Here is a 142,749-nt window from a genome sequence, read left to right as displayed (position 1 = left end):
GGATTGGAAGCTGGTGCTGGGGACGTGAGGAGGAAGCTCCCTCAAGCACCTGGGGAGGGACCACCGTGGGAGAGACCCGGCTCTGCGCCTCCTGCTAGGCTTACAGCCCTGCGCAGGCATCTGCTTCCGAGGTGGCCTTGACTGCTTGGTGAATCTCTTGAGACCCAGGCCTCTGGGGCCTCTGGGGCCTCGCTTACCGTCCTGCGACCGCTCAGAAGGACCTAGCCCAGAAGGGAAAGCGATCTGGTCCTCTTCTTCCCAATCTCCAGCCTTTTATAGGCCCCCTCCCAGCGGCCCACCCCTCCTCCCCCACTGGCAGGTCTAAAGGCACGGGCCGGAATCCTTGCTTCATTTGCATAACCTAAAGGTTTACTTAAGGCGTGGTTCCAGAACCAAAGAGCTAGCTATTCTAAAGTAATTTTGAAGGCTCCACCTATTCCTTTTAAGATGTATTTATTTAAATAATCCCTACCCCCAATGCGGGGCTCGAACTCACAATCCGGAGGTCAGGAATTGGAAGGCTCCAAACTCTGAGCCAGCCAGGAGCCCTTTCACCTCTTCTTGAAGCATAGTGACAAACCCCATAATGTTAGGACTTTCATTCCAACCACAGTAGCGCCTGCTCCCCCTTATCCAGGGGGATACAGTCCAAGATCAGCCCCGTGAATGACTGAAACCGTGGATCATCTCGAATCTTACATACACTGTTTTTACCTGTACACATATACCTATGATATGCTTAATTTTTTTAAACATTTTATTTTTAAGTAATCTCTATGCAAAGGTGGGGTTCAAACTCATGACCCCAAGATCAAAAGCCTCATGCTCCAAGACTGAGCTAGCCAGGGGCCCCCACACATACCCATGATAAAATTTAATTTAGGGGCCTCTGGGTGGCTCAGTCGGTTGAGCATCCGACTTCGGCTCAGGTCATGATCTCCCAGTTTGTGGGTTTGAACCCGGCATGGGGCTCTGGCTGGGCTGACAGTGCAGAGCCTACAAGGGATTCTCTCTCCCTCTCTGCCCCTCCCCTGCTTTCTTTCAAAATAAATAAATAAAATTTAGAAAAAAAATTAACTTATAAATTAGGCACAGAGATTAACAATAACTAATAATAAATAATAGTTAAAACAATATACTAAATATTTTAATAAAAGTTATGTGAATGTGGTGTCTTTCCAAATACCGTATTGTACCCTCCCTTTTTTTTTTTTTTTTTTTTTTGGTTTTTAACTTTTTTTGTTTTTGAGAGACAGAGAGACACAGAGTGTGAGCAGGGGAGGGGTAGAGACAGGGGGAGACACAGAATCTGAAGCAGGCTCCAGACTCTGAGTCGTCAGCACAGAGCCTGACACGGGGCTCACACTCACAAACTGCGAGATCATGACCTGAGCTGAATTGGGTCCCTCAACCAATTGAACCACCCAGGAGCCCCTACACTCCCTTCTTCTTGTGATGATGTGTGAGACGATAAAAAGCCCACATGAGGAGATGAAGTGAGGTGAATGAGGTAGGCGCTGTGATATAGTACTGTTAGCTACTGTTGACCTTTTGACCATACTTCAGAAGTAGGATCATCTGTTTCTGGACCAAGATTGGCCATAGGTAACTGAATCCTGAAAAGTGAAACCAGAGATAAGGGGGAGCTACTGTATTCACTAGAACACTTTGTTAGATGGATGAATGGATGGATGGATAGATAGAAAGAATGAATTTAGCTGTGCTACAAATAAATGTCTGCCTTTTTTTTTTAATTTTTTTTAACGTTTTATTTATTTTTGAGACAGAGAGAGAGACAGAGCATGAACGGGGGAGGGGCAGAGAGAGAGGGAGACACAGAATTGGAAGCAGGCTCCAGGCTCTGAGCCATCAGCCCAGAGCCCGACGTGGGGCTCGAACTCACGGACCGCGACCTGAGCCGAAGTCGGCCGCCCAACCGACTGAGCCACCCAGGCGCCCCTAAATGTCTGCCTTTTAAATAATGTATGTTTCTACATCTCACGGTGGGGAGTTTACATTTTTTCTTTTTAATGTTTATTTTTGAGAGAGACAGAGACAGAGCATGAGTGGGGGAGGTACAGAGAGAGAGAGGGAGACACAGAATCCGAAGCAGGCTCCAGGCTCCAAGCTGTCAGCACAGAGCGTGACGTGGGCCTCAAACCCATGGACCGTGAGATCATGACCTGAGCCGAAGTCGGACACCCAACCAACTGAGCCACCCAGGCGCCCCTCAGGGTGGGGAGTATAAACCCCACATTGGGCTATGCACCGGGCATGGAGCCTACTAAGGGAAGGACGGAAGGAAGGGAGGAAGGGAGGAAGGAAGGAAGGAAGGAAGGGTGCCTTTAATGGGTCCCAGTGTTGGCTTCTGCCATGTACCTTGGGGCTAATGAATCACGCCCACTTTAGATAATATCTTTATAACCTTTAACATATTTTTGCATTGTTTAATTACATTACAGTACAGGTTCTTTGCAGGGTTAAAGGAAACATAATTTAACATCATAACATGAATGCATGTCATACATACTGTATAATATCCGTGCATACATCACATCGCTCCACTGAGTTCATTAATGTGAAATAATCAGGTAATTTTACTCATTTTTATTTTCATTTTTTTAAGTAGGCTCCATGTCCAAAAGGGGGTCGAACTCACAACTCCAAGATCAAGAGTCACATGCTCTACCGACACTGAGCCAGCTAATCGCCCCATATTTTCTTAAGTAATCATCAGCTGGTTGTAAATGCTTTATATTTCTCAGAAATCCTTAGTAGGTTGTTACATGAGTGTTTCAGAATGTTTTAGCAATATGTTTGGGGAGCATATTACCTGGGAATGCATCATTATTATTATTATTTTTTTAAGTTTATTTATGTTGAGAGAGAGACAGAGTGTGCACAAGCTAGGGGAGGGCAGAAAGAGAGGGAGAGAGAGAATTCCAAGAAGGTTCTGCATTGTCAGTGCAGGGCCTGAAGAGGGTCTCAAACCCATGAACCAAGCTGAAATCAATAGTCAGAGTCTTAGCCAACTGAGCTACACAGGTGCCCCCGTATTATTCTTTTTAAAATAATGGGACATGCTAATAACAACAACAAAACTAGAAACAACCCAAGGGGCCATCAACAGGGGAAAGGTTAAACTGGCTATACTACAATCACAATGGAATACCCTACAGCAATAAAAAAGAGTAAGTCATTGAGACACAAAAACATGAATGACTGTCACAAGCATGTGAGATTCTATGTATACTGAATACAAGAAGAGGCAAAACTAACCCATGGTGCTAGAACTTGGTTTATAGTTCCCGCTGGGTGGGGAATGGGTGGTGCCTGGGGAGGCCATGAAGGAAGCTTTTGCTGGACAAGTTGTTAGTTGGCGTTGGCCTGCATGGTGGTTATGGGATGCGTCCATATGCAAAGGCCATCACTGTACTCTCTGTAAATTCATTCTCCTTGTCCCCTGTAGCTGTGTTCTATAAGGTCACCACAAACACTGAATTAGTGAACAATGAACAATTGCTCTTAGGGAAAACATAGGAATTGGTTCCCGCAAGCCTTAGGTCACATTTCCCAATCAATACATAATCTCATTTTATGTGTGTTTCTGTTTAAGGACACCTGACTGAATAGACATTGTTGACTCATAAACATTGAATTCAGGGACAGCAGCCACACAACGTGTGCCTGAGTGAAGCTTATCTGACACCCGTATTTTCTCTGTGAGGCCCATCACAGCATTCTTGCACTTAGGAACACACTGGCCAGCCCCACCACGTTAGGGGGCCATTCTAGATACCAAAATCAACAAAAAGTACAAAAATGCAAAAACCATGGTGCTTAAATAGACCACGAAGAGGACACCTGAGGACCATGACAGTTGGAACAGGAGGCAGAACGTCATTGTCTCGTTGGACATCAGCTCGAAACATGCCTGTCAGGCGACTCTGTTACTTTGCACGTGTCCAGGGATGACCTCCCAAAAGCACCGTGAGTATTGATTTGGGGGTTACAAACAAATTTAAGTGAGTGAAGACACAAATACAGAATCCACAAATAATGAGGATAGACTATTTTATAACTCAGTGAGAAAAAGTTTTAAGAAAGGAGAGCGTAGGCTCTTGCCATCAGAAACTTTGCTATCCAACACAGTGTCAAGAACAGATTTCATTGGTTGCCCACGCTCTTCTTCTTTTTTTTTTTTTTTTTAAGTTTATTTACTTATTTTGAGAGAGAGAGCACAAGCTGCGGAAGGGCAGGGAGAAGGAGAGACAGAATCCCAGGCAGTCCGAGCCATCAGCGCAGAGCCCCATGCGGGGCTCGAACTCACGAACGGTGAGATCACGACCTGAACCAAAATCAAGAGTCAGACGCTTAACCAACTGCACCACCCAGGTGCCCCTCCAGTGCTGTTCCTAAAGATCTCTCTTCTCATCTTCTCCCTCTGTGGATCTCACATTGTATCTCCATTCGTACTACAAACATTTATTGGGCACCTTCTGTATTCCAAGACACTGCCTATTAAATCAATGGCAGTTCCCAGAAATCAAAAACACGGTCTTGAGTACGACTCCTTGACATAATCACAGTACTTTTTTCCCCTCTTAAATAGAAAAACTATGGACATGTGGTGAAAAATCACAATTGTAAGAGTATAAAAAACAAAAGCTACCCCTACTGTCCCAAGGTTGTACGCAATACATATAAATGGTGATTAGCGGAGCAGGCTTCACAATGGAACTCCCTAATAAGCCTCAGTTTCTTCACATGTAAAACAGGGACCCACCATGGCATCTAACTCAAAGGCTTAACCCACCTGCCTGTACATGGGAAGCCTGTCTTCCTGTCATCACTGAATAAGTTACTGAGCATCTGTTACAGGCCAGGTGCTGTTGTAGGCAATGAGGCTATAGCAGAGATTAAAAAAAGACAAGTACTGGGGCGCCTGGGTGGCTCAGTCGGTTAAGCGTCCACCTTAAGCTCAGGTCATGATCCTATCTATAGTTCGTGAGTTCGAGCCCCGCATTGGGCTCTGTGCTGACAGTTCAGAGCCTGGAGACTGCTTCAGATTCTGTGTCTCCCTCTCTCTCTGTGCCTCCCCTGCTCATGTTCTGTCTCTGTCTCAGAAATAAATAAAACATTAAAAAAAAAAAAAAAGACAAGCACTCATACAAATCCCTGCCCTCATGGAACTTATGTCATGTGGGGGGCAACAAAACAAGTCAATTATTGTCTATTAAAAGCTAAGATGTCTATGGAGAGAAGGAAAGGAATTTAGGGGTCTAAAGAGTCTGGTTACATACAGCTTTTGAGGAAATGGCAGCTTTAACCAGACCAGGTAGGAAATGCTTTTGTGGAGGTAACCTTTGCACAAAGAGAATCAGTCAGGAGGCTATGGGGAGAAGAGCAAGTGCAAAGGCCCTGAGGCAGGATTATGGAAGGTTAACTGGTAAAAAAAACAAAAAACAAAAACAAAAACAAGGAAGCATAGCAGATGAGCGGAGAGGGCAAGAAGAGTAGGCAAGAGTCAAGAGCTGGGGAGTATGGTAGGCTTGCAGACTGTAATCAGGACATTGGCTATTACTCTGAGTGACATGGTGTATCAACCCAAAATTTTTGCACATAGAAGTAATATCTGACCCCTTTCATACAGTATTAACAATATTTGGTGTCTCCTTCGAGAAAATTTGCCACGCACATATAAACCTACATGCAAGGCTGCCTTTCTGGGCTTGCAATCTGTGCAGGTGCACACGGGTTTGCGCTCACAAGCGCTACACTCTGGATTAATGCTCTGCCGTTGCCATCTTGAAATTCTTTTCTTTAATGTTTATTTATTTTGAGAGAGAGCACAAGTGAGGGAGGGGCAGAGAAAGAGAGAATCCCAAGCAGGCTCCACACCATTAGCAAAGAGCCCAACTTGATCTCATCAGCCATGAGACTGTGACCTGAGCTGAAAACCAAAAGTCAAGACGTTTAACCAACTGAGCCACCCAAGTGCCCCACCATCTTGAAAAAATTTTTTAACTTCATTTTATTTTTTTTAATTTTTATTTATTTTGAGACAGAGTGAGTGGATGGAGGAGAGCAGGTGGGGGAGACAGACAGAGAGAGAGAGAGAGAGAGAGAAAAAGAGAGAGAGAGAGAGAGAGAGAGAGAGAATCCAAAGCAGGCTCCACACTGTCAGCACAGAGCTCAATGCCAGGCTCAGACCCACACACCGTGAGATCACAACCTGAGCAGAGATCAAGAGTCAGACGCTCAACCAACTGGGCCACCCAGGCACCCAGCATATTGAAATTCTCAATAATTCTTGAAAAAAAGGCCCTGCCTGAGCACCTACCATACATGGGACATGCAATAATTACCATGGATACAAACTTGAGAGGTTCTCAGTTGCCACCCGGCTTCATTGGCATCTACTGTAATATTATGTGTGCAGACAACCCCAAGGTCTATTTGTTATCAATTGTCCCATTAATAGACAGGGAGAGGTGGGGGACAGAGAGAGAATTTACCACCATTATACCATTTCGGCCCAAACCAACAATCCAGGAAAAAAATAAAATCCCTACTGACTAAATTCTATATTCCATGCAAAACATTAAAAATGCCCCAAAATGGGGGTGCCTGGGTGGCTCAGTCGGTTGAGCGTCCGACTTCAGCTCAGGTCATGATCTCGCAGTCCGTGAGTTCGAGCCCCGCGCCGGGCTCTGGGCTGATGGCTCAGAGCCTGGAGCCTGCTTCTGATTCTGTGTCTCCCTCTCTCTCTGCCCCTCCCCCGTTCATGCTCTGTCTCTGTCTGTCTCAAAAATAAATAAACGTTAAAAAAAAAATTAGGGGTGCCTGGGTGGCTCAGTCAGTTAAGCATCTGACTTCAGCTCAGGTCATGATCTCACCGTCCGTGAGTTCGAGCCCCGCGTCAGGCTCTGTGCTGATGGTTCAGTGCCTGGAGCCTGTTTCAGATTCTGTGTCTCCCTCTCTCTCTGACCCTCCCCCCATTTATGCTCTGTCTCTCTCTGTCTCAAAAATAAATAAACGTTAAATAAAATTAAAAAAAAAAAAGAAAAACAAATTAAAAAAAAAATGTCCCAAAATGTTAAACAGCAAACGTATAAGCTGATCAAAGTGCACGCTGTAGGCTCTCTCTCTCACAACTCCAGAAACCCTGATTTGAGCACAAGAGGTTTTTGCAAACTTTGATCACTTTTCTCAACAGTTTCTGACACTATTGTTTTTTTTAAAAGGGAGAGACTCTACCTTATGGGAAAAGACTTCACTGCCTGAGATTTTTCCAGAAGGACCCAAATGAGGGTAGATTTCAAGTTTCCAAAGGCGCACAGGGCTTCTGAGAGTGTGTGGTTAAGGGCGTGGCCCCTACAGGCTGACAGTTTCCCTCAATTTCCCTCAATTTCCCTCAATTCCACCACCAAGTGGCCTTAAGGCCTGAGGCGGGGACAAGCCACCCTCTGCACCTTCTTAAAGGAGCACTTCTCAGGGTGCCTGACTGGCTCAGTCAGTAGAGCAGGTGACTCTTGATCTCAGGGTCATGAGTTCAAGCCCCACGTTGGGCATAGAGCTTACTTAATAAATTTAAAAAAAAAAAAAGCACTTTTCAAAACAGTATGGGCAGTTTCTTCTCTTTTCTACTGTTTTTTTTTTTTTAATTTATTTTGAGAGAGAGAGAGAGAGCACAGGGGAGGGGCAAAGTGGAGAATCCCAAGCCATGCCACACTGTCAGCATAGAGCCCCATGTGGGAATCAAACTCATGAATCATGAGATCAAGACCTGAGGCGAGATCATGAGTCCGATGTATAACCAACAAGCATCACTTTACCATACGGACAGTCATTCCACTCCTAGGTATCACCCCAAAGAAATGAAAACAGGGGCGCCTGTGTGGCTCAGTAAGTTAAACATCCAACTTTGGCTCAGGTCACAATTTCATGGTTCATGGGTTCAAGCCCTGTGTCGGGCTCTGTGCTGACAGCTCAGAGCCTGGAGCCTGCCTCGAATTCTGTGTCTCCTTCTCTCTGTGCCCCTCCTCCCCTCGGCTGTATCTCTCTCCCTCTCTCAAAAATAAATAAACATTAAAAAAAAATTAAAACAATTCAAAACAAAACAAAACAAAAAAACACAAAAGCAATGAAAACATACTGACACACAGACTGTAGGGGAACATTTCTCACAGCACTATTTCTAGTAGCCAAAAACTGGAAGCAACTAAATGTACATGGGCTGGTGAATGGGTAAATAATACATAGTCCACCCAGGGGCACCTGGGTGGCTCAGTTAGGCATCCAACTCTTGGTTTTGGCTGAGGCCATGATCTCACAGTTTGTGGGTTCAAGCCCCACACCAGGCTCTGTGCTCACAGCCACAGATCCTGCTTGGAATTATTTCTCTCCCTCTCTCTCTGCCCCTCCCTTGCTTGCACTCTCTTTCTCTCTTAATAAATAAACTTAAAAAAAACAAACAAACTAGTGCTCGCTTCGGCAGCACATATACTAAAAAACAAACTATAGTCCATCCACACAGTGGACTATTATACAGCCCTAAAAAGGAACTGAATGCCCATACTTGATACAATATGGATGAACCTTGAAAACATGATACTTAGGGAAAGAAGCCAGACACAAGACACCACGCACGGTAGGATTCCATGTATATGAAATGTCCAGCATAAGCAAATGCACAGAGACAGAACATGGATTCGAGGTTGTCGGGGCTGGTGGAAGGAACAGGATTCACTGCAGAAGGACCCAAGGATAATTTCAGAGTGAAAGAAAGGTTCTAACCAGAGTAATGGTCGCACGACTCGATAAACATACTGAAAAATCATTGAACTGTGCACTTCCAATGGCTTAGTTTTATGGTATGTAAATTATGCGTCCATAAAGTTAAAAAATAAAACCCTTCTCACGTGGATGTGCGACGTCTGCCGCAGGCATGACCGTTAGTTAAATATGTAGCCGCTGGAGTAATAAGTACTTACAAAAGGATCTGCTGGCGAGACAAACTGCTATTCCCTAGGAAACCCCCCTAACCCCGCTGCCCGAGGCCCCCGCAGGCCCTGTAGTCCACTGCACATCTCCACCTCTGTTCTGGCAGTCTCCGCCGTCACGGGCATGAAGTGAAATCCTGGTCATTTTTCAGGGTCTTGCTCTAGACCGCCGCTCCCCTTGAAGCCCTCCCCAATGATGCCCTGCTCCCGCCCCCACCAAAGAATCCATGATTCCCACCTTGAACTTCGTTCAAATTACAAGCAAGTTCTAGAGATCTGTTGTAGTTAACAGCACCACAGTGTTGAGCACTGAAAAGGCGCCAGGGGGGCTCAGTTAAGTGTCCGACTTCAGCCTAGATCATGATCTCGCCATTCTGGAGTTCAAGCCCTACATTGGGCTCTGTGCTGATAGCTCAGAGCCTGGAGCCTGCTTCGGATTCTGTGTCTCCTTCTCTTTCTGCCCTACCCCACTCATTCTCTTTCTCTCTCTCTCTCTCTCTCTCTCTCAAAAATCAGTAAACATTTAAAAAAATTCTTAAAAAAAAACTTGCAAAGAGGGTAGATCTGAAAGAGGGTACATATCAGGTTAAGTGTTCTTGTCCACAAAAAAAAAAAAAAAAGAAAAAAAGAAAAAAAGAAGAAGAAGAAGAAGAAAAAGGGGCGCCTGGGTGGCTCAGTCGGTTAAGTGTCCGACTTCAGCTCAGGTCATGATCTCATGGTTCGTGGGTTCGAGCTCCACGTCGGGCTCTGGGCTGACAGCTCAGAGCCTGGAGCCTGCTTCAGATTCTGTGTCTCCCTCTCTCTCTGCCCCTCCCCCACTCATGCTCTGTCTCTTTCTGCCTCTCAAATATAAAGAAACGTAATAAAAAAAATTTTTAATAAAAAAATAAACAAAAAAATTTAAAACTTAATGTTTATTTATTTTGAGACAGAGAGAGAAATTGGGGGAGGGGCAGAGAGAGAGAGGGAGAGGGAAAGAAAGAAAGAAAGAAAGAAAGAAAGAAAGAAAGAAAGAAAGAAAGAAAGAAAGAGGATACCAAGCAGGCTCCACACTGTCAGCACAGAGCCCGATGCGGGGCTCGAATTCACAAACCGCGAGATCATGACCTGAGCTGAAGTCAAGAGTCAGATCCTCAACCGACTGAGCCACGCAGGCGCCCTGAACTCATTTCTTTCTGAATCCAATTATTTTCAGCCGTGTGTATCATGCCACCAGCAGAGGATGATTCATTCACAAGCATTCCTTTGGCCTTACCTTCTGGTGGAGGAGACGGACAAGAAATGGATCCATCTGTAAGTGCCGGAGGGAACACGAGGCAGGTTGGGGTAAGAGTGTGGGGAAGGGGCCCTCTCAGAGACGGTGGTCCAGAGTGCCTTCTAAGGAGGTCCCAGAGAAAGTAACCCTCCGTCAACCCTGGTTTCACGGACCACCAGCCCTGCTACTTGTCGGGGGTTGGAGGGGGGGGCCCGGGGCTCAGTGTGGGTTCTGAAAACTGGACATACTGATGCTAGCCCCTGGCGTCACTCTGCAGATGGGACAAAGCAATGCACAGACAACTAGCGAGATGGCTGTCACTGTTGTGAGTACCTAGGCAGGGCAGGGAGCCCTGTGTTTCCAGGAGGCCTCCTTCAGACGCGGACACCGTGCCACGGATTGAGGAGTAAGGTCAACCCACATCTATGGAGAACATCCAAAAGAATAATGATAAAAATTTGTTCAGCTATTTAGTTAACGGCCAAGTGTCCTTGACTGTCATGACTGTCAGCTCTAGGAGGCAGAAACAGCTCTTTCTGCCTCCTCACCAGCTCTGTGGGACCTGCGCATAACTGGAGCTCAAAAACAATCCGGAGAATGAATGAATGAACGAATGAATGGATCTAAGACAAATGCGAGAACGCACCCGTGGGTTGTGTGTTTTTTCTGTAAAAGCAAATGAGGAAGAGGACCAAGGCAGGCAGGGCCTCTAGTGGAGGGGAGGACACATGTGTGCTCCGCCCTGCCCCATGTCTGCACCCCAGCATACAGCAGGAGCTGAATAAATGTGCATTGGACAGGGGAGTGCATGTCCTGCTTCGTCCTTTCTGTCCTTGGAGGTCGGCAGCCTATCCCGTCATGCATCCAGGTAAAAGCACCTCTCATGCCCCATGCACGGGCATTGACTCAGGTCTTCAAATTCATTCATTTCATTCTACAGATTGTTTTTGAACCCCAGTTATGTGCAAGCCTCGCAGACGTGTTCAGGAGGCAGAAAGCAGCTCTTGCTGCCTCCTGGAGCTGACAGTCAAGGGGGAGATGAGAATTAACTATCTAACAAAAGATTATGATTATGATCCTGGACGGATGTCTAGATGTGAGTTGGCCTAATCCCTCAGTTCAAGGTCGTACAACATTGGGATGTAAGCAAGGCCTCTGTTTTCTGTTTCCTCCTTCCCTTCCCTCCCGTCCCCTTCTCTTCCATCCCCCCCACCCCCCCACCTCCATGCTTCTTTGAGGACTTGACTTTTTTTTTTTTTTTTTTAATTTTTTTTTCAACGTTTTTATTATTTTTTAGGACAGAGAGAGACAGAGCATGAATGGGGGAGGGGCAGAGAGAGAGGGAGACACAGAATCAGAAACAGGCTCCAGGCTCTGAGCCATCAGCCCAGAGCCTGACGCGGGGCTCGAACTCACGGACCGTGAGATCGTGACCTGGCTGAAGTCGGACGCTTAACCGACTGCGCCACCCAGGCGCCCCGAGGACTTGACTTTTAAGCTGTGCTTTGAAGATAGGCAGAGAAGGAGCAGAAGAGCCCAAGGGCTAGGGGGCGCAAGACCTGGACGGGGGCAGTGGGAAGAACAGGACGGGTTCTCAGAGGGTTGGTGGGATCAGACTGGGCCTCGGAGTATTGACTGGATTAGGTTTCTAATCTCAGGTCTGCTCCCACACCCAGCTTGACCCTGGGCCATCTTTCCTCCAAGAAGGAAACGTGTCCTTCTCTTCCTTACCAAGGTGATCCTCAGAAGCCTTCTGGGGATGCTCCCAGTCATATCTGGGATGTTCCCTTGTCTCTGCAGCCCAGGGTCCAAGTGCCATTGTCCCACCCAGACCCCACTCTACTCCAGTACATCCCACAGACACACTTGTTCCCTCCTGTCTGCAGGGTGACATTAGGACTTCATCCAACAACTGGGTGTCTGTTTACTGAACCCCTACCAAATGCCGGGCCCTGTTTTGTGTGCTGGGGACACTGTGAACAGCAATGTCCTTGGCTTTGAGGAGCTTTCATTCTGGTAGGTGGAGAGAGAGAAGCAGAGAGGTGAGATACGTGGGGTCCCGGGGGAGTGGTCTCTGGAGAGGAATACAGTTGAGGGGGACGCAGGCATAGAGGGCTGTGTGCAGGTCAGGTGGGCTGTGTGGTGGGGAATGAGGGTGTTGGGAGCCAGCAGACCTCCGGGACTCCTCATCGCTGCAGGCAGGGTGTCCAGGCTGGGGAGAGGTGGTCTTCCCGGGGCGAATTAGGTCATGGTGTTCCCTGGCTTCAAACCCTCAAAGGCTTCTGTTACTCTTGGGACAAAGGCAAAGCTTCCCAAGGGGCAGCCTGCATGTGTGACCTGGCCTCTGTGGTCCTCCCGCCCCTGGCTCCTTCCATCTCCTTCATCCTCTCCTTGCCACAGAGGCCACAGGGCCTTTACACGAGCGGCTGCTTCCTCCACCCAGAATATTCTTCCCTTCCCACCTCTGCTCAGGGACTCCTATTCCTGTCTCAGATCCTGACTGTCACTTCCTCCAGGATGCTGTCCCCAGACTCCCGTGACCAGGGGGAGTCAGTTATCCCCCCGTCTCCAGGTACTTTCCTTCTCAGCACTTGTCTAGGTTGGAAATGTACATGCATGTGCGTAAGTGTCTCACATCCATCTCTTGCTGTCTGCTGAACACCAGCATCAGGGACAGGACCTGGCAACAGCAGGGGGGTGGCTCATGGTTCTCGAAGGAAAGAACAGAAAGATGAATGGATTGGATGAGGGGGCCGCCGCGGGAGGGCCCAGTGGGTCTTTGTGCTCCCGACAGGGTCAAGCACACTGGGGTACGAGGCAGACTGAATTGTTCCCAGCTCTGTGAGCCTGGGCAAGCACAGGTGTCTCCGAGCCTCAGTTTCTCTCACTGGTAATGTGGGTGTGATCACAAATGCCCAGGGAAATGAGCAGGCATGTCTAGTTTCCCTGGCCCGCCTTATGCCCAGTGTGTGTGCGTAGGTGGCAAAATAGACATAACATTGTATTTATCATTTTAATCATTTCAAGAGCACAAGTCACTATTTGGTGGCGATGAGAACATTCACAGTGTTGTGCACCCATCATCGCTTTGGGTATTTCCAGAATTTATTGTCATGGTTTTTTTTTTGTTTTTTTTTTTAAGCGTTTATTTTTGAGAGAGAGACAGAGACAGAGACAGAGAGACGGAGCACAAGTGAGGAAGGGGCAGAGAGAGGGAGACACAGAATCTGAAGCAGGCTCCAGGCTCTGAGCTGTCAGAACAGAGCCCGATTCAGGGCCCAAACCCACAAACTGAGGGATCGCCACCTGAGCCAAAGTCAGATGCTTAACCAACTATGCCATCCAGGCGCCCCAGGTTCAAGCCTCATTGGCTCAGGGCTTGAACCCACCAACTGCAAGATCGTGACCTGAGCTGAAATCAAGAGTCAGATGCTTAACCTTCTGAGCCACCCAGACGCCCGTGTGTGTGTGTGTGCATGTGTGTGTATGTGTGTGTGTGTGTGTGTGTGTGTGTGTGTGTGTAATCTCTATGCTCAAATTCACAACCTCTGAGATCAAGAGTCACATGCTCTATGGACTGACCCAGCTGGGTGCCCCCAGAAGCTATTAGGTATTTATGAAGGTTGTGTCATGTACGTAGAGTTTCCAGCACAGGCTCAGGGGTTCGAGAAGTGCTCTTTAAACACGCTTACTTTCTTCCAGTCCCTCTCCCCCGCTCGTGTGCGTGCTCTCTCCTTCTCAAAACAAACAAACAAACACCCTGAAAAAACAAAACAAAACAAAACAAAAACACACGCTTACTTATTATTAGCAGCACTGACAATGGTACTCAGAAACTAACTTCTCACTTGCTGAACCTCCGGCAGCAAGTGCTCTGGGCCCCTGACATATGTTCACACTCATTAACTCATTCAGTCCTCACCCCAACGCAGGGGGGTAGGCTCCATGATCCCCATTTACAGAGGAAGAAAGCGAGGAAACAGAGTGGTTTGTTAACTTGCCCAACGTCACACAGCAGGGCCAGGGTTGATCCTGGCCCCGATATCCCCACTCTTGACCTCCATGCAATGCCAAGCTCAGGTGAAGCCAGGGCCACAGGTGTTTTCCCAGATGCAGGGAAGGGCAAGGAATTAAAGTTTCCTAAGTGAGAATGGGCGGTGGGGGGGGGGGCAGTGTTTTCTGCTCACCCCAGGTGCTACCTGGAGGTGACACCTGGCTGCTCGAGGGAGAGCCAGGTAGATGCACAGAAAGCGTCCTCCTCCCTCCTTCTGCCCGCCTTCCCTTCGATGCCTGGCCTCTCATACCTCAGCTGTCACCTTGTTAGGCTGGTGACAGGTCCCAGGGCCTTTTCACTGGGGCCCCCAGGGGCCGGCTGTGACCCTGACAGGCTGACTGCCCGAGCGCAAGCTGGGAAGCACCCGGCTAGTCGTGCCGTGGGCAGGCGGGGAGCTCAGCGTCGTCCCTGCACGCCTGCCACCAGGGGGACGCCAGGGAGCAGCGTCCCGAGGAAGGAAAAGGAGCAGGCGTGTCCAGCTTCCCAGCCTACTTACGCCCAGCTGCTCATAACATCCCCAACAATGGGCTGTGACTTTCTTCCACCCACTGAGGTTCCCTATGAAGAGAGAGCAGTTTGTCTATTCACTAAGCATAAGAATGTCTGGGCAATTTTTGGGTTTTCTGAAGAGGCTTTTAAGACCAGCCTAGTTTTTTGTTTTTGTTTTTAGTTTGTTTATTTATTTATTTGGAGAGAGGCAGAGAGAAAGCAGAGGAGGGGCAGAGAGAGAAGGAGAGAGAGAATCCCAAGCAGGCTCTGCCCTGTCAGCACGGAGCCCGATGTGGGGCTCGATCCCACGAACCATGGGATCATGAGCCGAAAACCAAGAGTTGGGTGCCCAACTGACTGAGCCACCCAGGCGGCCCTGGGAACTTTTTTTTCTTAATGCAGATTCCGAGGTCCCATGTTTGATCGGCCTGGGCTGAAGCCGGGACACCTCCAGTTTCTATCCGTCCCCACCACAGCCAGACACACACACACAGACTCTGATAGATGTGGTTTTTGGACCACCCCTAGGGAAACGTAGGAATACAACACGGATTTTTATTTTATTATTATTATTTTTGGCATTTTTATTTTGAATAGGGATAACTAAACTAGCTATACATTTCCTCTCCCTTTATTCACGTTTATACCAGCTGATGGGATCACCTCGGTCTAGAGAATGCATGGGCTCTTACTGAGATAATAGTAAAAGCAAGAGCAAACATTTATTTAGGATCTACTAGGCAAATTTGCATGGCATTTGCATCCACATTTGCATTTTTACCCTCGCAACACTCCCGGGAGACGGTGCTATAATTATCATCTCCATTTTTTGAGAGGAGGAAATAAAATAACCTAAGCAAAGTCACCCCAGCGAGTAAGAGGCAGAGCAAGGATTTGAACTCTGGGCTGTCTGAGTGCCTAGCGGCCACGCCATGCTTCCTTCACCCCTGAACAGGTGGCACCCTGAACAGGTGACAGGTTCCAGTGTGCACCACAGACAGGAAGTGTGGGCATCCCCAGGGAGATGTTTCTCAGGGCCCAGGGTTGGTGCCGAGACCCGTTTGTCTTATCCTCCAGTGGTGACTTCTCTCAGATGTCCCTCTAATCCCAGGGACACTGTCCACGGTAGGAAGGGAATTGGCTGCAAAGTCTCTGTGTGAGGCTGGGGTAGCCGGGGCCACAGTTTGGATCCAAAAAGCACTAGATTTGTTTTCAGCACGGTGCTACCCAGAATTAGGTGGATTTTATTGCTGTAAATGTTCAGACACACAGATCTAGTTGCCTGAGTGGGAAGAAAGTGCAGATCCCAGGACGGCTGCCTGTCATCTCTGCAGAGGTCAGAGATGTCTCAGAGAGACAATGTCTCAGAGATGTCTCAGAGAGATGCTTGTTTTCATGACTTCCGGTTTGGGAAGGCCACATGCATTCTGTGTGTAGGGCAGCTCATGGCCACCAACAGAGTCCAGTCTCTCTGACACTGATAGAAATGAGGACATGTGATGTGCTCCCAGCTAGTGACTTCCTCACAAGGGTGCTGTGGTGAGCAGGATCATGAACCCTCAAAGAGGTCCACATCCTTATCCACAGGAGGGAACATGCAAATATGCTGCTTTACATGGGACAGGGAATTGAGGCTCCTAATCTGATGACTTTAAAATTTTTTTTTTTCAACGTTTTTATTTATTTATGGGACAGACAGAGACAGAGCATGAACGGGGGAGGGGCAGAGAGAGAGGGAGACACAGAATCGGAAACAGGCTCCAGGCTCCGAGCCATCAGCCCAGAGCCTGACGCGGGGCTCGAACTCACGGACTGTGAGATCGTGACCTGGCTAAAGTCGGACGCTCAACCGACTGCGCCACCCAGGCGCCCCTGATGACTTTAAAATAAGGATGGGGAGGCGGTGCCTGGGTGGCTCAGTCAGCTGAGCGTCCGACTTTGGCTCAGGTCATGATCTCACAGTCTTTGAGTTCGAGCCCCACGTCAGGCTCTGTGCTGACAGCTCGGAGCCTGGAACCTGCTTCCGATTCTGTGTCTCCCTCTCTATTTGCCCCTCCCCCGCTCACACTCTGTTTCTGTCTCTGTCTCTGTCTCTCTCAAAAATAAACAAACGTTAAAAAAATTTTTTTTTAATTAGGGATTGGGGAGCACCTGGCTGACTCAGTCATCAAGCATGCTACTCTTGATCTCAAGGTCATGAGTTCTAGCCTCACTTTGGGTGTGGAGCCTAAGTGTAAAAAATAATAATAATAAAACAAAATAGGGATTAGAGACCCGAATGACCTGGGTGAGACCAATGCAGTCTCAGTTCTTAGAAGAAAGGTGAAGGCAGAGGACCAGACCCAAGATGGACATGGTGGGAGCCACTTGGGAGCCGTGGCTGCCTTTGCCGAAGGGAGGGGGCCAGGGGCCAAGGAATGTGGTAGCATCTCAGAGCAGCTGAAAAGGGCAAGAAAACAGATTCTCCTCCGGAGCCTCTGCAAAGGCACACAGCCCTGCTGACGACTTCATTTTACCTTACGAGACCCACATCAGACTTGTGACCTGCAGAGCCGTTCAATAATGATTTTGTTGTTTAAGCCATGACATTTTTGGTAATTTGTTACAGCAGCCACAGAAAACAGAAAGCATGGGGTGCCGGGTGGCTCAGTTGGTTAAGCACCTGACTCTTAGTCAACTCAGGTCATGATCTCTAAGTTGCTGAGATCGAGTCCCATGTTGGGCTCTGCCCTGATAGCACGAAACCTGCTTGGGAATCTCTTTCTATCTGACGGTCTCCTGCTTGTGCCTGTGCTCTCTCTCTCTCTCTCTCAAAATAAATAAACTTTAAAAAATTATATGTGTGTGTGTGTGTGTGTGTGTGTGTGTGTGTATTTTTTTTTTTTTTTTGACCCCTTGAACTATATCAGTCAGGATAGGCTGAGTTCCACTGCAGTAACAAATGACCTCCGGAGCCCAATGACCCAGCAGCCCCAAACGACAAAGGTTTGCTTCTTGCTCCTGCTACACATCCATTGTCCAGGTGTCAGAGACTCTGTTCCGTGTGGTGACTCAGGACCCAGGCTAACGTGATGGGACGAGGTGCCAAAGAGAGCAGGAGCCGCTAAACGTCTTCCATGGTCACTTGCACACATGGCTCGCTGGCCAGACTAATCACAGAGCCTCGCGTACAGTGCAGCAAGGGGCCAGGAGTGCAGTCCCACCATGCACTCAGGAAGAGGGAACTGGGAACATCACTAGCAACTCATCACACAACCCTCGTCACCCTGAGCCAGGAGTCTCTGTCAGCCACGTATGGATGGCATGCCTCCTGTACCACTTACGGGACTAGGGTTGTACAAAACGACAATAGTACCTACCTCACAGGGCTGTTGTAAAGAGTCTACACAAAAAGGCTTTGAACAGGGCCTGGCACATAGAAAGTGCTCAAATCTGTCTGTTGTTGTTGCTGGTATAAATTGTGGTTCTTTGGTTATAAGCAGGATACAACTTGACTGTGATTATCTTAAGCAAAAAAATAGGCATTTGTTGGAAGGAGAGAGGATAGATCAGACAATCAAAAAGAAAGATGAACAACCCAGACCTCAGCCAGGGATAAGGGCAGCCGCGGGGATCCAGGAGGTAGGATCAGACAGCCTCTCCAGCCACCCCTGCTGGGCAAGGCTCCAAGATTCAGATTCCAAGACAGATCTAGCTCTGCACATCCTCACCCTTCGACACCTCGATCGACAATCCTAACCAAGCCGCAAGGAGCTGGGAGAGAGCAGCTCTTTGAAGGGGTCAAGGGCTGTGGTTGGAAGATGAGTCCACAGTTCACTCTGGGTGCCACTAATGCATCCAACAACTTCACTGAGCTAGAGGAAGACCTTCCCTGTGGGTGGATGTGCCCCTGAACCTGTGCACATGGCTTGACAAGCAGAGGAGGGTCTCCTAGCTCAGGGGACCTTATACAGTGCAGAACCTGCTTAACCATCCATGGCCACCCTATATCTTTTACCAGTCCACAGAGAAAGATAGAGAAAGACACAATGTGGCCAGGACTGAGCTCTGGAGCTGCCACAGTCCTTGGAGTGGTCTAGGAGCAGAGGAACTCAGACTGGAGAGAGAAAGAAAGATAAATCCAACCTGCAGAAAGAAACAGAGCCAAGAGGCTCCCTGAAATGCAAATCCAGTCTGCATTTCTGATGGGTTTCCATTTCTGGACCCTCCTGGGGCCTTTACGGTCTGCAAGATGCTCCATATCTTTATAGTAAGCCCCCCCCTTTTTGCTTCAGCTAGCTGCATTCCAGCCCCAGCAGACTTCTAACAAAGGAGGAAGCATTTGGTTACAGCTATCATTCTCCTGGGTTGACAGGGAGACTCTTTTGCCAAACACCCCTGGGAGGTGAGACTCAGACTATACCTGGGGTACAAAGGGGAGATGTGTGGTGGAGCCAGTGGATCCTGGAGGTAGCAATAAAAAATGACGTCTGATTCTCTACAGATGATGGATGAGAATTTAGCCACCTCCACCCCCTGAACTGTAGTTATTCTAGGAAAGCGGCTCTGGCAGCAGGGAGGGTAGCTTCCACAAGGAGAAGCCTCCATGGGTGTATAAAACAAAATGCTTTTGAGGAGCCCCCCAAGAGTCCCACTAGACAGTCTGACACCAGGCCCTTCCCATCTACTCTGGGTCACAAAGCCCAGGATGATGAGTCCCCATCAAGCATCAAGGGGAACATGGCACTTTCTCCCTCCCCCTGTAAAACATCCGAGCATGTCGGGATGGGATTATCTTATATCAGGTCCATGATTTCATAATACTGATTGATCAACTGTGCAAATACAGGGTTATCTTGGGTAAATCTAAATTTCCCTTCCTCCAAACTCCTCTCAGAGGACTTCATGTGATCCTGGGCTGTCCTCTCTTCTCTCCACGTGGCTCAGTCTGGCCAGAGTAGCCCTGGCCGCTGGATTGGCTCACAACGTACGCATGTGACCCTTGCTGGGCCAATCAGAAACCTCTCTGGGATTTTTTTTCCCAGATTTTATTTATTTATTTGTTTATTTATATTTATATTTTTTAATGTTTATTTATCTCTGAGAGAGAGACAGAGGGCAAGCAAGGGAGGGGCAGAGAGAGAGGGAGACACAGAATCCCAAGGGACTCCAGGCTCTGAGCTGTCAGCACAGAGCCCGACAGGTGGCTCAAACTCACGAACTGTGAGATCATGACCTGAGCTGAAGTTGGACGCTCAACCGACTGAGCCACCCAATCACCCAATGTTCATCTATTCATTTTTAAAGTAAATGCTACATTCAGTGTGGAGCTCGAACTCATGACCCCGAGATCAAGAGTCACATGCTCCTCCAACTGAGCCAGCCAGGCGCCCCTTCTCTAAGCTTGATCCGTAGATACCGGGAAGCAAAAGTTCTCCTTCTGATCGGCTGCTAACCTGGGAGTCTGAAGCCACCACAGGTCATTGTTTCTGCTACGTGGAGAGAATATCCTCGCAATGAAGCCAGGCAGCAACTCACAGAACAGAGAGAGAAAGATAGAAAAAGCACATAGCCATTGCTAAAATTCCCGGTGACTTTCACCCATCAGTTTACCGTCTGGCTAAGCTCTTTGGGTTTGGGTTCACACTCAAAGAAGAAAGTTACATTTTGTGGGGACTCAAGTTGATGTGATTTTGGGGAGGTCCTGCTAATGGAAAAACAGTTTAGGGACACCTGGATGGCTCAGTCAGTAGAATACTCGACTCTTGATCCCAGGTTGTGAGTTCAAGCCCCATGCTGAGTGTAGAAGTTATGAAAGAACAAAGTAGGAATGAAGGAAGGAAGGAAGGAAGGAAGGAAGGAAGGAAGGAAGGAAGGAAGGAAGGAAGGAAGGGAGGAAGGAAGGAAAGGAGGAAAAGAAAGGAGGAGGGAAGGAAGGAAGGGGGAAGGGAGGGAGGAAAGAAGGAAAACAACAGTTTAATTATGACTATAAAACGGCTAGTGGGGTGCCTGGGTGGCTCAGTTGGTTGAGTGTCCGACTTTGGCTCAGGTCATGATCTCGCGGTTTGTGGGTTCAAGCCCCGCGTCGGGCTCTGTGCTGACAGCTCGGAGCCTGGAGCCTGCTTCGGATTCTGTGTCTCCCTCTCTCTCTGCCTCCCCCCACCCCCCACTCACACTCTGTCTCTCTCTCCTTCAAAAATAAACATTAAAAAAAATTAAAAAAAAAAAACTGCTAGGAAATGAACAGCAGCCCAGACTTTCCCCAAGAGTTAGTTTGTTGACCCTTGATCTAATAATTGACTTAGGAGCAAAACTTCTAAAACAAAATAATTACTAGGGCCCCTCCCAGGGCTTAGGAGGACATAAGCAAATGCCCCAAAACTCATGTTTCATGACCCTCACATTAAGTCACCTCTGTTTGTATCCACTTAGGGTCAGTCCCTTAATTTGTTTGCACCTATCACTTCTTTCCCCGGTGTTATACCAGACTGCATGCGAGAGCTGCCTCATCACTGTGTTAGTCTCTGTCTGTCTACACCACACCTGAGAGCTGGCAAATAGCTAAGGATATTTATGCTCATTCTCTTTCAACTATATATATGTAGTTATACACAGATTTAGATAAATTGATTAACTGATATACAGAGAGATTGACATATAAATATAGAAATCAATCCTGCCTGTACTCTCTCTGTTCTCTTTTGGAAAACAATTTAGCAGGTCTGTGCACTCAACTCAGCTCCCACTGACAACATAGACAAGCTTAATAGTAAGTGTGAAGCACTGTGCTTAGTGCTTTAATGACATTTTCTTATTTAATCTTCTTGATAAAGGGGGGAGGGGGGGTCCGTTCCCTGCCTGTGATTGGTTCAGGAATCCAGACCTAAGCCACTCAGCTTCAGGCACTTCCCAATGAATGGATTCTCAGTCCATGGGTAGGTATGAGACCAATTACACTGAAAAGAAGAAGGAATCGTATTCCATCATCAGGAGGGAGGGGAGGGCTCTCCATTGCTCATTAGATATGAACAACAAGGCACATACCCTCAACTCCCACAAGAAGCCAGAAGCCACCTAGTGACCACAAAAGAAACTCAACCTTAGTCTGAAGGCAAAGCCTGGATAGAGAAGGAAAGCTTCAGGGTTGGGTCAGATTCAGTTGCTGGATTAGCCACACCTTGAGGACACCCCACCACCGGGCTCTTTGCTATGTGAAATGATGCATTTTCTTGTGGTCGACATAAATTTGTGTTCCTTCCAGCCACGAACATCTGGTTGATATATGTTCATTGTACACGTGAGAAAGCTGAACTCAAAGATATTATGTAACGCAAGTGAGTCACTCAACGAGTAAGTAGCAGACCTGGGTCTGACTTCCATACTAACGCCTTTCGTCATACCAGTTTGAGGCTTAGCCTGAACATCCTGCCCCACTGCCCCCGTTTCTGCAGTGCAACCAATGACACATCAACAACAACTCTAATAATGGTAGCTAACACTTGATGAATGTCTGTGTCAGATACTGTTCGAAGTGACTCACTGTTACCAGTATCCCCATTTAACAGATGAGGAAACCGAAGCAGAGGATTTAAGCAACCTGTCCAAGATCATAGGAGATTCCAATTATCCATGCTCTTACCCACTACATTAAATAAAGTAATGCATTTTAGTACCGACTTCAGTTGGAGAAACTGGTTGCCACAGACCCCACCAACACCCTATTGTTACACCCGGGCTGCTTCACTTATTTGCAAAACCAGCCTAGCTCCTACAGGCATAGAATTTCCAAACCTTGGGGCACAGCAGGGCAGCAAAGACTAACGGCCATTACTTTGCTATATCCATTTATTTCCCGGTTTATTTTGCTTGTTGGCTAACTTTCTCCAGTTTGCTTTTCTATCTGCACTGCCACCCACTTCCTTATGTTACGACTTTAAATGAATTACATTCTTGGCACATTCACCTCCCTTCCTCCCTCTCCCGTCTGAAGCTCAGTAAACCCAGCTGGCGATAGGTTCGCCTCCAACTTGTTTCTTCTTGCACGTTATCGACTTAGGAGCTGAAAACAATTCCAAGTCTATAGCCAGTGTCCAAAGGATGCTTACCAAAGGCCCAGCACGTTCTGAGTGCTTAACATTAATGCTCCTTGAAACAACCTCTGAATTGTTCTATTGTTATCATCCACCCTTTGGGAACGGAAAAAAAACCTGAGACACAGAGAAATTAAGTGATCTGCCAAGGTCACACAGCAATACAAACCAGAGCAAAGACTTGAATGTCGAAAGTCTGATTACGGCGGCCCTCGGCATTGCACTTACTGGGGGGGAAATGGCTACTTGTATGATATCAGAGAACTTTTGAAATATTAAAGTGGGCCACCCCACCCCCCGCCAGGCCAAGCCTGTGTTTGTTGAAGATTCTGTCAAGCAGAGAATTATATTAACTCAGACCCAATCTTTTCAACCTGACCCTTTGTCCTCAGCCTGATTTCCTCAGCTTAAAATGAATGCTCTTTGCAGGATTTCTCATTGGCTCTCTCATCCTTCCGGAGCTGGGCGGTCCCGCATGAAAGCTGCCAGCCACCTGTGGCTGCTGAGAACCTTTAGAGGGGCTAGTCCAAATTGAGAGGTGCTGTGAACATTCAATGCACACTAGATTTCAAAAACTTCGTACAGGAACAAATACAATTTCGATAATTTTCGTATTGATTACAAGTTGAAATGACAATATTTTGCACGTATGAAGTGAAGCAAAATGTATTGCTAAAATTATTTTCGACTGGGGGCGCCTGGATGGCTCAGTCGGTTGAGCGTCCGACTTCGGCTCAGGTCATGATCTCGTGGTCCGTGAGTTCGAGCCCCGCATCAGGTTCTGTGCTGCCAGCTCAGAGCCTGGAGCCTGTTTCAGATTCTGTGCCTCCCTCTCTCTGACCCTCCCCCATTCATGCTCTGTCTCTCTCTGTCTCAAAAATAAATAAACGTTAAAAAAAAATTAAAAAGACAAAAATTATTTTCAACTGCTTCTTCTTACTCTGTTGCTTTTTAATTTTTAAAAATTTTTTAATGTTTATTATTTAGAGGGAGGGAGACAGAGCATGAGTGGGGGAGATACAGAGAGAGAGAGAGGGAGACACAGAATCTGAAGCAGGCTCCAGGCTCTGAGCTGTCAGCACAGAGCCCGAAGTGGGGCTTGAACCCATGAACCATGAGATCATCACCGGATCCGAAGTTGGACACTTAACTGACTAAATTACCAAAATTCACCCTTTTTTACCTGCTCTGTGAAAGCAGGTAAAGTGCCCCATTTTTTAATTTTTTTGTAAATTTTTGCTTCTTCTGCCTCTTCTTCTTTTTTTCTTTATGTTACCTTACAAATGTGGCTACTAGAAAATTATAAATTATATGGGGCGCCTGGGTGGCTCAAGCCCCATATCGGGCTCTGTCCTGACAGCTCAGAGCTTGGAGCCTGCTTCTGATTCTGTGTCTCCCTTTCACTCTGTGCCCCTCCCCCACTTGTGCGTGCTCTCTCTCTCTCTCTCTCAAAAATAAATAGAAACGTTAAGAAAATAAAATAATAAAAAAATGCAATCGTGATAATAGTGTTTGAATTACAAGTAAAAAAACCACCTCTCTCATGACACTTGAGGCATAAGTCTGGGCCCAGCCAGGACAGCAAAGCCATACGGCAATTAGAATAGCAAAAGTTTAATTTAAAGAATTATTGGGGCGCCTGGGTGGCGCAGTCGGTTAAGCGTCCGACTTCAGCCAGGTCACGATCTCGCGGTCCGTGAGTTCGAGCCCCGCGTCGGGCTCTGGGCTGATGCCTCAGAGCCTGGAGCCTGTTTCCGATTCTGTGTCTCCCTCTCTCTCTGCCCCTCCCCCGTTCATGCTCTGTCTCTCTCTGTCCCAAAAATAAATAAACGTTGAAAAAAAAAATTAAAAAAAAAAAAAGAATTATTAACTCCCATGGGCGATTGGTGTAGTGATGGATCGGATGCTAGGGATGAGACATAATGCCCAAAGAAGAGTCTCTCTCTACTGCTTTTGGCAGCAGCCAGACCTTGTTAGTGAGGTGTTGCCTCTGGAACTTGCTAGAAATTTGCTACCTGGGATGCTGGGGAGAGTCTCCCTGGAGGCTCTCACCACAAAACCATCTGACGGGGCGGGGGGGGGGGGGGGGGGGGGGGGCTGTCAAGGGGAAGTTGGGTGCTGCTGACCACAGTGCACGGCAGGTGCCTGGAAAACTGCTCACACCAAAGGAGCTGGACTCTGGCTAAAGCTACATGCGCAGCTGGAGGCAAGCCCTGGAGGAGTCGGGGCCCTGGAGAAAAGTCCAGACACCCTCTAAGCGCCTGCCTGGTAAGCACAGGGCACCAGGAAGTAAAACCCTTTGCTCCTGAAACGTCTCTCTCTGGCGCCCTCTACTGACAAAGCTTCAGGGCCAGCTGGCGCAGGAAAAAAAGTTGGTTTTTTTTCATTTGTTTTAAATGTTTGTTTATTCTTGAGAGAGAGAGCCAGGCGGGGGCAGAGAGCTGGGGGGGGGGGGGGGACAGAGGATCAGAAGCGGGCTCTGCACTGACAGCAGAGAGCCTGACGTGGGGCTTAAACTCATAAACTGACAGATCATGACCTAAGCCGAAGTCGGATGTCAGACACTTAAGAGACTGACCCTCCAGGCGCCACTGGAAGAAAAGTTTTAAAGGGCCCAGATCCATTTTCATAGAGCAGGTAAAAAAGGATGAATTTTGGTAGCGGGCATACACTATAATGATGAGGATTCTTCTGGATGCAAGGGACAGATATCCCATTCAAACCTGCTTTTTCAAAAGTTATGTGTATGTGTGTGTAGGAGTGGAGGTATATACAGTCTTAAAAGCATCGCCCCACAGATTACTTATCTATCAAGTACAAATGACAGAAGGGGCCTCTATGGTGGATAAATCTAGAAGATGCTACCTTAAAACAATGATCAAATTTAACACCACCAATGATAAGAAAAACCAACACCAAGTGCCCTGTGTTGGTGAGGAACTGAGGGACACAACATCACTTAGGAAGTACTCTCACCAAAAACATTTCATCAGGGGGTGCCTGGGTGGCTCGGTCCAATTTCAGCTTAGGTCATGGTGTGTGAGTTGGAGCCCCACATTGGGCTCTGCGCTGACAGGTCAGAGCCTGGAGCCTACTTCAGAGTCTGTGTCTCCCCTGCTCACACTCTATTTCTCTCAAAAATAAAAAACACATGATTACAAAAAATATTTCATCAGAATGTAAACAGTGGAGGGGCACCTAGCCAGCTCAGTCTTGGTGGAGTGTGTGAGTGTTGATCTCAAGGTCACGAGTTCGAGCCCCGTGTTGGGGGTAGAGATTACTAAAAAAAATAATAAATAAATTAAAAAAAAAAAAAAAAGAATCCAAGCAGTGGAAACCAATTTCACAAATCCAAACTGAGCTATTCTACAAAATAACTGTCTGGACAGAAACGCCAATGTCATAAAAAGCAAAAATGGTTGGAGAACAGTTCTAGGTTGAAGGAGACCGGGGATCCGGCAGCAGAGTGCAATGTGTGATCCTGAATTGTGAGATAAGGACATTATTGGAACAGCTGGGGTAAACTGCACATGGGCCATATATCAGAAAAGTTTTTTCAAGTGAATTTATTTATTTTCAGTAATCTCTACACCCAACGTGAGGCTCGAACTCAGCCCTGTGATCAAGAGTCTCATGCTCTTCTGACTGAGCCAGCCAGGTACCCCAGTGTTAAATTCCTTCCCTTCCCTTCCCTTCCCTTCCCTTCCCTTCCCTTCCCTTCCCTTCCCTTCCCTTCCCTTCCCTTCCCTTCCCTTCCCTTCCCTTCCCTTCCCTTCCCTTCCCTTCCCTTCCCTTCCCTTCCCTTCCCTTCCCTTCCCTTCCCTTCCCTTCCCTTCCCTTCCCTTCCCTTCCCTTCCCTTCCCTTCCCTTCCCTTCCCTTCCCTTCCCTTCCCTTCCCTTCCCTTCCCTTCCCTTCCCTTCCCTTCCCTTCCCTTCCCTTCCCTTCCCTTCCCTTCCCTTCCCTTCCCTTCCCTTCCCTTCCCTTCCCTTCCCTTCCCTTCCCTTCCCTTCCCTTCCCTTCCCTTCCCTTCCCTTCCCTTCCCTTCCCTTCCCTTCCCTTCCCTTCCCTTCCCTTCCCTTCCCTTCCCTTCCCTTCCCTTCCCTTCCCTTCCCTTCCCTTCCCTTCCCTTCCCTTCCCTTCCCTTCCCTTCCCTTCCCTTCCCTTCCCTTCCCTTCCCTTCCCTTTCCCTTTCTTTTCTTTTCCTTTCTTTTTTTTAAGATTTCTTTCTTTCTTTCTTTCTTTCTTTCTTTCTTTCTTTCTTCCTTTCTTTTTTTCAGAGAGAGAGAGAGAGAGAAAGCAAATAAGGGGCAGAAAGAGGAACAGAGAGAGCAGAGCCCGAAGTGGGGCTCAAATTCACGAACCATGAGATCATAACCTGAGCCGAAGTCAGATGCTTAACTGACTGCAAAAACCCAAGTGTCCTCCCCAATGTTAAATTTCTCAAATATGATAATTGAATTGGAGTTGTATAGGATAAAGTCCTTGTTTTTAGGAGGTAAATATTGAAGGATTTAGGATGAAAGTGTGTGATAAGACTAAGTCACTGTCAGATGACGGGATTCAGTAATAAATACCCAGAGACAGATATTAGATAGATGATAGATAAACATAAAGAGATAGATAGATAGATAGATAGATAGATGCTAGATAGATAAATGCTAGATAGATAGACAGACATATACATAGATGATAGATAGTAATAGATAAATATAACAGAGAGATCTAAGAAAAATATAGAAAACATAATTTTTAAAGGAGGAGCTGAAGAACGGACCCACACAACCGGAGAGGAATCCACTAGCTTCAGGAGCGGTTGGATACGTGTGCTCAAATAACGTGTCAGCAATCTGTCTTTCTCCATCTCCCAGCTCTGCTCTGCTCAAATTTGTTCTCCAAGTTCATACCCTATCAGCTAGCCTAGCCTAGCACACAGACAACACCTCTTTCCAGGGCTGATGCTCATTGGACACTCGGGTCACATGTTCATCCCTGAACCGTGAGGATAGGATGCCCTGATTGGTTACACTGGGTCATGTGCCCACCCTGGGAATCTAGGAATGGCAGATCAGCTCCACATAAACCACATGAGCTAAGAATGAAGGACTGGTCATGCCCCAAAGAAAATTTGGGAGGTATTAACGGAAGAAAGAAGAATCAATGAAGGATGGATAAAAAGAACATTTGTAGGACATATATATATACATTACATATATATTTAACCATCCATACTTTGCATCTTTTTTGGAGACTAACATTTTTCATTCACCAAGACACCACTGTCTTATATCTTCCCCAAGATACCACTGAGTTATATCTCAATAAAGGTAGACCAAAAAATATATATTGTAGACAAAAACAAAATCACAGACAGTAGAGAAACCTGAGAGACATTACCTCATCCAGGTCATGGTCAAGGTCAACACCAACGGCGAGAAGCTATGTTGGTAATCTGCCTCCTTGATTTGGTGTGATGAGAATGGCACTTCCATCTGTGTGGTCCTCCTCCCCAGCTGCATCATCTCAGGCTCGTCACGTTCTGTACATATCTGACCGGTACTCCTCAAAACTGTCAAGGTCACCAAAGACAAGGAAAAGACCTGAGGGGAAAAAAGGAAAAATGACAAATCAATGTAAAGCAGTGTTCCGGATGGGACCCTGGGGCAGAAAAAAGACGTTAGGTAAAAACTAAGAAAACTGTGAACAAAGTGTAGATTTTAGGTAATAACAATGGATCAGTATTGGTTCAGTAACTGCAACAAATACATGATACTAATGTAAAACAGGGATAGGAGAATTGGAGTGCAGGTGGATGGGAACTCTTTGTGACAGCTTTGCAATTTTTCTGCATGTCTAAGTAAATTTTTAAATTTTTTTAAAGTTTATTTATTTTGAGAGAGAGTGGGGGAGGGGCAGAGAGAGGGGGAGAGAATCCCAAGCAGGCTCTACGCTGTCAGCTCAGAGTCCGAGGCGGGGCTCAGTCTCCAGGGCTCAGTCTCACAAACCATGAGTTATGACTGAGCCGAAATCAAGAGTCAGATGCTTCACTAGCTGAGCCACCCAGGTGCCCCATAAATTTTATTTTATTTATTTATTTATTAAAAATTTTATTTATTTATTTATTTATTTAAAAAAAATTTTTTAACGTTTATTTATTTTTGAGACAGAGAGAGACAGAGTATGAACGGGGGAGGGTCAGAGAGAGGGAGACACAGAATCCGAAACAGGCTCCAGGCCCTGAGCTGTCAGCACAGAGCCCGACGCGGGGCTCGAACTCACAGACCGCGAGATCCTGACCTGAGCTGAAGTCGGACGCTCAACCGACTGAGCCACCCAGGAGCCCCTATTTTGTTCAATACATTATGGACATTTTGTACCACATCAGTTTTTAAATGACTGCATGGTACTCCTTTGTATGGCCGATTCACGATTTTTGCTGTTTTCAAAACTTGTCACTTTCTTCCTAGGCAGACATGATTCTAGAAGGGAAGCTGGTCTCCCTAAAAGTGGCCATAGCTTGACAGAATGATCTGAAAACATGCCACCCCTTTGTCAGATCCCACGGGGCTCCCCCTTTCCGGCGGGGGGGCTGGGAAGCAGCAATTGGTAGTGGACAAGCTCAGTTCTAGAACGCAAGACAGTCCCCAGCCCCACTACTGACCGGAAGCTCTTTCTCTCCCTAGGTCAGTATCCACCTCTGTAAAAACAGGTCATTGGCCTTGACGGCCTTGGTTTGGATCAAGCGAAATCCAATGTCTGTGTCTAGACCCTGGAGGATATGTGACCTGGGAGCACAGTAGGCCCAAGAAAGAATAATCAAAGAAGGGGCCAGAGCACCCTGAGGTTAAATGACATTCCCAGCTTCCTAGCTGGCAGTATCAAGCAGGCCTGGGACCTGAACTCCGGTTTCCCTGAATCCCCAGCTAAGCCCTAGGAAGCCGAGCACTCTGGATGTACCAAGTGCCTGCCTGGCGCTTCGGACGGGACTATGTGCTTTGTTATGGTTGGAGTTTGCCATGTGATCCACTTCTCTTCATTCATCAAAGGCCAGACACAGACACAAAATGAAGGAGGCACCTGTCCCTCCCTTCACCAGTTGACTGCTACTTGTAAATTTCTCAGCTCAGCTATCACCTCCTCCAGGAAGCCCTCCCTGACCACCACACACCGTGTGTGCCTCTGTGTAGTTCCACAGCCCCTTGCCGCGGTTCTCGCCATGGTGCTCTAACTGCTCGTTCAATATGCCGTCTGCCTCTGTGACTTCAGGAATGGAGTCTCTCTTGTCTGCTGCCACATGCCCTGGGACAGTCACACTATTAGGCCAGAGCATCAGTTCACTAAATGTTTGTCGAGAAACAGATGAGTTTCAGAATGAACTGTTCGTGGAAATAGAGCCTGATTGCTATGCCTTGCCTCTTCAGAACTCCACTGTCGTGTGGCTACGACACATTTCCCCAAACGGGGTGGTTTGAAACAATACGAATCTATTTCCCCAGGGTTGTGGGGCCAGCAGTCTGAAATCTAGCAGAGGTATGTTCCCTCCAGGTGCTCTGGGGCAAGCTCTATTCCTTGCTTCTTCCAGTTTCTAGTGAGTTCTGGCATGGCCTTCCTGGGCTTGTGGCTGTGCCAGTCCAAGCCCCCACCTCTGTCTGAACATGGCCTTCACCTCTGTGTGTCTATCCTCCGTGCATCTCTGATTAGGATATGTGGCACTGGATTTAGGGCGCATCACATTCAAAGGCTCTGGGGATGCAGGTGTGAACATATCTTTTGGGAGACTACCATTCAACTCACTACACCCACCCCACTGTAACTGTTGCTTTTCTCTCTGTCTCCCCATTACAGCATTGTGTCCCTTAGGAATATATTAGCTGCAAATGATAGAAAACCCCACCAGTGGGGCTCAAGTCACAAGGGCATTTATTGTTAAACAAGAAGTGTGGAGAGAGGCCACCCAGGGTTCATTTGGAAGCTCAGTGCTGTCGGCAAGGACCCAGGCTCCTGCCCTCCTTCTACTTCACCACCTTTAGTACTGTGGCTTTTCAACTTTGAGTTCATCTTCTCATGGTCACAAAATGGCTGCCACAGCTCCAACCATCAGACTCTTACATACCACTCACAGCAGGAAGGGGAAGAAGGCAGCAAATACAGCCACTCCTTCCTCATGGTCATTATATCCAGGCGAGAAAGCTTTCCCAGAATCCCCCCGGTGGACGTTCCATTATAATTAATTGACCAGAGTTGATTTTCATCCCCACTCCACACCCAAGCCAATTCTTATTAAAGAACAACAGAATTGCCATGACTGGCTTAGACCAGTCTCAGTCTTAGCAGCCTAATAAAATCACCTTAGTAGCTTTTAATAAATACTAATGCCCATGCAGGCTCAGCGCTGTCAGCCCAGAACCCCAAGCGGGGCTCAAACCCACAAACCAGGAGATCATGACCTGAACTAAAACCAAGAGACAGATGCCCAACCGACTGAGCCACCCAGGTACCCTCCGTCATTTAAACAAATTTTTTTTAAGTTTATTTTATTTTTGATAGAGAGAGACACAGAGACAGAGCACGAGCAGGGGAGGGCCAGAGAGAGAGGGAGACCCAGAATCTGAAGCAGGCTCCAGGCTCCCACCTGTCAGCACAGAGCCCGACGCGGGGCTCAGACCCATGAACTGCGAGATCATGACCTGAGCTGAAGTCAGACTCTTAACCAACTGACCCACCCAGGCGCCCCTGGCATTTTTAAAAAGATAGTTTCCCCAAATGATTCTAATGTACAACTGGGGTTGAAAACCACTGACTTAAACCGAGGGTTAGCACATTTTTCTACATTGGGCCAGAGAATAAATTTCTTTGGCTTCGTAGGCCAGTTTTTCCTGCAACTATTCAATTCTGCTGTTACAGCACAAAAGCAGCCACAGACACTACTGAATGAACTGCTGTGGCTGTGTTCCAATAAAACTTCATTTACAAAGGCAGGTGGCAGGCTGAACTTGACCTGTGAGCCATAGTTTTCTGCCCCTGGCCCAAACCAACGCTGCATCAGGAATGCTGTGAACCAGAAAAAAGAGAAATGGTCTGCGGGGGGCAGGGCGGGGGTGGGGGTGGGGGTGCTCAGTCATGATCTCACAGTTTGTGAGTTTGAGCCCCGCCTTGGGCTCTGTGCTGACAGCATGGAGCCTGGAGCCTGCTTCAGATTCTTTATCTCCCTCTCTCTCTGCCCCTCCCCCACATGTGCTCTGTGTCTCTCTCTCTCTTCAAAATAAACATTAACAAAATTAAAAAAAAAAAAAAAAAGACGGGGAAGGGGCCATAAAGCAAGGAATGTCGGTGGTCTCTAGAAGCTGGGAAAGCCAAGAAAAAGGATTCTCTCCTAGAGCCTCCAGAAAGGGAGGCTTCCGGGGCACAGTCTGAATTTAGCCCAGGGAGACCTATTTTGGACTTCGGACCGTCAGGGCTGTCAGACGTTAAATGCGTGTTATTTTAAGCCGTTAACGTTCATGGGGACTTGTTAAGGCGGCCCTGGGACACGGATACACCAGACCCCACAGTGTCCAGACCCCACAGCAGTTCTCTGGGAGCCGCCCCTCTGGGTAGTTTCCTCCCACAGGGGGTCTGTGCTGCCTGGGGCTTACCAGTGGGCAATGACACATGAGATTCGCCGTCAGCTCCAGACCCAAGCCTCGGGAGGGCTGGCTTGCACTTTTGGGAGTCCCAGGATGCAATAGTTCAAGCTCTGGGGTCGTGTCAGAGAAGGCTGGGCAGAGAGGAGAGGCCGGAAGAGCTTAGAGGGGAGGGAGGCCCAGTCTTCTGGGGGGGGGGGTCTCCGTTTAGCCTCCAGGTGACCCCAGCCCCTCCGGCAGCCACCACGTGACACAGCCCCCAGGCAAGATCAGCTATGGCACAGCCCAGCCAGCCCGGTCCACCCACAGAAATGGAGGGATAATAACACGGTTCTTTTAAGCCACTGTCTAATTTTAGCTGCCGTGAGTTAAGTTGAGGCCCTTCTGTGGTGAGTGCTAGGAAGCCATCAGCTCCTAACACTGTCCTGAATGTCACCCCCACTTTCAAGATGAAGAAACCGAGGCCCTGAGAGGGAAGGTAAGGAGAGCGGCTGGTAGATGGGAGAGCTGGGTTTAAACCCAAGTCCTTCCACCTCCAGAGCCCCAGGCCCTTAGCACCTGCCAGAGCCAGCTCTCCTCAGAGCTCTCTGGATTATACTTGGAGGCCTAGGTAGGCCCCAGTCACTGCTTTGGCCGCCATTGTCGGCCGCCATGTTGGTTCAGGCAAACTCATTGCTAACCTCCTGCCCTTTTCCTCCTCTTGCTCTCGAGTCTCATCGGAGGAGAAGCGGATTACTTACAGTAAGTGAAAACCAAGACTTGCACAGGAAGCGCAGCCTGATCCATTACAGGGTTATTCTAGCCTGTAATGGACCTGCACACTCTCAGACACAGCCAGACTGTCTGGAGAGGGGCTGGGAGGGTTTCGAGCTACCCCGTGGCTGCTCCGGGACGGGGTCAAGGCTCAGGCGTGCAGAGGGAAGGGACCACAGGCCCTCGGTGGCTGTTGCTCTGGGTCTCCTGAAACTGCCTCCCCAGACTGTCGTCAGCGTGGCTGGAACAGCGGCCAGCAGGTGCTCGGACGCGGAGTGTTTACCTGCAGTCCTGGGGCTTTCCAGAGACTGCTGTTCCTTCCCCCGGAGGGCAGGGAGGGCCTCCTGGGGCTGATCGCTCGCCCCGGGCCTCGACCCCAGCTGCCTGGGCAGCGTCAAGGTCTAGCACCCTCTAGTGGCCGTGGGGAGAAAAGAGCCGCTTCGGAAGCGGTGGGCGGAGACTGGGGAGCTAGGTTCCAGCTGACGTTGGAAAGTCAGACTCTCCTGCCTTCAGTAAATGCAGGTGTCCGTGGCCTTATCAGATAGGTGTGTTCCAGCCATATTAGCTACGAAAAAATCTTGCTTTCTCACTGGTTTTTTTTTTAATTTTTTAATGTTTATTTTTAAGAGAGACAGAGAGAGCACGAGCAGGAGACGGCAGAGAGAGAGGGAGACAGAATCTGAGGCAGGTTGCAGGTTCTGAGCTGTCAGCAAAGAATCGGACGTGGGGCTGGAACCCACGAACCATAAAATCATGACCTGAGCCGAAGCCAGGTCCTTAACCATCTGAGCCACCCAGGCACCCCTTTCACCGTTTTTTCTTAAGACTGTATTATTTACTATTTTTAGAGCAGGTTAAGGGCCACGGAAAAATTGAGGAGAAGCTACAGAGATTTCTCCTACACCCTGTGCCCCTATGCACGCACAGCCATTATCAATAGCCTTGCCAGAGTGGGGCATCTGTCACAGTGGATGAACCTGTATGGACACATCATCACCCAGAGTCCGTAGTTTCCATCAGGGTTCACTCTACGTAGTGTACATTCCGTGGGTTTGGACAGATGTATAATGGCAGGCGTCCATCACTATGGTATCATACAGACTGGTTTCGCTGCCCTAAATATCCCGTTCATCCCTCCCTCCTCCCCACCGTGGCAACTGGGATTGTTCTCGCTGTCTCCATTAGTCTTTGCCTTTTCTAGCTTGTCACAGAGTTAGAATCAGACGGTATATAGCTTTTTTAGTCTGGCTTCTTTCTCTTAGTGATGTACATTTAAGGTTCCTCCGCGTCTTTTCATGGCTAGATACTTTCTTCTTATTCTTTTTTTTAACTTTTTTTTTTTTTTGAGAGAGAGAGAGGGAGAGAGAAGCGAGAAGGGGCGGCAGAAAGAATTCCACAAGGGGAAGAGAGAGAAAGAGAGAGGAGAGAGAGAGAGAAGCGGGGCTCACCTGGGGCTCATGTTCACCCGAAGTGGGGCTTGTACTCACCTAACGCGGGCGGGACTCAAACTCAGGAACTGTGGGATCCTGACCTGAGTCAAAGTCAGGTGCTTAACGACTGAGCCATCCAGGCACCCTCTTCTTTTTTTTTTTTTAATGTTTATTTATTTTTGAGAGAGAGAGAATGGGGAGAGGGGCCGAGCGAGAGGGGGACACAGGATTCAAAGTGGACTCTGAGCTGTCAGCACAGAGCCCAACTCAGGGCTCAAACTCACAAACCGTGAGATCAGCCCCTGAGCCAAAGTTGGACGCTTAACCGATTGAGCCACCTCGATGCTTTCTTTTCAGCGCTGAATAAACATTCCCTCATCAGGTTGTACACAGTTTCTCCATTCGCCACCTGCTGAAGGACGAATCGGTTGCTTCCCAGTTTGGGCAACGATGAGACAAGCTGCTGCACACATCTGTGTGCAGGTCTTTGTGTGGACATGAGTTTTCAACTCATTTGAGCAAATACAAAGGAGTGCGATTACTGGGTCGTACGGTAGGAGTGTGTTTCATGTTGTGGGGAATGACCATGCTGTCTTAAAAAACAAATTCAAAACCCTTAGTTGACTACTAGGAAAAGGTTCTCTAGGTACCTCTGACATGACTTTCCTTTTTAAAAGTGGTTCCCCCGGATGCTTGGGCGGCTCAGTCGGTTGGGCGTCCAGCTTCAGCTCGGGTCATGATCCTGCAGCTCGTGAACCCAAGCCCCACATTGGGCTCTCTGCTGTCAGCACAGAGCCTGCTTCAGATCCTCTCTCCCTCCTCTCTCTCTGCCCCTCCTCCACTCATTCTCTCTCTCCAAATAAATAAATAAACTTAAAAATAAATAAATAGTGGTTTCCCATCACCCAAAACATTTCTTAATCTGGAGCCCATGGAGCACCTGTGTATCCACAGATGGGCTTTGCAGAGAGAATCCTCTGAAATCATCTGTTAAATTGTTTGAATGGATCTGGGGAAGAAGAGGGTCTGTAATCTTCATCAGCTGCTAGTGGGGGGGGGGGGCGGTTGTCTGACTCCAAAAAGCTGAAGAAAATCGCTGAAAGTCCTGGTTTCCTAACGTGGCCTCTGCCTGTTCCTACCTCTGGTCACCTTCCTAAAACCAAAACAGAGAAACAGAAGTCACCCTCCTTTCTGGGCTGCTGTACTAGTGGGGAGAGGACAACTGTGTAAATCCACCCCCACCCCCCACCCCCCCATCTCAGGGCTTACCCAGAGAGAAATTTATTTCTGGCTCCTTGGCCAGTTGGGAGCCCCCTGGCTAGGGGCCACACCATCAGTCAGGGCCCCCGTTCTGTCCGTCCTCGGTGGCTCTGATCTCCTCAGTGTCCTCTCCATTTGGTTGGCCGACGGGGAAAGAGCAAGGAGGATCAGCACGTTGGAGGTTTTCACGGGCCAGGCTTGCAAATGGTGCCCCAGGCTTCCCTACACTCGCAAGGGAAGCTGGGAATGTGGTCTGGCCCCAAAGGAAGAAGCAGGTTGGCAGAGCACCCACCGGGTCTCTGCCGCCCATGGCTGCCTCCTACTCACACGTTCAGCTCACCTGTCATCTCCAGGCAGTGTGCTCAACGCCCGCCCCCCCTCCCCCATGCACACATCACGCCTCAGCCTGCCTTGCCCCTGATTCGGTTAGATTCATGCTCTTCAAACTTCGGTGTGCAGTCAAACCACTGTGGGACCTTGAGAAAATGCAGATTCTGAGTCAGTAAGTCTGGAGGGGCGCCTAGAATTCTGCACTTCTTTTTTATTTTAATGTTCATTTATTTCTTTTAGATAGAGAGCACCGGCGGGGGAGGGATGCGCTGTGGGGGGTGGGGAACGTGGACAGAGGATCCGAAGGGGGCTCTGCGCTGACAGCAGGGAGCCCCATGCGTGTTCGAACTCAGGAACCACGAGATCGTGACCTGAGCCGAAGTCGGATGCTCAACCTACGGGGTCACCCAGGCGCCCCTAGAATTCTGCATTTCTAACACTTGCCCCGGTGCTGCTGGTCCACAGACCAAACTTGGTGGAGCAGAGAGGCAGATACCTGTCATGTCGTCTCCTCCATCAAATCACCGTGTCGTTGGGGCACCTGGGTGGACGTCTGAGTCTCGGTTTGGGCTCAGGTCATGATCTTGTGGTTTGCGGGTTCGAGCCCTGCATTGGGCTCCACACTGGCAGTATGGAGCCTGCTTGGGATTCTCTCTCCCCCTGCCCCTCCCCTGCTCGTGCTCGCTCTCTCTTTCTCTCTCAAAATAAATAAAATAAAATAAAAAATCACTGTGGTAGACGTGGCTCGTTTCTGGGGCTGTCCCCCAGGCGCCCAGAGACCAGGCGGCTGCATCCGATGGTTGTTGGACGCCTCTGGTGCCGAGCACAGTACCTGGCCCAGAGCAGGACCCCAGTGACTGCTGCAGAGTGAAGGACCGGTGAGTCTCTTTGCTTGTAATCGAGGTTCCCCCTCCCAGCCCCCCTGACTGAGCCACACTGGACTGGGGGACAACTTGAAATTGCCAAATTGACCGGCAGCAGAGCCGGCCTCTTGAGGGAGGTTACCACGTCGGAGGAAGGAGGCAAAACCCTCGTCTCAGGATCCCAGGTGGGCTTTGCAGCACCCATCCCACCCCCCGCAGTCCCAGTCTGGGCCTATGCTTGGCCCAGAGCATCCTCTGGCCTCGAGATGCTGTGTTTCTGATGGCTTTTTGTTGTTGTTGCTGTTTATTTATTTTTGAGAGAGAGACAAAGAGACGGAGTGTAAGCAGGGGAGGGGCAGAGAGAGAGAGGGAGACACAGAATCAAAAGCAGGCCCCAGGCTCTGAGCTGTCAGCACAGAGCACGACGTGGGGCTCGAACTCATGAACTGCAAGATCATGACCTGAGCCAAAGTTAGGTGCTTAACCAACTAAGCCACCCAGGCGCCCCTCCTGCGGCTTCTCCAAAGCCCCATAAAAACTAAGTTGTGGCATATGAAATTGCCTATATTCAGTTATTTTTGACCCGTGAAAAGTCAGTTTCATATGATTCAGCTTGAGAATCCCACAATTCACATATTTACTTATTTCCTCAAAGGTATCTACAGATAGTCCTTCCTGAAATATTATGACCCAGAGAGGGCAAAGATGTCAAAATAAAGAAAAAAGAGTCACCTCTAACCTCTTAAAAGGAAGACAGGATCGTTGTACTGGGAGCCCAAGACAAGATAATCAATGAACCTGATGGTGTCTGTACTTAAGTTCAGTTGTTTCCAGAAATCTGGGGTAAAAAGGAAAACTCAGAGTGTAGGCTTTTTTGCTGTCAGATAAAAGGAATTAAGTTCAGAAGGAGAGCCAGATGTCACCCTCAACCCAAATTCAGGAAGAAAATGGTCCCGTTAAATCCAAGTCTGGGTGAGCTGTCATTTTCTAAACTTTGGCTCCTAGAAAAATCTCATTTTCCTTTAAGCTGGAGGAAATAAGAGTGACTTTCGGTTCCAGCAGTGAGACATCACCACAGCAAAAGGCAATTATTAGATCAAAGGCACAGTTCAATGCATCTTAATTTTATTTTATTTTTTTAAATGCATCTTTAAAAGCCACTAATTCGGGGCGCCTGGGTGGCGCAGTCGGTTAAGCGACCGACTTCAGCCAGGTCACGACCTCGCGGTCCGTGAGTTCGAGCCCCGCGTCGGGCTATGGGCTGATGGCTCGGAGCCTGGAGCCTGTTTCCGATTCTGTGTCTCCCTCTCTCTCTGCCCCTCCCCCGTTCATGCTCTGTCTCTCTCTGTCCCAAAAATAAATAAACGTTGGAAAAAATAAAAAATAAAAAAAAAAAATAAAAGCCACTAATTCGATGCAGAGGCGACCATTCAACCCTGCTCCCACAACTGGTTTGCTTGACCTTAAACAAGGTCCTGTCATTTTTGTGCCTCGCTTTACATTTTCAAATATATGTCTCTTTTATTCTCACAGCATTAAAATATAACCAAACAATAGCAAAGACCCAGAAATCTTCAGGGACTGAGAGGAAGGGGTTTCATCGCAGGGTTTCACAAAATCAGCACCAGGAATCTGATCTCCAGAGAAATCCAGATTCAGGATCCATACACTCCTTCTCCCACTATTCCTTTATCTCACAGGTAAAGGTTCTTCCTTTAGGCCAGTGGTTCTCAAATAGGGGTGGGGGGGAAGGAGGGATGATTCACACACACATCCATTCTGGCAATGCTTCAAGTGCATTTTGGGTAGCCACAACTAGTGTTTCTGTGTGCTGTTCGAATCTACTTAGTAGAGGAGGGGACTGAGGGGGGAGGAGAGGGAGGAAACGGGAGGAGACTGGGGATGGGGAAGAGAGGCTAGAAGAGATAAGAGACACAAGATGAGACAAGAGAGAAGAAGAGACAGATGTGGGGGTGGGGCAGATGGGGGAAGTGCAAAGCCTCACATGAGTGCTGGATCCAGCCAGACCTGAAATCCCTCCCTTGGGCATTCCAGTTATGTGAATCAATCCCTTCCCTTTTTAGTTTAAGTCTGTCCGCCCTGGGCTGCCCTTACCTCGGGTCACCCTGAAAGCTGGAGGAGCACTCTGGTCCAGGCAATCATGTTGGGTTTACGGTGTCACATGGGAGTGAAGCAGAGAGACAGGGACCCTGGGTTGGTGAGAAGGGACAGCAGGTGCATGAGCCACCAGCTCCTGAAGAAGTGGACTGCAGCCTGTTACACCTTTTTCTTTTTTTTAAGTTTATTTATTTATTTATTTATTTATTTATTTTGAGAGAGACAGAGCACGAGCAGGGAAGGGACAGAGAGAGAGGGAGAGAGAGAGAGTCCCAACCAGGCTCGGAGCCTGATGAGGGGCTCGATCCCACAACTGTGAGATCATGACCTGAGCCAAAAGCATCAAGAGTCAGACGCTTAACAGACTGAGCCACCCAGGCATCCCTGCAGCCCTTGTTATACCTTTAATTGGAGGTGGGAGTCCCATATTGCCTGAATTGGGGGACATTTTCCTCCGGATGACTCCAGAAAAGGAGAGTCCTTGGGGCCAGCTGCTTGGCTTCCTGGGATGCAGAATTCATGCTGTATGCACAGCAGCCAGAGGGCTGGTTCGCAGGTTTTCCCTCCCGGCACTGGGCAGGCTGGGGGCCACCGGGCGGGCGGGCAGAGGAGGTGAGCTGGGTAGCACTCCATCTGCACAGCCTCCGCCCGGGGGGTGAGTGGGAGCGGGGGTTGGACCACCGTGGGCATCGGGATTAGGAGCAGGCTCCAGGGAGGAGGCGGCCCCAGCAGATGCCTGCCTGCCCGCCCAGCCAAGCCCGACTCTGGTTTCTCACCTGGTGGGAGTCCTAGTGGAAGGAAAAAAAAAAAACAAAACCCAAAACAGAGGAGGGAAGATACTCTCAGCAACTTTTCTTGCAAAGGGATGCAAAGATGTGGGAATAAATCACCCAGGTCTCTGCTGCTGCGGCACAAGCCCGGGCTGTTCTGCTTCGGCACCCCGCGTTAGGCAGGTATGATGACATCGCGTGCATCCGGACAGTAGGAATAAGAAACTGAGGGGCACCAGAATGTGCTCTAGGCTATGGGAAGGTCATCCACCAGGTTGTTCCTGATCCTGACTGCACCTCAGAATTACCTGGGGAGCTTAAAAAAAAAGCACTGATGCCTGAATTCGACGTGCAGGGAGTCTGGGGTGTGATTTAACGCAGAGAAGAAGATACGAATGGAAGCTTTAAACTGCAAGCATCCTATAAACATGAGTCTGGGTCCTGACTGCACCCGGACGTCACGGGGGCCAGACTGTGACAATGGCCAGATTGTGTAACCTCCCTGATCTGCAGTTACCTGTGTAACGGGGAGAGTGGGGCAGCGGCACCGTCTCCAAAGACTTCTCTTGCTTTGAATTCTCGTGCGTCCTCTGAGCGGCTCACCCCTCATCAGTCGTCAATATCCAGTTCAAGTATCATTTGCTCTGAAGCCCCTTGTGAGCACATGCAGTTCCCTCTGCCTGGGAAGCTCTTCCTCTTGCTTGTGGCAGAGGCCACAGTCTCCTCGTACTGCTTCTCTTCTTCCTTTAGTACTAGACCCCTGAGTGACAACTGGGCATACAGCTACGCAGAGCAAGACTATATTTCTCACTTGATTGAATTGTGGCTAATGGAATGTGAGCCAGGTGATGTCCACCTTCTAGGTCGTGGCTTTAAAGGAAAGAAGCATGCTCTCCATTTTCCTTCCTGCTGGCTGGAATGTTGGTATGATGGCAGGTGCTAAAGCAGCCATTTTGGACTCCCTAACAATGAGGAGCTGTGCTATCAGTCCTGGACAGAGGTAAGTTACCGAAGAGAGAGAGAGAGAGAGAGAGGGAGAGAGACTTTCATCTTGTTTTAACCCCTGTTAATTTGACCCTTGGTACAACATCCAAATCAATACCCTAACTAACACACCGCTCAATCCCTGGCTAATATCTACTTACTCTTCAAACCTCAATAAAAATATCACTTCCTCAAAGAAGTCTTCTCTAACATCTTCCTACCTAAAATAGGTCCCCATTCATACCCACGCCTTCATCCAGTATGCTAAGCATTTTGTATTTCAGATCTTGGCGGGGGGGGGGGGTCCTCATGAATCCCATTTTACAGATGAGGAATTGGAGACACAGAGAGATGGTCTCCTAGGCCAGTCCGATTCCAGGACCCATTACTACAGTGCACAAGCCACAGATGCAGGTGTGCGGAAACAATCACTTCCTTAGTGTTGTAGAATTCAAGTCCACCCAGACCCTGGTCCTTCTGGGGACTGCTCTCTCTCCGTGGTTGTGCTATGGTCCCGGGATCTTGCACCATGCCAAAGTGGCCCCTTGTCATTGATCCACACAGGTGGCCCTGGAGACGCCCACCATCTTGGTGTATGTGACCCCTAAGGCTCCAGACTTCTCTGCTGCCTGTGTGCCTCGTGCTTGCGGCTCCAGGAAGCCTGGGTTCAATCCTAACTCTGCCCCTTGCAAGTCATTTCACCTCCCAGGGGCTTCGGCTTCCTCACCTATAAGAATGGGGGTTCCAGGATCTGCGGTGCTGTTTGCTGGGGTGCACCATCCCACTGACTGCTCCCCGGAGTCCGGCGTCCCTCTCACTACGCTGCTTGCGGTGGAGAGCCCTCGATTCCAAGACCTGCGGGCCTCTGCTCCCACCACCTCTCTTTCGCCCACCCTCAGCCAAGGGAAGTCTGTTTCTGCTCTGGGGTCAAGCCCCACCCTTTCTGCTTCTGCCTCGGGGGCGTCAGACTGGCAGAGTAAGTCCGTGTGACTTTTTAAGGTAAGCCGTTTGCGTGCTGAACAGCCATAAACGAATGCGACAAAAAGAAAAGAAAAGAAAAGTCGATAAACGAATGTGACGAAAAGAAAAAAGTCGTCCTCCTTCACCTCTCTCTCTCCCCAGCTCCTCACCCCAGATGCCAACATTGTTACCAATTCCAGCTCAGGTCCTTCCAGAGACGATCCAGGCATAGCCTAGCAACTAGTTCCATGCAGCTTTGCTCTCCCACGTGGGCGCTATTATTTAAACGTTTTAAGGAAAAATCCACACCTCCGCCAAAGTCCAGAGAACAGCATAACGACCCCACCCTGTGCCCATTGCCCAGTTTCAACCACCGCCAACTCATCAACTCATGACCAGTCTTGTGTGCTGCGTACCCCCACCCACTAGATCAATTTGAAGCAAATCCTAGACACTTGAGTATTTCATTTGTATGTATTTCATAACTGACCTCGAATAACTAAGTACTCTTTTTTTTTTTTTTTTCAGCATTTATTTATTTCTGAGAGAGGGAGAGAGACAGAGCATGAGCAGGGGAGGAGCAGAGAGAGGGAGACACAGAATCTGAAGCAGGCTCCAGGCTCTGAGCTGTCAGCCCAGAGCCAGACGCGGGGCTCAAACTCACGGACTGTGAGATCATGACCTGAGCCAAAGCTGGACGCTCAACTGACTGAGCCACCCAGGCGCCCCAGGACTCTTTTTTTTTTTAATATTGTTTATTTATTTTTGAAAAAGAGAGCTCGTGCATGAGCAGGGGAGGGGGAGAGAGAGAGGGAGACAAGGACCCCAAGCTGGCTCCATGCTATCAGCACAGAGCCCAATGCAGAGCTCGAACTCACGAACCATGAGACCATGACCTGAGCTGAAGTTGGATGCTGAACGACTGAGCCACCCAGGCGCCCCCATAAGGATAAGGGCTCTTTTTAAAGATCATAGTCACAATACCTCCATCTCTGTCTTTTTTCCTTGTAAGAGTTTGCTGGTGACGTGCCTGGTTGTGTCACTTCATGTGTTCCTCTGTTCCCTGTCCCCTTGTTGAGTTGGTGTGTAACAAGCCTGTTAGTGATGTAATCTATGCCGGGGGCTCTCACAATTTAGAGAGCTAATGGCTTCATCAGAAGCAGATTCCAGGGGCGCCTGGGTGGCTCAGTCGGTTGGTTAAGTGTCTAACTCTTGATTTCAGCTCAGGTCAGTGTCTCACAGTTCGTGAGATTGAACCGCATGTCAGGCTCTGTGCTGACAGCTCACAGCCTGCTTGGGCTTCTGTCTCTCTCCCTCTCTCTTTGCCCCTCCCCTCTCTCTCTTTCTCAAAGTAAATTAAAAAAAAAAAAAAAAGAATCCAATTCCAGTTTTTAGCAAGACTCCTTCATCACCGTGGTGTCCAAATGTACAGTTTGTCTCTCTTTTTGTCACGTTGGACGCTGTTTATGTTCATTGCCTCGATCTATTATTGATCCATCCAAAGTTGCAAAAACAGTAACGTTCTGACTCCATCTATCTGTCTTCCTGTATTAGGTGGAATCTTCCTGTAATCAACTCTTTGGTCATCCTGAGGTTACTCTCAGAAGACAGAACAAATACTTGTTTCTTCCCCTTTATTTGGTAGTTTCCAAAATAATGAGTTGGTTTGTTAGCATCTGCCAAGGTGAAGCTTTTTTTTTTTTTTTGTCTGATTATGAGATTATAGATTTTTAAAAATTTATTTATTTTTGAGAGAGACAGAGGGAGCGAGCAGGGGAGGGGCAGAGAGAGGGAGGGCAAGACAGAATCCCAAGCAGGCTCCGAGCTGTCAGCAAGGACCCCGACGTGTGGCTTGAACTCACGAACCATGTTGACCTGAGCTGAAACCAAGAATCGGAAGCTTAACCGACTGAGCCACCCAGGCGCCCTTGAGTTTGTAGATTGCATTATTTATTCTTATTTTTTAAAGGACAAAGGCATGTCTTGTCTTCTTTTTTTTTTTTTTTTTTTAAGTTTATTTATTTATTTTTGAGGGGAAGAACAGAGAGAGAGGGAGACCCAGAATCTGAAGCAGGCTCCAGGCTCTGAGCTGTCAGCACAGAGCCTGATGCAGGGCTCCAACTCACAGACCGCGAGATCATGACCTGAGCCGAAGTCGGATGCTCAACTGACAGAGCCACCCAGGTGCCCCTGAGTTTATAGATTTAAATATATTTGCTATCTTTCACCCTGTTTCAGTTCTCCTATTGGATACTCACATCATTCCCTCATTGGCCTATGGGAGACTTTTTTTTTTTTTTTTTTTTGGTTTATTTGTTTTCGAGAGAGAGAGAGAGAGAGAGAGAGAGAGAGACAGAGCATGAGCAGGGGAGGAGCAGAGAGAGGGAGACACAGACTCCGAAGCAGGCTCCAGGCTCTGAGCTGTCTGCACAGAGCCCGACGCAGGGCTCGAACCCAAGAACTGTGAGATCATGACCTGAGCCGAAGTCGGACGCTCAACCGACTGAGCCACCCAGGCACCCCATGGGAGACTCTTGAACTTGGCACCGTTTGCCATGGCTCCTGTCGCCGTGCTCCCCAGGCATGCTTACTGCTCCAGACCTAAAATCAGCCGTTTCTCCAAGGAGCCATTTGGCCACTAGGGTTACACAGCTTTCTTTTTTCTACACAAACTCTAGCAAACAAATGAAGCCATGCTGCAGTTTCACAACAGGTGCATCTTAGTCCCCATAACTGACTTTGGAAAACAAAAGCTCTGAGGATTTCTTCTACTTTACCCCCTGCTATGCCCCACCCCCAACCCCCCTCAGGCAGAGAGCAACAGGCTGACTTTAGTGTGAATTCAGGAAAGAAGAAGGCGGGGAGACCCAGGGAAAAAACCCAGGGTATGTAAAGCTCATAGCACGTGAACTAGGTGATCAGATAAATGATTAATCCCATCCTTCTGATTTGTTCTTTCCTCCTGTCTACAAAAACATACCTTTGAATTCAATAATTCTTAGCAGCGTTAACACGACTACTTCTCATTGGAGAGGAGGAAAATGCAGAGAATCAAGTAGTTACATTGTAACGCACGTTGCTGAGAAATGCCTCTTCTGGTGTTTGTGCAGCTCCTGCTCCCAGAGCCTCCGGGAGCTGGCTTTCCTGCCCCAACATGCGATTTTGCAGCAGCGATGTATATTTGAATCCTGGAAACTTCTCCGTGCTCTCCCTCCTCTCTCCACACCCGGCCCCTCCTCCTCATCTTGTCAGAATCTAAAGTTCAGAAAGACAAGTTCATGGAACACAATGCCAGGAAGCCTTGAGTAATCTCGCTTTGCATAATACAGTTCTTAGGGTTACTTTTCAAATGCCAAAACGCCTTGTCATCTAAGTTTCTTTCTTGTTTTTGATAAAGAAGTGGGTACTAAGGAATATTGCTGTGTGGAAGGAAGAACAGTGATCCAGGTAAGGTCATTGGTTCTTTTTTTTTTTTTTTTAATGTTTATTTATTTATTTTGAGAGAGAGACCACAAGCAGGGAAGGGGCACAGTGAGAAGGAGAGAGAGAATTCAGAGCAAGCTGTAGTCTCAGCGCGGAGCCGGACACAGGGCTCGATCTCCCAACCGTGAGATCATTACTTGAGCTGAAATCAAGAGTCAGACGCTCAACAGACTGAGCCACCCAGGCACCTCCAGGTCAATGAGTCTTTGAATCGACCTTTTGTATATGGTGTGAAATAGGGATGCTCTTTCATTCTTTTGCATACGGATATCCAGTTGTCCCAACCTATTGGTTGCTTGTCTACCTATGTACCTGGTGGTTCCCCTCCCTGTATTACAGCGTCTAGGTGAACCTGTTAGATAAATGTCTCTGGGGTGCCTGCCTGGTTCAGTCGGAAGAGTGTGCGACTCTCGATCTTGGGGTTGTAGGTTAGAGCCCCACAATGGATGTAAAGGTTACTTAAGAAAACAAAATCTGTTCAGTGTCATGTTCCTCGTGTGCAGTCAAGACTGAGATTCACTTTACTGAATCATTAGTCAAAATTATTTCACAAATTATTCTTATGATTCCTTTTAAAAAAGATACAGCAGCAGCAAGGGATGTATCTCGAGGTCCCGCATAATTCCCTTTCTACTTTGAAGTCCTCTGATGAGGATAAGGGACGTGGATGCAACACGGTTATTGTTGCTCAGTAGCAAATGGAGCTTTAGTTTCACAAAATGTGAAAGCAACACTCCTAACCCTTTAAAAAATAAATCTGGGGATGCCTGGGTGGCTTGGTGGGTTAAGTGTCCAACTTCAGCTCAGGTCATGATCTAAATGGTTCATGGGTTTGAGCCCCGTGTTGGGCTCTATGCTGACAGCTCCAGAGCCTGGAGCCTGCTTCAGATTCTGTCTCCCTCTCTCTCTCTGCCCTTCCCCAGCTCATGCTCTCACACTGTCTCTGTCAAAAATAAATAAACTTAATTAAAAAAAATTAAAAAAAAATTCTTAAAAAATTTTTTAAATAAATAAATAAATGAAATATTTTAAAGAGACAGAGACACGCATTTTGTAGGGGAGAAGCAGTTCTGAACCCTGATTGTGGTGGTGGTTACACGAATCTGTGCACGCGTGATAGAATTCCATAGAACGGAGCACACACACAGAATGTGTGCAAAAGCTGGAAAGTGGACGCGGTTTGCAGTTCGCTGAAGAGCATTATAGCAGGTGTTCATTTCCTGGTTTTGATAACAGACAACATTTATTTATGTGAGATGTTATCACTAGGGGAAACTGGGTGGAAGGTATTCGGGAAATCTCTGTACTATTTTTTTGCAACCTTTTGTGAGTCTAAAATTATTTCTAAATAAAGGCTTTATTGAAAATGGGGAGGAGGGGCGCCCGGGTGGCTCAGTTGGTTGAGCGTCCAACTCTTGGCTTCCACTCAGGTCATGATCTCACGGTTCCTGGGATAGAGCCCCATGTTGGGCTCCGTGCTCACACGGTCTCCCTCTCTTTCTGCCCCTCCCGCCCCTCAAAATAAATAAACTTTTTTTAAAAAATGGGGAGGAATGCAGGCTCAGTTGGTGGAGCCTGCGACTCTTGATTTCAGGGTCCTGAGTTTGAGCCCCATATTGAGTGTAGAGATTACCTACAAAAATAAAAAGTACATTTAAAAAAGTGGGGAAAAACTGAAGGACTACTTTGGGCATGGGGTTTTTGAAATAAACAAACAAGACAAAGAAAAAAAATAGCAACCTTTCAATGGCTTCATGCTGCCTTCAGGATTCAGTTCAAAGCCCTCAGGATGGCATTCGAGGTCCCTCCTGATCTGGTCTGACTACTGTTCCCAGATCATTCAGGGTTTGGAACACACAATCAAAGTGTCCCATCAGTCGACACCCTAGAAACCCAGGTGGTGAAAGACAGTTAAGAGTCGTGTTCCTCGAGGCCAATCAGAGAGCTGGGCTGGGTCAGAGCCCGGGTCATGGGGACAGCTCATCAGATCCACAGTTCCCTTTTCAAACAACATTTTGTAACCTCACTTTACTGAAAGAAAATCTGTGAATAATGGAGACTTTCTCCACACATAATTTACAAAAACATTATAAGGCCCCAACTACATTCTAAAAAGGAAAAACTTAGGGCCATCTGGGTGGCTCAGTCGGTTAAGCATCCGACTTCAGCTCAGGTCATGATCTCACAGCTCATGGGTTCGATCCCAGAGCCTGGAGCCTGCTTTGATTTCTGTGTCTCCCCCTCTCTCTGCCCCTCCTCTGCTCACTCTCTGACTCAAAAAATATAAACTTTGAAAAAAATTAAAAAAGAAAAATTAGAAGAAAGCCATTTAAAAAAATAAGAAAGCAAGCCATTTATAATAAAAAGAACATGCATTTTTTTAAGAGATGAGTTTTTTTTAATGTTTATATATTTATTTTGAGAGAGAGAGCACGCACGTGAAAATGTGAGCAGGGGAAGGGGAGAGACAAGGGGAGACAGAAAATCCCAAGCAGCCTCCATGCTGAACCGAGCTGACAAGGGGCTCGATTCCATGAACCATGAAGTCATGACCTGAGCCAAAATCAAGAGCTGGATGCTTAACTGACTGAGCCACCCAGGTGCCTCAAGAACATGCATTTTTAATTTTTTTTTGAGAGAAAGACAGAGACCGACAGAACATGAGCAGGGGAGGGGCAGAGAGAGAGGGAGACCCAGAATCTGAAGCAGGCTCCGGGCTCCATGCTGTCAGCACAGAGCCCGATGTGGGGCTTGAACCCATGAATGTGAGATCATGACCTGAGCTGAAGTCGGACACTTAACCAACTGAGACACCCAGGTGCCCCAAGAACGTGTATTTTTTTTTAAGTAAACACTTAGAGTTTATCTATCTATTTATTTTATTTTATTTATTTTTTTTTTTTCAACATTTATTTATTTTTGGGACAGAGAGAGACAGAGCATGAACGGGGGAAGGGCAGAGAGAGAGGGAGACACAGAATCGGAAACAGGCTCCAGGCTCCGAGCCATCAGCCCAGAGCCTGACGCGGGGCTCGAACTCACGGACCGTGAGATCGTGACCTGGCTGAAGTCGGACGCTCAACCGACTGTGCCACCCAGGCGCCCCTCTATCTATTTATTTTAAAAATCTCTATACTCAATGTGGGTCTCAAACACATCACACTAAGATCCAGAGTCACATGCTCTTCTGACTGAGCGAGCAAGGTGCCTGTATAAGTAAATGCTTAGCCACAACTGTTCTGAAAGACTTAAGAGAAGCAGTCAGATGCTCCAAGTGATAGGGATGTGTCTTGTAGCCATTCAGATATCACATTTGGGAAAATATATATACATATACAATATAATATATTTTTTAATGTTATTATATATTTCTATATCTCATGTTTGGGGATATGAGTTTCCAAAATGGTGGACGACTCTTGGTAAAATTCCCCCCCAAAAAACAAAACATAACATGATCTTTCCAGGATTTAACTTTCTGGAAAATTCCCGATATAATGAAACAGTACAGGGGCACCTGGGTGGCTCAGTCCATTGAGCGTCCGACTTCGACTCTGGTCATGATCTCATGGTTCATGAGCTCATCCCCTGCATTGGGTTCTCTGCTGTGAGTGAGGAGCCTGCTTTGGATCTCTGTCCCCACCCCCTCTCTGCACCTACCTTGCTCTCTCTCAAAAATAGATAAACATTAAAAAAAAGAAAGAAACAGTACAAAAGATACTTTGTGATTATGCATACAACAGAAGTAGGTTCAAAGCTTATAGGATTTTTTTGAGTTTTTTTTTTTTTTTTTTTTTTTTTTTTTACCACCTTCATGAAGGGTCAGTGGGATGTTCAGAAGTCACATAGGGGACCCAGAACAAGTCTTCATTTTGTGGCACTGTCTGATGCATTGCAAGACATTTCCCATCCCCAGCGGGTACCTACTGAATACTGGTGGTGCCCCAATAACTATGGAACCAAAAAGGGCTCCTCAAATTTCCCAAATGTTCCCTGGGAGGGGCAGCCACTTCTCATTGAAAATCAGTCTTTTAGAGCTGTGCTTACCCCATATGGGAGCCAAGAACCAACCTAGCCCTTGAAATGTGGGGAGTCCCCTAAAGTGAGATGTGCTGATGGTATAAGAAACACACAGGATTTCACAACTCAGTGTGAGAAAGAAGACAATGTTTGTGTCCTCCCCAAATTCATAAGCTGAAATCTTGCCTCATAATGTGATGGTGTTAGGAGGTGGGCCTTTGGGAGGTGATTGGTCACGAAGGGTAGAGACCCCATGACTGGGATTAGTGTTCTCATAAAGGGGACCCTGAGAGCTGTCTCTCCACCAGGTGCGGACACAGAGGGAAAACACCGTCTGGGGACCAGTAAGAGCCCCTCTCCAGACACTGGATGTGCCAGCGCCTTGATCCTGGACTCCCCAGCCTCCAGAACCGCAACAAGTAAATGCGTATAAGCCCCCCGGCTGCGGTATTTTTGTCATAGTAGCACGAACGGACTAAGATAGCACATATGGCTCCAATTCTGTCTCACTTCTTTTTTTCTTAAGTTTTTTTTTTTTTTAATGTTTATTCATTTTTGAGAGAGAGAAAGAGAGACAGAGCATGAGCAGAGGAGGGGCAGAGAGAGAGGGAGACCCAGAATCCGAAGCAGGCTCCAGGCTCTGAGCTGTCAGCACAGAGCCCGACGCGGGCTCGAACTCACAGACCGCGAGGTCATGACCAGAGCTGAAGTCGGACGCTTAAGCGTATGAGCCACCCAGGCGCCCCCGTCCCACTTCTTGTTTTCTTGCTCAGGTAGGGAGAGGTCTGGCCTTTGCTTCTTTGTACCTTGGGATCTGAGGCCTCCGAAGATTTGGCGTGTCTGTAGAGGCAGGTTAGGAGACACTTCTACAAGGTGGAGAAGAAAGGAAGGCGCACAGGGGAGGCTGTGGTCATCAGAGTCCTGGGGCTCTCCCAGTTCACCCAGGGAACTGACCCAGCAAGGGTGTTTCAGGGCCTCCTGGAGAATGGCGTGTAGCTCTGGGAGGGCACCAGCAGAGCAATGTCCTACTGCTATGGACGGGCATGGGAAAGATGACAAGAGGTGCCAGGTGAGATTAGCTGGGAGACCTGCCAGGAGCTGCAGAGAAAGCCTCCGCATCAGGAGACAGGCTAGCTGGACGACGCTGACCGTGGTGGGGCACGGGAGCCCTCAGCAGCCTGGCATCCCCACACTCTCAAGTGGGAGCAGAACAGGGATCTGGAGTGGTCGGCAGGCTCAGTGCACGAGGGGGGCCTGAACACCAAGCAGGGGGAAGGGGCAGGATGCTCTGAGTGCCCCCCCCCCCAAGTCTGGCAGGTGGCCTGAGGAGGGTCAGATAAGCATTTGCTTAAGACAGATGATGCTGGGGCACCTGGGTGGCTCAGTCAGTTGAACGTGTGACTTTGGCTCAGGTTATGATCCCACGGTTCCTGGGGTTCGAGCCCCGCATCGGGCTCTCGGGCTCTGTGCTGACAGCTCAGAGCCTGGAGCCTACTTCGGAGATTCTGTGTCTCCTTCTCTCTCTGCTGCTCCCCTGCTCATGCTCTGTCGCTCTGTCACTCTGTCTCTTAAAAAATAAAAGAAAAAAACAAAGTTAAAAAAAAAAAAAAATGACGCTGGCTGCAATACGGAAAGCAGACAGCAGGGGGTGAGAGGAGGCCAGCAGAGGTCATCCTGGGATGTCCGCGAGCAAACAGGCCGGACACCCTGAACAAGTGCGTCCTGCTCTGGACGCCTCCACACACAAACGCCGATGTAAGATGTGGTTGTGGCCCTCGAGGGTGTTACAGCCACGTCGGGCCACGAGACACGTGTTCATTGTCCCAGTGCTAAAAAAAGTAAAAGATGAGTGGGTTTCAGCAGAGTCTTGCTGCAGCATGAATAAACAGTCAGACAACAGACGAATCTGTTGGGAGGATGTGCTTTAACCTCTGAGGCCAGTTGGCCCAGTGTCATCCCTGGCCACAGGCACTGACCTCCCAGATACCGTGTCTCGAGATTTTCCTGGAAGGCAGTATGGTGTGTACCTGTAAGGTCACAACCTTTCACTCCTGTTAATTCACCTTTCAGAGCTTCTGTTTCTTCATCCATAAAATCAGATCGCCATTTCCACCATAGTGTGGGTATGAGGATTCGCTGAGGCAACGCATCAGAGTGCTTAGCCCAGTGCACTCAAGAAATGTTAATGATTCTCTTTATGGGCATTGTTTTCTTTTCTCGAGTAAGGGTGTAATCCATATATATTATTTTTTAATTTAAAAATGTTTTTTAATCTTTATTTTTGAGAGAGAGAGAGAGAGAGAGCATGAGCAGGGGAGGAACAGAGAGAGTAGACACAGCATCCGAAGCAGGCTCCAGGCTCTGAGCTGTCAGCACGGAGCCCGATGCAGGGCTCAAACCCACGCTCTTCGATATCATGACCTGAGCGTAGTCAGATGCCCAACCGACTGAGCCACCCAGGCGCCCCTATATCATTGTTTTTTTTTTTAAGCTTATTTTCATTTTTGAGAGAGAGAAAGAGAAAGCACAAGCTGGGGAGGGACAGAAAGAGAGGGAGAGAGAGAATCCCAAGCAGGCTCCGTGCTTTCAGTGCAGAGCCTGACGTGGGGCTTGATCTCATGAACCGTGAGATCGTGGCCTGAGCTGAAATCAAGATTCGGACACTTAACCAACTGAGACGCCCGGGCGCCCCTACATGTATAATTAAGTTATTGTTCAAGAGTACCTGAGAGCAACGTCTACATCTCAGTCATCTGTGTCTGCCATAAACCTACTTCCTGGAGGGAGAGTGGAGGAGGGAGCCTGCCCCTGTCCACAGTGCTGAATCTTCCTGGTGTGGGTGTGGCCTGTGATGCCTCCTCTCCGACCCATTCACATCTCTCATGGCGTTCTCCGCCCAGATGCCCTTTGGAGTGATGCGACACGGTGTCCCTGATCTCCCAGACATGCTAACGTGTAGTGAAATAGCACACACGGCATTATCTCACTGTGGAAAGACACACGTTGTGTGCACGTTCATTTTTGTAGAACACACATTGGGCACAACTCATCGAACAAGTTTATAGAAATAAATAGAAATTTATTAGAATTTATAGAAATATATAGAAGGATGTATATCAAACTGTTAATGGTGTTTGTCACGTTACAGCGGGATTGGTGACGGCGAGAGCTTTGCTCTTAGTGACTCACGCTCTTTCGTGGTGTTTTTTTATTGTTTTAACGATAGCCTCTACATTATTTTTTTTTAAAGATTTTATTCTTTTTTTTTATTAAAAAAAATTTTTGTTTTCAACGTTTATTTATTTTTGGGACAGAGAGAGACAGAGCATGAATGGGGGAGGGGCAGAGAGAGAGGGGGAGACACAGAATCGGAAACAGGCTCCAGGCTCTGAGCCATCAGCCCAGAGCCCGACGCGGGGCTCGAACTCACGGACCGCGAGATCGTGACCTGGCTGAAGTCGGACGCTTAACCGACTGCGCCACCCAGGCGCCCCTATTCTTTTTTTAATTTTTAATTTTAAAAAAAATTTTTTTAACGTTTATTTATTTTTGAGACAGAGAGAGACAGAGCATGAATGTGGGAGGGACAGAGAGAGAAGGAGACACAGAATCGGAAGCAGGCTCCAGGCTCTGAGCCATCAGCCCAGAGCCCGAGGCGGGGCTCAAACTCACGGACCGCAAGATCGTGACCTGAGCTGAAGTCGGACGCTTAACCAACTGAGCCACCCAGGCGCCCCTAATTTTTAAATTTTTAAAAATTTATTCATTTTTCAGGGGGAGAGAGAGACAGAGAGAGACAGAGAGAGAGAGAGAGAGAGAGCGCGCGCGCGCACAAGCGGGGGAGGGGCAGAGAGACAGGGAGACAGAGAATCCAAAGCAGCTCCAGGCTCTGAGCTGTCAGCATGGAGCCTGACGCAGGGCTCCGATTCACAAACTGCAAGGTCGTGACCTGAGCTGAAGTCGGACACTTAACCGACTGAACCACCCAGGTGCCCACCAATAAATTCTAATTTTCACTGACCACTTGCTATATCACAGGCACAGTGCTAAGTACTATAAATACATTATTTTGCGTGACTCTTTCTCTACACAGTAGATACCATTATTATCCCCATTTTACTGATGAGGAAACTGAGGCCATTGAGATAAATCAACTTGCCTGGTATCTCGTGCAGTCAGCGTGGCAGACTATAATTTCCAAAAATGGTCACAGCAATATCTCCGGTCCCATGTGCCTTTCCAGAACCTTCTGGCTCCCTGGCAAGAAGCAGAATCTATTTCCTCTCCATCTGACCTGAGGCAGAAGCTTGTAACTGCTTCAATTAATACAATACGGGGGAAGTGATGTTAGTTAACTTCCAACACTAGGTCATGAACATGATACAACTTCCAGCTGTTTCTCTCTCTCTCTCTCTCCTCTCTCTCTCTCTCTCTCTCTCTCTCTCGGCATGTTTGGCCCTGCAACCCAGCCATGACGCTGTTTGAAGACCCAAACCAACCACGCAGAGAGACCCATGTGGAGAGAAACTGAGGACCAGCCTACATGCAGCTTCGACCACCGAACGTGGGAGTGAGGGAGCCTTCAGGCGTCTTCTAGCAGAAGCCCTGGATAAGGAGGAGCAGACACAAGTCCTCGTGGCTGACGCGCCTTCTGAACTGAGCCACGGCACCTGGGAGCAAAGTACACAGCGTCCCAGTGGCAATAAGTTGGGGGGCACTGGAGCGGCTAACACGTCAGGGGTTGAAATCGGGAATCCCCGGCTCTTTCCGCTCTACTTCCGCCCTTTCCCAGCTCTTGCTACCTGCTGAACCACCAGCAGTGTTCTCAGCAAGTCGGCAGGCTCCCATCTCCCAGCCTGGGGACCTCTGACTAATCTCAAGAGCAGTCATTTATATTTGGAGAAGAAAAATCAGAATCCAAACACAATTGTTCACAGAATGTGGAAGAGGCTCCCCTGTCTTTGGTGAGAGCTCTGGTTCTTTCCAGAAAGGAGAGGCTCCAGCCCACGGATGGCCCACCCCCATGCCAGAAAACCTGAGTCAAACAAAAAGTAATGAGAACGTCTGTTCGTGCCTGCCGCCCTTGTTGTTTGCTCCGATCACAAAGGCTCCTTTTTTGTTGTTGTTGCCGTGCTTAATAAGCCTCTAAGCATCTGCCAAGGCAAGCATTCTCTTTTCTATGCCCACCTTACCTCCCTCCAAAACAGTGGGTCTTCTTCCTTCCATTTGGTGTAGCATTAAAAAAAAAAAAAAAAAAATTGCACTTAACTTTTCCTGGGCAGGCCTAGAAGCGCATCTGTGAGCCTTCAGGCTGGAGAGCCCAGTTTGGCTGAATGTGAATCTGTTTTCTTCCTTCTGGGCATGAAGATCCATTAGGATGCATTGCAAGATGGGAAATGAAAAAAGAAAGAAAGAGAAAGAAAGAAAGAAAGAAAGACCCAACCATGTCGTCCTAACCTCTTTAAAAATAATGATAATTAAAACAACAACAAAAAATAAGGATAATTGAAACAGAGAATGTATTCATTTATACACCACCAGGGAATTCAAGCGTAGTTTGTCTCTGGACGAGGCTGGACCCAGCAGCTCAGATAATACCATCCGGACTCAGAATCTCTGCATTCGTCAGCTTTGCCTTCTCTGTGGTGCTTCATTTCCTGGCTCCTCTGGGTGTTACATGGCCACTTCACTGAATCAAATGTAGAGGAAGGCAGAGTTTCTCTGTCCAATAGCTTGAAAAGACATCAAGGAATGGGGACTTGTTTTCTCTGGCTGACCCTTCATGGGTCATGAGCCCTGTCCTCAACCAATCAGCATGGCCCGGAGGAGTCCACCTGTTGGCTTCCTTTAGGTCAAAGGCTGTGAATCTGACTTCACAGGAGACTGATGAAACAGAACACAAGTGGCCACTACCGGATGGAATTAGGATGCTCTGAGAAAGACACGTTAAATATCCACAGACTCTCATAGAAGATTCCACTCACAGAAGATGATGCGGAAATGGTCCTTATGAACACTTGAAAAGATGCCTGAGCTCATTGGTAATCTGGGAAATGCAAAGTAAAACATCAAACAAGAAATAACATTGCCACCTCTCCCATCCAGGGGTGATAAGTGAAAGCTGGACCCAGCTAGCGTTGGTAAGAGTACAGGAACGGGGGGCGCCTGGGTGGCTCAGTCGGTTAAGCGTCCGACTTCAGCCAGGTCACGATCTCGCGGTCCGTGAGTTCGAGCCCCGCGTCGGGCTCTGAGCTGATGGCTCGGAGCCTGGAGCCTGTTTCCGATTCTGTGTCTCCCTCTCTCTCTGCCCTTCCCCCGTTCATGCTCTGTCTCTCTCTGTCCCAAAAATAAATAAACGTTGAAAAAAAAAATTTAAAAAAAAAAATAAAATGTATCAAGTGCAGGGGCGCCTGGGTGGCTCAGTCAGTTAAGTGTCTGCCTTCGGCTCAGGTCATGATCTTACAGTTCGTGGGTTCGAGCCCTGCATCAGGCTCTCTGCTGTCCATGCAAAGCCCGCTTCAGGTCATCTGTCCCTTTCTGTCCCTGCCCCTCCCCTCCCCACCCTCTGAAGTAAATAAATAAATAAGCAAGCAAGTAAGTAAGTAAGTACAATGTATCAAGTGCAAACAGCAACATGCAAACAATGCAGGAGGTATGATCCCATTTGTGGAAAAGAAAATATTTAAGAGATGGTCTGGGTGGCTCCCTCAGTTAAGTGTCTGACTCATGGTTTCGACTCAGGTCATGACCTCAGGGTTTCAGGAGTTTGAGCAGTGAGTTCACAGGCAGCTCGGAGTCTGCTTGGGATTCTCTCTTTTCCTCTTTCTCTCTGCTCTTCCCCCACTTGTGCTGTTTCTCTTTCAAAATATATAAACTTAAAAAAAAAAAAAACTTTAAAAAATTTCTAAAATGAGAGAGTAGAATGCAATGGTCATGTGTGTAGAATCTGGGGCCGGGCTATCTGGGTTCGAATCCCAGCCCCTCGTCTCTGAAGCCGTGTGGCTTTGGGGAGGTTACCTCACCCCTCTGGGGGTTGGCGTTTCCTCCTGTGTAAAAGAGAGATTATGGAATTCGTGGCATATGGTCGTGTAGATTAAATCAGTTCATCTACGTAAATTGCTTTCAGCAGTGCCTAACATGTAGTCAGTGCCCAGTTGGCGAGAGCTGATAGCCCTGTGCACAGATCCACATAAATGCAGAGCAAAGAGGCTGTAAGGATGTGCTCCAAACTGTTGATGGCAGAAGCTGATGGCAAGGAACTTCGTACTTTGCTGTACATCGATTTGAATTGTTAGAGTCTTTCACAAAAATATGTTTGTGTATGACCAGAGTAATAGTTTTAACCCCCTGCCCTCAGATCCCCCACCGTGATGTCCCTTCACAGGCTTCCTTTTATGGAATACTGTCATTCTGTGAGGGACAGGGCAGGGTCTAGCACGGCCCAACCCCCACTCTTGTGGGGATGGAGAAAGGAAAGCTGCCAGAGATTAAACCACTTGTCCAGCCTCAAGCTTTGACTCACTGGCCAGACAGGGGCCCACGCCCAGAATCCCGTTAACCTCCAACTGCCCCCCCCACCCCCCAAATCTGCCTTGGGCCTCAGGCCTCAGCAGTCCATGGTCTTTATGCCCTTAAGTCACATTTTCCTCCTTCTTTAGGCTGAACAAACTGGCTAAATGGCCCTCACTCCAAATGTCCTGTTGTAGCAGAGCCTGGGTGGCTCGGTTGGTTAAGCTTGATTTCAGCTCAGGTCATGGTCTCATGGTTCATGAGATTGAGCCCCACAGCGGGCTCTGTGCTGATGGTGCAGAGCCTGCTTGGGATTATTTCTCTCCCTCCCTCTGTCCCTCCCCTACCTCTCAAAATAAATAAAGTTAAAAAAAAAAAAAAACAAAGAGGGGCACCCGGGTGGCTCACTCGGTTGAGTATCTGACTTTGGCTAAGGTCCTGATCTCGTGGTTCGTGATTTCGAGCCCCACGTCAGCCTCACTGCTGTCAGCGTGGAGCCCACTTTCTTTGGATCCTCTGTTCCCCGCCCCTGTCCCCCCCTCTCTCTTTCTCTCAAAAATACATAAACATTTTTTTAATGAAAAAAAAAAAAAAAAAAGAAAGAAAGGTCCTGTTCTGTCCTCTTGCCAAACCTGGGAAGCAGACAATATTTCCTCATTTTTCAGGTGAGGAAATTGGAGAACAGAATGGTCACGTAGCATGCCAAGGGCACACAGCTAATAAGCAGCAGAGCTGGGTTTCACAGCCATCTCTTTCTGATGTTAAGGCTGTGTTCTTTTTTAAAAAGTGACTTAATTAGTGGGGTTTTTTTTTTTTTTACTATACTTATTTTTATTTCCATGTTTTGCTAAATAAGTTTAAAAAATTTTTTTAAATGTTTATTTATTTTTGAGGGAGAGAGACTGAGCAAGGAAGGAACAGAGACCGAGGGAGACACAGAATCCGAAGCAGGCTCCAGGCTCTGAGCTGTCAGCACAGAGCCCGATGCGGGGCTCCAACCCACAAACCTTAAGATCATGACCTGAGCCGAAGTCGGATGCTTAGGTGACTGAGCCACCCAGGCACCCCAGGGTTTTTTGTTTTTTTAGATTTAATTAGCGTTTTTTAAATTTAAATTTTAATTTTTATTTTTATTTTTGAGACAGAGAGAGACAGAGCATGAACGGGGGAGGGGCAGAGAGAGAGAGGGAGACACAGAACTGGAAGCAGGCTCCAGGCTCTGAGCCATCAGGCCAGAGCCCGACGCGGGGCTCGAACTCACGGACCGTGAGATCGTGACCTGAGCTGAAGTCGGAGGCTTAACCAACTGAGCCACCCAGGCGCCCCTTAATTAGCGTTTTTAAATAAGTTACTCCCGGCACCATCCATCCAATAAAACCTAAAAGCTGGACTGCTGTCTGAGGTTTTACCGCTGCCAGCATTCAGACCTTACAGGGGCCTCGGATTCTTGCTTCCAGGATCTACGTGTCTCTCTGGGCCCTGCTGGCCTGGACCGAATGTGTGGTTTTGCCTGGATCAGACTGTCCCAGCCAAGAGGGCAGAGTCAAGATGAGAAAGGAGCCTTGGACTATGTTGAGCCCCTGGCTTCACCCCAGGGAAGAGCCCAGCGAGGCCAAGAACCAGAGTATGAAAGAGTCAGCACACAGGGAAGCAGAAACGATGACTCAGCTCCGGGTCATGATTTCCCTCTTCCTTGCCTGAGACATGAGTCATGGCCTGTACGTCTTTAATTTTCTGACTTCTAACTCATCCCAGCAGGGAATGGGAAGCTGATAAAGGAAAGCTCCCTGCAGCATGGGCCGTGGCCCCAGATGGCCCGACTTCAAATTCTGTCTTCCACTTACTAATCGTGGGACCTTAGCAAATCACTGAGCCTGCATTTCCCCGTCTGTGAACTGCAGATGCTAATGCCTATCTTGCTAGGTTCCTCCGCCTAATCAGGATTCACTGAGCACCTACTATGTGCCAGGCAAGGGGATGTGGTAGTAAATAAAACAGACAAAACTCCTGCCCCCATGAAGCTTACATTCCAGGGAGAAAAAACAACAATGAACAAATTTGTGTATGTCACACTGTAACGTATATGTCACATTGTAACATATGACATTGTAATGTCAGCTGGAGACCAGCAGAGGTCTCCAACGGTGAAGAATCCAATGGTGAGGCAGGACAGAGGGTCAAGAAGGTTGATGGAGACAGTTCTATAAAGTAGCAGGGGAGGGGCAGAGAGAGAGGGAGAGAGCATCCCAGGCAGGCTCCACACTGTCAGCACAGTGCAGGGCTGGAACTCACAAACTGTGGGATCATGACCTGAGCCGAAGCCAAGAGTCACTCACTCAACTCACTGAGCCATGCAGGCACCCCAGGGTTAATCGCTTTAAAGTGAACAATTCAGGGGCGCCTGGGTGGCTCAGCCGGTTAAGCATAGGACTTCGGCTCAGGCCATGATCTTGTGGTCCATGAGTTCGAGCCCCGTGTCGGGCTGTGTGCTGACAGCTCAGAGCCTGGAGTCTGTTTCCGATCCTGTGTGTCCCTCTCTCTCTGCTCCACCCCTGCTCATGCTCTGGCTCTCTCTCTCTCTCTCTCTCAAAAATAAATAAACATTAAAAAAATAAAGTGAACAACTCAGTGATGTTTGGTGCATTCACACTCCTGTGCAACCATCACCTGCATCTGCTTCCAAACTATTTTATTTTTTCTTTTTCTTTTTTAAATTTTTAAAAAATGTTTATTTTTGAGAGAGAGACAGAGTGTGAGCGGGGGAGGGGCAGAGAGTGAGGGAGACACAGAATCCGAAGCAGGCTCCAGGCTCCAAGTTGTCAGCACAGAGCCCGACGCGGGGCTTGAACTCAGGAGCTGTGAGATCATGACCTGAGCCGAAGCCGGATGCTCAACTGACTGAGCCACCCAGGCACCCCACCAAGGTATTTTCATCACCCCAAAAGGAAACCCTTAACCCACCAAGCAGTCACCCCTCATTTCCCTGTTCTCCAAACTCCCCCATCCCCTACAACCAAGAGTCTGCTTTCTGACTCCATGTATTATGTATTTCTGGGTTTGAATCCTGAAATATTTTATATTTCATATAGGGGCGCCTGGGTGGCTCAGTCGGTTAAGCGTCTGACTTCGGCTCAGGTCGTGATCTCACAGTCGGTGAGTTCGAGCCCCACGTCGGGCTCTGTGCTGACAGCTCAGAGCCTGGAGCCCACTTGGAGTTCTGTGTCTCTCCTTCTCTCTCTGCCCCTCCCCCGTCCCTGCTTACATTCTCTCTCTCTCTCAAAAGTAAATAAACATTTAAAATAACTAAATATTTCACATAAACGGAAGTACAGAACCAGTGGACCTCTTGTGTCTGGCTTCCCTCACTTATGGTAATGTTCTGGAGCCTCAGTCTGCCTTGTAGCAAGTATCAGACCTTCTTTCCTTTTTATGGCTGAATACTATTCCATCATAGGGATGGACCACATTGCTGATTCCTTCTTCCTCAGGTGAAGGGCCTCCACAAGTGTGACTCTCAAGAGGGGCATCTGGGTGGCTCAGTCGGTTAAGCATTCAACTCTTGATTTCGGCTCAGGTCAAAATCTCACATTTCGTGAGTTCGAGCCCCACATCAGGCTCTGCGTTGACAGTGTGGAGCCTGCATGGGATTCTCTCTCTCTCTCTCTCTCTCTCTCTCCCCCTCCCTCTCCCTCTCTTTCCACCCTTCCCCTGCTCTTGTTCTCTCTCTCTAAATAAATAAACTTAAAAAAATGTTTGACCCTCCAGACTCACGGAGTCTCATCACCGCCCCAGGAGGTGATTCCAGGAAGCTCTGTGAGGTCGTGAAATGAGACAGGGCTCGCAGAAGGACCAGCAGAGGGTTCTCTTGAGGAACGCAGTAGGTTTGTGCCGTGTGCCGCTGGCGGTCAGCTTAACCGGGGCTGGTGCAGTCACCTGAGGGACCATGCAGGCTACAGGTCAGGGGGCTGGGTGCAGGGCGGAGAGACTGAGGCCTCAACCCCCAACTGCTGTCCACACCTGATGCGTGTAACGTTGGAACTTCAGCTCCCCGCGTTTCCAGGCTGAGCCGGAGCGCGCCCCCATGTGGACAGGAGGGATGCAGGTCCTGCAGGGCGGAAGCAGGGAGAGAACAGGAAATGATCTGGCTGCAGGACAGCCAGGGGAGTGAGGGGATGTGTCGCACCGACACCCTTACGTCCACGGTGATGTGTGATCTGTGCAGGGCAAAGCTTCAAGTGCTTCACAAATAGCCCTTCGCTGACTCTCCATGACAGCCCCACGAGACAAGTGTTGTTATCCCACCTCTACAGATGGAAAAACTGAGGCGTGGAGGAATGGCGAACAACTCACACAAGATCCTCCCGTAAGTCAATGGCAGAGCAGGATTCAAACCCAGAAAGTCTATGCTGGTCGTGAGCGCTTCACCACCCTTGCCCGCCCATTGTGTTTTCCCTCCTGTCGGGTCTTCCATATAGATTCAGCCGCCTATTTCCTTCAGGTCTCAGCTTGCGGACCACCTCCTCCAAGAAGCGACCGTGATCACCTCTCCTACTAGTACCTTTGGCAGAGATCTGTTTGTTTTCCTCATAGCACTTAACAGTTTGTAATAATTTTCTCTGTTGCTTTACTTACTTACTATCTGCGACTATAAGCTTCATGAGGACAGGGGCCCATCTGTCTTGTTCACTTTGAATTCCTACTTCGTATCTCAGGGACTGGCTCCATGTAGGAGCTTAATAAATAGTATGTGCCCCTGGAGAGTAGTTGAATGATTAAATAAATGAACCCAACATACAAAATATATTGACGTCATGTTTCTATAGGCCTGACATACACACATTGCGTTGTTTTCCAAATATTAATTAATGGGGCCTTTGGAATTTCCCTGAGGGGTTGGCCGAGGGTGCTTCCATGTGGAAGATGCAGGACACAAATAGAGCGAAATGATTTATTCTGGGTCACTGATGACTCAATGTCTGGGAATAGAAACACACTCCAAAACCTTTGCTCTAATTAGTCAAGGTAATTATTAGGCACAATAATTAGGCATGAATGACCTCAGCCAGGCTGTTTTGTAACCTCTGGAATTTAAGACCTGTACTAATTTTGCTTTAATGGCAGGATTTGTTGTGGCTTGCCACCCCCACCCCTTCTCTGCTTTTTCTGAGCAAACAAACATTTGTCTCAAAACATAATCTTTTGGGGGCATCTGGCTGGCTGAGTCGGTAGAGCATGTGACTCTTGATCTCAGTCTTGGGGTTTTGAGTTCGAGCCCCACATTGGGTGTGGAGCGTACTTGGAAATAAAACCTTTAGGGGCACCTGGGTGGCTCAGTCGGTTGAGTGAATAACTCTTGATTTAGGCTCAGGTCACGATCCCAGGGTTGTGTGACCGAACCCCATGTCAGGCTCCACGTGGAGCATGGAGTCTGGTTAGGATTCTCTCTCTCTCCCTCTGTCCTTCGCCCACTCGTGCTCTCTCTCTCTAAAAATAAAAATAAAAATAAAATAAAATAAAATAAAATAAAATAAAATAAAATAAAATAAAACTTTAGAAAACACACACACGAACACACCCTTTTCAATGAGATGCTTGGCCTCACCCACTATCACATTCTGGAGTCGTCCCTCAGATTACTGCCCTCTGATACAGCTTTTGCTTTTGTGGGATTCTTTTGGTTTGGGGTTATTGTAAGAGGTGGACTCTGGTCCCTGAGAAACTCCTCTCCTGGCTCCTTCGCTTATTGAAGCGATATTTACTGCGCCCCCTTCTGGGAGCAGAGGTCTATGCACCCCAACAGAGCCAACAGGGAGTAAAACAATTCCCACCCTGGAAAAGAATTCTCGGGGCGTCCCTGGCAGGGTGAGGAGGGTTTACGGCATTTTGGTTTCCTCTTTATCTTACTCTTGGCTCGTCATCGCAGCTAGCATTTCCCATGATCTTCCTCTATATGATGCATGGTGTTATGTGAGTTTACTAGAAACACTCCTAGAAATAGTCCTATGAAGAATGTTATTACTATTAGTGCTAGGATTACCGCCCCCGTTTTACAGATGCACGGGGGCTTAAGTGACTTGCCCAAATTCACACAGTTGGTAGGTAAGTGACAGTGGCAGGACCTGAAACCAGTCTTCAGAATGGGTGCTCTTACCCACTATACCAGGCTCACTATAGCAATATTTTGGATTCTCCAGAAAGGTCTCCAAATTCTCTGACATTGTACACCCACTTCTTTTTCTGTTTTATTTATTTATTTAGAGGGAGGGGCAGAGAGAGAGGGAGACAGAGAATCCCAAGCAGGCTCCCCCACTGTCAGCACAGAGTCTGACACGGGCCTCGAACTCACAACCTTGAGATCATGACCTGAGCATTACTCAACTGACTGAGCCCCCCAGGTGCCCCTGCTCACCCACTTCTATACTCACAAGACAAACATTTCCGGGGGACCCTCTGGCTGATGGCAAGGCCCCAGTAAGGCAATGAGTAGGGATATGGAGATGAACCAAAGCCAATGCTTGCCTTAGAGTTGGGGCCGTTTGGAGGAAGGACCAGGACTTTGGAGTGGGACCCTGGCCTCAAATCCTGGCGGGGTCAGTAATTAGGGTTGCCAGATTTAGCAAATCAGAGCATAGGTCACACAGTTACATCTGACTTTCAGATAAACAGTGAATAACTTCTTAGTATAAGTATGTTCCATGCGTGTGTTGCATTTCATCTGGCAACCTTACAGGTAATTAATTGCTGTGTGACCTTGGGTCCTTCACTCAATCTCTCTGATCTCAGATTCCCTGCTTTCCCAATGAGGAAACCAATTCCCATTGCACAGGGTTGCTTTCAGAAATAAGATAGGGTGTGGGGCGCCTGTGTAGCTCAGTCGCATGAACGTCTGACTTTGGCTCAGGTCACGATCTCACGGTTTGTGAGTTTGAGCCCCACGTCGGGCTCTGTGCTGACAGCTCAGTGCCTGGAGTGTGCTTCAGATTTCAGACTCTTTTTGTACCTCTCCCGCTCGTGCTCTCTCTGTATCTCTCAAAAATAAATAAACTTAAAAAAAAGAAAGAAGGAAGAGTGACTATATTAAGCACTAGGAATGTGAGGTGCTTCCTAACTGGTCCATTTTCATAGCCTGCTCCAACTTGCCCCGTGCAGGAGCTGGGGTAGAGGGGACTTTGAAAACCAGCTCAGTCCACGGCCTACTGAAAACCTTTTGAGGTTCCCAGGGCACCTGGACTGAAGCCCAAAGGCATCTGGATGTACAAGTCCCTTCGCAGCAGGTGGTGTCCAGGGCAGAGACCCTTCTCGGAAACCACCGCAGTGGCTAACCTAGGATTCTATTCTCTCTGCGTCTCCCCAAGTGCCCAGCTCCAGGCGTGAAGCTCCCAAAGTGAAGGAGGAGCGAAATGCAGGGGATTTCAGACCTGAGATGTGGAAACAGTCCAGTGGGCTACCACCAGATATCCCTCCGTTTCTCTCCAGCCTCCTGAATCTTCCCCATCTCGACCACCCCTCCTCAAACGGCTGTTTGCTGCCGAATTGCGATAACCTTCTTGCAGGCTTACTGGCTTGCAGATTAAAACTAACCGTAGCAGAATTTTTAATCTGAAAATTTTAGAGGGAATAAGGGCGCCTGGCTGGCTTAGTCGGTCGAGCATGTGACTCTGGATCTCAGCATCTTGAGGCTGAGCCCCACGTTGGGTATAGAGTTTACTTAAAGAAAAAAACGGGGGCACCTGGGTGGCTGAGTCAGTTGAGTCTGACTTGATTTCAGCTCAAGTCACGATCTCACAGCTGTGAGACCAACCCCCGCGTCGGGCTCTGTGCCGACAGTACAGAGCCTGCTCGGGATTCTCTCTCTTCCTCTCTCTCTCTCTGCCCCTCCCACTCCCTCCTCTCCTCTCTAAAATAAAATTTTAAAAATTTAAAAAAAAAAAAACCAAAACAAGTACAAAGAATAGAAAAATGGACTAGCTCATCAGCTCACGGTCGATGCTGTTTTCCCAAGTCTAGCCAATCCAAGAGACATTAAAAAAAAAAAGTCTCTTTTGTGAATCTTGCACATCAAAAGCCTTGGCTTTCAAGATTATCATCTCTGCCATGAGTTTCAAAAGCCCGTTTAGCAACTTGGTGAAAGCAAGAATTTGACTGTTTGGCCACTTTCTGCTTTCTTTGTTTGAATTGGTTTGGGTCAAGCCTGTCCAAGGGATATGTAATGATTCAGGCCTCAACCTCAGGACTGGGTTTTGTGGGGAGAGGGGTCAGAGGGTTTCTTTTATAAAGGGAACATAGCATTGGTGCGTGTGCAAAAAACATGCTAGTCATTGCTATTTTTGTTGTCAGAATAATTTTAGTGAATTTCAATGATTTCTCAGAACACTCACAGATGTGATGGCCACTCCTTTGTTCTTCTTTTGTATTATTATTTTTTACATTTTAAGTGTATTTATTTTGAGTGAGAGAGAGAGAGAGACAGAAATGAGTGCCAGAGAGGGGCAGAGAGAGAGGGAGACAGAGAATCCCAAGCAAGCTCCACACTGTTACCGCAGAGTCTGGCTCAAGGCTCAAACTCACACACAGCAAGAACATGACCTGAGCCTAAAGCAAGAGTTCGATGCTTAACTGACCACCCAGGCGCCCCTCCCCCCGCCAACCCTGGTTTTTTTTCCCTATGTTTTTAAGCTCTTCAACTACCATTTCTCCTAATTTAAACTCTTGCCAGATCCTAACTCCCAACCCTGGGGTGGTTATTCTCTGCAATGAATAAGTCAGTATCCTAGGTGTTTCTGCAAGAGCACCTTCTCAGGGCTGCACCCATCCAGGCTGGCAAATCAGTGGCTTGGCTGTCACCTGAAGCCCCATGTCATCTGAAAATCTGATGCTCCTGCTTTGCGTTGCATCATCTGATTTCCGGTCATAAGCATTGGCATTCATGTTGAAGTCAGTCACCTGTTTAAAAAAAAGCACGAAGTCCCTTTGCAGCCAAATCCACTGAAATTTCCCAATGTTTTCCAACACCAGAAGTCTCCCAGAATCAGGACTTAGCCAGACAGGATAATTCAGGCCCAGACATGATACACACTGAAGGGGAAGGAAGGATGGTTAGGGGTGAGAGCCACTTACTGAGAATAGAATCGCTGGTGTTTATCCTCAGCTCAGCCAACAACTTCCCTGGTGCCCCCACAGGCCACAGCCAGGCTCTGTTTCCAAACAGCAGTTTTCCTGATGACAAAATCGGAAGAGCCTTGTGTCCTTACAGCTAGAGGCAAGAACCCTTGTGTGTGTGTTTTTTTAAAGTGGACCAAATGATTACAATTGGTTGAGATTTTTTTTTTTTAATGTTTATTTATTTTTGAGAGAGAGAGAGAGAGCTTGCACAAGGGAGGGGCGGAGAGAGACAGGGAGAGAGAGAATCCCTAACAGTCCTGATGTGGACTCAATCCCACCAGCCGTGACATCATAACCTGAGCCAAAATCAAGAGCCAGATGCTCAATCAACTGATCCACCCAGGCACCCTGGGTGATTTTTTTTTTTTTTTTAATAATAAAGTTTTAGAACAGTTTTAAATTTACAGAAAAGTTGTGAAGATAGTGCCAGCAATTCCACACCGTCTGCGTTTCCCGCATGATTTTCCCATATTACAGACACCTTACATTATCATGTATTTGTCACAATTGACCAATGTTTTTATTTATTTTGTGGAATTCTTTTCAATGTTTACTTTTGAGAGAGAAAGCGAGAGACCGTGTGTGAGCAGGGGGAGGGGCAGAGAGAGGGGGACACAGAATCTGAAACAGGCACCAGGCTCTGAGCTGTCAGCACAGAGCCTGACGTGGGGTCCGAACCCACCAACAGTGACACCAGATGCCATTGAACTGCAGGGTTGTCGATTTTAAAGCTAATTTCCTATTTGGGGCACTTAGGTTATTTTCAGTTTTGGGTTCCTACAAATAATTCTGTAATAAGCTAGGTTGGGTTTTCTGCTAACCAAATCTTTGCATACAGATTTTTTTTCTTCACATAAATTTCTAAACATAGAATCGAAGGGTTAGGATGACATATTTGAAATCTTTGGATGCTAACTGCTGAACGCCCTCCGCATTTCCACTCTCACCCCGGACAGCGTATGAAATGCCTATTTCTCTATATCCCCACCAACACCGCATATTAAATAGTTGTTTAAAAATCTGTGCAAATTGCTTTGGTGTGTTTTTAAAAAAATTTTTTTAAATGTTTTTATTTATTTGAGCACCTGGGTGGCTCAGTCGGTTAAGAGTCCGACTTTGGCTCAGGTCATGAAATCGCGGTTTGTGAGTTCGAGCCCTGCATCAGGCTCTGTGCTGACAGCTCGGAGCCTGGATCCTGCTTCAGAATCTGTGTCTCCCTCTCCCTCTGCCCCTTGCCTACTCACACTCTGTTTCTGTCTCTGTCTCTCTCAAAAATAAACAAACATTTAAAAAAATTTTTAAAGAAATATCATAAACAAAAACAAGTGTTCTGTGGATAGGAACTTCATTGTGCCTCAATTCCTCTTTAAAATAGGAATAAAAATATCAACCTCCTTGAGGAATTATGGGGATCAAATAAGTTAATACAAAGGCGTTATGATAAATATCAACACATGTAGAATCAAAATTAACAACTCAGGAAACAACAAACATTGGTGAGAATGCAGAGGAAAGGGAACACTTTTGTACTGCTGGTGGGAATGCAAACTGGTGTAGCTACTTGGGAAAACAGTGTGAGGTTCCTCAGAAAATTAAAAATAGAACTACCCTAGACCCAGCAATTGCACTACTAGGTATTTATCCAAAGGATACAAAAAAATGCTGATTCGAAGGGGCACATGCACCCCAATGTTTATAGCCAATAGCCAAAGTATCAAAAGAGCCCAAATGCCCATCGACTGATGAATGGATAAAGAAGATGTGGTACAATGGAGTATTACTCGGCAATGAAAAAGAATGAAACCTTGCCATTTGTAAAACGTGGATGGAACTAGAGTATATTATGGTGAGCGAAATAAGTCAAAGAAAGACAAATATCATATGATTTCACTCATATGTGGAATTTAAGAAACTCAACAGATGAACACAGAGGAAGGGAAGGAAAAATAAGGTTAAAAACAGAGAGGGAGGCAAACCATAAGAGACTCTTAAATATAGAGAACAAACTGAGGGTTGCTGGCAGGGTGTTGGGTGGGGGAATGGGCTAAATGGGTGATGGGCATGAAGGAGGTGCTTGTTGGGATAAGCCCCAGGTGTTTTATTGTCGATGAATCACTAATTTCTATTCCTGAAATCATGATTACGCTATATGTTAACTAACTTGGATTTAAATAAAATAGGGGCGCCTGGGTGGCTCCATCAGCTAAGCATCCGACTCTTGGTTTCGCAGGCCATGATCTCAGGCTTTCGTGGGTTTGAAACCCACGTGGGGCTCTGCACTGAGCATGAAGCTGCTTGGGATTCTCTCTTCCCCCCCCCTCCCCTGCTCACACTGTCTCTGTCTCTCTCAAAATAAATAAATTAAAAAAAAAACCTAAATAAAATAAAAAAAACCCCACATGTGAAATCTTATGTGTGGCTGGGCGACCTTCTATGAAAATGTTATTATGGATTGCTGCAATATCCAGGTCTTTGTTCTTGGGTGTCAGGAGATAGTGTTAGGCAGGGTCATATGACTGGCTCTGGCCAACAGATTATGATCAGAAGTGATGTGTCACTTCCTATTTGAGAGAGCAAAAAGCCACCGTAAGTAAGACTCTCCAGGCTTTGTCTTCCCCTTCGCGGAGGGTGGAGTCACAAGACAGAAGCTGCCTGCATCCCTGAGTCACTGTGCATCATCCCGTGGAGGGCAGCAGCTGTGATGGATTGTTGCCTGGACCCAGAGCAGGCTCTGCCTGAGCAAGGAATTCACTTCCGTGAGGTTTAGCTGATTCGATCTTCTTGTCATTGTGGTTCAGTCACTGGCAGTAGCCTGACTACTAGAACAGATGTTTGAATGCTCCCAGACAATAACCCACACGGTGCATTTGGAGGATGCAGCGTACCGCCCCTCGAATCCTTCACCCCACCCTGAGCCTGGGCCTCTCCTGTTCTCTTACAAAAGGCTGTTGCTTCAGCTGCTGGGAGAATTCACAGAAACACAGTCTGCCAAACATATTGGTACCATCAGCTCTTAGCACCCCTGGGGTACAGGGGACATGATTCTAATTTTTTTTTCAGTTGAGATCTAACTGGCAATTGACATGTAACACTGTATTAGTTCCAGGTATGCAACATAATGATTCAATATTTGTATATATTGTTAAATGATGACCACAGTAAATTTAGTTAACATCCATCACCACACAGCTTTACAGACCCTTTCTCCTTGTGAATAGAACTTGTAAGATTTACTGTTTCAACAACTTTCCAATGTACGACACGGTATTATTAACTCTAGTCTCCATGCTATACAAGTGCTGTATTTTTTAAGAAGGAAAGAAAATGTCCTTGTGATTTTGGGATTATGGTCTGCCAGCGCCATGGTTAACGCACCCCCGTTTAGGAAGAGCTAGGGAAGATGCACGTATTTGCACCTGTTCCTTGTGCTGGGCAGCCTCTGAGGGGGTCCCCAAAGATCCACACCTCCTGGTATTCATGCCCTTGTGTAATTCCCTTCCCCATGGTGTGGGCTGAACTCACTGACTTGCCTCCAGTGAATAGAATACAGCTGAAGTGATGGATGTCACCTCCAAGGGTAGGTTATAAAAAACTGTCATTTCTGTCTTGGGCACCTCCTTTCTTTTCCTCTGCTGAAAAGAATCCAGCTGCCAGGTCCTCAGCAGCCCCGTAGAGGCTTAATTAACATAACTATCACCCAAACTGTTTCCTTTCCCAAAGGAGATTACAATAGAATCTTGTAATCCCTCCTTCTGGTCCTTCCCTGTCCTCCCACACATCCCCAGGCAACCTTTCATCTGTTTTCTGTGGCTATAGATTAGTTTGCATTTTCTATAAAGGGAATGAATCATAAGGCACACACTTTTTTTTGGGGGGGGGTCTGGTTTCCTCTACTTAGCATAGTTATTCGGAGATTCACCCGTGTTGTACTGTGGACCGAGAGTTCATTTCTTCTCACTGCTGCATAGCAGCAGTGTATGGATGCACTATGGTCTGTTTATCTTTCCACCTGTTGGACATTCGGGTTGCTTCCAGTTTCTGCCTATTGCAGAGAAACACAGGGGGGTGCCTGGGTGGCTCAATTGGTTAAGCATCTGATTTCAGATCAGGTCATGATCTCACACTTCATGAGTTCAAGCCCCGCTTCCGGCTTGCTGCTTTCAGTACAGAGTTTGCTTCAGATCCTGTGTCTCTGGCTCTCTCTGGCCCTCCCTCACCCAAATAAATAAATACTAAACAAAAAAAATATTTTAAAGAAGAGCATGTAAGTGCGGATATAGGCTTTCTTTTCTCTTTGGTAAATACCTGGGAGTATTGGTGGAAATGGTAGAGTATTATCGTGAGTGTATGTTGAATTTTATTTTATTTTGTGAAGTTAATTTTTATTATTTTTTATGTTTATTTTTATTTTTGAGAGACAGAGTACCAGCGGGGGAGGGGCAGAGAGAGAGGGAGACACAGAATTGGAAACAGGCTCCGGGCTCTGAGCTGTCAGCAAAGACCCCAACATTGGGGCTCAAACTCAGGGAGTGTGAGATCATGATCTGAACTGAAGTCGGACTCTTAACTGACTGAGCCACCCAGGTTCCCCTATGTTTTTATTTTTAAAGTAATCTCCACACAGTTGGATATTACCTATGTCTCTAAACTCACAATCCCAAGATCGAGAGTAAGATTCCCTACCAACTGAGGCAGCCAGGCATCCTGTATACTGATTAACATTTTTTTTTTAAAGTTTATTCACTTATTTTGAGAGAGAGAGAGACTACGGGAGGGGCAGAGATAGAGGAAGAGAGGATCCCAAGCAGGCTCTGCACCATCAGCATGGATCCTGATGGGCTCAAACTCATCAACCATGAGATCATGACCTAAGCCTAAACTAAGTGTCAGGTTCTTTTTTTTTTTTAATTTTTTTTTTTTAACGTTTATTTATTTTTGAGACAGAGAGACAGAGCATGAACAGGGGAGGGGCAGAGAGAGAGGGAGACACAGAATCTGAAACAGGCTCCAGGCTCTGAGCTGTCAGCACAGAGCCCAACGCGGGGCTTGAACTCACGGACCATGAGATCATGACCTGAGCCGAAGTCGGACGCTTAACCGACCGAGCCACCCAGGCGCCCCCTAAGTGTCAGGTTCTTAATGGGCTGAGTCATCCAGGCACCCCCTGTATGTTGAATTTTAAAAGAAACTCTTGGCTTATTTTTCAAAGTGATTGTACCACTCTACAGTCCCACAAACTACTCTGTACGATGTTTAACCATTCTGGAACTAACCAGTAAACACCAGAAGTCCCAGTGTCTGTGACAGCCATCTCCCAGCACCCCCCATTCCAAATGCTTCCCAGAATGGGGCGATACCCCCACCTCTGCTAGACCAGAGGCATTCTTGTTCCAGTGGTAGGAACCCCCATTTATGAACCATGGAAGAAAGCTTGTGAACCCATATTTCTTTTTTTACTTCTTTTTTTTTTTTATTTTAAGAAAGAGAGAGCGCACATGAGCAAGGGAGAAGGGGCAGAGGGAGAGAGAGAGAGAATCCTAAGCAGCTTCCATGCTGCGCGGTGCAGATGAATCCTGACATGGGGCTTGATCCCACAGGCCTGGGATCATGACCTGAGCTGAAATCTAGAACCGGAGGCTCAACCAACTGAGCCACCCAGGTGCCCCTGTGAACCCATATTTCTGAACTGACTTCATGGTAGCCAATGTACAAGACGGTAAGAAGACCAGGAGGCAGCGACTAGCGGTACATCTTGGCTTGGCTTTGCATTTTGTGGTTCTTTGGTTTCTGAAAAGACCAAACTGCTCTTTATTTAGAAAACCACGGTTTACATGTAGTGGAGAGACACCCCGTGGCGGTTGGAACTTACAGTCAGGACCCATTTGCTTTCTATTCTTAACTTTGCCTCTGGCCCTGGAGCCTCCCAGAGCCTCCCTGGGGTAAAAATAAGTGGTGTTTGGTAATCTTGGGCTGAAAGGTGGTACTTAAGTCAAAAGTACACCTGAACTCAGCTAATTTTCTCTAATCACCTGTACCAGCCAAGGATCAGCAGGTGCGGGAGGGCTTGGGGGGGGGGGGGGGACATGATTATGATGCAACCACAACCACGCACTGCAGGACGGCACGGAACAGTGTTGTGATTCCGAAAACCTTCATCCCTGGACCTTATCAAGCTGGAGTGTGCATCAGAATCCCCAGGAGGGCTTGTTAAAGCACAGACTGCCTGGTCCCACCCCAGAGATTCTGATTTCAGGTGTCTGGAGAGGTGCCTGAGAATTGTCATTTCTTTCTTCCCTTCCTTCCTTCCTTTCAGTATGCTCCACGTGGAGCCCAAAGTGGGGCTTGAACTCACAACCCTGAGATCAAAACCTGAGCTGAGATCAAGAGTCAGATGCTTAACTGATTCCTACCCCCCCCTTTCTAAAAAATTAAAAAAGATTTTTTAGGGGCGCCTGGGTGGCTCAGTCAGTTAAGCATCCAACTTTGGCTCAGATCATGACCTCGCAGTTCGTGAATTGGAGCCCCACATCGAGCTTTCTGCTGTCACTGCCCACTTGGGATCCTCTGTCTCCCTTTCTCTCTGCCCTTCCCCAGCTCTCATGCACACTCTTTCTCAAAAATGAAAACAAATTTAAAAAATTTTTATTTTTTATTTATTAAAACTTTTTATATTAATTAATTATAGTTTTTATTTTATTTATTTTTTTTTAATTTTTTTTTCAACGTTTATTTATTTTTTTGGGACAGAGAGAGACAGAGCATGAACGGGGGAGGGGCAGAGAGAGAGGGAGACACAGAATCGGAAACAGGCTCCAGGTTCTAAGCCATCAGCCCAGAGCCTGACGCGGGGCTCGAACTCACGGACCGCGAGATCGTGACCTGGCTGAAGTCGGACGCTTAACCGACTGCGCCACCCAGGCGCCCCTATAGTTTTTATTTTAGAGAATCTTCGTTTCTAGTAAGTTCCCAGTTGGCACACCTGCTACTGATCATGGGGCCACTCTCTGAGATGCGCTTCCTTCCTGGAGGTCTTTGCTAAGGTCAAGTCCAGCTGAGTCAGTGACCTTCAGCTGGGGTGATTTTGACCACCAGGGGGCGAGACTTGGAGACATTTCTGGTTGCCACAGCTGGTGTGCAGTGGGCATTGCTACTGGCATCTAGTGGGTAAAAGCCACGTCTCAAAGCATGAGACAGCCCCCCACAGGAGTTATTCGACCCAGAATATCAACAGTGCTGAGGCTGAGAAACTCTGAACTGCCGAGGAAAGCATAAATACATCAGTAAATAATACGCAGCCATTAGGAAGAATGCCCTTTAGACCTTTTATTTCTTTTTTTCTTAGGCATTTTTAAAAATGTTTATTTATGTATTTTTAAGAGAGAGAGAGGGAGTATGAGCAGGGGAGGACAAAGAGAGGGAGGCAGAGAATCCCAAGCAGGCTCCACTCTGTCAGCACAGAGCCCGACTTGGGGCTTGAACTCATGAACCAGTGAGTCGGATGCTTAACTGACTGAGCAAGCCAGGTGTCCCATTTTCTTAGACCTTTTTGAAACTTGAGGAATTGTTTGTGATGAGGGGCAGGGGAGAAAAGGAATACATTCAACATTATCAGTGGTTTCATTAATTTTCTTTATACTTTATCACTTCCTAGAAGTTTCTTGTTTCTGTGTTTATTTATATGGCATCCGTCTCCATTTAAAAGGACCTAATCTAGTACACTTTAGGAGAATGTTAACTAGTCAGTGGATACGTGGCTGGGGAAACCCAATGTCTTATAAGTCAAATCAATGGCGAGTTGATGGGTTCTTAACAACTGACTCCCTGAAAAGAAAAGCTCTGGTTTGCGGTATTTGCTGATTTTCATGCTGTAAACATCCCCCCCTCCCCCCCCGTGGCTGATTTCAAGCCACCTCATGATGTCACCGGAGAAGCAGTTGGGTAGATGAGCACAACTGGCTGGCCAAGCCCATAGGAGCCAGGGGCCCTGCTGTTAATTATGGAAATAATTATGTTAATATAAAAGACTTGAAAAATATATACATTTTTTAATGTTTATTTTTGAGAGAGAAAGAGAGAACGAGTGGGGGAGGGACAGAAAGAGAGGGAGATACAAATCTGAAGCAGGCTCCAGGCTCCGAGCTGTCAGCACACAGCCCAACGCAGGGCTCGAACCCACGAACCGTGAGATCATGACCTGAGCTGAAGTCGCAGAATGCTCAACTGACAAAGCCATCCAAGAGCCCCAAGACTGGAAAAAAGTATTAAAAGACTGGAAGGAAAAATGGCAAAAGGCTAATAGTAGTACACTGGGATTATGCAAACATTAGAAACTATGAAGCTTCAGCTTAATACGAAATGAATTTGAGAGCGGGGGGGGGGGGGGGCAGGTAGGGAAACAGAGGTGGCTCCTAGGCTGGGTTATGTCCTGGGTTATGGAGGAATAGAATCACCTAGCCATGCAATCGACGGAATGGGAAAAGATATTTGCAAATGACCTATCAGATAAAGGGCTAGCATCCAAAATCTGAACTCACAAACTCCACACTCCCAAAATAAATAATCCAGTGAAAAAATGGGCAGTGGACATGAATAGACACTTTTCCAAAGAAGACATCCGGATGGCCAACAGGCACATGAAAAGATGCTCAATGTCACTCCTCGTCAGGGAAACCCAAGTCAAACACAAGTCAAAACCACACTCAGATACCACCTCACACCAGTCAGAGTGGCTAAAATGAACAAATCAGGAGACTATAGGTGTTGGCAAGGATGCGAAGAAATGGGAACCCTCTTGCACTGCTGGTGGGAATGCAAACTGGTGCAGCCTCTCTGGAAAAGTGTGGAGGTTCCTCAAAAAATTAAGAATACAATTATCCTACGACCGAGCAATAGTGCTACCAGGCATTTACCCAAGGGATATAGGAGTGCTGATGCATAGGGGCACATGTACCCCAATGCTTATAGCAGCACTTTCAACAATAGGCAAATTATGGAAAGATCCTAAAGGTCCATCAACTGACAAACGGATAAAGAAGATGTGGTTTATATATACAATGGAATAGTACTTGAGAAAGAATGAAATCTGGCCTTTTGCAGCAATGTGGATGGAACTGGAGGGTATTATGCTGAGTGAAATAAGCCAGGCAGAGAAAGACAGATACCATGTTTTCACTCATAGGTGGATCCTGAGAAACTTAACAGAAGACCATGGGGGAGGGGAAGGGGAAAAAAAGTTACAGAGAGGGAGGGAGGCAAACCATAAGAGACTCTGGGATACTGAGAACAAACTGAGGGTTGATGGGGGGGTGGGGGAGAGGGGAAAGTGGGTGATGGGCATTGACGAGGGTGCCTGTTGGGATGAGCACTGGGTGTTGTATGGAAACCAATCTGACAATAAATTAAAAAAAAAAAAAAAAAAAGAATCACCTAGCCATTAATGTTACTTAGCTCCCAATTTCTGGTCTCCACCCAAATTCTAAATTTGTGACTGAGAGAACCAGTTGACATGATCCTATGTCAATTGTAGTAGAGGTTGGGGGCGGGGGGAAGATGCATATAAACATGCGGTGCATGGAGGGGGGGGCATGTGCTGCAGGTGAAATGTGGGTGAGGTAGAAGTGATGGGGGCTGGGAGACTCTGCTGTGGAATGCCTGGTCAAGGAGGACTGCTCAGAGGAAGTGACATGTGAACTGAGACCTAAATGACAAGAAGGTGCCTGACAGCCTGGGACTGTGTTTTGAGAACAGCCAGCAAATGCCTTCCCACTCAAGATGCCGTCTGTGCATTGGGGCACGGGCATCGCTGGGGGCTTATTGGACGGGCACCCACCCAGGGCGCACCCCAGCTGTGTGGAACTGGACTGTGCATTTGAATGAGATCGACTGGGGGGGATTCAGGTGAGAATCACAGAGCTGGGGATTGAATTCGAGAGCCTGCATTACTGTTTCAGGATGCTGGTTTCGGTCAGATACTGTGACTCCACTGCATAGACATCTCACCTCAATGAGAAGCTGTTTCTCTAGTGAGACCCAGGCTGGCAAACGGAACTGAGCCTTTGTTTTTCAGAGCTGTGCCATTTTATTACTTTATTTTATTTTATTTTATTTTATTTTTTAAATGTTTATTTTTTTTTTTAATTTTTTTTTTCAACGTTTATTTATTTTTGGGACAGAGAGAGACAGAGCATGAACGGGGGAGGGGCAGAGAGAGAGGGAGACACAGAATCGGAAACAGGCTCCAGGCTCTGAGCCATCAGCCCAGAGCCCGACGCGGGGCTCGAACTCACGGACCGTGAGATCTTGACCTGGCTGAAGTCAGACGCTCAACCAACTGCGCCACCCAGGCGCCCCTTAAATGTTTATTTTTGAGAGAGAGAGGAGAGCGCGCACACAAGTAGAGGATGGGTAGAGAGAGGGAGAGGGAGACACAGAATCTGAAGCAGCTCCAGGCTCTGAGTTGTCATCACAGAGCCTGACATGGGGCGCGAACTCATGAACTGCAAGATCATGGGCTGAGCTGAAGTTGGATGCTGAACCGAATGAGCCACCCCAGCGCCCCTGAGAGCTGTGCCATTTTAAAACTGGTTTTGGGGGGCACCTGAGTGTCTCAGTCTGTTAGGCATCTGACTCTTGGTTTCAGCTCAGGTCATGATCTCATGGTTCGTGAGTTTGTGTCCTGTGTTGGGCTCTGCGTGGACAGCATAGAGCCTTCTTGGGATTCTCTGTCTCCCTCTCTCTCTGCCCCTCCCTGGCTCATGTTCTCTTTCCCTCTCTCTCAAAAACAAACATTTAAAAAAACCCCACAGATTTTAGGAAAGTGAAGGAATCACTTAGCAGGCAGAAGCCGGAGGCCTGAGAAACAGCGTTATCATGAGACTTTTCACAGTGACATCACCACCGGGCTGAAGCGTGCCTTCAGCCCAAGCCCTGGGCACCACAGGCAGAGTTCTCACAAGTCGGAAAGGCCACGGGCTGTCTTTCTGAATGCACTTAATTGCCTGTGATTCACCCCTCAGAGAGGAGCCAGAAAGAGAGATCGTTCCTAACCGGAGTACTATCTGATAACTGGCAGCAACTTGCAGCTACAGTTCCAGGTTGAACACCAGCTCTGGAAGGAACACGCTGTTGTAATGGGGCAAAGTTGCATAAAAGGTGGGTAAAAGCAAAGAGGAAGCACAACCAGCAACCTCAAATTTCCCCAAGCTACAGGAGATTACATTTGTTTAGCACTGCGCAGATTACTACGTCCTTTACATATAACGAGCAATGGATTGCATTTAGCTGTTGGTGCAGAGACCCAACCACAGCTGCTTACATAAACTAGAGGGCTTTTCTTTTACTTAAATAGTGGTCTGAGGACATCCACAAATTCATCAGACTTCCTCCTTTCTGCTCCACTATTCTCGGCATATGGCTTCCTTCCTCAAGGTTACCTCATGGTCAAAGATGGCTGCTGCAGCCCTGGCTACCTTGTTTGAGTTCCAGGCAACAGGAAGGAGGAAGTAGCAAGAGCAAGAGACCAAGCTAAATCACTTCCTTTTAAATAGCTTTCCTGGAAGCCCCACCCAATGACTTCCTTTTATGATTTCATCATCCTCCCTTCCTTGCAAAGGAGGCTGGGAAATGTAGTCCTTAAGCTGGGCACACTGCCCACTTGAATACAATTTAGGCTCTGTTTGCAAAAAATAACTGTGGAATGGATATTGGGAGAGAAGCATGCGGTCTCCAACATGCTTACATTATCCCATTCTGTGCTCAGTTTTGAGAGACCTTTGGGAGAATCTATAATTTCCCCCACAAGGTCTGAGATTCTCTGACACTTTTTTCTGTGTTATAAACAGACTAGCAGTATTTTTTCTTTCTTTTTCTCGGGGGGGGGGGGAGGGGAGAGAGAGACAGAGAGACAGAGAGAGAGAGACAGAGAGAGAGAGAATCTTAAGCTGGCTATATCCCATGACCCCGGGTTCATGATCTGAGCTGAAATCAAGAGTCGGATGCTCAATCAACTGAGTCACCCAGGCACCCCAAGACTAGCAGTATTTTCTCTTTTTCTTAAGAAAGGTAGAATTATTTGCCCAAGGTAAGCTGCATTTCATAGCAAGGGGAGGAGAACATATAAGGTTTCAAATCTGTCGAAAATCTTCTGTCACAATTTGTTTTCTGTGTTTCTACAGAAAACAAGAGTTTAGGGAGAAACACGTCCCTTTAATTTACCAAGTGAGGTGAGTTGTGACCACATTTGATCACAGGAAAGGCATGAGAAGGAATCAGAACACATCCCTCCCACACTCCTTCCCCCACCTGCCAGAAGAGCAGATCATTGTTCTCATACACGGTGACTGAAATGTTAGTGGGGGGAGTCACCTGCATCTCCAACAAGCCACCCCACCTTTGGAGTCCAGGACTGCACGGTCAAAGAATCTCACCCTCAGTAGGAAGCTGAGTGCAGCACGGGTACAATCGAGATGTGGTGTTTTAAAGTATATCCCCATTTCTATAGCATGCCTCCCTTCAAAGGTGGAGACAATCCCCCTGGCCTTGAGCGCGACCCAGAGTTAGTGGCTTGCTTCCATGGAAGAGACTGTACACATGCTGTATGACTTCTGAGGCTAGGTCATAAAAAGGAGAACTTCCTCCTGGCATTCTCCCTCAGCTCACTCCCTCTGGGGGAACCAGATGCCATGTCTGGTGAAATTCAGAAACCAACTCAAGAGTGTACTTAATAACGCCAACACTGGTGCTAAACTTGAGCAGGCAACGTATTAAAACCCAAAAAGGACTGCCTTTTTTTAAATGTATGTGCGGTGAAATGTTAAGTAAAAGATGTTTGATTTTATCTTATTTTTATTGACCTCTTGTGCTCACAATGTTATTTGACTTTTCTCATGTCTTTTGACTCATGCCCTTCATTCTAACTTTGAGCTTTCCTGGCAGTAATTGATCTATGAGGCCGCGTGTATGGCCTACTGTGATGAATGCGCGCATCATGTATCACGAGAAGCTGTGGGTATCACCCATTCTCTTGACGTTGCTGTGTGGTAGTCCAAGAGAGAAGGAAAAAGATGGGCTTCCATTTCAGTTTTAATTCAATCACATGGGGGCGCCTGGGTGGCTCAGTCAGTTGAACGTCCGACTTCGGCTCAGGTCACAATCTCGTGGTTCATGAGTTCAAGCCCCGCGTCGGGCTCTGTGCTGACAGCTCAGAGCCTGGAGCCTGCTTCAGATTCTGTGTCCCCCACTCTCTCTGCCCCACCCCTGCTTGTGCTCTCTCTGTGTCTTTCAAAAATGAATAAACATAAAAAAAATTTTAATTCAATCATGTGAACAAATAATCTTGGGAGTGTGGAAAGCCTTTCTAAGCCTGATGCAAAACTCAGGAGCTATAAATTCAAACACTGAACTCTTTAAAAAAATTTTCAAAGCAAGAAAAATGGAAAAGGATAAACGAAACAGAAAGCCAATGACAACCTGGGAAACTAGACTAGTCAAAGTACAGCCATAAGGAGATAACCTTTTTTCATTTCTTTGATCAGCGAAGTGCAGAGTTTTTGGTTTTTTTTTAATACCATTAGTAAGACTATGGAAAAATGGCACACATGTATTTATGGGAGCCAGTGCCAATTGCTCTGCCTTTCTGAAGCACATTTTCTTTTTCTTTTTTTGTATTTTTTTATGTATATTTATTTTTTTTTAATTTTTTTTTCAACTTTTTTATTTATTTTTGGGACAGAGAGAGACAGAGCATGAACGGGGGAGGGGCAGAGAGAGAGGGAGACACAGAATCGGAAACAGGCTCCAGGCTCTGAGCCATCAGCCCAGAGCCCGACGCGGGGCTCGAACCCACGGACCGTGAGATCGTGACCTGGCTGAAGTCGGACGCTTAACCGACTGCGCCACCCAGGCGCCCCTATGTATATTTATTTTTGAGAGAGACAGAGCCTGACATGGGGCTTGATTCCATGAACCATGAAATCATGACCTGAGCCAAAGTCAGGAGTCGGCTGCTCAACTGAGTGAGCCACCCAGGAGTCCCTTTCAGAATATTTTAAAAGGATTTATGTACTGACAAGGAATGGCGTCAAACTATGTTACGAGAAAGAAGAGTGTGATAGTACTCATAAAATGATCGCGTGTTTTTCCTTAAACGGGGGACATACATGTGTATAGTTACATACACACATACACAAGGACACCATTTCCAAAGGTTACATGTTAGCTCTTGAGTATAGGATTGAGACACATGCCAGACAAGGTAGGTGGAATAACTTTTCACTTCTTACTTTCTGTTCTTCTGTGCAATTGGAATTCTTCCGTTGAAACAAGGAGTACTTGTTAGAACCAGTGAATACAGAATATGGTGCTCTTACAGGGGATTCTACCTCATGGAATGTATAGGAAAGGAGGAATTAAAGGATGGCCAAGATGGGTTAGTTGTACAGAGACCCTGAGTACGTGTTCCTATAGTACTAAAACACTGAAAACAGCCAAAATGCTTTGTGGTGATGAACTGATACATTATGATGGGCCTATACCATGGGGTACTATGTGACTGTTAATAAGAAGTAAGCAGGTGACTACCGTTGACCTTTAAGGAACATGGGTTTGAACTGCGTTGGTCCACTTATATGCAAATTTTTTTCAGTCAATACAGTACAGGTCTGTGAATGTATTTATTCTTCCTTGTAATGTTCTTAGTCACATTTTCTTCTCTCTAGCTTCCTTTATTGTAAGAACACAGTATATAATACATACATAGCATACAACCTACATGTTAGCCAACTGTATATGTTATGATGGATGAGGCTTCCAATCAATAGAAAGCTATCAGTAGTTAAGTTTCAGGGGTGTACAAAGTCACATGGATTTTCAACTGTGCGTGGGGTCATACCCTTAACCTCCACATCGTTCAAGGGTCAACGTAGTATATTGTTGGCATGGAAAAGATGTCCAAGATATATTACAAAATGGAAAATAAAAGGTCAGTTTCATAACAAGCTGTGTAATATATCTTTTGTGTTCAAAAGTGTTTACATATAGGGGTGCCTGTGTGGCTCAGTCAGTTAAGCATCCGACTTTGGTTCAGGTCATGATCTCGAGGTTTGCTTGAGCCCTGCATCGGGCTATGTGCTGACAGGTCAGAGCGTGGAGCCTGCTTCAGATTCTGTGTCTCCGTCTCTCTCTGCCCCTCACCCACTCACGCTCTCTCTCTCAAAAATAAATGAATGTTGGGGCGCCTGGGTGGCTCAGTCGGTTAAGCGGCCGACTTCGGCTCAGGTCACGATCTCGCGATCCGTGAGTTCGAGCCCCGCGTCGGGCTCTGTGCTGACAGCTCAGAGCCTGGAGCCTGTTTCAGATTCTGTGTCTCCCTGTCTCTCTGCCCCTCCCCTGTTCATGCTCTGTCTCTCTCTGTCTCAAAAATAAATAAACGTTAAAAAAAAAATTAAAAAAAAAATAAATGAATGTTAAAAAAAAAAACTTAAAAAAAAAGTCTTTATGTATACATACCTAAAAGTCTGGAAGGTGTTAAAAATCAAAGTGCAGTGGCACCTGGCTGCCCTAGTCTGTGGAACATGTGATTCTTGATCTTGGGGTCCTGAGTTCCAGCCCCACGTTGGGCATGGAGCCTATGGAAAAAAAAAAAAAAAAGAAGAAAGTATACATTAACTCACATTTTCTTCAGTCATCAAATGCTACTTACTTTAAATGGATGTGAAGTTTCCAGAGTTTAGCTGAGAAATGTCACATGCACTGTGGCTCCTATAAACCTCCCAATTCCAAGGTTGGAGGCTAATCCAGGATCACTTTCTCAGGCCCCTTGAGGACTAATTTTTTTTTTTTTTTTTTTTTTTTTTTTTTTTTTTAGTGCCAGTCTTTATTGAGTAATTTCGTGGATGTGTGAGGAACTCAGTTCTTTTCTCATTTATTCTCATTGAATCTTGAAAGCAAACCTCAGGAATTTGTTATCATCTCCATTTTTGATGCTCAAAGAGTCTTACTAATGTGCCCAAGGTCACTCAGACAGGAAGTGCCTATAAAGTTATTTAGAAAGCCAAACTAGATGGCACTATCTCATCAATAGAAAAAAAATGTGGTCCAAGTCAAACTAGATTATTACTGGTTTTGTAAGCCTTTTCCATGTCTGTGCCTTTCTTTTTATTTTATTATTATTTTTTTAATGTTTGTTTATTTTTGAGAAAGACAGAGACAGAGTGTGAATGGGGGAGGGGCAGAGAGCAAGGAAGACAGAATCCGGGACAGGCTCCAGGCTCTGAGCTGTTAGCACAGAGCCCGACGCGGGGCTCGAACCCACAAACCGTGAGATCATGACCTGAGCTGAAGTCGGACGCTTAACCAACTGAGCCACCCAGGCGCCCCTTTATTTAATTTAATTAAAAAAAATTTTTTTTAACGTTTTATTTTTGAGACAGAGAGAGACAGAGCATGAATGGGGGGAGGGTCAGAGAGAGAGGTTGACACAGAATCAGAAGCAGGCTCCAGGTTCTGAGCTGTCAGCCCAGAGCCTGACGCAGGGCTTGAACTCACGGACCGCGAGATCACGACCTGAGCCGAAGTCAGACGGTTAACCAACGGAGCCACCCAGGCGCCCCATCCCTTTATTTTATTTTTTAATGTTTATTTATTTTGTTTTGTAAAAAAAATTTTTTTTAGCGTTTATTTATTTTTGAGACAGAGAGAGACAGAACATGAACGGGGGAGGGGCAGAGAGAGAGGGAGACACAGAATCGGAAACAGGCTCCAGGCTCTCAGCCATCAGCCCAGAGCCCGATGCGGGGCTCGAACTCACGGACCGTGAGATCATGACCTGAGCTGAAGTCAGACGCCCAACCAACTCAGCCACCCAGGTGCCCCTAATGTTTATTTATTTTGGACAGAGACGGAGTATGAGCAGGGGAGGGGAAGAGAGAGAGAGGGAGACACAGAATCTGAAGCAGGCTCCAGGCTCTGATCTGTCAGCACAGAGCCTGATGTGGGGCTTGAACCCATGTGGGGCTGTGAGACCATGGCCTGTGCTATAGTCAGACACTTAACCAACTGAGCCACCCAGGTGCTTTGTATCTCTGTGCCTTTCAACTTATGTGTCCCAGTGCTCTGAGGGGCCTCTGCCTTCCAGGAGCCTTGGCTGTGCTTCATGGTCTAGCAATGCTTCCCCCCCCAGGAAGTCCTCTGAAATTCCACCACTGGGAAATACCCATTTATCCTCCTTACAAATCTAACTTTCCGCCATCGTAGCATAGGCCATATACTGTTTTTACAGTAGCCACAGGTGAGCCTCATCCCACAGCCCTTGCAGGTTGGCTATGAGCACCCAGCAGGTATTGACGTGTAATAATGCTGCTTAGGTTTTATAAACAGCAGTTTAGAATGAAACTGACCAATAGCTTGGGTCTCCAGAGTCATCTCTGTGTGTCTGGGGGTAGGGAGGGGGAGGAAGAGAGGAAGAGAGAGAGAACACTCATTTAAGACCTTGGCAAGTCTCAGAAAAATCTCTATGAAAATACCCTCAAATTAAACATTTTTTGCCACACAGGCGCCTGGGTGGCTCAGTCGGTTAAGTGCCCAACTTTGGCTCAGGTCATGATCTCGGGGTTTGTGGGTTCGAGCCCTGTGTAGGGCTGTGGTGACAGCTCAGAGCCTGGAGCCTACTTTGGATTCTATGCCTCCCTCTCTCTGCCCCTCCCCTGCTCCTGCTTTGTCTCTCTCCGTCTCGCAAAAAATACGTTAAAAAAAATTTCTTTGCCATAAAAATAACATATTTTCAGATGTTTTTCTATTGTAATCATTGAAAAAAATTCTTTTAATACTACAGAATCAACAGATAGTTTTTGCTGTGCTGGTGCAAAAGAGGTAAGCCCCAGGCTGTGTGCCTCTGATAGTGGATGGACAAAATGCATTCATGGCCTGCTGCTCCCACTCTGGCTGCCTGAAAACTTGGGGTTCCCCTCTAACACCCACTTTTGCCTGGCATGTACTTTCTGCGTGGCCTCCAACCCCCTTTCTTCCTAAACCTTACCTATCTTTTTAAAGATTCAACCAGGAAGAAGACTGCCAAGATTCTGACCTTGAAGAAGTTACTTTTTGGAGACAGCAGTCCTGTAAGAAAACACATCAATAGTAGATCATTTCATGTAGTGATACGGGGTATGAAACAGTAAAACCAGGCAATAGGAGAGTAGGGGGCTCTACTTTAACAAGGCTGCTATGACAAGAGCTCTGTGCTCACAGGCCGTTTGAGCTGAGCCTTGAGAACTGAGGGGCGGGGGGAGGGGGAAGAGTCCAGAGAGCGTGTACCATGACAGCAAAGGCCCTGTGGCAGAAAAGAGCTTAGTGTCCTGGGGAAACATAAAGAAAGCCAGTGTGAATGGGCAGCACAAGACAAGCAGGGGATGGTGTCAGGTGAAAATAAAGGAGGCGGACCCATATCCTGTAGGTCAAAGTGAGGAGGGTGCGCGAGGTGGCAGCTAGTGGGGGATGGTGGCCTGGCCGACTTCTCCAGCATTGGGTGGCTCCTGCCCCTGACGCCGGAGTCTGGGGTGGCGGGTTTGCCTCTGTGCGGTCATGGCTCGTTTGCGTGGCTGCTTCCACTGGGGTGCCCCGGGGTCGCAGGGGCAACAGGGTCACCGCGCCGCGCGGGTTAACTGGAGGCCGCGCCGTCCACTCGGCGCGGCCACGCGGGTTCCGGCCGCGGGAGGCGGGGGCTGGCGCGTGACGCAGGCTGCCCGCACTTGGCCCCGCAGCCTGCTTGTCGGGACAGGTGCGGGGCCGCCACCCACCCCGGCTCGGGCTCCCCGTCCCGCGCTCCGTTGCGCGGGCGGCCTCCAGGGTGGACTGGCGGCCGCGACACGGGACGCTGTCCCCGAAGACCAGCCCGCTGGCCTTGCCACTTGCGAGCTTTTCTTAGAGCTCGGAGGCCCAAATTGCCCGTGAGAGAAATGGGACACTGAAATAAACAGATGGGGGAACACTCTGTCAAGCTGGACACAAGTTGGGCGTTTCCTTCTCTTTCTCCACGTCCCTCCTCCCCTTTGGAAGCCCAAAGGGCTGGAGCAGGCTGGCTGCCACCCCCGACACCCCAGCGACTCCGAGGCGCGGAGGCCCGACTTACTTTTGCTTCCCCTCAGGCCGGGAAGCGCCTGAAAACCCCCGCGGGGCGCGGTCGCTAGGGCGGGTCACGTGACCCCGACTCGACGCCCCGCGTGGTGGTTGTGCCCAGCGGCGAGCAAGCGAGTGCGCATGCGTACCTTTTATCTCACCCCCACCCCACCCCCGGTTGGCTTGGACGCAACCACTGTCAGCTCCTCCCCCTCCTCCTCCATCCTTCCCGACATATACTCCCTTTCCCCCGCCCATTGGTTACGTCAGGCAGACAGGCCGGAGAACCAATCACGGAGCTGTATTCAGAGGCCGGCACGCGGAACCGGTCGGATCGGGCCAATGGGGGTCCTCGAAGCGGGCGCGCCCCAACCGGGCCGGAGAGCTGAAGCCGAGTGGGCGGTGCTTCCTCAGTCAGCATGTGGGCGGGGGAGGGCGGAGACCAGCAGCCGCAGAGGCGTCGACGGCGGCGGCGACGACGACGTTCCTCAGTTTTCGGGGTGGGCTCGGCGGCATAGGTCGGGCTGTGCGGCGGGCTAGGCGATCAGCGGCGGCGGCCTTAGGAGGGCCGCGGCGCCATGGGCGGGCGGTAGACGGGTTCGGGCCGGCGACGCGAGGTGCGGCGGCAGTCGTCTGGGCCGCGGCGACCTTCCGCGAAGCCCGGGGGTGGGGAGGCCCGGGGCGGGGGTCGTCCCGGGCTGCGTGGGGCCTTGGGGCGGGGCTCGCAGGCCGTCGGGGTGCAGGAGGTCTGGGGCGCCGCGAGGAGCCGCCGCCGGTCGCTGGGCCCCGTCGCCGGGCCGCTCGACGACGACGCTCCCGCGGGGGCCCAGCCTGAGGAGGACGCGGCGGCGGCGGCGAGGCCGCGGGAGGCCGCGGAGGATGGAGGAGCGGAAGGAGGAGGGCGAGGCCGAGATCCAGGAGCACGGGCCCGAGCACTGGTTCTCCAAGTGGGAGCGGCAGTGCCTGGCCGAGGCCGAGCAGGACGAGCAGCTGCCCCCTGAGCTGCAGGAGGAGGCGGCGGCCGCCGCGCAGCCCGAGCACAAGCAGCAGAAGCTGTGGCACCTCTTCCAGAACTCGGCCACCGCCGTGGCCCAGCTCTACAAAGGTGAGGCCCGCCGCCGCCATCTTGCCGCCGCCGCCCCGCCGCCGCCGCCGCCTCGGGGCCGGCCGGTCGGCGGAGAGCCCCGAGGGCGGCCGCCCTGGCCCTGCCGCCGCGCCACCGCCCCACCGCCCCGCCGCCCCCTCCTCACAAGATGGCGGCGCGGGGGGCGGGCCCGGCGGGCGGGCCGCGGCTGAGCAGGGGCCGGCGCTGGGGGCGCCCCCGTTTGGGGCCGCCGGGGGCCCGCCCGCGCCTCGGGCCCGGCTGCCGGCGCCCCTCGGGCCGGGAGGGCCGGGGAGGGGCTCCCACTCACAAAATGGCGAAGGCAGGCGGCGGGGCCGGCCATTGTGCCCGGAGCCGGCCTCGGGGCGGGGACTGGGAGGGGGCGCCTCCGGCGGGCGCGGCTCGGCCGCGGGGGGCTGCACCTCTGAGCCCCGCGGCTCGGCCTCGGCCCCGCCGCGACCCCCTGCCTGCCGTCCTCGCAGCGAGTGTGGGATCCCGAAACCCTGGAACAAAATGGCGAAACCTAATATGGCCGTTCGGAGTGATTGACGCCCAAATAACATCTCATTCTCTGTGTCTCTCCCTCTCTCTCTGTGTCTTTTGTGTTTCTTTTTTCTCCCCTGCACCCCTCACCCACTTTTTCAGACCGAGTGTGTCAGCAGCCAGGACTTTCTCTCTGGGTCCCCTTCCAAAACGCAGCCACCGCCGTCACCAACCTCTACAAAGGTAAAGATAACCTTGCTGCATTGCCGCCTGAGGGGAAGGGCAGCCTGCGTCAGGGCTTGAGTCCTCCGTTGCTAGGGAGGTAGACACCCCGGCCCTTTTCTGCTGCCGAACCCGGCCGCCGAGTGCCTGGAGTATTTGGTGGGTAGAGAGCTCCGGGGGTGGCCTGGCCAGAGCACGGATTCTCAGCTGGGGCGTTTGACCCCCTCTTCGCCTGCCTCGGGTATACTTGACGGTGGGGGGCAGTTTTGAACGTCATCGCCGAGAGGGGGCTGCTGGATATCCTGCCCTGCAGGAGACCGTGCTCCCCCTCCCCGAGTGTCAGTACTGCTGAGGTTGAGAAGCCGAGAGGGGTGCAGCTTCTCATCGCAGAAGTCGCCCAGGGAAGAAAAGGGTTTATGGTTTGGTGCCACAGACCGACGTGAGCAGCTCCTGGAAAGGATTCTTGAGAGTTAGGCAACTTAGACCAAGGTACTTTGGTAGCACTTAAGTGCGTTGAAAATCAGCTGATGGGAATAATCTGTGCGCACGTTAACGTACTGTTCTTCCCTAGCAACCTCGAATAATTGCTTTCAGAGCTGCCATCTACCTGATTGTATATTATTGGCAGGAAACGTGTTACCAGAGTTTGTGTCGGTAGATTTCTGCTTTATGATAGTGTTTTTTTGGGGCTAATCTCCCGCCCCCCAGTGACCGGAAGATCTGTAAGTAAAGGTTCTTGCTCTTTGTGCGTTCTCAGTAACCATGGCATTAGATTTTGTGTCTTACGATTTTGAAGATTTGGAAATTTGGATTTGATGTCTTTTGGGGTTAAGGTTCCTATGGAGAAAGGATTTGAATTTGTTAATCTTAGGAAAAATTTAATTAAATCAAACGTTTTGAAACTTGTAGAAGCTGCTGGTAACAGTAATGGACTTTGTGCACTTCAGAATTGTCAAAACAAGTTGAAGCACAGGCTGTGGAGTGCCTTTTCAGGTTCTCATTTTTGTGTAAGAATGTGCAAATGGTGGCAGCATTCTATAGGAAAAATGTCCCTTCTTGTGAGATTTCCTGGGTGGAATTTGCAGTTTTGGGGGACAGTAATTTGAAAACAAACTGGTGAATGGAATGTTAATTCTAGGGAAGGAGGAACTCAGTCTAGGCTTGCAAGAAAAAGGAAACGATTAAATGTTGTCTCAGTGGTCAACTTTGATTCTATGTAGGTGAGTTCCTTAAATTTTGATTTTTGAGTGAATTACTCTAACATTTATCAGTGCTTGAGGGTGTTAAGCATTGTCTGGAATGGCTCTTGTTTTCATCCAGAGAATTTTGAAATATTTAATACCTGTTTTAAAAACTCCTTTCTTGGAGTATAATTTGGATATTGTGTAGTCAGTCTTCTTAAGAATCGTAGCTCAAATTTGATAAACCTACATTAAGAGAAAGCATCTACCTCCAACCCAAGCCCGCGGCACCACTGATCTGATTGCTGTGTGTAGTATATAGTTTCTCACTTCCATTAGGTCATGAGTAGAGCTTTATGGTATGCGGTCTTTTGTGCCTGGCTTCATCCACTTCCCATGTTTCTGAGATTGATCCCTTGAGTTCATACTGAAGGTGTGAATTCTGCCCCTCCTTTTTTATTTTTTACTTATTTTTTGCTGAGTAGCGTTTTGTTGTGTGAGAGGTACTACAGTTCGTTCATTTGTTTGTTGCAGTTGCTTTTTGTTTGAAGCTGGGGGATGGCACCATTTTTGGTGCTTCTGTATGCCAAGTTCTTTGCCTAGGTCATGCAAAAATACGAATGTCCCCTAGATTTTCTGTTCAGTTTTTGGTGCTGTTGTGTGTTTTTATGGTGTATCCGTTTAGAATTAAAGCTGGCAGTTTTGTATATTGCCTTAGGTAAGAAGATGCGTTCAAAAGCTGAACTCTGAAATTATCCCTAATTTGATTACTGGATTTGAAATTACTTTTTGTAATATAGTTTCTGTTCAGAAGATTTAATGAGAGCGCTTCAGTTTTTTAAAAAATAAAATCACGTGATGTTCTTGGGTTATTGTATTAGATTGTTAGAACTCGTTGTATTTTGTGTTGTGTTACTGTAAAGGTAAATCTATCTTTCTTTACCTGTTAGGAAAGGTAAGTTGTGGTTTGTGGTATTTGGTAGTGTGGCAACATAGTCTTAACTGATTGACAGAGAAAGGATCATGCTCTGCAGAGCCTCACGTTCCTCTTTTTCAGGGTGAAGTGCTTGGGGACCAGGAATGCAGCTGTAGGAATAATTAGGTACCTTAAATAGAACTGGTACAATTAGCAAGGTAGTGTCACCAGTGCATGCAGCCTGGAGTAGTGGTAAATCTAAATCATCTTTCATAGCTCTGATCAAATGTTTACATGTAATTTACAAGGGGAAAGATTTGGAGGGTCTCTTTAAGTGGACACTGCTTCAGTATTTTATATGATGAAACACTAAAGCTAAAGCTAAAAATGGCTCCTTTTCCAGGCCGGGGACAGAGAGGTTGGCACTTGTACCAGGTTCTTGATAACCCCTAAAGGGAGCACATTGGAAGCTCAGAATGGTGGTAAAAGCTTAACTGAGGATCTTTTGATTGCTTGTGGGCTTTTTGAAAAATCAAGTGTTAGTGTGGTTTGGCTCGGCTCGAAGGATTTAGAGGAGAGTGAGTTGTCCCTCATCATGGACAGGATTCAGCAAAATGGAGTGTGTGGTTCCTTCTACTCCACTGAGTAGGGCCAGACTTTGGTATCCTCTTTTGGAAAGGGGAAGAAAAAATCTTGATGGTCGGTTCTCATCTCTACCTTGTTTTGGTAAATATAAAGAGGACGATGTTTGTTTAATTTTCAGTCAGGTTCTGTTCCTGGCCTGGTACAGTTTCTGATGTCTGCAACTGAAGAGGGGAGTGAAAAGTTACTGAAGTTATTTCAATCCAGCCCAAGTTCATGCTTAACCTGGGAAATACTGGACCACACCTAGTGGTTTGCTTCTGAAAGTCCTCCCTTCACCCCCCTGCATTTTCCTGGGTGCCAGTCGCAATCTGTCTCCTGATTCCTCAGTAGGAAAGTACTGGTCTCCTTATCTAATGCTAACTTTTTCTGTTTTGGGGAGGGGGGGGTCCTTGCCCAGAAGAGAGGTTGGACTGGTGGTTGTCCTGGGATAAGGCTAATCCCATGGGCCTCAATGGTGAGTCTAAAGTGGCTGCAGGTACCTTAGCTCTTCAGCAGAGCCCTTGAGCCAATGCTTGCTCTCACCCTACAGGGCTACTTCTCAGCATTTCCCTAGCTGACTTTTCTTCTTTAATGTTTTTGAGAGAGAGTGAGTGGAGGAGGGGCAGAGAGAAAAAGAATCCGAAGCAGGCTCAATTCTGTTCCCACAAAGCTTAATGTGGGGCTTGAACCCATGAACTGCGAGATCATGACTTGAGCTGAAGTTAGAGCCTTAACCTATGGAATCACCCAGATGCCCCTCCCGTTTATCTTTAAAATGTTTTTGTTTTTTTTTTTTTAATTTTAAATTTTTTAGTGTTTATTTTTGAGAGTGTGAGCAGGAGAGGGCCAGAGAGGGAGACAGAATCTGAAGCAGGCTCCAGGCGCTGAGCTGTCAGCACAGAGCCCGATGTGGAGCTCGAATCCACTAACCGTGAGATCATGACCTGAACTGAAGTGGGATGCCTAATTGCCTGAGCCACCCAGGTGCCCCTTAAAATAGTTTTTAATTTTAATTTTTTAAAGTTAGGTCTACACCCAGTGTAGGGCTTGAACTCATGACCCTGAGGTCGAGAGTCACATGTCTCACCGACTAAACCAGCTAGGTGCCCTTGTGTTGACTTTTAAAAACTGCATCAGAAACTTGAATTGCATAGTGAGTTCTATCATCTGTGTTGGGAGGTTTCTCTTGATGCTCTTCGGGGGTTAAAGATGTTTCTGGTTCTCCCCGTGAGCACTGTTTGCCCAGGGGGCATGTCTACTCTAGCAGTGCTTAAAGAAAGCCAGCACTGCAAGAATGGCAGCTTCTGCTATTGTCAGAGTTTGGATTTTGGGCTGTCCATACTTAGTTGTGTGGTTCTGAAGACAGGTAATGGAGGGAGATGCTTCACCATTTGTGCTCCTTCATTTTTTCCCCTGTAACTGGGGATACATTACCCATACCTTAGAGGACAAGATCTGAGTTTAGTGCTGGGGTATCTGGGGCAAGGTGAGTGTTGACCTTGTTGGTATTAAAGTTCTGTTTTTCAGCTTTTTCTGGCTCTGGGAAGTCCTTAAGATAAAGGGAAGAAATTCTAGGTTATTTTTTGCCTTTGCATTTTTTCTTTTTTTTTTTTTTTTTTAATTTTTAAAAATTTAAAATTTTTTTTGCCTTTGTTTTTGAGAGACAGCATGAATGGGGGAGGGGTGGAGAGAGAGGAAGACAGAATCCGAAGCAGGGTCCAGGCTTTGAGCCAGCAGCACAGAGCCTGACGTGGGGCTTGAGCTCACGAACCGTGAGATCATGACCTGGACCTAAGTCAGACGCTTAACTGACTGAACCACCCAGGTGCCCCATGTCTTTGCATTTTTTTCTTGTGTTGAAAAAAGCTTAGTGGAAAGTACTTTCCTTTTTTATCTTTCCCTAAAAGGACTAAATGTAAATTGGATTGGCAGGTGAGAAAAATAGCACGATGCCCTTTAAGTCCTTATTTTTGAGATATCTTGATGCCAAATCCTTTTTATAATATGCTGTCTCACTTCCGTGTAGCCATCTTAGACCATATGTGGAGTGAGGGTGAGCAGGATGTACTGAGAATTTGGGCCCAGTGGTGAGCAGTTGGTGTCTAAATCAGTGGTCAGAGAAAGCATGTTCTACTTGGAGATAAATAGAATTTCATCTCCTTAAAATTTGACTTTGTGGACTTGGTTTGTGACTCACCTGTAAAAAACCCATTATTGACCTTTGAAGCTTTGTTCAGAAACGCCTTAATATGGATTATTGTTCTCTAAGTCTTAAGTTTTATTTTTAATATAAGGAGTAGTGGCCTCAACCGCTAATATCCCTTGTGGATTCTGTCAGTTTTTGTAGAAGACAGTCTTTTTTTCCCTTAAGTTTATTTATTTTGAGAGAGCGCGAGCAGGGGAGGGGCATAGAGAATCCCAAGCAGGCTCCACACTGCCAGCCCAGAGCCAGATACAGGTATTGGCCGTACAAACCGCAAGATCAGGACCTGAGCTGAAACCGAGTCGGACCCTTAACTGACTGAGCCACCCAGGCACCCCGACAATCTTTTTCTTATATACAACTTATATATAAAAGGATGTTTTGGTTGCAAATAAAGCAGAAATTACAAGGCAGACAGGCTTCAGTGATGTGGGCATGGTTTGGCTCCTCTCTGGCTGGAAGGCTGAGGATAGGATGGATTTAATTCAGTCTGCCCTGCTCTCAGCTCTCTACACTGTGTGTGTGCACATGTATGTGCAAAGCACGAGCTTTGTTTTGGGGCTAGTTTCAGTTCGTTGGCAGCTTGCGTCTTCGGGTCACTCGCTGACGCTGACGAGCCCTGGCGCTTCTTTTCCGGGAGCTGCCAGCAGATGACTTCTTTCTACCGGCTCTTGGCCAGAGTTGGGTCACATGCTTAATCTGAACCAGTATCATAGGTACCGTTTGGGGCTGTGCAGATGAGATGAGCACTAAACCACGTGTTCCACCTCTTGAGTGAATGTGAAGAAAGCTCGCCCTAGAGCTCTCCAAACAGAAACTTTGGAATCCCTTTCGGAGAGGCAGGGTGAGGACCGGATGCCAGGCAGATGAGGCCACTGCATTTCTTCCCTGGCTCCTTTCCATTGTTGTGTGTGCTGGGTGAAAATTGAGTATCTAAGTAGCTACAAGGGAGTGCTTCTTTTTGGATACACTGCTTTGTTAGGGAATATAGGAGTCCTTTTCTCAAAACTGTTGGAAAAGGCTTTTATTTTGCCTGTAGCTCAGATCTTTGTATGTAATGAAACCTTTTTCATACTTATTTGCCCTGTGGCAGACTGGTTGGTTAGTGCCAACGCGTTTCTAAGTTCAGATATTTAGTCATTAGTATTCCTTGCAAATGTTACTTTGGTCTAGCAGTATGTTCTCACAGTGTGTAGACCCTCTAAGGAGAGTGGGAGACGGTTTCTCTTTGGTTGGGGAAGAACTGTGTCCCTTCACCTGACTCCCAGGCACGGCCCTCTGAGCCTCAGCTCCAGTTCCTTGTCTCTGAAATGGGGAGGTCTGCTCTAGCTAACTCCCATAAGGTTTGTGAGTGTCAAAAAGCTATAAACAGTGAGATTGGGTTAATCTTGTCGGTGTCGCAAGTAACAAAATTGTGCATTTGGTCTTCATCTCGGTAATCAGATGATTCTGTGCCTCTTGTCCCCTGCCAGTGGGGACAGGATTAGACCTGTAAAAATCTGGAATTCCGTTTCAGCTGCTTATATAAAACCCCCTTTTTTTTTTTTTTAAAGTATGAAACATGGGACATCTACCATGACTTGTCCAAGTCCATTTGTGTTTTGAATAAGGAAATAAATGTGTTGCGCTTAAAGGTTGGGTTGACATTTTGATGCCCTTGGGGTTTGCCTAACCTTCAAGCTTCTGGCCCTGCTGCAGAGGCTTTTTGGCTTCAGTAAAATAGCTTTGCACATGAGACTGTCCCCACAGTTTCTGTGCTCTGCATTTCTAGAATTTGGATGTCTGTTTGTCAAGGTTCAGATGTAGTCACAGCAGTCTTGGGCTGAGAGCCTTCAGAAAGCCATCCTTGCGCATGTTTACGGTGCTGCTGTTCACTAAATCAACCTGTGATGACGTTAAAATCTACCCTAGTCAGGCCTAAGATTCTTCAGTAAGTATTCATGTGTCTCCTGTTTAGTGCAAGGTATGATGGGAGGATTTTATTTTCAACCGAGCAACAGTTTAAAGTCCTAAACATAAGGACTGTATTTGAAATGCTTTAGGGTCAATCAATGTGACGTTTTCTGTTTAGGGAAGTAACTGAGATTGGGTTAATCTGGGTGGTGAGGTGATTGGATTCGCCTTGCAGGATATGCTGTTAATGGTACAAAACCAAATTGGGCCTGGCAGTGCAAAAGGGTGTACCTGAAGACCTTACATGTCATTTTTTGCTTTTCTCTTCCTGTACCTTCTAACCTGTAAAAGTCCATGTTTTAGAAAATGCCTCATATTTAGTGTGTTCTTGGTTGGTTCTGTTGTTTCAGACTCAGAATTTCTGAGGTGAAATAATTGGTCAATTAGGAAGACATTTTTTTTTAGTTGTGTAAATTTTAAAAGAGCTTCACGACTTACATAACTGTCTTTCATCTAAACCAGTGAATAATTGCATTTTCCAACTTTGTTCAAATCTGTGATTGAAGCATCAGGCCCTCCTTTGGGGGGCCTGGCTGGCTCAAGTTCGTAGAGCATACAGCTCTTGATCTCAAGGTTGTGAGTTCAGGCCCCATGTTGGCTGTGGAGCCTACTTCAAAAAAGAAAAAAAAAATCAGTCCCTTGCAGATCTGATTTTTGGGATTTCCTTGTGTTCTCAATCAGAACAAACCAAAATTTAGCTTTCTTCCCTGAATTGCCATTTTTTTTTTTTTTTAAATAACCGCTTCTGGTGGCCCCCTCCCTTTGGCCCTTGAGTTTTGTATCCAGTTTATGGAGACTTTTTTGGTGTCTGGTTTGCCAGGTGTACATTTACACGACTACTTCATCTTGGTTTGCGCTGTGCAGTCCTCTTTGCACTTGTTTTTTGTACTCCTTTTGCACTTCCAACTTTTCCCCCCTCTGTACTTCCAATTCTGGGCCTGCTTCCATTTGGTTCTTGAAAAATAAAATTTCCTCGCTCTGTTTGGAAACCCCCTTCTCAAGTTATGAGCTTGAGTATAATCATTCTTTTAGGTAGGGTGGGTTTGTAGAAACCTGGTTGCTTCTAGGTACACACGTATGTTTGGTGCTGTGGCATGGGACCAGTTTTCGCGCAAAGACGTGATTTCTCTGAAAATGCTTCCGGTGCTTTCAGAATCTCTTCTTTTTAGATCCGGCTTTCGCAAGGTCATCGTGAGATTAGCTTCAGTGGAGTCTTTAAGAGATGGAAAGTGCTGTAGTATCCTTCTAAATGCTGTTTATCTTTAAAATGAATTTCACGCTTGCTTTGTTTCTGATGAAAGGAGAAATCAGAAGCTGTTCGTTCACATTGTAACTTGGTGTTCTAGTATGAGATACTAGAGAAATTACTTCGTTCCCAAGCTGCTTTCTCTATCTTTAAAATAAGAATAATCTTCTCAAAGTTGTGATGGAGTTTACTTTTTTTAAAAAAATTTTTAAATATTTTTATTTATTTTTGAGACAGAGACAGAGTGCGAGCAGGGGAGGGGCAGAGAGAGAGAGAGAGAGAGAGACACAATACGAAGCAGGTTCCAGGCTCTGAGCGTCAGCACAGAGCCCGACACGGGGCTCGAACTCACGGACCGCGAGATCATGACCTGAGCCGAAGTCGGCCGCTTAACTGACTGAGCCACCCAGGCGCCCCTGGAGTTTGCTATTTTTTTTTTTTTTTTTTAACGTTTTATTTATTTTTGAGACAGAGAGAGACAGAGCATGAATGGGGGAGGGGCAGAGAGAGAGGGGGACACAGAATCGGAAGCAGGCTCCAGGCTCTGAGCCATCAGCCCAGAGCCTGACGCGGGGCTCGAACTCACGGACCGCGAGATCGTGACCTGGGCTGAAGTCGGACGCTTAACCGACTGAGCCACCCAGGCGCCCCTGGAGTTTACTATTTTTTTTTTTTAATTTTTTTTTTTTTCAACGTTTATTTTATTTTTGGGACAGAGAGAGACAGAGCATGAACGGGGGAGGAGCAGAGAGAGAGGGAGACACAGAATCGGAAACAGGCTCCAGGCTCTGAGCCATCAGCCCAGAGCCTGATGCGGGGCTCGAACTCACGGACCGCGAGATCGTGACCTGGCTGAAGTTGGACGCTTAACCGACTGCGCCACCCAGGCGCCCCTGGAGTTTACTATTTTTAAAGCGTGCTCCCATGGACAAATTCTTCCATTAAAAAAACTTTTTTTTTTTTTTTTTTTTAACAGGGATTTGTCATCTAAAGAACAGGCCTTGTTATAAAGTTCTGCTTGTGCTGCCCTCTTGCCATCTTGTTTAATAATGCAAATTCATGGCAGTTTGGGATTCCCTGTGATGTCTGGATTATTGTGTTTCTTTCTGGAACACAGCTCTTTTTTCTTTTTCTTCCTTTCTTCCCTCCCTCCCTCCCTCCCCCTTCCTTCCTTCCTTCCCTCCCTCCCTCCCTCCCCCTTCCTTCCTTCCTTCCTTCCTCTTTTCTTTCCTTTTTTCTCTTTTCTCTTTTTCTTTCCTTTCCTTTCCTTTCCTTTCCTTTCCTTTCCTTTCCTTTCCTTTCCTTTCCTCTCTTCTCTTCTTTTTTTTCTTTTCTTTTCTTTTCTTTTCTTTTCTTTTCTTTTCTTTTCTTTTCTTTTCTTTTCTTTTCTTTTCTTGGGAGAGAAGGAGAGAGCAGAGGAGGGGCAGAGAGAATCCCAAGCAGGCTCTTCCCACTCCATCAGCGTGGAGTCCGTTGCAGGGATCAAACTCCCAAACTGAGATCATGACCTGAGCTGAAATCAAGAGTTGGACACTTAACTGACTGATCCACCCAGGTGCCTTGGAACCATCTTATTTTCTTTAAACTTTTTATTTATGTATTTATTTTTGAGAGAGAGACAGAGCACAAGCAGGGGAGGGACAGAGAGATGGAGACAAAATCTGAAGCAGGCTCCAGACTCTGAGCTGTCAGCACAGAGCCTGACTCAGGGCTCGAACTCCTGAGCTATGAGATCATGACCTGAGCTGAAGTTGGATGCTTAACCAACTGAGCCACCCAGGCACCCTGAAACCATTTTCTTTAATGTCACTAGAAGTATACTCATGATTTTCTGCTAGCAGAGCAGTCCAACTAAAAATAAATTGCAGTGGCTTAAATTTCCCAGTTCTTTTTCCAACTGTATAAAATCATGGGAAGAGCAGGGATTGTTTTTTTGAAAACTTGGGCTTAGTATATACAGGGAGGGGTAGTACTTACAGGGAGACTGGGAGCCCAGTCGGAGATTTTAGATGCAAGGTCTTTTGGGAATGATTATGAATGATGGGAAACTTGGGGGACTGGAAGCGGAATCCAAGTGTATACTAGGGAAAGGAAGCCTTTTCTGTTTCCACTGTGCTGTTTGGTGTTGGTGTTGACTCGTCAATCAGAATTAATTTTTCCTCACTTCTAAATTGTTTGCTGCTGCCTTCAGTGTGTTCCCAGTTCTTGGTGCTGAACTGATCTGTAAGAGTGTATCCCCAAAATGACATGGTAAATGTAGGTGGCCTGAGTGCTTTGTAATATTTAGTTCTCTGTTGAATGATGTGATGCTCCTATTTAGAATTGTGAGAATTCACTCCTTTTATTCTTTTTTAAAGTTAATTTTGAGAGAGAGAGCACGACCAGGGGAGGGGCAAAGGTAGAGAGATTCCCAGGCAGTCTCCACCCTGTCATTGCAGAGCTCAACGTGGGGATCGATCTCACTGAGCCAAAACCAAGAGTCCGACGTTTAGCTGACTGAGCCACCCAGGCATCCCAGGAATTCACTCTTTTCTGAAAGAGTGTAGAGCTTAGTGGTTAAGAATCCTGGACTCTGGAGCAAAATTCGAGCTCTCGTATGTATTCTTACACCTTGGTAGAGTTACTCGGTGTAATTCACTTCCTTGTTTCCTCATTTGCACCAGGGGGACCATAGTACCATTTTCAAGGTCATCTTGGTATTTTTTTTTTCTAAAGTGAAGCTGAGTATAGTACTGATACACGTTGAATAACGTATCCATCAGAGCGCCTGGGTGGCTAAGTCAGTTAAGCGTCTGACTTCAGCTTAGGTCATGATCTCTGAGTTTGTAAGTTCCAGTGCCTTCCAGTGCCGCGTTGGGCTCTGTGCTGACAGCTCAGAGCCTGGAGCTGCTTCGGAGTCTGTGTCTCTGTCTCTCTTTGCCACTTCCCCACCCATGCTCTGTCTCGAAAATAAACATTAAAATAATTTTTTTAAAGTAATGAATAAAACTATTATTTTTTTAAGGAACAAGGCAGAAGCTCTAGGACTGTGTGATGTTAGCTCTGAATTTAGACCGTGAAGATTTAATGCCACGTATAACACTTGAAACATGGATGAAATACCATTCAGTTGACTAAATTACTGATAGATCTCCAGAACCCCAATCTTCATGATGCTCATTTTGGTTAGCTCCTGAAATGGTTTTCTCTTAGGAGAGAATGCTGCATGGCTCTGCTGATCATGATGTATCTTTTTCTTGTTCTTTTTTCCTAACAGAAAGCGTGGATACTCATCAGCGAAGTTTTGATATTGGAATTCAGATTGGCTATCAACGACGCAATAAGGATGTGTTGGCTTGGGTTAAAAAGCGCAGAAGAACTATTCGTAGAGAAGATTTGATCAGCTTCCTGTGTGGGAAAGTTCCTCCACCACGAAACTCTAGAGCTCCCCCAAGACTGACTGTAGTGTCCCCTAACCGAGCTACTTCAACGGAAACTAGCTCATCTGTAGAGACTGATTTGCAACCCTTCCGGGAAGCCATAGCTCTGCATGGTAAAGCCGTTTAAACATATTTCTTTGGAAAAGTGGTTAAGAGTGTGCCTGTGGACCCCTTTATGCATTTAGGTTTAGGTCCAGATATATTGTCTTGTGTTTTGTCTCTTATTAGTAACTAAATGCTCCAGAAATGTTTACGCAGAATGTAAGCTAAGAACTTACCTGGGCCATTTTTGAATGTTAGCTAGCCTATCCTAAAAAATGTTTTTAGAAAGTTAGTTTGAGCTTATCAGTGTCACAGTAACAGAATCTTGCAACGTTGATTAGAATTTATTACTTTATACTTCTTATTGTACATGTTTTCCTATTATTCTGAGTCAAACAGGAAGTTCTTGTGTCTTCGGAATTCTGTTATATTTCCAATTGCCTGGAGAACCTGGTTAGCAGCAGGCAAGTGAGGCAGGAAATTGTTGGGCTGTTCTCCTGGGGACTCCCTTTGGCCCTGTAAGTTACTGAGCGTGCCTGTCAAAGGTGAGAGTTGATGACCCAGGTGGGAATGGACAAATGTAAGAATGATTGATTTTCCTTATGTCTCTTGTCCCTTAGGTCCTTGATTTGATAGTCAGGACTGTCAGGACAGTCCATCACTATCTCCCCAGGCCAGACCTGCCAGAAGGCGGCATTCTTGGCCAAGGGGTTTAAGTATTACTGGAGAAGCCTGGGATATGCAGTCAACAAGTCTGTTGTTTGTTCCTCTCTAATACAGATTTCCAGATAGAACTGGGAGAGGTACTTACAGGACATTTAATACTGCTGTGAAAATAAAAGAACAACAAAGTAATGAGACTTAGTAGATACAGAAAAGAAAACTTGAATGGTGCAGGTGATTGAGCAGAGAGAAGCAATTAGTGAATTAGGTCAGGAGTCCTGTTAGAAGTCAACATTTCTGGGCCACAGTATAGGCCATCTAAAAAACCAAGTAACCTTGTAGTAAAAAGGGTGGAATATATATGCAGAGGACATCTATATCCTTGAAGCTTTAATGCTTATGTTCTTGTTCTCTTCAGCGGACCTTGATTCTTTACCTACAACCCTCATCAGAACCTGGGGTTGGAAACAGTGTTTTTCCCTTTTGATAGTTTGATAAGTTAAAAATACATCTGTTGCAAGAGAAAGTCCCTGATGTATGGATGCAGTACTTAGGACTGCCACTGTCTCATGTAGTGGAATAGTCATGCATCAGAACCTCTGAAACTCAGGCAAAAAAGAGGTCCATCTGGTCTTTGTTACAGAGTTCACATCTTTTACCATTAAGTTTGGAACAAATGATTGGAAGCGTGTGTAGTGTCAGGTGACTGTCCTGTCTGCGCATGGTAGGGCCGTATGCGGTTGTCTCTCTAAGCATTCTGATTTTCTTTATTGTCAAGTGCAATTTAAGATTCATTCCATACCTGTCTCGTTAAGATTTCCTTTTTCTCTGTTCTACTATACTTAAGAAGATAGTTTTAAGACACACAGATGCCACTCTTGTTACGAAATCTTAGTGCAGTTGTATACCTTGTAAAAAGGGCCAGCTTCCCCCTAACCCCTGTTTAGACTGTTCAACTTGTGGTTTATTATTTTCCTGAACTTCTGTTGGAGTTTTAGTAACAGTGTAGTTTTAAGAAGAGATTATTTATAATTTTGACTTAAGTTTAAATTGTGAGGTTTGAGAAAGTTCATAATTATAAAGCTATGTAGAAAAATAATCTTTCCCTTCAATAAAGTTACCCATTAGCACAAGTCCAGAATATAGTGGAGACTCAGTGTACTCTTTACTCTTACTCCTAAGGTTCATACCCTGAGTTTGTGTCTTAAAACAGTCTAGTAATATGGCCTCTTGAAAGAGTGTACAGAAACATAAATTGCATCGTGTTTTGTCCTATAGTGGTTTGTAGAGGACATCGATGTGTTGAGAATGCTAGTCTGGTTTGAGTGTTTACAATGACTGGAATGATTTCTAGTAATAGGGCATTGTTAACTAAGTTGTAAGGCAGATTAATGACCAACTTTGTAACCAGCTGTCCTAGTGATCTGATTTATTGGATAGTCTATAAATTGAAGTGAAAGCTGTTTAGATGATCGTTTAAAACATATTTGGAGACATCTCAATTAGGGCACATACTTGTCAGAATTTAGTTTTGCATATAATTTGCTTAACCAGATCTGTGAAATGTAATTGAAGTCAAATTGAAGTTCTTAGGAATCTGCATTGGAAGGAGAGTCTAAATTTATGAAGTTTTAGGGTATGGGGTGGTGGGGGAGGGGTGCATAGGAGAAGCACTGTGTATTGAAGCAAACTTCTTAAGTTTATAAACCGCAAACATGAGTGTAGGGGGTTCACACCATTCTATCCCTTTTTATAAGACAGGACGGTTCCCCCCCACCATAGTTTTTCTTTATCAGTTCCTAAACACCTGTACGAAGCACCCTAAATCTATCTAAAATACACATTTTTATTTGAAGAAAAATGGCAAAGATGTAAGGTACTTACAGTACATTTATTTCTTACACTGTGTGTGATAGTAAGATCCTCTGATTAGTACCTCATCTGCCTCAGACCGAACCCAATTTCAGTTATACATCCATCAGATGGTTAGCAAGCAATTTCAGTCAGATCTGCTGGTTACTGAAGCTTACAGAACATAATCAGTCCTGTGCTTTGTTCTGGCTCTTGTCTGCAGCATAGGTTGCTTTTTTTCTGAGTACCATGGCATCTAGTCATCTGGATCTTAAACTCACCAAGAAGTCCGGGAAACACAGGCTTGTGCTGCACGTGCAGCTAGGACCTGCCGCCTCATTTTTAATGTAACAGAAGATTTCAGATGGACCTAAAATCCTGGACCATTTTGGTGGTTCTCAGTCTCCCTTTCTGATGATGTGGCTTAGGCATGCCTTCTCATCTGGAGTTTTTCTTTTCTTTGGTCTTTTTTTTGTCTGCTCCTTCAGCCTCTGCCGTTTCCTCAGGTTCTTGACTGACTTAGATTTCACTCCCGCGGTTTCGAGCTCTCGCCACCTTCTGCAGGCTCCTTGCTTGCAGTTTCGCCCACTTCCGGTCTGCCGGGCGCGCGTGTTCTCTCCTGTCCACCACGCCACCCCTGCAGGCAGGGCTCTCACACAGGGCTTTACGCGGACTCCCCTTCCCGCCCCGTCAGCAAATACCTGGCTTTTCCTCATGGAGCCATCCAGATGCGTACATGGCAGATTCTGTGCTGTCTCTGGGAATATATAAATGAAGAGTGCTTCCTTTTTTACTGAGGCCAACACATACTTGGAAAATTTAATGTCCTGAGCATGGTTTGTGTATGATGTTCTAAGGGCAGAAAGGGACATTTTACAGTGCAGACTGGCTGTACGTTAAGGGAAGGCTCTTTGGAGAAGATAAACCCTGGGCTCTTGGAATAGCTTCCTGCTCTTGCTTCCTGGCCCTGAGATGACCCAGTTGCCAGTCCGTGTTTCCTGAGGCCACTGGAGCAGTCCTTTCTGTCTCGTCACTTGACTGAAAAATGACTTTTGTTGATGGAGAAATAAGTTGAAGTCAGAACCCAGCACTGAAAGGCCCTTCTGATTGGATCTTCACCGTGGGCCAGATATCTTAGCTATACTGTCTCATGTGTGAGACATGCTCATACTCTGCCTGCTCATACTTTAAGACTGATCAAATGCTTCTTCCCTAACGAAGCTTTCGTTCTCCCTTCTGAAGCCTTCCTTGAGCTGTTAATCTGCTCTTTCTCTTTAGATTTGCTTCTTTGGCTGTCCTTTCCAACATGGGGCTACCTTAGGGCAGGGCCTGGTCTTAAAGTTTCTGCCTTTACTAGAACCTGGCAAAGAACCTGGTGTTAGATGTATTCTAAGTTGAACAGAGAGTTCAGAGGTCTGTTATGTGAAAATATATAGTACAGTGGGTGCAGAGAACCTTTAGAAAGAGTTGAGGATCACAGATCCCCAGATGACTATAATAAGGGTAGAAGTAATGGTGTACCTTAGGAGAGCTACAAAGTAAACTCCTTAAATTAGAACATCCAAGACTTGAATGGGTTTTGAGGATGATGTACCATTACAGCTATTTTAGTGTTTACTTAGTGCAAGCAACTCAGGAGGTTCTCATTTGACCTTACACTTGCCCGGAGTTACTACCATTTTGTTGATGAAGAAAGGGCGTATCTGGCTGTGATGGAACAGATGAGTAAGTGGTAGAATAGGTATTCCGGATCTGCCTGTATACACACTCTTAACCACTGTGCCTCCATATTTGTGCATTTATGGTCCTTCCCCCATGGGCTTAAGGGTGGAGTGGGGTGGGAAAGATCCCTAGGCTTATTTTTCTTCTCTAAAGACATCAGAAAATACATGAATTTTGTATCTTGGGGTTTTCGCCATGGGTGAACCTTGAGAAGTAGGCTTGAAGGTGAATGGTTCGGGGCCTGTATTTCTGGTTTATTTAGTAGGAAGAATATTTATTTAGGCTTTTGTGTGTAGGCTACATTCCCGGTATGACCTTGGGCAAGATGGTTTACTTTTCCAAGGCAGTCTTCTTTGTAAGGTGTTAGATTAAATGAGAAACAAGCAAGGTACTTACCCTTTCATAATACCTTTTTACCTTGGGAGAAGCGGGATTTTCGGTTAGTTCTGAGTCCTGTGCAAAGAGTGCTCTCTTTGCCTCTGGGTGGCATTTTATTGCAAAAGTAGACCTGGAGATCAGGTAGCCTTTGAGGGTACTTTTTCCCTCCTCTTTTCAGTAAGGATGCCCTTTTAAATTGCATATATTACTCCAGAGGGGAAGGATAATTTAAAACTTACTGTTTATAACTTATGTTGCTTGCTAGGATCTTGCACTTTTTTTATCTTGCTATAAATCTGTGGAGTTAGTGAGGTTCTCTTTCTACTGGATGGACAGATTTTGACTTGACTTGCCCAAGCTAGTGTTATATCTGGAAAGCCTTAGATGAAATCTGGTCTCCTCCTTCTGAGTTCTGTTCATTATCATGCGGGTTAGGAAAGGGTCGAGAGTAAGATTGGGGCATACGTTCCTGGAAGGGGGGAGAGAGCTGATTGGGAGAAGGAGCTGGATATCTTCGAAGTCGGACTTCGCTCGCTCTTTTGATACCGACATTAAAGCCTCCTCACATCTTGTGGATGGTCTTTGTAGGTTCTGGCCCTGGTTCAGACTGTTCTGTAAAAAACAGAAACACTTGGTTTGTGTTCCAGAAGTCATTTTGATGGCATTCTTGACTGAAGTACTAGGAATTAACATCACTGGGCCTGGGTCGTCCTGTAGAATTCATCAGTTCAAACTCAGGCCCCTAGCATGCAGGGTGTCGTGTCATAATAGGCACTGCTGTTGCTGTCATTGGCATTTGGCTTTAGGATCTCCCATTGTCCAGTTTTAAGTTCCTTTGGTGTTTAAGATAGGAAGTTTTAAAAAGGCAGTGGGATGCTACATTCACCAGTGTAAGTACTGAAAGAGGCTTAGGCAACCCAGCATTTACATGACCCTGGAGAATTTCAAACAAAGGAAAGTTTGTTTTTTCAAAGAAAGCATTTTGTGAGTTAAGCCAGCAGCTCTTTTAAGTATTGAAGTCTGAAGTCTGAATCCTTTTTAGTTTGAAATCCTGCCTTTTTTTTTTTTTTTTTTTTTTTTGTGGCTGTGGTCTTTATGAGTTCTGATTTCTGCAGTTCATGTCCTTCCGTGTAAGGGGTGGTCATTTAAAGATAAAGTATATATTGTCATTATGCAGCCTTTTCTATTGCCCAGCATTTTACTGAAAGTAAATACCATGCAGTCTATTAGAGACTAGTGGTAGGGGCCTGTGTGATACAAGGAGGAGTTAGGTAATGTCTTTGAGGAATTTCTAGCCTGATAGATTTCTATGAGAGCATTTGAAGTGTTCAAACCTAGGCATTCAGATTGACGCACGGTACATTGCCTTCGGAGTTCATAGACTCCATTTATGGCTACTTGCTTTTTTTGCCTTTAGTCTTCTCTGGGCTACGTAGATGGTGATTCTTGTTCTCTTAAATCATTAAGTTGCTTGACAGATTCTTGGACATGGAGAAAACTGGGTGTAGGGCTTTTCAGAAAATTGTGTAAGGTCAGGTAGGAATTTAACTTAGGAAAAATGTAGGGCCTATTCCTAGTTTGTCATACTCAGGGTATAAAACTGATACCACCTTCTCCTAGGGTTTATGGAAAGCTGTGATTCCAGGCAGCTTGAACCAGTAGGGTTTTCGTACTCCTCTGAGCACAGGTTTTTGTAGCTTTGGTTAATTTGGTCAGCACATCGTTTGGCCTGTGTGCTCTAGAGTGGTACAGAAGGGAAGTTAGGAAATTCCAGTGAGAGCAAAGCTTCTTGATAAAATTTCACCTGAGATCCAGTACATTTAAGAAGAAATTAAGTAATTGTGCTTGGTTCTGTCTCTTCCTTAATGATTCTTGTCCCCTTCCATCCTAGAGCTAAATGTTTAGAAATATTCTGACCGCACCGGTGCTTAGGTTAAGCGATTTTACACTGGTGGAGTAGTGTAAAGGAGACTCTTGTAACACTGCAGAGGACTAACTGGAAATCCATGCACCTGTCAAGGTGCTCCCTTCTCTTGCCCACACTCCCTGTGCAGCGTGTGGGACAGTGCTAGAGACTTACTGTGTGCGTGTCTGCATCTTCCTGAAATAACAGAACTGTCAGTAGTTATTTTAACAGCAAAATATTTTTTAAAAAACTTATTTGGAAATAAAGATGTAAGAGATTTAATGCACCAAAACAATCGCCTCTCTTAAATGCTTAAAAAAATGATTATTTCAAAGAAGCTTCTTTAATTAAAATTCATCTCTGAAGGCTGGAATCTCTAAATTACGGCCTTTGTTCAAACCAGCTTTTGGGAATGAGGAAAACGAAGGCAATTAACAGCATTAAAATTTTTGATGAAAACTTGGCATTTCTTTATGTTAAGATTAGATATTAGCTGCTGAAGTTTCTGGGGTAGGACTTCACTAAAGCTACCATCAATGATACAAAATTGTTTGGAAGTTGCAGGAAAATTTTCTTGGACAGTTTTTCATTGATGTGAAAAAGGAGTCCATGCAGCCATGCCTCAAAGCCAGTTCGTGCACCTAGTACTTAATGTCCTCTGGTAGTTTACGAAGCACTTGAACATTTGAATTTAAATTTTCCACTAGTCTTCTGATTTACGAATAACATTCTCTTGGAAAGTTTGAAAATTTCCGAAAAGTAAAAAATTCAGTATCTTGTTATCTGACTATACAGAGATAACCACAGTTAAATGTTTGGTGCATTTTCTTTCAGTCTTTTTTTTTCAATGTATAAATATTAAAATTATTTCATAGTTGAGATCATACTGCATATATGGTACTGTATCTTTTTTTCATTTTAACGTCGTGAGCATTTTTCCCATGGCATTAAAATTGTTTTTGAAAAACTGAAAGCATTGGGCTGTCAGCATAACTGAAAATGTTTTCTTGGTGTGACACATGTATCTTTGTAATTGGTTTGATTTAGTGTGCTTTACTTCAATAAAAATTCAGTATTACAATTTACATATTGGGGTGGGGAGTGGTATCTACTTCAAATTACTAAAATCTTAGTAGAATTCTTTTTTCAGTGATTTGAACTCCTTCCTTGGTGCATTTCAAACACGACATTTACACACAAGTGCTTGCTTGCTTCAAAACCTCAGAACACCACTTTGTGCACAGGGAGCTCTGTCCATTTGAATAGTGCAATTCATTTGAAATGCAAGAATGCCAGTTTCCTAGGGTTCCAGTCAGGAAGTTCTCACTTGGTTCAAATTGTGGGGATTTCAAATCCCCTCTCATGCTGCAGATGAAAAAAACTGGTGGAGCGTATCTGCCGAGCATTCTGAGCCTGTGCTGAGTGGATCGACAATGAGAGTCCTCCGCCTTTTCTCCTCTGGGGCTGGCCCTCTGCTCTCAGTCTTAGGGAGTTGGGGAGCAGGTAGAGAGTGTAGAGGCGGCCTCCAGGCCACGGGCTGCTGGACCGAGGAAGGGGGGGGGTGCATCGGTCTGCATTTGCTCTTTCTGTGCCTATATGTGATCTAACTATGTGCTGGTAAACTGGAATTACATGTAATTAATTCTGAAAACAGGATTATCTTATTATCTGAAGCATGAACTTGGTATGAAAATAATAGTTATGTGCTGCTCTTAACATTTGACCATGTAACCTAGATACCTATAACCTGGACTGTAACTGTTTTAGCTCCAGTGGGAGCTTTCTTTTTAAAGTATGATTAAATCATCCTAATCTTTTTTTTTTCCCCTCCCTCCTGCACTAATCATTTAAAACGAATGCAGAAACTTTAAAACTGCTAAGTTTATCTTGTATTAAGCAATGGAGACTTTTCTGTCTAATCATACTACTTGTTCTGCTTTTTGTCAACTGATACTCCCATAGCCCTTTTGAAAAAGTGTGTTTTGGTAGAAATTAAGTTGTATGCCCTCGGGCTGTACAACTTAGTTTTTAGTTCTGAAGCATGTTCAGACTCTCTGTACTTGTATAGGCCTGATTGTTCATGTGGCTTAGCTAAGGTTTCCTGAAGCATCTTCCAGTAGCTGTCATTGGTTTGTAAAATAAAATTTGGGCTGTTTAAAATATATATTTTTTGGTTGTTAATCTTAATTTTTTTTTTTTTTTTGACACGAAAGTGTTTTTGGGGAAGATTTTCAGCTAGTTAAATGTTGAAAAGAATTTTCACTGCTGAGAGTAGGTAGGAGGAAGCTCATGTTGCACATTGTGGTTGCACTTGAGCTGCCCAACTAAAGCCCCCAGTCATACACTCAACAGAAGAAAGATGGCAGTTGCCCAGCAGTTACTGGGGAATTTTCAAATTGACCAAATTGATATTTAATGTCTCTTCTTTTTCACGGAGAATAGCAGTGGAAACAATAGAAGTGTTTGCTTGATGTGCCTGTTCACTTCTGGTGGAGTATTCTGTGAGCCTTGGGTATTTGTCCTTAGGTGTTAATAAACATGTTGCTATGTTAACAAGAGGGGTTCAGGGTGGGGGGGGGTTGTTGAGTTCTTTTGATGGTTTCAAATGATAAAGGGGATTAATTACTGAAGTTAGCCCAGTTTCGTGCTGAAGGCCTACATTTTGCAGTCTAATTATCTTAGGACTTCCTGTATTATGAACCAGCTATGAAAAGGTTCTTGTTTTAATTTCACGGACACCTTTTAGTAGTTTGTTTCAGGCCGCTAGGTTGGAAAAAAGAAAGCACAGCACACAGAACTTGGGGGAAAAAAAACATGCCAGCAATTTGGGAATAACTTGAGTTTTTAAAAACTTGATGGCAGAGATTTAAGAGACAAGAGCCACCTGGGTTTATTTCCTGGCTTTGGAGAGGGGATGAATGCCAGCAGGTTTGGGTTTCAGTGCATTTCAAAATGGATAGACTTTGAAGCACTCCCCTGTTTGCAGAATTGAGCGAATGCTGTGTGTGAGGCACCATGTACGTTAGATGGAGATGAAGCTACACGATTGTACCGCGTTGCATGAAATGAGCTCAAAATGTTTCTTTCCCTTTTATTTATTTTTTAATAAACCTGCATGGCCTGAGGAAGAAGCAGCGTGTAGCGCCTTTTTGATGTTAAATGGGAGAGGTCCAGCAGGCAGTTAGAACTGTGGATGGGCCCATGTGCACAGGAGAGATCCCCTGTGCTGTGGAAAACGATGCCCGTAGGTAAGCTAAGGGGTAGAGGACACCACCCTGCGTGGCACCCAACTTGTCCAGTGGAAGTGAACCCTGCAGAGGCCACTGAGGAAGGAGCTGGCGGGCTGCGGACAGGAAGGAGTGGAGAGTTTCAAGCAGGAGGGAAGCGGAGCCAGCCAGAGACTAAATAGGAGAGAGGTGGCAGAGTCAGGAAAGGAGCCTCAGGGCAGAATAGGTGCCGGAGGAGCTGGGGGCCAGGCGTCAGCAGGTGTACACGGTGGAAGAGAGGCGCTGGCCAACCTACCAGAGCTACTTGGCCATGCGCATCCGCTCTCCCGGTGGTGTGGGAGCACGAGGCCTGAGAGAGGCCAGGCGCACACCCTGTAGCCGCTTCATGCTAAAATCATGTTGACTTGAAGAGTGTAACAGTCAAGGGGAACATGAGATTGTGCTTAAGTTTTGAGTCGCAGCTCTTGCTTACTAGCTGTGTGACCTTGGGTCGTTACTTAACCTTTTAACCTCCATTTCCCATCCGCAAACAGACTATACGGATGTCGTAGGATCACTGTGAGGATGAAAATTAAAAGTACTTAACGTAGCACCTGCCTCACACAGGAAGTACTCCCAAGATTAGTGCCTCTATTATATTTTTTTAAATAGGCACCAGCCTTGCAATGGCTTAGAGCTAAGGAGTGCCGTGCCCACCCTTCCTCGCCACCAGTGGGAGGGAGGACGCATCTTCCACAGGCAGAGCAAGGAGGGGGCTGATGGCTACCAGGTAGGGAGTTTGAGAGCAGGAAGAGGTTTGGGCTGCAGAACACAATCAGCATAAGGGAGGCTGTTGAGGCCTGCAGCCTGAGAATGTTCACAGAGTATTTGTAGAGTCAGAATAATGTCAAAGTTGATGTGGTAGAAAGAATTTTTTCTCAACATTCAAATTTAAATCACATTAACAGTATAAACTAGAATGGGCCCCTACCAGACCAACCTCTAAGCTCATTTTAAAATCTGAGAAGTTCTGTTCTTTGGGAACATGGAGTATCCTAGGTCATAGTCTGTGAAGTTAGCCAAGCAATAACAAAAACCCTGTGTGAGGCTAGAATAACGTAAGGGGAAGTTCGTAAGGGAAATCCACCGTTCGTGATGTTAGGTTTTCAAATTCAACGCTGTGGTTAATGTTTCCTGGCGTCTCTTGGGCCTTTCACAGGTTCATCCTGAACATTTCAGAGTGGAACATAATGTTTGCCTCCTTAACTGTTCAGGAATCTGAGGGATGAGTGTCCAGCGTTGGGTGCTGGGTCTATTCTGGATTTAATTCAACCTTGAAGGCAGCAGGATTTTTTTATACCGCCATAGGCACTACCTCCTTCTCAGAGGGATCATCCATGATGATAAGTGAGGTTGTCCCGAGGAGACCAATCAAGTCCAGACCTTGGGCGATCGTATAGCTTGTTTCATCCAAGGGCAGACTCACTTTGTGCTTGAGGTCCCTGTGTACTTTTTCAGTAGTGACCCCTTTTTTGGGCTGCAGCATGCACGGTTTTGGATGATCATTTGGGGGAAGTTGGAATGAGCCCACTCAGACCTAGAAATCATCGCTCCCCTTCGTGCACATACACACACTATAGGGGGATCTATTGGGGGTGGTGACTCTGGATAACCAAAATGTCCTATTTAAAGCATGCGCTTGCTGTCCTCAGCCATAAATTATAAGCAGTATATACCCAGTAGAGTAGACGGGAGGGTTTTGTGATCTGTGTGTCCACCTTACACGGTGCTTGCGACAGAATATGCTTCCCAGAGTTGGTAATTACCAATATTGTAAATAGTGGTAGTCTTCCCAATGAAACATCTATGCCAAAAGCCCGACGATTCGTTTTTCCAGAAGAAAACATAACTGCCCCCTGGTGACTCCTTAAGAAAACAGGCAGACCTCCTTTGACACTATGAAACATTGAAAGTAAAGTGGGTTGCTTTCAAGAGGGTTAAATAATCGAGCAACTCTAAAACCTTTTTTCTTCTTCCTAGGTCTTAGTGGTGCAATGGCTAGTATAAGCGTGCGTTCGAGTACCCCAGGCTCTCCTACACATGTAAGCAGTGGATCGAATGCTAGTCGAAGGAGAAATGGACTCCATGATGTCGATTTGAACACTTTCATATCAGAAGAAATGGCACTCCACTTGGACAATGGTGGAACTAGAAAGCGTACCTCAGCCCAGTGTGGCGATGTCATTACAGACTCACCAACCCATAAACGCAACAGAATGATCTAAACTACAGACATTTTCACACCCACCATGCTGCTTGAAAGCCACTCGATCCTCCACATATACTCTTATTGCAAAGGAAACATGAGGCCATCTTCCCTTGTTCACTGTTTAAGACAAGTGAATTCTATAGTGGTTGCCATAAAAGGAAGCTCTAGGTATTTACAGTAGATGCCTCTTGTAACCATGGCTTTCTTAAAACTATAATCCTAGCAGAGGACATCAGACATTGTGTAGTCATTAGCAAGATCATCATAGGCAAACATATTATCCGTTCCAAGGCTAAAAGTGACCTTAACTGTATTTATTCTCAAAGGGAAAGGAACTATCAGATGTTATTTGGTTATATAGAATGCTTCCCCCACCCCCTCCCACCCCCACCCCCCTTCTTCTTCTTTTTGGTCCATTTCCTGCTGCGTTGAGTATTTTGCTTCAACAGTATTGCCAGGTTCCTAAAATGATCTCAGACCCACGATTTGGCTTCCTCGTCAAATCTGCAGGCTTCCAGTTTTTGCAGCGGCCCTGTACCGTGCACCTGGTCTCTCTGTAGTCCACAGTGTGCAACTTCTGATGATGGGACTGTGCCCTGGTTTTAGTTTTCCAAGCAGTTTCTAATTCTGGTGATTGTGTGATGTAAAGAGGTGCTATGATGGTCATGCAATTAATACTTAATATTGAATCAATACACAGAACTTTATTGGATTCACTGTGTGTGTTAGCGCTCTAAAAGTAGCAATATGATTATTAAAGTGCCCCCCCAGATTGACCCCGTAGGCTTAAAATACTCCTGTTTTAAGACAAGTACTACTTCCCATGCAGGGTACTGTTCCTTATGGTAAATGTAAACTTGTAGACTGCATTCAAGGGGGACCTACAGTAGTGAGGTCATAAACTTGGAGGATGGGCTTCCTTTTTGGCTCTGCATTAGCGAGAGGGAGATGGATGGTGGGGGAGGGTAGGTATTCCAGTCTTTTGTGTCCTTTTCTATCTACATTTTTCATGAATGCCCTACTTTGTGCAGTTTTCCATTGGAGTTGGTGGAAGATAAAGGTCTTCGATCTGCCAATAATGTGATCGCAACTTAAGTAGCAACCCCCCCACTCTCCAGTCCCCCCTCCCCTAAAGAGTGCAGTTTGGAATCTCATTCTGGAAAAGATGGAATCGCATGGAGGCTTCTCTAGATGTTAGTTAGACCTAAATAAAGGTTCTGAGTAGATTCCTCTTTTGGTCCCTTATAAGACCTCTTGTAGCCACAATGTTTTAGAGCATGCTTCACCTTCATTTTTAATATCTTGAACTGAATGATAGTCTTTTTTAGATGAAGAACTGATGTCAGCCTGCCAGGTACTGTAATTTATTCTATCATATTATTATGTTATATATCAAGTAGGACAGTGAAAATGTTTCCTTGCAAACTTGTAGTCCAGTATCAGTTAACTTCCTGTTTTTATCCTTAAAAGACCACTGCAAATCAGTGGAAGGGTTTTTCCAGTAATTACTCACAGCACTTTGTTAAAGTTTGCAATTCCTTCAGCCATTTAATAATATCTTTCTGTGAAGAAACTTTGCTAAGTTAACCATAATATTCATGGACTGGGTGGGAGGTGAATGGAATGTTAGAAATGTTCTGTATTCGTATAGATATAGCCCTATTTAAAACAAAAAAAAAACCCCAACAGAACAAAAGTCAATTCCATAGTAAAACTTAGGACTGAAAGTGAGGTATTTGAAAATTTTTGCAAAAAGTGGATCATTCTTTTTTGTTTGAATATAATAGCAGGAAGAATTATACCTGAAACAAACGAGCCTGTGTCTTAGGAATACTTTTAAGCTTCCCTTTGGAATATGCCCAGAAATGCATTTGGAGTTACCATTGTTTTTTTTTTTTGTTTTTTTTTTTTTTCCATCGTTGTAAATTTAGATTCTGGAATTGGCGTTTGGTGTGGTGTGAAGCGTAGCTCACAAGTGGCCAGACCCCCTGTTCCTGAAGGATTTTGAGATTGAGGAACGCCTGTATAACCCTCCCTTTATGCCTTGGTTCTCTAGTTCCTCCTTCCGAAGAATAACAGGTTTTTTTAAATTTTTTATTTTTGGTTGTTTTTTGTTTTAGTTGGTGCTCTGACGCTGAATCTCAGTACCCTTTACTCTCGATTGTCAAATTTTGATAAAACATGTGCCATTTTCTTTGGTTAGAGAAAGCAGGTCTTAATGTCTGCCAGAACACGATTTATATGCCTTATTGGCTCCATTAAACTTTTTAAAAACTTTAGCATTCGTTACTTTTTTCCACTGCATTGAATCTCAAATGCGATTTGTCAACCTCCTCGTAACTCCCCCCACCCCCGCTCTGTGTCCCCTGCTCTCTCCCGTGCCCCCTGAGCACAGAATAACTCTTCACATTTAGGAGTAGAAAGGGAAACGATTTCTCTCTCATAGGAAAACTTAGTTCTGACTGCTAGAATTTTGAAGCCTTTGATTGTGCCATTTTAGATGCAGACAAATCATGGAAGATTGCATATTGTGTGGTACTTTTTAAATGACATTGATTTTCTTTTTTTCAGTCTCTTGAGAACAGTGTAGGCTGAATTTTAAAACTGAACGGTTTACTCTGTGGGAACAGAACCTCCCTTCATCTTAAGCTAGATCCTCGGATTCTTTCAGACCTCATGGCTCATGAGACCTGTTGCTGTCGCCCTCACTTGGCATGAGTGGGTTGAGCTCATCCTTACTTACCCTGCAGTGTTCCGAGCATGGCTGAAGCATTCAAAACTTAATTACAATGTTTAGTATTTTATAGAGCAAAATTAATGGAAAGCATTTGGCTGAACTAAAGACCCACAGTCAAATTCTTCAATGTGGTTTACCCAACTGGAGTCATGGTACACACCTTAAATCATTCAACGAATAAATAATTTAAAAATCCAAAAAACTATGGGGCTTGTCTGCGGTTTTGTTTTGGTCACCACATCCGAGTTAACTTTTTTGATCGAGTCAAGTTCAGTCTTTTAGAAAAGAACCAGCCTTCCTACCATCCCCCCCCCCCCCCCCCCCAAGGCTTTTGAGACCCATTAAACTCACACAGCTGTGTCTTTGGGCCAGAAGGGCTCCCTGCAGCAGTGAGAGCTGGGCTGGCTGGCTCCCCCTGTAGGTCAGGGGTGGGGGGTGGGGTGGCCAGGGCCTGACGGGGGCGGGGGTGTGGGGGGGAGGTTGAGCCAGCCTCAGTGCAGTGAGGACACAAGAGGCTGAGGGATGATCTGGAAATGGAGAGAGTGGGGACCTAGTTGGGAACACGGGCTACATAGTTAATTTTAGAAAATTACCATGAATGAATCACTAAATTTTTGTCATGATTTTTTTTTTGAGGGGTATTGTGACTATGTCAGTATATTTATCTCATTGCATCAGATTTCGTATTGTTTGTTAGAGCTTGCCACTTCATTAGATGCATGACTCAGGTGTCCATTTGCAGGGTGGTGGGGAATCTTCACAGATGTATTCCGGACTCTAAGGGTCGCGGGGTGACTCGAAAGTTTCTGCCAGAAGAAGAAGTTTTACTTTACGGTTCAAAGAAACTGAAGATTCATCCCTTTAATTGAGTTACAGGAGGTTGATGTGGTCAGATGCTCATGGTACCTGCTCCCCCTGCCATGAAAGCTGTTACTTTTCTGGTGAGTTCAGGTGACCTAACCTCATGCTGGCCAGCTTGCAAACGCCATACTTCAGGGTTTCCGAGCTGTGTGATGGTCGAGAGGGGACCGTATTTTGAGAGAGGAGCAGGCCTTCACGCCCAGGCTGGCCGTCACATCACTCCATGTGTTGTACTGACGCATTGGACTTCTTCCTACAAGACGTGCACCATCTTCACGGAGTTCAGCAGACGGCAGCCTTCGACACGCACAGGTTTGGAGGGTCCGACGCACATCCTGTGACCCTTGGTAAAGCCGGGAAGTCTCACTGATGCTGTTGCGAGTTTCCAGTGGCCTCTCATTTCAGTTGTATTGCATTAATGCTTTAAAAAAAGTTAAAACTCCCCCCAAATCCAGCCACACAGCCACTTAACCGTGTATACACATCTTTCTGTGCCAGAGTACGTATGCTGATACTTGAGCAAATAGTAGCTTCTCAAAATTGGTGCTGTGCAGTAGTGAATATTCTAGTTTCGTTAAGTTTCGGTAGGATACGTTTCTGCAGGTAAAATGGTTCAAAGGAATTCATATTTAAAATATTAACGGGTCCTACCAAAGGACCTTCTGCAAAGTGTTGGTTAAGGCTCACGCCAACACGGTTCTCCCAGCACCTGAGCCAGCATTGGGTATCTGGACTATTTGCAGGCAGGGGTGATCTTACCATTTTCATTTGCTTTTTTGCCCCCTTGCATGAAGGAAGAATCTTTGCTTGAAATCCTGTGGATTTGAATGCTGGCTCCACCAATTACTAGGTGTGGGAACCTGGGTAAGTTTGCCTCCCTGGGCTGGTTTCATCATCTGTGAAATGGGGTGTATTAGGGGGAAAAAATGTGAAGCTCAGTGACTTGAATTTCTTGGGTACTTTACATCTACATCTATAATCTGCCTCTCATCAGTGGTACCTTGAGCACTCTGGAATGTGGCTGATAATATTTGCAATGGCATGTTAAGAAAAACGTAACACATGGTTTTTTTTTTTGTTGTTTGTTTTTGAAATGGCACACAAGTCGGGGAGGGGGAGGGAGGGGCTGGAGGATCCAAAGATCTGAAGCAGGCTCCTCACTGACACCACTGAGCCCTGTGTGGGGCTCAAACTCAACGAACCGTGAGATCATGACTTGAGCTGAAGTCGGACGCTCAACCAAATGAGCCACCTGGGTGCTCCAACACGTGCATTTTTGTAAGGAAAATTAAAATGTCAGACCTTAGTAGAGAGGCCGTTTTAATCTCTCCTCCCCAAAGGTAAAAGCTGAATGGTTTTGGAGAGTAACCTTTCTAGTATTTGTGTTTTATGTATGTAGCCATTAAAAATACGCACGCTGATCGATAGGTGTTTAGGAGTCAGTGTCGGGTAACCCACCTTGGGGACATCAGTCGTGGGAAATGAACTTGGGGTTTCCAGTCTTGGAAGTGGACTGATTTCACCGTGTTCTGGTGCAGTTTGAAACCTGACAGCTTCAGGAGTCTTAGGTTTTATCCAGCTTCAGCAGTGAGGAGCCTCAGCAGCCTGAATACCATGAGAAAGGTGGCCCTGGGGGGACTCGGGGCAGTCTGCCACCACCAGCGTTCCCGGCCGCTTTCAGCACCTGAGCCGGTGGACGGATGCTCGATCCAGATGTCCTCTACACATCCACCAAGGTATGTGTCACTGTGACTTTGGGATTCGAGGAAGATTCTCAGACCATCGGTTCTCTTTAGGGGTGGGGTGGTGGTGCCAGGGCTCAGATACCTCGGGGGACGGGGAAACACCTACCAAACTGTCCTTGAGTGCCGTGGGCAGAGGTTGGTGGCTTCCCCCATCTCTTCTCTCAAGGCGAAGCTCCTAATCACAGTGGTGAGGTTGGTTTCGAGGTGTATCTAGAAATCAACTACCAGGAAGTTCTGATTTGGTGTTTGAGGCCTAGGTTGACATAAACCTATGGACCCGTATTTGCTTACACTTTTTATTTGGTATCTTAAGGCTTTTCTCTTGTCCATCTTCATTGTTTCTCTGATGTTTTGGGCTGTGATCCACAGTATGAAATACCCGTGGCATCGAGACCTAGTGTGGAGACATACACATAACACACAGTAACCAAAAGAAGTTAGAGCGCTTCCTCTCTTTCCGTCCGGTGCACAGCACTTCACAGTTTCTCACTGGTTCACGAAACAGATTGCTGTGTGTGATCCTACTACATTGACTTCACAGCAGCTTGAAAACCCAGGCTCTCTGGACATCAGTGGCTGGCACAGAGTAGGTTCCTGGACGTTTCTTGAATGAGTGAGCAGATACAAGGTGCCTTGAGATTTTCTAGGTTTTCGCGAAGAGTCCTATTTTTCCTTCTGGGCTTTCACAGCGTCTCCAGAACCAGGGTGTGGTGGTTAAGAGCTGAACTTTGGGGTCAGTGGGGTCTGGATGGGCCCTGCCATGGGTCTGGGGAGATTAAGGCGCCTGGGACGACCCCTGGCTCGTAGTAATAATCACACACACGTTAACCATTAAGTATGGTCACCATCATCCATCTGGTTGGATAAAATTCTCTTTTCAGAGTCTGAGAGGGATCTCTTCTGACCTCTGTGCTCCCCTGCAGCCTTGGTTCCCCCCCCCCCCCGCAATTTCCTCTCTTCCTCAGATTTCATGGTTCTCAATCTGTGCGCACACCAGAACCAGCTGTGCTCAGGCTGTACCTGAGACAAACTAGATGGCACTCCTTGGGGTTGGCCACAGGTACCAGCATTTTCCAGGCCCCTCCAGTAGAGAAACACTGTCCGAGGGCCTCAGTGTGTTCTGCAGAAGGGAGTGTTGCTCTGGCCCTTTTCCAGATTGTTTACTGGGCAGGTGTCCAGTGACATTGGACTCTGCCCGCCCTCCCTCAGTGGGCTGCCTGCCCGTCCACCTTCGGTCCCTCAGGCTTTGAGGAAGTCTGGACTTGACCAGTGCATTCCTCTGGGGCAGGGTGTTTTCCTGGGCTTGCTTGGCAGGAGGAAGTTTGCACCCACAAGGCTTCGGGGCGTGGCGCATCCTGGCTCACCAGGAGTGACCCAGCAAGTATGCCGTCCCCAAGACAGGCTCTCCACCTGGTTGGGAATGTGTCCCCTTGGGAGAGGTTTCAGATAGATTCCTGGACTCTCCTCCCACACACACACACTGAACGCAAAGGGTCTGAGTTGGGGACAGGGTATCTGAAAGAATACCTAAAACGGATCCTAAGTCCTGCCACCTCTGTTGACATTTAAAAAATTACATTGCTAGTACGTGCACCTGGGGGGAGATTGTACAGAAAGGTCCTAGGTGAAGAGTTGTCCTCTCCGGAGCCGTCTCTCTGGCACTAACCTGTGCACGTGTGGCCTGGAGCTGAGTGGGGCCTGGGGCCAAGGTTGACAGGACAGGGAAGAGCCTGGGCCTCCAGTGTGTGGGCTATTGTGTCATCTAAACCTGTAACCCTGTCACAGACACGTATCATGAGGACCAATCCCAGGATATCAGGGCGGATCAGTCACCTCCACCCCCCTCCCCCAAGTCTCCCTATCTCGTCTAGAGGTGCTGGGTGTACCTTATAAAACAGCCTGTGTATCTTGTACTGTGCCCTTGGGGAAGGGCTGGAGACACCTGGGTGCTCGCCCACACATCCACTCTTCTGTCCATTTACCAGGCGAGAAGCTGAGACTTCGGTGACTGGCTTTGTGGCCACCGCCCTTGTGCTGTTGCCACTGCTGGGGGAGCCTAGGGCCTCGTGGTCATGGTGTCACCTGTCTTGGCAAGTTCTTTAGCCACCCTGCTTCAGTTTCCCCATCTATAAGGGGGTTGTGAAGATGAAATGAGGTAATGCCTAAACCTAGAGGGTCCCTGGCATGTGGTGAGCCCAGAGGTCTTAATCCTGGCAATATGTCTTGGCTGTGAGACCGTACGTGCTCCATTTCTCCACGGGGGAGCTGATGAGGTCCTGAGGCTGGTAAGTGGTGGGTTGGAAGTTGCCCTCAGCAAGAGGAGAGTGCTCTGGGGGGAGGACTGGAGTGCATTGAGGTCAGTGGACTGTTTAGGTGCCGAGTGTCACCAGGAAGAGTTTAGGTGACACTCCTGGGTTCGGCATGGACCCGCCTCAAAAGGCAGGAACTGTTCCCACCAGTGCCCTCAACCGGCCCACAACGTGAGCAGGTGGGTTCCCGCGGAGCTGCCTGGGACCCAACAGCCCAGAGATCAAGGTCAAGTTGACTCGGCTTCCTGGACCGGGCGGCTTCTGTCTACTGCGTGGGCTTCCCTCCAGCTGTGGAAGCCAGAGCGCCAACAGATGTCCCCAGCATGGGTAACTGGCCGGGGGGGTCGGTGGCCCCAGTGCTTGTGTGCAGTCCTCCTGGCCCAGCCTGCGGGGAGGCCCCATGAAGGCAGGATGGGGGAGTGGGGGTCAGTTTGCAGTCCCCCAGCGTGGAACTCGCCCTGTCTGAGGCCGGGGGGACCAAGCTTGGGGCACAGGTGCTGTCACCCTTGCTGGCATTCTCAGTGGGTTCCATCAGTGAGGATTTCCCATTTTCCTTCCCTGGGAAGGATCTGGCAGTGTCCGGGGTCCACCCCACTGGAACCTTCTCCTGTAGAGGTGTCTCCTTCCTCCTAACGTTTGCTCCTGCTGCAAGGTTTATGAAGACTGGAAGTCTTTGGAATTTTCTCCGTGTGCCCCTGGGATGTCTTTCTTCTGCCCCCTTTATGAAAAGGCTGTCCCCTTATTTTCTGGTCCATCTTCCTTATCCTCTTGCAAGAGAGCCCGTCTGACCCGCTCTGGCTCTTGCATTGTTCTCTGCTCTCTCATTTATTCCTGGAAGGTTTATTTACTGGTCTGCTTTTGTTTGGGGTCTGCCTTTCCTGAAGGCTGAGTGTGTTCCTTCTAGCTCATCTCTGCTCCTGTCTCCAAATAGACTACCAGTAAGTAGTGGCTGAAGGGATGAGGGCATCTCCACTGAGACGGGAAGGGAGTGGCCAAACCAGGTCAAACCACATCCCAACCCCGGGTCTGCCTGGCTTCCAACCTGTCTAGAAGGCACTTGCACACATTTCTTGTTGAACTGGCACTTGGGTTCCAATTCACAAGGATTAGGGGCACCTGGGTGGCTCAGTCAGTCTAGCGCCTGACTTCAACATGAGATCATGGTCTCGAGGTTTGTGGGTTCGAGCCCTGCTTCGGGCTCTGTGCTGACAGCCTGGAGCCTACTTTGGATTCTGTGTCTCCCTGTCTCTCTGCCCCTTCCCAGCTCGCGCTCTATGTCTCTGTCTCTATCAAAGATAAACAAACATTAAAAAAAAAATTCAAATTCTCGAGGACTGGGGAGTGTGGGGTGGTGTAGGACTTGGGCAGGTGATCTTCACCCGATCCTCAGTTTGCTCTTCTGGAAAGTAGGGATGACACAGGTGACGACCTTACAGTGTGCGAGCCCATGTAAATGATTGAGCTCTGTCTTAGTATGTGTGCAACAACCCCTGCTGTGGGGGTCCGGCCAGCAACCAAAAAGAGATGCCTGAGTGATCTGCCTGACCCTGGTCAACTCCAATGAACTTGGGTGGAGTGTGAGATCTTGTGTCAGCTGCACCCCAGCCAGCCAAGCAGTATGAGCAGATGCTGAAATCTCGTCACACTTCCTGCTGAGCCAAGCACCCCAACGATGCCTGACCCCAACAGGGGGACCTCTGAGGTCGCCCTTGAGCGGCAGCTCCCTACGGCTGGGAGCCCTGCATTTTCCTGCGGTGACTCATTTCCTGTTTGGGCCTGGAATTCGGAAGACTGTGAAACAGCTCAGCGAGCTCCATGGAAACTGGTGGGCCCGCCCACCAGAGCCTTAAAGGGGCAGTCCTCCCAGGGCAGGACTGGGTGGAGGTGAGGGTGGGTGGGAGCCCTGGTGGTGAGCGGGGTGTCGATGAAGTTAGGATTTGAACCCACGGGGTCTGTGGCCAGATCCCACAGCCCTCCCCTTTCCCCCTAAGGAGCCCCCCCCCCTCGCTCCCAACCCCCCTTCTCTGCTGCCCAGTCCAGTTGCTGATCTGGTTTGGAAGGACCCTCACTGCCAAGACCTCACTGAATAATTTGGTCAAGCTGGCTTCTTGTCTTGCCCTGTATCCTCTCCTCTCAAGTTGAGTGACAGTATCCCAGGCTGCAGGTGAAAATCCCAGGAGATCCTATTTGTTGGGGGTGGCACACACTTAGGATGTTGATGGGGACAAGTGAGTGAATCTGGCAGCCCTGAGACCCCAGTGAACTGCAGAGTGCACTTCTCACCAAGGACACTCAGTTCCTGTGTTTAAAGACCTACCCTGCCTTTCCATCCGAGCCCCTGTGGATGAGGCTGTCCTTGGGGCAGGACCCAAGGGAAGCAAACGGGTGGATGCTTTTCTAGGCTCCTTCAGAAACAGCTGCCCGGTTCTCTGGGCCTCCGCTTGTCCACCTGTACATGGCTCCTCTCACCAGCCCTGGATTTGGGGTCCAGCGTGCTGAGCAATCTGAACTGTTACTTGCAGAAGCTTGTTCTCAGGCTTTAGACCCTGCTTCCTGTACCTCTAACTCCCTCACGTTCCCAGGCTGTGCCACATGGAGTGCTGGTGGTGCCCTTGGCCTGGCCTTCAGGGCTGTGCCTCGAGTCCCTTCCTGGGATGCCGTGATGGCTGTAGTTCTTCCCTTAGCCTTTGGCAGAAGGTGAACCCCGGCTGTGGACAAAGCAGGCTCTGGCTTCTTAGTGTGGAACAAGCTGGGGACCAGACAGATAGAATCAAGTCTGCGAGTCCTGGAGGAATTGATGTGATGGCACATGAGGGGGGCCAGGCATCCTGATAAGCACATATCTCAGCTTCCTCTTGGGTGCTTTATGTGCAAATCCCATGGTGTGATGATGGCATGTGTGTGTGCCTGTCCTGCCAGTGGAGAAGCTGGGCTCAGAGAGGTTGTGTGACTTGTGTGGGAGAGGCCCAGTGGTGACTCCACTGTGGGATTGTGTTTCTCTGAAGTCTGGACTCTCCTCTCCTGTGTGACTTTCCCTTACCCGAAAAAGGCACAATCCTTACTTCCCTGGAACTTGTGATCCAGCAGGCAGCGTGACATTGGCATCATTTCACGCGTTTAACTTTGCTTTTTATTCGCGCCAGTTAAATGGTATTTAGTGGTCTCGGCGTAGAGAGAGAACATCGCTTCTTCTCCCATGCAATCATGCTCTTTATTACAAGAATGGGATTCTTTATTAAAGCGGCTGGTTTAGAATATTAAAACCCATTATTTAAGGAAATGGAACACCATAGAAGGACTAAAAATAAGTAATGCTGATGTGCGGTCTCTGGACGTAGGCTGTCTGGATTTGAATCCACTGGCGAGCTGTGTGACCTTGAGGAAACCTGCTTGACTTTTCTGTGCCTCCGTTTCCTCCTCTGTAAGTGGTGGGGAATGATAGCTTTTATTTAAGTTGTTAGGCTTACATGAGTTTAATGACTTAATATTTATACACTCTTTAGAATGACACTTGCCATCTAGTTAGTACAGACCTTGACCCAGAGCAGAGCTAATGGCCTCCTTTGTCCCCCCGAGTCCCAATCCTGGTTCTTTTGCAGAGGCAACCTCTGATACAATTTTGGTAGTTTTTTTTTCTAGGCCAGGAGTCCGCAAACTACACCCTGAGGGCCATGTCCAGCCCACTGCCTGGTTTTGCCAAGTTTTATTTACACCTGTTCACATTGTTGTCTTCTTAGGTGACAGATACCTTTATGGTTCACAGAGACAACAGTATTGACGATCTAGTCCTTTACAGAGAGTGTTTGCTGCCCTCTCTTCTGAAGCATTTCTTATGATTTAAAAAATAGATGGACTGGGGCGCCTGGGTGGCTCAGTCGGTTGAGCATCCGACTCTTGACTTTGGCTCAGGTCATGATCTCATGATTCATGAGATTGAGCCCCATGTCGGGCTTTGTGCTGACAGCACAGGGCCTGCTTGGGATTCTCTCCCTTTCTCTCTGCCCCTCTCCTGTGCACTCTCTCTCTCTCTCAAATAAATAAACATGGGGTACCTGGGCGGCTCAGTAGGTTAAGCGTCCAACTTCCGCTCAGGTCATGATCTCGCCGTTCCCAAGACAGCTGGAGGAGCCTGCTTCGAATTCTGTCTCCCTCTCTCTCTGCCCCTCCCCCACTTCTGCTCTGTCTCTCACAAAAATAAACAAACATCAAAAAAAAAAAAAGCCTAACAAAAAATAGATGGACTCCTACCATAAGCATTTGTTTAGCGTGTTTGCTTGTCTTAATGTTAGATCGACAACCTCCTTCCTTCTCTGTACATGGTGCCCTGCCTGCCCGCTGCTGGTCTTTCACATTTGGCCACACCATAGCTTATTACCCACCTCCGTGATGTCATCTAGTTTATTTCTAGTCTGTTGCAAAAAGTGCTACAGTGAACACCTTTCGTGCCCATGTGTGAGACTTCTAGATCTCAAGAAGTGGACATTCTGGGTCAAAGCATACATCCATCTAAGAGTTTATGATTGAGGGGCGCCTGGCTGGCTCAGTCGGAGGAAGGTGTAACTCTTGGTCTTGGGGTCGTGAATTTGAGCCCCACTTGGGGTGTAGAGATTCCTTAAATAAGAACTTAAAAACAAAATAAAAGTTTATGATTGAGACTATACAGTTATCTTCCCCGAAGGCCGGTTTTTACTATCTCTGGCTCGGTCCTCAAGTACCCACTTCCCCATCTTCGCCCTGGAGTGCTGATTCTTTTCAAATTAACTTACAGTTGGATTTATGGTTCTAATAAAAGTCCAAAGGGATTTTTGGAAACAGGTCAGCAGTATTTAAGTTCAGCTGAGTGAATTCACAGCTGAGAATAGCTAAGGCAATTTTGAGAAACAAAAGAAATTAAAACAAATAGTAATAATTAAAAGTTAGGTATCGGGGCACCTGGGTGGCTCAGCCAGTTAAGTGTCCGACTCTTGATTTCGGCTCAAGTCATGATCTCGCAATTCATGAGTTCAAGCCCCGAGTTGGGCTCTCTGGACAGCATGGAGCCTGCTTGGGATTCTCTTTCTCTGCCCCTCCCCTGCTTATATGCACACGCTCTGTCTCAAAAATATACAGTAAAAAAAAAAAAAAAGGTTAGGTATTAGCAGCAGGATAAAGACAGGATAGAACACTCCAGGAAATACTCTGGTTTATATAAGAACTTGGTGGTCCATGAGGAGATAGTGCAAAATAACAGGGATGGACTGGTCACAACAGGTGGCATCAGAAAAATTGACTCTTTGGAGAGATATTTTTGTTACAGCATCACTTCATGCTCCCTGACATATTGACGGAGTTAAATGTAAATTGACAGAGTTAAATGTAAAACCTAAACCATGAAAAACTGGAGGAAAATATATGTGAGTATTTAACTTTATAAGCATCAAGTTATTGGGGACAATATTTTTTAAAATAAAAGCTTGACTGTAAGAATAAATTTAAACTTCGATATAAACAAAATGGAAAGGAAAATCAAACTGTGACAAGGATTACAGATTTAATCTCTGTATATCCATATATGTATATCTATATTTATATACACCTCCATGCACATACTTGAATAAGAAGGTAGTATGCCAAAAAGGAAAAATTAAAAAAAATATGAATAGAGAGTTTTCAGAAACAGAAATAAGAATGACCGACCAACCTGTATATGAATAGAAATTGCAGCCTTTGTGAAACTAAGATTTGAGAAGGAGATACTGTGTTTTGAATACAGTTTTTTTTTCTATTTATTAATTGAATTGAATAGAGTGAGAGAGCGAAGAGTGCACAAAGTGCAGAGAGAGGGAGAGAGAATCCCAAATGGGCTGTGTGCTCACAGCAGGACTTGAACTCACAATCCGGGAGACCACCTGAGCTGAAGTTGGACCCCTAACTGACTGAGCCACCCAGGTGCCCCTCCCCCCTCGAGTAGTTTTGAAAAGATGAGTGGCTGGTACTCAGCCCTGGGAAGTGTGAGATGATGTACCCTGGCGGAGTTAGAGAATGAGAATATATATATATATAATTATGTATGATATATTAATAGAATATTAATATAATAATTATAATTTAATTTAATATAAATTTAAAATATAATTTAATTTAATACAAATTTAATATAATTAAATTTATATATAAATTTATATATATTATATAAATATATATATAATTTATAAATTAAATTTAATATAATTTAATTTAAATTTAAAATATAAATAATATATTATATTATATTATATTATATTATATTATATTATATTATATTATAATTTATATATATTTATTATATTATATTATATTATAATTATAATATTAACTATATTATATTATATTTTATTTATTATATTATAATTATAATATATTATATTATATTATATAATATATTATATATTAATATTAATAATATTATCAATATATTAATAAGAATTAATATATTAATACTAATAATATTAATATAATATTAATATAATATATTAATATTAATCAGGGGACTGATTAAACATACCAGTTTCACTAGCTGGGAAAACGTGAAGCCTGTATAAAGCATGTTCTTGAGGAATATGGTAAGAAACGGGAGGGGCCCCTGGGTGGCTCAGTCAGTTAAGCGTCTGACTTGGGCTCAGGTCATGATCTCACGGTACGTGAGTTCGAGCCCTGCATTAGGCTCACTGTCTGCGCAGAGCCCCTTTCAGATCCTCTGTCTCCCTCTCTTTCTGCCCCTCCTCTGCTCGTGCCGTCTCTCTCCCTCCCCACTCTGTGTCTCAAAAATAAATAAAAAATTATTTAAAACACGGGAGAATGCCCATAACATGTACAGTGTGATATATGATCTTAGTTTGACTGGAACAGTGCCAGGCAGCAAGTTTTCAATAAATGTTAGCTACAATCATTGTTGAGAACTTCACCCCCTCAAGTGATCTTTCGCTCGTGTGTTCATTCATTCCTCTCAGTTGACAGGCATCTGAGTATCCCACCAAGTATCTGAGCTGCCTTCTCCCTCCTTGCGGTTCGGCCTTTCTGGAAACAGGCTCTGTTTCTGGCGAGGCACTGCCACCTAGAGGCTCCTGGCCTACAGGGCGGCTGTCCCTTGCAGCCCCTCACTTTGACCCTAGGCCCAGCTGATGAAGGCCCTCACTCACCGCACATTGCTCTCCCTGGGAGAGCTGCTTGTTCTCTGGAAGCCTCTGAGAGTGTCAACGCTGGAAGGGCCCTTCCAGCTCCCTTATGGCAAAATCTTTATATGGATCGAGGGAGCCTTTGGGGCAGTGTTTCTTTGTTTTTTTTTTTTTTTTTTATTTATTTTTTCAACGTTTATTTATTTTTGGGACAGAGAGAGACAGAGCATGAACGGGGGAGGGGCAGAGAGAGAGGGAAACACAGAATCGGAAACAGGCTCCAGGCTCTGAGCCATCAGCCCAGAGCCCGACGCGGGGCTCGAACTCACGGACCGCGAGATCGTGACCTGGCTGAAGTCGGACGCTTAACCGACTGCGCCACCCAGGCGCCCCTGGGGCAGTGTTTCTTAAAATGTGGTCCTTGAACCTGCATTAGTGTCGGCGGGTGGGGAGCTTTTTTTTGAATATATATATTTTAATGTTTTTATTTTTGAGAGAGAAAGAGTGTGCAAGTAGAGGAGGGGCAGAGAGAGAGAGGGAGACACAGAATCTGAAGCCGGCTCCAGGCTGTCAGCACAGAGCCCGACGCAGGACTTGAACCCATGAACTGTGAGATCATGACCTGAGCCGAAGTTGGACGCTGAACTGGCTGAGCCACCCAGGCACCCCTGGGGAACTTTAATAGTAAAAATCTAGGACCCATACCAGTGCCCCTGAATTAGATCTCGCTGGAGGGAGGCAGGGGTCCTGAATATCTAGGCTTTTTTTTTTTTAAGTTTGTTTATTTTGAGAGAGACTGAAATCAGGGGCAGAGGGAGAGGGAGAGAGAGAATCCCAAGCAGGCTCCACACTGTCAACGAGAGCCTGACTCGGGGCTTGAACTCACACACCTAGAGATCATGAATTGAGCCAAAATCAAGAGTTGGACTCAACCTACTGATCCACCCAGGTGCCCCTGTATAGAATTTTGCCACACTCCCCAGGTTATTCTGATGCTGGCTGGAATTTTAGAGCCAGCCACCCAGACCAGTGATATTTTATAATTTAAAAGGGGGCTGGAGCTGGGCACAGAGCCTTTGACTTTCTCCTTCAAAACATACACAGATACATTTCACAAGGTTCCTTGACTCTATTTTAAGATTAAGAAAAAATTAGTTTCAAACAGAGAGGGAGGCAAATCATAAAAGAGTCTTAAATACTGAGAACAAACTGAGGGCTGATGGGGGTAGGGGAGAGACGAAAATGGGTGATGGGCATTGAGAGGGACACTTGTTGGGGTGAGCACTGGGTGTTGTGTGTAAGTGACGAATCATCAGAATCAAACCAAATCTTGACCAAAGTCAAGAGCATACTGTATACACTGTATGTTAGCTAACGACAATAAATTATATATATATTTTTTAAAAATATTTTTTTAGGGGCGCCTGGGTGGGTCGGTTGGTTAAGCGTCCGACTTCGGCTCAGGTCATGATCTCACGGTCCGTGAGTTCTAGCCCTGCGTCGGGCTCTGTGCTGACCGCTCAGAGCCTGGAGCCTGTTTCAGATTCTGTGTCTCCCTCTCTCTCTGCCCCTCCCCTGTTCATGTTCTGTCTCTCGGTGTCTCAAAAATAAATAAACGTTAAAAAAAAATTAAAAAATATTTTTTTAGAGCAGTTTTAGGTTCACAGCAAAGTTGAGAGAGGGGGTACACAGATTTCCCACATAACCTCCTTCCCCCCAACACCTGCACAGCCTTCCCCACTATCAACATCCCTACCAGAGTGGGACATTTGTTACAACTGGTGTAAAAAAAAGCTTAGAGTTTATAGAGGAGTTCATCTGGTGGTGTAAGTTCCATGGATTTGGACACATATCTAATGACATGTATCCATCATATGGCATAATACAAACTAGTTTCACTGCCCTGAGAATCCCTTGTACTTCGCCTATTCATGAGCCTCGGGCAACCACTGATCTTTTTACTGCCTCCATCCTGTTACCTTTTCCAGAATGTTCTACAGTTGGAGACATACAGTACGTAGCCTTTTCAGGCTGGTTTCTTTCACTTAGGAATGTGCATTTAACTTTCCTCCATTTCTTTTCATGGCCGGAAAGCTCATTTCTTCTTCGTGCCAAATAAGATTTCATTGTCTGGGTGTACCACAGGTTAGGGATAGAGATGCTGTAAACGTCTTGTGCGGGATTTGGTGTAGACATAAGGGTTCACCTCCTTTGGTAAATACTAAGGAGTGTAATTCCTGGATCATATGGTGGGGGTATGTTTTGTGTTGTAAGAAACTGCCAGACTGTGTTCCAAAGTGGCCCTGCCATTTTTGTCTTCTCATGAAGGAATAAGGGTTCCAGACGCTCCATATCCTTGCTAGTATTTGATGGTTTTGGTGTTCAGATTTTGGCTATTTTCACAGGTACTTGATGGTATCTTACTGTTGTTATAATTTGCATTTCCTGATGATATGTGATGAGGAGCATGTTTTCATATGTTCACTGGCAATCTGCATCTTCTTTGCTGAGGTGTCTATTAAGGTCTTTGGCCCATTTTTTATTCAGGTTGTTTCTTTCCTTATTGTTGAATTTTTTTTAAGATTTTTTAAATTAAAAAAAAATTTTTTTTTTTTTAACGTTTATTTATTTTTTTGAGACAGAGAGAGACAGAGCATGAACGGGGGAGGGTCAGAGAGAGGGAGACACAGAATCTGAAACAGGCCCCAGGCTCCCAGCTGTCAGCACAGAGCCCGACGCGGGGCTCGAACTCATGGACCGCGAGATCATGACCTGAGCCGAAGTCGGCCGCCCAACCGACTGAGCCACCCAGGCGCCCCAAGATTTTTTTTTTTAGGTGCACCTGGGTGGCTCAGTTGGTTGAACATCTGACTTTGGCTCAGGTCATGATCTCACAGTTTTTTTAAGTTTTTTTTAATGTTTATTTTTTAGAGAGAGACAGATAGAGACAGAGTGCAAATAGGGGAGGGGAAGAGAGAGAGGGAGACACAGAATCTGAAACAGGCTCCACGCTCTGAGCTGTCAGCACAGAGCCTGATGCAGGGCTCGAACTCACGAACTGTGAGGTCATGATCTGAGCCAAAGTCGGACGCTTAACTGACTGAGCCACCCAGGTGCCCCTAAGATTTTTTTTTTTTTTTTAATTTTTTTTTTTTCAACTTTTATTTATTTTTTTTGGGACAGAGAGAGACAGAGCATGAACGGGGGAGGGGCAGAGAGAGAGGGAGACACAGAATCGGAAACAGGCTCCAGGCTCTGAGCCATCAGCCCAGAGCCCGACGCGGGGCTCGAACTCACGGACCGCGAGATCGTGACCTGGCTGAAGTCGGACGCTTAACCGACTGCGCCACCCAGGCGCCCCTTTTTTTTAAATTTTTAATGTGTATTTATATATTTTTTTATTTTTATTTTTATTTTTTTTCTGTTTTTACTTTTATTTGCATGTATTTCATGCAGAATTTACTCCCGGGCCATAAGTTTTTGTTTCTTAAGTTTCTTCTGGGATATCTTTTTCTTCTGTGCAACCTCCTCTTCTGGTTTAGGAACAATCTGCTCTTTTTCAGTAAGGATCATCTCAATGTGGCAGGGAGAGCTCATGTATGGGTTAATCTGACCATGAGCCCTGTAAGTTCTACGCCGCATTTTGGGGGCTTTGTTCACCTGGATGTGCTCAATGACCAGAGAATCTACATCTAAACCCTTAAGTTCAGCATTACTCTCTGCATTTTTAAGCATGTGCAGTAAGAATTCGGCACTCTTTTTGGGCCACCGACCCTGTGTCCAGCCCCACTGTTTGGCCTGGGCACACCTACCAACTCCACCATTGTAGCGTCGGAATGGCACACATTGCTTCTGCAAAGTGACATCTTTCAGATATTTGGTGGCTTTTCGGATATGCATACCCTTGATGGCCTGGGCAGTTTCCCGTGTGTTCTTAAAGTGAACACGAAGATTTGAACCTCTTGATTTGCATGATTTTGTCGGGTTTTCCGGGTCAAGTGAATAGCGAACCATTTTCAGAGATCACCTCAGGCCGCTTACGGGAAGAGGAAGAGCGGTCAATGTGTATTTATTTTTAAGAGAAAGAGTGTGAGTCGGGGAGGAACAGAGAGAGGGAGACACAGAATCCGAAGCAGGCTCCAGGTTCCAAGCTGTCGGCACAGAGCCCAACGGGGGGCTTGAACTCATGAAGGGTGAGATCATGACCTGAGCCAAAGTCGGACGCTTAACTGACTGAGCCACCCATGTGCTCCTTTAAGATTTTTATTTTTAAATAATCTCTACACTCAATGTGGGGCTCAAGCTCAACCCCGAGATCAAGAGTCAAATGCTGCACTGACTGAGCCAGCCAGGTGCCCCCTTATTGTTGAATTTTAAGAGTTCTTTGTATATTTTAGATAATGGTCTTTTATCAGATAGGTTCCTTGCAAGTATTTTCTCTTGGTCTGTGGCTTGTTTCCTAATTCTCTTGGTGTTGTTTGTTTGTTTATTATTTTGAAATGTTTCTTTATTATTTTGAGAGAAACAGCTTCCCTGGCAACTACAGCTGTGTGGCCATGTGACCAAGCTCTGGCCTAGGGGGCGTAGGTAAAAGTAGAAGGAAAACTCCTAGGGAGTATTGCCCTTCTTGTCTTTCCTCCTGCCCCTGAAGAGGATTATAGGTGTAATGGCTGGAGCTGGAGCAGCTCTATGGAACACGAGGACCTTTTAGGAGTCGAGAATGGAAGGTGTGCATATTACTTCTCCAAGATAGAAGAAAGTCACTTCCCTAACACCATGGAGCTGTCACACCAGCCCTGGACCCTTTTATCTCAGATTTTTATGTCACAGAGAAGTAAACATATCTTATTTAGGTCACTGTCATTTTGGGTCTCTGTTACTTGTAAAGTGATCTTCATCTTAATAAATGCATGACCTCACAGATTTCTTGGGGAGACTCAATGAGATATTGTGTGCAACGCACCTGTCATAATACCAGGCACATTGTAAACACTCTGGAAAACTAGTAGCTTCTGTAGCGCTCAGTTATAATAAGTGTCCTTCATCTCCAGTGAGAGCTCCGAAGAGTTCTTCTGGAAAGAAAAATGGTCAAGATTGTGTTGTTACCTTCCTTTTGCTTCCAAACAGTTACAAAAAGGAAAACAGGATCATCATAAACAACTAATTCAGCTAGAAATGACTTCACTTTGAGCTCCTCTGTTCTCCTGTTTAGTCATTCTAGCTGACAAAGCCAGGCCTCACAAATTTGTATGGTATTTTCATTGGGAGCTATGTCACACGTTCTTTTAAATAGCTGTATTTACAAACACGCAGCTCATTTGTTCCACATTTGAAACCCAGCCTTTTAAAAACAATTTGGTTCCATTCTTCTTGGTTTTCTCTCTTTCAAAACACAAGTCGGAACATCTTCCGGGAGTCGGTGGCCCCCACCCAGTTCAACTTTATGCTCTAAGATCGTCCCCTTTATCGACTGTTTAATGATTTCTCCTGTGTCTAATTAATGTCTGTTTTTTTAATTTTTTTTTTAATGTTTATTTTTGAGAGAGAGGGAGAGAGAGAGAGAATGAGAATGAGCAGGGGAGGGGCAGAGAGGGAGGGAGACACAGAATCCGAAGCAGGCTCCAGGCTTTCAGCTGTCAGCACAGAGCCCGATGCACGGCTTGAACTCACAGACTGCAAGGTCATGACCTGAGCCGAAGTCAGATGCTCAACCGACTGAACCACCCAGGTTCCCTTAAATTAATGTCTGTTGACTCCATCATTCTAAGGTCCTGTTTAAGTGTCAGGTTCTCTGATTCGGCAAAATGTTGCCAGTCTTCAGGACACAAACCTTGATTCCTAAGGAATCCCGAGGGTAAAAAAGCAAGGACAGTCAAGCTGAAGAAAATCGTCACAAGGTTTATTATCAATGGTTGAAAGAAAAGAGAAGAGGAAGATCAAGATGGTTACTCTTTTTTTTTTTTTTAGGTTTTTTTAATTTAAGTAATTTCGACATCCCATTGGGAATTTGAACTTCTAGCCCCAATATCAAGAGTTGCACACTCTACCGACTGAGTCAGCCTGGTGCCCTGGGAGGGTTACTGTTTAATGTTTAAAAAAACACAAAAATTGGGGCGCTTGGGTGGCTCAGTCAGTTGAGGGTCCGACTTCGGCTCAGGTCACGATCTCGTGGTCTGTGGGTTCAAGCCCCGTGTCGGGCTCTGTGCACACAGCTCAGAGCCTGGAACCTGCTTCGGATTCTGTCTCCCTCTCTCTTTGCCCCTCCCCTGCTCATGCTCTGTCTCTCTCTCTGTCAAAAATAAATAAACATTAAAAAAAATTTTTTTTAAATACAAAAATTTAACAGTATTAAATATAACGTGTGGGAGGAAGATGATGCCCATACTACTTTACATTGATATAATTTTTAAAAATGATATAATTTATAACTTCATTATATTGTTAATAATATTAAATAATATAAAATACTATAATATATTAATAAATACAAAAATAACGTATACTATTTTGTTATTGCATAAGCAGCATTTTATATGTTAACTCCATTTTATTTTATTTTATTATTTTTTTAAATTTATTTTGCAAGAGAGACAGCATGAGTGGGGAAGGGGCAGAAAGAGTGAGGGAGAGAGATAATCCAAAGCAGGCTCTGTGCTGTCCGCACAGAGCCCGACGTGGAGCTCGAACTCACGAAACTGTGAGATCATGACCTGAGCTGAAATCAAGATTTGGATGCTTGACTGACTACATGTACCACTCTGTTTTACAGTACAGGGAAAACACTTCATGCAGGATTGTAGAACTTCATGGGCTGTGTTTGGGGTTCCTGGCTGGCTCAGTTGGTAGAGCATGTGACTCGATCTCGGGGTGTTGAGTTTAAGCCCCACGTCGGGCATAGAGCTGACTTAAAAAAAAAAAAAAAAGAAAAAGGCTTGGGGCACCTGGGTGGCTCACTCGGTTGGACATCTGACTTCGGCTCAGGTCACGATCTTACCGTGAGTTCGAGCCCCATGTGGGGCTCTGTGCTGACAGCTCAGATCCTGGAGCTTGCCTCAGGTTCTGTCTCTCCCTGTCTCTCTGCCCCTTCCCTGCTCATACTCTGTCCCTCTCTGTCTCTCAAAAATAAATAAACATAAGAGGCGCCTGGGTGTCTCAGTCAGTTAAGCATACACCTCGTGATTTCAGCTCAGATCATGATCTCACGGTTGTGGGATCGAGCCCTGAATCGGGGTCCATGCTGACAGAACAGAGTCTCTCTCTCTCCCCATCTCTCTGCCCCTCCCCTGCTTGCACTTTCTCTCTCTCTCTCAAAGTAAATAACTTTAAAAAAAAAAAAAAAAAACTGATATTCACATACAGGCAGGACCTTGTGTCAAAGACCAAGAGTGGAGGTGGCAGGCGGCATCGAAATGATTTTAGTGTGTATGCAGTGAGTGCTCTCGGTGACCATGTCCTTCGTCCTGCACTCTCCACAGAACCCCACATTTCTTTGCGCTGTCTATAGTGGTCTGCTAAGGCTCCCGCTGCTGCAAAGCACCATGAATACGTTGAAACAAACTTTTCTCTTCTCACAGTTCTGGAGGCTACATGGCCAGAAACAAGGTGCTGACCCAGCTGGTCCCTTCTGAGGGCAGTGAGAGAGAATCTGTCCCAGGCCGCCCTCCTGCAAGCACTCCCTGGCTCGTAGGTGATATCTTCTCTCTGTGCACGTCTTTGTGTGCAAATTTCCTCTTTCTATAAGGACATCACTCGTACTCAGGGCCCACCCTCACGCCCGTATCTGAACCCGGTTACCTGTGTGGATCACATAGCTCCACACATGGTCACGTTCCAAAGTCTCCACAGCTTTTTTTTGGAGCAGGGCCCAGTGTGACCCATAACATCCACCCCCTTCAAAGGGAGATCCCACAGGTGCGTGGCCAGCCAGGGCTGCCCCCTGCACTCTCTGGCTTTCCATATTTGCACATTGTGTCTTTCTAAACGTTTGAGCTCCCTATTCATCCATGCAGGGCGGTGGGGGGGTGGGGAGGGCAGTGTTATGCAATGTTTAGTGCAGGAATCAGTGAGGGATCTTTGACCCAGTCCAGATGGCCCCCATTCTGGGTGAAAAGGTGGAGGACAAGGAAACTGTCCAAGGTTCCCTGGACCCAGGGACCCAGGGACAGAACAAGATTCTCAGGAAAGTCTTTGGGAGGCTGCACAGCCACGTGGTGGAGAAGGAGGGCCTCGGGGACACCTGCCTGAGCTGGAATCTGGCTCTGGGACTCCGTAGCTAAATGACCTTGAGCAAGTCACGTGACCTCTGTGCGTCTCCATTTCCTCACGTGTAAGATGATGGTACCTACCTTGTGAGGGTTAGAAGACGGGATATGTTCAGGGTGCCTGGTGTCTCGGTTGAGCACCCGACTTCAGCTCAAGTCATGATCTCTTGGTTTGTGGGTCGAACCCTGCATCTGGGTCTGTGCTGACAGCTCAGAGCCTGGAGCCTGCTTCCAATTTTGTGTCTCCCTCTCTCTGCCCCTCTCCTGCCCATGGTCTGTCTTTCTCTGTCTCTCAAAAATAAATAAAACATTAAACAATTTTATAAAAAGAGGACACATGTGGGGTGCCTTGTGCCACACCTGCACACACATCTGCACACACATCTGCACACACACAGTGCCCACTAAGGGTTAGCTCGGTGTTGTCACTTTCAGGGTCATTCATTCCTCCTGTGTTGAGCCTGTCCTGTAGTCCTGCCCGGCCTGATCGTGGGACCTCGGGTCGGGGTGGGGGGATTGGGCTTGCAGTCAGGTGTGCTGAGGCAGAATGCTGGCCTCTCCCCTTCTTGGATGTGCAAGCTTCAGGTCCCCGAGGCTCAGTTTCCCCATCTTTAAATGGGGCCGATGGTATTACTAATCATAGTCATTGTGAAGCGTAAAGACCATTCCTTCTTTCAACACATACTTCCTGTGATCCTTTTCTATACACCCTAGGGTCTGTCTAGATATTGAATACATTCACAAGGGAATTATTTAGCAAGTTGGGAGGACATAAGTGCTATAGGGAAAAACAAAGCAGAGAATGGGGAAGAGAGAAAGTGGCAATTTTGTGAAGGGACCTTTGGACAAAGACCTGAAGGGGAAGAGGGAGTGGGTCATGAGGAAACAGGAAGTGTAAAGGCCCTGGGGCAGGAGTGTGCCTGGTGGGTTTGAAGGAAGGCATAGAAGCCGGTGTGGCTGGAATAGAACAGGGGAGTGGAAAGGAGGAGGTGAATGCAGAAAAGGACAGAGGCTGCTGGAAGGACCTTGGTCCTACAAAGAGGTCAAGTGTAGTCATTAGAAATACTGCACATGTTTTGGGGGCATTGCTTTGCCCCAGGGATTATGCTGGGTGTTGGGGCCTCGAAGAGCTCAGCCCTGCCCTTGGAACCACTGGGGGTTTGCAAAGCAGCTTTCTGGGGAGTCCTTGGATCTCCATCTGGGTCTGCTTATTTTGCGACCAGAAATGGGTGTTCTGAAAGCCTTTGGAAGTGGAGCAAATACACCCTTTCAACATCTCGTGGCTTATTTATTAGAAATGACTTAATTGGGGCCCCTGGGTGGCTCAGTTGGTTAAGCGTCTGACTTCAGCTCAGGTCATGATCTCGCGGTTTGTGGGTTCGAGACCCGCGTTGGGCTCTGTGCTGAGAGCTCAGAGCCTGGAGCCCGCTTCGGATTCTGTGTCTCCCTCTCTCTCTGCCCCTCCCCTGCTCATGCTCTGTCTCCCTCTGTCACAAAAATAAATACGACATTAAAAAGAAAAAAAAAAAGAAATTACTTAATTTATTTTTTTCCCTAGGGGTGGCTGAAGCCCCCTGCTTGCCTGGCTTTCTTTTTGTTCTGCCCCCGATGATGGCTGAGCTTGGTTCGTCTGCTTTTTCTGTAGCCCTCCAGGAAAACGCTGCCAGCGTTCGGGACCGGCACGGATAATATATTCTTATGAAGTGCATTTTTATTATTATTCAAATCTTTAAGATGTCAGTCCATTGAATTTGGAACTGGAATCAGATGGGGCCACTGGACTCAGCTGTTCTCCGCCCCCTCCCCCTCCCCCCCCAGCCCCTTCCTGGTTTTGTTCACTCCAGATGATGCCACTTCCTGTGTCTTTATCTCTGTGTCCTTCCCTGTTTCTTTGCTGCCTCCTTATCTCTGTGTTGACTCCAGCAATATCGACATTGGGACTGGGTGCTGCTGTGTTAATGGCGTCCCTGGTCCCCACGCACTAGATGCCAGTAGCACCTCCTCCCCAGTCGTGACAATATGACACATCACCAGACACAGTCACCTGTCCCCTGGGGGACACAGTTGCCTCGAGAACCCCTAGTCTGTCCCCTTTTCATCTGTGTGTGTCTCTGATTAACTTTCTTTCTCTCTGTCTCTGGCCAACACGAGCCGGTAGTTAGCGTGGAACTGTCCCCAGGCCTGGGAAGCCAGGCTGTGCCCTGTCTCTTGGCTGTGCTCTGCCTCGTCCTCAGTTTCCATGCGGTGGGGCCGTGAGCTGGTGGAGGGGTAGGAGTGAGGCCAGAGGCCCGTGGGAACTTTGGGAGTCTCTCCTTGCATGAACCTGGGAACCTGGAGGATCCCAGGCTTCTCTCCAGCCTCTGGTGGTCCGTTCGAGACCCACCGTATTGGGCTTGGATAGACACATGATAGTGGCCCGTGGCCTATGTCCAGGATTCCAAAAGATGCCCGAGCAGTCGAGTAACTACTGCACTGGGGCTGTCCTGTCTCTTGCTGGAACCCGAGTCTGAACAAATCAAGTGCCAAGTGTCTCCTGAGTCCCCCATGGTGTGGGTGCTGGCCTGGCCCTGGTCAGCCGCTGGTAAATTCTGGGCTGTCACATGAGCCATGCTGGCCCAGAAACCCAAGCGTGTGCCTGCTCCGTGCCCTGGGCGGGCACGTGCTCCCTGCCAAGGGCATTCCCAGAGCACCGTCACCTCCTGCTCTCTTACTTGCCACATCTGGCCCTGACTCCCATCCCAGGAGGGCTGGGAAGTGGCTGGTCTGAGGGTCTTGGTTGTGAGCACCCTCGGGTCCCTGAACCACAGAGGGAGGGGCCAAGGCAGGTGCTGAAGACTGCACAATGGCAGAGCAGACGGGACTCACAGACCCTGCTTGGAATCCAGATTCTGCGGCTCACCAGCTGTGTGATCTTAAGCAGATCACTTCACCTCTCTGAGCTTCTGTTTCCTCTTCTTTTTTTTTTTTTTTAAGTTTATGTATTTTGAAGAGGCAGAAACTGCACGAGTGGGGGAGGGGCAGAGAGGGGGGGGGAGAGAGAGAGGATCCCAAGCAGGCTCCGTGCTGTCAGTGCAGAGCCCTGTGTGGGACTCAAGCTCATAAAACCTTGAGATGGTGACCTGAGCCGAAACCAAGAGTCGGGTGCTTAATCGACTGAACCACCCAGCTGCCCCTGTTTCCTCTTCCACAGTATAGCAGTAATACCACCCAGTGTTGTATGTGGCTTATGTACACCCAGAGTGGATTGTTTAATACCTTTTACTTTCTTTTTTGGGGCAGCTTTATTCGGCTACAATTCACATGCCATATACTTCACCCACTAAAAGTATAATTTGATGGTTTTGAGCATATTACATTATTGATTTAAATATTTGTGGTAAAATATGTATCACATAAAATTTACCACGCTGACCATTTAAAAAAAATTTTTTTTAATGTTTATTTTTGAGACAGAGCATGAACGGGGGAGGGTCAGAGGGCGAGAGGGAAACACAGAATCTGAAGCAGGCTCCAGGCTCCAAGCTGTCAGCACAGACCCAGATGCGGGGCTTGAACTCACGGACCGTGAGATCATGACCTGAGCCGAAGCTGGACGTTCAACCAACTGAGCCACTCAGGCACCCCTAAAAAGTTTTTTTAAATGTTTATTTATTTTTGAGGGAGGGAGAGAGAATGCGAGCAGGGGAAGGGGCAGAGACAGAGGGAGACACAGAATCTGAAGCAGGCTCCAGCCTCTGAGCCGTCAGCACAGAGCCCACTGTGGGACCTGAACCCACGAACTACGAGATCATGACCTGAGCCGAAGTAGGCACTCAACCAACTAAGCCACCCAGGTGCCCTCCCACACTGACCATTTCAAAGTGTGCAAATCAGTGGCATTAGTTACATTATGATCTGTGATAGTAGCAATCACAGACACTTGATTTGCGTTTCATATCACGAAACACTTAAAAAATTAAATTTTTAATTGAAGTACAGTTGGCATATAATAGTATATTAGTTTCAGGTGGACAGCACAGAGATTTGACACTTGCCTACATTACGAAACGCTTAGCATGAAAAGTGTAGTCACCACCTGTCACCATAGAATGTTAGTATAACATTATTGGCTGCATTCTGTCTCTTGTACTTTTCATCCCGGTGACTCATCTGTTTTATAACCAGAAGCTTGTACCTCTTCATCCCTGTCCCCTATTTCACCCCTCCCTGCCACTCCCCTGCTTCTTTCCTTTTGAAACAAAGGATTAATAGGGCTCCTGGATGGCTCAGCGGGCTGAGTGTCTGACTTCAGCTCAGGTCATGATCTTGTGGTCTGTGAGTTCCAGCCCTGCGTCAGGCTCTGTGCTGATGGTGCAGAGGCTACTTGAGATTCTCTCTTTCCCTGTCTCTCTGCTTCTGCCCCACTCCTGCTCACTCGCTCTCTTTAAAACAAAACAAAACAAAACAAAACAAAACACGAAAGGATTAACAGCTAAAAGAGAAGCGTCCAGTTCAGTTTTAAACATGTTACTCGAATTCACTAAATTGTTCCGTATGTGAATTGGAACTCACACTTGCTGAGCAAAAAGAGCTCACCGCGCAGGTCCCACCATTTCGAGGTCCTAAGCTGTAAACACAGAGTGACAGAATGGGAGTAAGTCCAGCTCTGTCTCCCTGTCACTGTGCCCTCCTTGAGCGTGTTGACTCTGCTGCTTGCACCCAGGGACACTGAGCGCCACGCGGGTGTTGGAGATGTGCATTGTCCCCTGACGGAACGCCGAGGGCCCCCAGAGACCAGGAATTTTCTCTCCAAACAAACACGGAGCCGGGTCTGTTTGGCTGTGTAGCTGGGCGTTCTCCGAATTAACTTCTGGAGAATGCGATGTTTATTAAAAGGTGAGTAATAAATATGTGCTGATTTGAAGTTTAGGTATATATTATTAAAACTCAGCAGCGCCCTGAGTAATGTATAGAATGGGGAGTCACTATGTTGTTCGCCTGAAACTAATACAACACTGTATGTCAACTGTACTTTAGTAATACATTGAAATCCCCCTCTGAACAGAAACTCAATGCTACCTGCAAAGACGAGGTAGCCCCCTTATTGTCTGCCCCAGGGGGCCATCCCACGTCCCACCAGGCTGTGGATTGAGGGTCAGCGTTCACTTGCAGGAAGGACCCAGTGTGCTCACTGTGTGTCGTGGGCATTTGATGGATGACGCCTCTGTCATGGTCAGTATGGGCTAATGGCCTTTCCATTGACAGAGTTTCCACGGCCTGTTTAGGAATTTCTGCATTTTTTCATCTTCGGTGTGGTCCTCATGCAAGTGTAGGTCATTGTGTTCCCGTCTGAAACCCTTCTCCAACAGGACAGGTGTATGGAATGTTCAAGAATCGAACTTCATGCTGTTTTTCTGTGTAATTTGCTGGGGAAGAAAGAGTAACCTGGGGGATATCGGTTGGAGCTCATGGAAGATCCCCTTTTTATTAAAGTCCTCAAAGTAAATTCCGGGGACCAAGCGTCCACATGTCACAGCCAGGAACAGAACAGCCAGGCATTTAAGGCTAGGCTGGGGCGGTGACGTGGGAAAAGGCTCTGTCCCAGAGTAACCCTGGATCAAATCCTGACCCCACCCTCCCAGCCTACCCCTGCCCCCCTCCCCTCCCCTGTCCCAGAGCCTCCCCTCCGCACCACACTTGACACGGCCCAGGCTCACACCCCACTTCAGGGATGAAGAGACGCTGATGTTAAGTGAATGGCGTCTGGATGCCCTGTGCAAATCTCCCAGCTCCCGAGTCCCGGGGCGCCCCACATTTGGACACCTGGATTCCTCGGAATTGTATGTCTGTGTGTGTGCCTGTGGGGCTCCCTGGTAGCTCTTGGTCCCAGGCAGGCCAGTTGCTCCGGGCCAGCTGCCTACCTACCCCGTGGCTCCTAGAAGTCTGAGGCTGGCTTTGTTGGAGATCCATTTGGGTGTCCTTTTTGCCCTGCATCCGTTTCCTGGGGTGGCCTGAACAAAAGACCAGGCATTGGGTGGCTTAAACCTCCGGAAGTTATTCTCTACCGGTCTGGGGGCCAGAGTGTCTCCACAGGGCGTCCTCCCTCCCAGGACTCTGGCTCCAACCCGCCAGCTCCTGGTTCGTGCCCCCAGCCCCTGGTGTCTTGGCTTGTAGCTACCCCACCCCAGCTCTCCCCATGACTCTGTTCGACCTCCCGTCTTATACAGACACCTGTCATTGGATTTAGGCCTCTCTCCTCAATTTAGGTCTCATCTCAACTCTTGCACCTGTGAAGATGCTATTTCCAAATCAGGTCACATTCTAAGGTTCCAGGTGGACCTGAATTTTGGTGGGGGACCCTCTTCGACCCATACCAGTCCCCACCTCGTCCTGATCCCCATCCCGAATCTTCTCCGTGACCCATCAGGGCAAAGGGCTCTGATGAGGTGTCTTCTCTGAGGGGTCATTTGGATCCAGCAGCACAAGGATCCAGGCCTGGGAGCCGGATGACCGTGAAATGGTAGCTTGGTGGGGGGAGGGGATGAGAAGGGAGAGGCCGGGTGGGGTCGGGGTCCAGGTCCAAGTCCAGGGCTAGGATGGGAAGCCAGCAGGGCAGCTGGAGACACTTTTTCATGTGGCTCCTGCTTGTGATGAGAGAGTGACAGAGAGGCAGGATCTGAAGCTGGAATATTCTCTGGGCGGGGATAGTTCTCTGCTGGGATCTGGAGCTGGGTCATGGAGGAGTGCTGTCTGTGCAGCGGTTCTCAGCCCCACACTCAGATCCTTGCAACCAGAATTGCCGGGGAGGGGAGTGGGGGTGGGGCGGGCTGTCCTGGTGGCTGCATCTTGCAGGGGAGGCTGAGCATGGCTAAGCTGGAGGTCCAGTCCCTGCAAGGCTTGCACAGCCTCCCCCAACCCCAACCCCCCCGGGGGGCCAGGGTGGATTGCTCACATAGGTGACCTTGAAAAGCCCCTCATATGGAAACATACTCGCCTCTGCAGGGCCCAGAGTGGGGGCTGAGGGTCCCCGGGTGATAACTCATGCAGCATCGGGCGCTTGGGCAGGGGGGGCATGGCTGAAATACTGTTCTTGGGCTCTGCCCCTGACAGCCTGCTTCTTTCCAATTACCCTGGTGACTGCAGTGATAAATCCTGTCTGCCCAAGTCTGGATGCTGGGCACGCTGGGCCCTACCTCCTCCCTTCTGAGTGGACCCTGGGCCTTCTTCCTTGCAGACCCTCCTGCCCCTGACTCTGTAGGACAGAGGAGCCAGGTGCCCTAATGCTTTTTTCTGGGCTAAATTGTGCCCCCCTCCCCCACCCCATTCATAGGCAGAAGTCCTAGCTCCCAGCACCTCCCAATGTGGCTGTCTGTGGAGGTGGGGTTTTCAGAGACGTGATTAAGTAACAAGAGATCACTAGGGTGGGCCCTAATTCAGTATGATTGTTGTCCTTGCGGGAAGAGGCAATGTGGGGACACCTGGGTGGCTCAGTCGGTTGAGCATTGCGACTCAGGTCCTGATCTTGCGGGTTCGTGAGTTCAAGACCCACGTCCGGGGGCTGTGCTGACAGCTCAGATCCTGGAGCTTGCTTCAGATTCTCTGTTTCCCTCTCTCTCTGCTTCTTGCCTGCTCATACTCTCTCTGTCTCTCTCTCTCTGTCTCAAAAATAAACAGAAACAAAAAAAAGAAGAGGAAATTTGGACATAGACACGTGTAGAAGGAGAATGTCATGGAAACACGCACATGGCTGTCTGCCCACCACAGAGAGAGGCCACAGAAGAAACCAGCCTGCCTGACACCTTGCTCCTGGACTCCCAACCTCCAGGACTGTGACGGGACAGGAGAAATCCCTGTTGTTCAAGCTGCCAGGTCAGGGGCGGCCCGGGCCCGTTAAGTGGCACGTACTCCCACCCGGCCCTGGGACATTGGGGCCAGCCCACGATGACGTAGCACTTGTTTGCAAGCTTTATTTCCTTGACCGCACGGCTGATTTTTCCACGTGAAACCCTATGTCGCTCCTCAAATGTATAACAGAAAAGCGGGAGTGTTCTGGCTGTGCTGTTCAGCGTCCTTATTCTCAACGCCCCTGCAGCCCCGGGCGCCTTCCTTAGAGGACCCTGTAAACACCGCTGCACAGAAGAGTGCTACTCATTTTGCAGAAGAGTAACTTCTGCAGAAAAACGTGAAATGTGTTACTTCTTTTCCTCTCGGTGCTGCTACATGCCTCACGGCTCCAGAGAATCAGTGTAGTCCAGAGTCAGCCGATGCGGTGTAGAGTGGAACGCTGGGTTTGCAGGCCCATGCCAGGGCTCAAGTCCCTCCTCTCCACTCCCTGGCCGAGTGCCATTTGAACAGGCCACCTGAGCTCTATGAGCCACGTTTTCTCCTCTGTAAAGCGGCACAAGGTGCTGGGATTGTGCGTGAGTCCAGAAGCCGCCTTGTAGAATAAACGTGAGTTTCGGAGTCAGACAGTTCCGCGTTTGAACCCGGCTCTGCTGCCTCGTAGCTGTGTGGCCTTGGGGGGTAAGTCGAGTGACCTCTCTGAGCTTCTTTCACGTGTCACAAAATATTCTTTAGATTTTTTTTTTAATTACGTTTTTAATTTTGATTCCAGTATAGTTGACATACAGTGTTACATTAGTTTCAAGTGTACAATATAGTGATTTAACAATTCTATATATTTCTCAGTGCTCATCATAATAGATAAGGGTACTCTTTGGATTTTTAAAACAATCGAGAAATGTAAAAACCATACTTACAGGTGGTTGCACAAAAACACAGCGGGCTAGATTTGGCCGGTGGGCTGTAGTTTGCTGACCCACAGGTTAGACTGTGAAAGCCTCCAAAGCGTGAGCAATTTCCTTTATATTCTCAGCGGACTCCCTGTAGATCCAGCAAATGGCTGGTGAATGAGAACGTCTTGCTACCTCTTACAGATAGTAATGTAGCTACTGGCTGGAGATATGAATGTGAACATGGCATGTTGCCGGTACAGAAGGTTGTTCTGGAAAGACAGAAGCCCCTTCCGGGGGGAATTTGCATCTTAGGAGAGAAGGCAGGGAGAACTAACAACCTTGGAAGTTGCTGCAATTC

General features: G+C 47.0%; 1 protein-coding gene and 3 long non-coding RNA genes across 11 annotated transcripts in view; 2 read left to right on the top strand and 2 right to left on the bottom strand.

The window, feature by feature from the left end:
- Positions 1 to 28,273: 28,273 nt before the first annotated feature.
- On the bottom strand, positions 28,274 to 33,632 carry LOC147573142 (uncharacterized). The gene is made up of 3 exons (XR_015245279.1): positions 33,530 to 33,632; positions 32,506 to 32,627; positions 28,274 to 28,470 (listed from the first exon to the last, which is right to left on the bottom strand). It is a non-coding gene; the product is annotated as an uncharacterized LOC147573142 (long non-coding RNA).
- A 21,328-nt stretch (positions 33,633 to 54,960) lies between these two features.
- Positions 54,961 to 85,395, bottom strand: LOC147573141 (uncharacterized). 8 transcript variants are annotated; one of them, XR_015245261.1, is made up of 7 exons: positions 85,259 to 85,395; positions 84,167 to 84,246; positions 81,640 to 81,758; positions 66,091 to 66,189; positions 65,766 to 65,916; positions 60,745 to 61,078; positions 54,961 to 55,510 (listed from the first exon to the last, which is right to left on the bottom strand). It is a non-coding gene; the product is annotated as an uncharacterized LOC147573141 (long non-coding RNA). The 8 variants fall into 8 exon arrangements; XR_015245262.1 differs by lacking the exon at positions 60,745 to 61,078 and having other exon boundaries at positions 85,259 to 85,387; XR_015245265.1 differs by lacking the exons at positions 54,961 to 55,510; positions 60,745 to 61,078 and adding an exon at positions 61,908 to 62,457 and having other exon boundaries at positions 65,818 to 65,916; positions 85,259 to 85,387.
- Positions 85,396 to 85,689: 294 nt separating this feature from the next.
- Positions 85,690 to 112,910, top strand: HAPSTR1 (HUWE1 associated protein modifying stress responses). The gene is made up of 4 exons (XM_086691314.1): positions 85,690 to 86,350; positions 86,993 to 87,073; positions 98,432 to 98,707; positions 110,403 to 112,910. The coding sequence occupies exons 1-4, from the start codon at positions 86,125 to 86,127 to the stop codon at positions 110,645 to 110,647; spliced, it is 828 nt and encodes a 275-aa protein (XP_086547440.1). The 5' UTR covers positions 85,690 to 86,124; the 3' UTR covers positions 110,648 to 112,910.
- A 29,324-nt stretch (positions 112,911 to 142,234) lies between these two features.
- Positions 142,235 to 142,749, top strand: part of LOC147573140 (uncharacterized) — a 2,350-nt gene continuing 1,835 nt past the window's right edge. The window contains exon 1 of the long non-coding RNA XR_015245590.1: positions 142,235 to 142,749. This exon is cut by the window's right edge and continues 401 nt beyond it. This is a non-coding gene — a long non-coding RNA (uncharacterized LOC147573140).

Source organism: Puma concolor, chromosome E3 (genome assembly GCF_028749965.1).
Source record: "Puma concolor isolate L17-30 chromosome E3, mPumCon1.1.hap2, whole genome shotgun sequence".
NCBI classification, from domain to species: Eukaryota; Metazoa; Chordata; class Mammalia; order Carnivora; family Felidae; genus Puma; species Puma concolor.
Note: the sequence above shows the minus strand (reverse complement) of the source record. Positions and strands in the feature narration are given on the sequence as shown.

Coding starts and splice junctions, on each gene's coding strand:
- HAPSTR1 (XM_086691314.1), top strand. CDS start 86,125: ATGGAGGAGCGGAAGGAGGAGGGCGAGGCCGAGATCCAGGAGCACGGG. Junction 86,351..86,992: donor CGTGGCCCAGCTCTACAAAG/GTGAGGCCCGCC, acceptor CCACTTTTTCAG/ACCGAGTGTGTCAGCAGCCA. Junction 87,074..98,431: donor CGTCACCAACCTCTACAAAG/GTAAAGATAACC, acceptor TTTTCCTAACAG/AAAGCGTGGATACTCATCAG.